Genomic DNA, 141234 nt, shown 5'->3' on the forward strand with positions numbered 1-141234 from the left:
AGTATAAATGTGTATGAAAATGAGTGCACAGCAAATGAATTACTCTAATTGAATTTTCTTGTTTCAATATAACAGAGCCAGAGGAAGATGGGGCATTATCAGACTACCTGAGGAGTCAATTTTGAAAACAACCATCTCTCCTGAATAAACCCACTTCAGTCAATGAGACTATTAATGTGAGTCAACTTACTCAAAACCTTCCTCTCCCTTGTGCATCCCCATAAGTCAGTGGTAAGTTAGCCCTTAACTAACAAGGCAGGGCTCAGACAATTCCCATCACCCTCAAGAATTCCACAGGGAGGCTTTCAGTCTCATTTAAACGTCCACTCTCATCCTCATCCAGTACAGCCCTCTTTGTGAGATCATTCCTGGTCTCCTGATTAGGAGAATGGCTGCCGAAGTACAGACTATGATTTTTAAATCCTGGAATTTAGACCAAGTTTCTCCAGGTGACCAAGTTCAGGCTCCTAAATACCTTTAAGGATCTGATCCTAATTCCCTTTCCCCTGCTAGGTCTGTTCAAAGAAAGTTAAGAAGTTTGTGTTGATTGAAAAAAAAGCACCAGGGACAATGCTGGTAGTACTCCATCAGTATACTTAATAACTATGTTTTTGAAATATGGTATATTTGTTGCTATGTTTCTTTGGATAGCATGCAAAGTATATTCACAATGTTATAGATTCAGCGCTTTGTAGAGGGGCAAGGACAAGGTTTATACTGCACTTACTTCTCACTTAAACCCTCAAAATAGGACTTTAGTGGGGTTAAAACTGTGTAAGGATCTTGTTCTGGCTCTCTGCACAGAGATGAAGGTCACCCAATAAAAGTTACATCTCTTGTGAGTTGGGGGAATAAACACTAACAGATACCCAAACGGAAACTCGCAGACAGGGTGTATATAGCAACAGAATTCACAAACAGCATATGAAACCCCTTATGAAGCAACGGGAATCTACTGATGTAGGTGAAAACAAAGAGTTAATCATTGAAGCATCTCTAATTTGACTTTTGCCTCATCCAAACTCAAAGTGCAAGAACAATGTGTTTATTTAAGAGATTACTGATTTCTTTTCCTTGACAACAATTCTATCAGATCTATAAACTTGAGGGGACTCCGAGTTAGATAAGGTGAAAAATTCCTGAGTAAATGCTCCCTAGGAATTGGGGCTTATTCCAAAGGTCATGGAAATCAACTGAAGAACTTCCCATTGACTTCAATGGACTTGGCATCAACACTTAGTGATCTATTTTCATCACTGCTTGAAAAAGCTAGATTAGTTGCCTTTTTCATGCTGAGAGCATTATTCCTTAATCAAATCTGCTGATGTTTAAGTTTAAAAAAGGGGGTGGGGGGAGGGGCAGAGAACCTCAGTACCTGTAACCATTGCTACAAAAATCTGATACTCTTGTTCAAAAGTTCTAAACAAGGCAGCAGTCAGAAGAGTTGCTAGATAGCATGAGGGAAGTTTAGGAGATGTTCATATATGGAACTTTTATATAAGGCAAATGCAAATCTGTATTGCCTTGAAATAGCTCACCAGTCACTTCCTCTACTCAAGTGATCCCTCCCTTTTTCTGAGATCAGAATTCATATTCCTTTCTTTCTCAGTAGCGGGCTCATCATAACTTAGTGAGAATGTTACTATTGCAAGTTTATCTTGTTGCTTCAGTAGTTTGGTCTTGTAAGTTGCTTTTTACACTCTAGGCTTCTCCATGCAGGCACCTTATTGAGCAATGACTGGAGATCCTCTATGTTCATTCAATTTCAGATTAAATGGCATTTGTCTCTTTTCTCTGTAGACGGAGAGGCCCAAGTACTGGTACAATCTCAACTATCCATCACCAAAGCAGAAGATAGAACTGCACGAATTGACTGTCATGTTTCTGGCATAACCCTTAGTACTGCTTATATACACTGGTATCGACAGAGACCTGATGCAGCTCTGGAACGGATTCTCTATCTTTCATCAGGAAAACCCGTCTTTGACCAGGATTCTGGTAAGGGAAAGTTTGAGGCAGAGAAGCAGCTCTCCAAGTCGACCTGCACCCTGACAGTAAACAAAATAAGCAAGAGTGACATGGCTACTTATTACTGTGCAGCTTGGGATCACACAGCATCAAAAAAACATTCACATTCTGTACAAAAACCTACTTTGTATTCTCAACAACAGCCTTTCGAATGCAAGAAACCACAGTTACCTCCTCATCCTGCTTCTCATGATGGAAGCAGATGCAGAAACACCTTACTGGGTTCTGCAACAAGAGATAAAAGCAACACAACTGTTGCTTGAACAAGTTTTGCAAACAGTAAGATCCCACCTGTCTCTGCCAAACAACAAGACCAAGTAGTTGCACAGGGCAGCTAAATAGTCAGGGCAGCAAGATTTTCAGTTGCTCTCTCAGGGAGTGACTAAGGTTTGATACAGTTACCAGTTTGCATAAGGGAGCTGGCACGACAATTGAATTAGGTCGAGATTGGGCATTCCTTGAAACAGGAAGGACAGGAGAGTCAGTCTGGGTGTTCAATCCAATATGCAGATCTAATGAAAAATCTCCTGGTTACTGACATTATGGAGGGTTAGTTAGCCTATCACCTAGTCCATAAACTCATTTTGATACTGCCTATATATTCCAGTAATCTTTGTGCAGTTAGTTACTCAAGTGCACTGGAAACTAGACTGCTAATGTAAAATATGTTGCAACACTGCTAGAGGAAATAGCTTGAATCTTTTTCCTGTTTCTAATTAGCATTTTACCAGTGAAGAGCTTGTTAGTCCAGCAGATGCCTGCTCATAAAACCACAAAGGTCAGATCTAAAGACTGGTTTCATATTTAGTCTACGATACCAGTTTGTTCGATGAGATGTAATAGAAATATCTGCTTCAGGAGAGTGTATCTTTTATATCTAGCCATACACATGAATGCACCTTACGAGCAAATAAATGATCAAAGTCCCTGCCCCACGGAGCTGATTCCTCTAGTACTCCTCTCAGTTTAGGGTTTGTGGATAAATGCTTGGATGGATAATGAAGGAAGGAAAACAAGGACTGCAGTGATGTGACATCCCCTTTAAAAAAAAATCTGGTACTTCTTTTCTACCTTCTGCCATACAGTCAAGCACACACACACACACACCTCCCCACAAAGAGGAATTATGTTTTGAAGGCCCACAGGATGAGTGCATTTTTGACAGAAATTTCACATAAGCCCTATACAGATAAACAAATTCCTTTGTGGGGAATCATTTCTCTATTAAACACAGAATAAAACAGCATGAATTGTCTGTTTACAAAAATGGCTCTTGAAATATCCAGAATATCAACTTCTTGGTGGCCCTTCGATCACTAAATGAGAGCTGAACAGAAACTAAGCGTCCATGAACAAGGCCATCTATTTCAGTCAAGGGCATTAGCACACAGATATATTAGCACTGTTATGAGTAGTGAGATGTAAAATGGCCAAGTATCACAATTAAGTAGGAGAAAACCTGAAGAATTAAAGACTGAAAAATATGCTACAGCTGAATTCTGCCAGATGATGGTGTTCACAATGTTTCTGGGGACACTGAGCAACTTCCACTGGTATCCATGCGATCCAAGGACACTGACTCATTCTCTCCATCAGGAAAGGCTCAGCAGCTTCCCTGGGCAAGTGATAAGTGAATGACAGAAAGACAACTACAGTTTTAACTGCACTGTCAGCAGCTCTTCTCTTCCCCGTCTTGTCCACCACCTGCCTATTAAATTTTCCAACAAATTCATTTGTGCTTTCTTCCATACTATCACATACTCATGAAACAGGGCCCTCGTCTCATATGGAACATCGCTACCTTCTCCTCTGCAAGATTTCTATTCCACAGGATGTACAAGAAATCTGCTAACACACAGTGACTGAAGCTTTAGGGGTGAGAGAGGAGAAAACAAAAAACAGTGTATTTGTGCATAAACAATGACATGATAAAAAAATATATATGTAGAAAAAATAAAGGGTTTTTGACGTTTCCCTTTCCTACAAGCTGGAGAGGTCACTCCTTTTTTCAGGCTGTCAGCAGCATGAGGCAGGACTTTGCCTCTTTGTTTTCCCCCTAGGGCCCAGTTCCAGTATCTCAGGTTGCTACAGTAATATAAGTAATAAACGACAGTAAAATATTCATGAACACTGATCCTGAAACACACCCAAGGAATCTATTTGACACCCGTGCTTGGGTTGTCACTCACCCAGGGTGAAAGTTGTCATACTAAGCAGCAGTAACTATCTCAGCTTGCAATAAATCTTCTTCAGCCAGTACCACTTAACTGAGGTTACCTAAATGAGTCACTTCCTCTCCCCGTCTACATCTCTCTCTCCATTCAAGACTGTCATTTACATTCCCTGGCTGGAGTTCTAATAAGAGCAGGAAGAATGTTGCTGTTAGAGATGTTTGTTCTGGCTACGGTTTGCTCCTGTAAGTGTGTTGCTCGCACTTTGGGTGACAAGATAGCAAGTGTGAAAAATTGGGACGGGGGGAGGGGTTAAGGCACCTATATAAGACAAAGCCCTGAATATAAGGACTGTATCTATAAAAATTAGGAAATCTGGTCACCCTACTGTCAAGGTTCCTCCCCAACTCTGAACTCTAGGGTACAGATGTGGAGACCTGCATGAAAAACCTCCTAAGCTTATCTTTACCAGCTTAGGTCAAAACTTCCCCAAGGTACAAAATATTACACCCGTTATCCTTGGACTGGCCGCTACCACCACCAAACTAATACTGGTTACTGGGGAAGAGCTGTTTGGACGCGTCCTTCCCCCCAAAATACTTCCCAAAACCTTGCACCCCACTTCCTGGACAAGGTTTGGTAAAAAGCCTCACCAATTTGCTTAGGTGACTACAGACCCAGACCCTTGGATCTTAAGAACAATGAACAATCCTCCCAACACTTGCACCCCCCCTTTCCTGGGAAATGTTGGATAAAAAGCCTCACCAATTTGCATAGGTGACCACAAACCCAAACCCTTTACAGGTGAGAGGAGCTTTCCCCTGGCCAGGAGGGATTTCAAAGGGGTTTACCCTTCCCTTTATATTTATGACACCTACTCACACTGCTCTCCGCGTACATTGGTACATGACAGCAGCTGCTGGAGAGAGTCTTCACATTATTTCAGTTTTATTCTTATATTTTATCTGTGTTTCTCCATAGATGCCTCCTCGCAAGTGCGTCTGACCCAACCTCAGCTGTCCATCACTAGGAAAGGAAATAAAACCTTATGAATTGACTGTCATGTTTCTCTATCTGAGGATTTTGGCAAGGCTCCTATACACTGGTATAGACAGAGACCCGGTGCAGCTCCAGAACGGATTCTGTTCATCTCAACGCAGTCTGAATTTGACAGAGTCTCGGATAAAGGAAAGTTTAATGCTGAAAAGAAGATTGACCAGTCTACCTGTACCCTGACCATAAACAAAATAACGTCCAGTGACATTGCTACTTACTATTGTGCCTCTTGGGATCACACAGTGTTAAAAAACATTAGACAGCCTGTACAAAAACCCACTCTGCATTCTGAGCCACAGCCTTTTGCATGTATGAGGCCACTGTCACCTCTCTTAAAATTCCTCTCAGCCTGGAGCCAGCTGCAGAAACTCTTCATTGGCTTCTGCAACTAGATATGAACAGCAACTGCTGATTTACTGCGTATTTTCCACATAAATCACTAAGAACAGGTCAGGTCTAGCAGAACACGAGGTCGCCTCGGCCACAAAGGGGAGTTAGGCACCCAATCTCGTTACAAGTCAATGGGAGTTGTGTGTTTAGCTGCCCCTTGCCCTGTTAAAAAAAAAAACACACAAAACAAAAATCTTCCCACTGAATATTAGGTGAAGCCGACACTCAGCAGTTGTCTGTGGGGGTTATCCTGGGCTGAGTAGGTGGAGATTTGTCATCACCTTAGAGGAGCAGAACACTTGGGGTGAAAAATCTGGCTCTAGAGAAGGAAATGGGGCCAGGCTCTCACCCCATAACTGCCTGACACTGCAGTCTCCCAATCCAGACGTCATTCATCTGCTGAAACAGGAAGCAAGTGAAAGTAAAACAGGAGCGTTGGACCCAGTATGCAGGGCAATAATGTACCTCCTCATAACTCCCCAGTAACTGGGGCTCATCCTGCATAGTGTCCTCCCCAGGTAGAGAGCCACTTTTTAGTGTCTAGAGATTCCAGCTGTGGATCTCAGTGGCCATTGGGGCAAGCCCTAAGTGTCTTTCCCTTGACCTCAATGGGCTTTGGATCAGACCACAAGTCACCTAATGGCACTGCAAACCTGCCTGGCCACTTTACATTTTGATATTACTCCGATGGAAACAGGAGTCAGTTTATTTTGGTTGCTTTTCTCCTTTTAATTAGCCCTGAACCACAAAGAGCTTTTGGTTCACGTTATAAAAACCACAGAGTTCTGTTCTGAAGGACCAGCCTATCTTTACTCTCTGAAGTCAGTTCAGCAGAAAACACGTGGTGTGACAGCAGGCCACACTCTGCTTGAACTGATATTATGCTGTAGAATTTCAATCTTCGCATGAACGTTCAGGGAACTTTACAGAATAAGAGTCCCTGCCCCAGGGATTTTATAGTCTAAGGAAGGTAACTAGAGCAATGGGGATAAATGGAGCAGGTTCTTCAGAACCTCTGGGGAAAGTGTGTGATTGCAGAGGATACTTGAAAGAAGGGCAGACGTGGAAGCATCGCTTATTGAATGATGCTAGAAAGACACAAGAACACTAATGGAGCTACAATATAGAAAAGATATCATGGATCGGATTAGCTCTCATCACAAGGAAACAAAGAAGTGTTTAAGAAAATATGAGGTTATTCGTAAATTAATTTGACAAAAACATCATTGTAGAGTTGGCCCTTTTTCAGAAGTAGGACAAAATAGACTGCAAATGTACAATTGCACATCCATCCTATATCAGTAGAGGGCATTAGCACACTGATATAATATCCACTGTACACCACTCCATTTATCGAGCAGAGGGATAGTCTCACACTGAAGTAGGAAGCGATATTCCACTACTTCACATCTGGGAAACTCAGTGAGAGAAGGATCCTGGGAAGTGCTTAATATCTTCAGAAGGGTTCTGAGTGCTGTACCAGCAACAGCACCCCTCAGGGCAGCACCTCCCATCTTCAACAGGGAAAGAAAATAACCCCCAAGAAAATTAGTCTTCACTGTGCCATCAACATGACTCTGCCAGTCCCGTCATCTTTGTATTAGTTACAGTCACAGCTAGGAACCCCAGTCACAGATCTGGTCCACACTGCACAGGGCGCTGTAGAAACAAACAAGCAAAGTTTGCATCCCAGCCCACAAACATCTTGGTGCTTTGTTCCAGCACTTATGTGTGAAATGCCCCCTCGACCCACACAAATCCCTAAACCACTAGCCTCTTCTCCTTCAAATCCCCCTCAAAACCCACTCCTGCTGCACCTCCTACAAGAAATCTGCTGGCAAATAACTACTCTGGTTGGGGGGCAGAGGGATATGGTATATTTAAATATGAAGTACCAAAAATTCTCTGCTGGTGCAAATACACTTCTAGACTGAAGATCTTTGGGACCGTCACTCTATATATTGCTATGTTTAGTACCTCACATAATGGGGACACCACCCGGACAGAGGCCTCTGGAAAACACTGTAATATAAATAATTCAAAGACCAATCCTTCATTACCCAGACTTCCATGATGCAATCTACACTGGTCTAATGATAGCGGAAAAGTTTGCTTTATGCCAGATAATCCTCTTTGATAAAAGTAACTTTGGATGAGTTTCAGCCATAACTCTACCTTATCTTAAATTAGCATATGCAGCCAGCAAAACCTCATCCCTTTTTAACTAAATGAGTCACATCCTGTCCCCAAAGGCACCACTCTGTCCATCCCAACAGTCACATTTCTCATAGATGCAGGACCGAGCAAAACCTGTAAAATGTTACTACTTCAGGTTGTTATTCTGGCTTCGATTTTGTCTTGTAAGTTTCTTTTTTATCCTTTTTCTACATAGTTGTACTTTACTGAGTCACAACTCACCATGCTCCAGATTCATTCTATGTTAATTTCTGGTTTTCTTTTCTTGTCCTCTTTCTAGACGGATGTGCCCAAATACATCTGAAACAAGCTCAGTTGTCCGTTACCAGGGGAAAAGGTAAAACTGCAAGTATAGACTGTGAGGCTTCTGGCATTCAGAACTTCGGGAGTGCTGTTATACACTGGTATCGACAAAGACCTGGAGAAGCTCCAGAGTGGATACTCTACTTTAAGACACAAGCTGAGAAATCAAGTTTTGACAAGAACAAGTTTAGGGTTGACAAGACAACTGAAAAGTCCACCCTAAGGGTAGACAGACTAACCGACAATGACATGGGTACCTATTACTGTGCCTACTGGGATATCACAGTGTTAGAAAACCATAGACAGGCTGTGCAAAAACCTCACTCTGTATTGAGCCACAGACTTTCAAAAGTGTACACCCCCCCCCCTCCACACACAGTTGCCTTCTTAATCTTAATCATCTGAAAGCACGAGTAGATACTCATTTCCTCTGAGCTAGATACAAGACCATCACAAACAACTGATGTTTTTAAGTATGGCAGGTATAGATTTAAAAAGGGGGTAATAAAAGCTAACTTTTATAGGTAGAGCATAGCATCTCATTGACACACCCTCCAGATACTTATACTATAAGTCAGATATCCACTTCCTCCTTCATTTCTGGTTAATCATCTTTAGAAAGCCATTCCCATCAACTACCTCCCTGAATGTTCTATATGCTTGCTACCATTTTTTGCGCTCGATACAGGGGTCGGGACACGCAGATCATGGGGCTGTTAGCAATATTGGTTTTAACACTATCACAGGCAGGGACAACCTTTGGAGGATGTTGTTCTGCTGAAGATCCCTGGTTGGAAGAGAAAGCAACTTTTCCAGGCCTGTGATAGACAGCCATTTATCAAGACAACGACAACAACATTTTGCCCCCTACTGACTGAAGAGCAAATCAATGAATGGAGAGGGCTAGTAAGCTACCGGAGTGGTCATAGGTGCTGGAACTAGGGATGCCGCTGCACCATCTGGCTTGAAGTGGTTTCCATTATATGCAGGCTTTACAGTTTGGTTCAATGGCTCTTAGCACCCTGACTATCTACAAATTATCAGAGGGGTAGCTGTGTTAGTCTGTATCCACAAAAACAATGAGGAGTCCGGTGGCACCTTAAAGACTAACAGGTTTATTTGGGCATAAGCTTTCATGGGTAAAAAACCCACTTCTTCAGATGCATGGAATGAAAATTACAGATACAGGCATAAATATACATTGGCATCTGAAGAGAAGGGAGTTACCTTTCAAGTGGAGAATCCGTGCAGAAGGCCAATTCAGTCAGGGTGGATGTGGTCCACTCCCAATAATGGATGAGGAGGCGACAATACCAAGAGAGGGAAAATTGCTTTTGTAGTGAGCCAGCCAGTCCCGGTCCCTATTCGAGCCCAAATTGATGGTGTTAAGTTTGCAAATGAATTGTAACTGAGCAGTTTCTCTTTGAAGTGTTTTTGAAGGTTTTTTTGTGGAAGAATGGCTACTTTTAAATCTGTTATTGAGTCCAGGGAGATGGAAGTGTTCTCCTGGCTTTTGTATGTTACCATTCCTAATGTGTGTCCATTTATCCTTTTATGTAGAGGTTGTCCGGTTTGGAGCATGTACATAGCAGAGGGGCATTGCTGGCACATGATGGCATATATCACATTAGCAGATGTGCAGGTGAATGAGCCTCTGATGGTGTGGCTGGGTCCTATGAGGCTGTCGCTAGAGTAGATACGAGGACAGAGTAGGCAACGAGGTTTGTTGATTCTTGGGTTAGTGTTTCTGTGGTGTGGTTTGTAGTTGCTGGTGAGTATTTGCTTCAGGTTGGGGGGCTGTCTGAAAGCAAGAATTGGCCTGCCTCCCAAGGGTCTGAGAGAGACTGAGGGATAGTTTTCCAGAATAGGTTGTAGAAACTTGCGGACAATGGAACTGCCTCCACCCCCTCCCCAAGCTCCTAGACATTGTGCCATGCATGCACACCACCAAGATGCCATTGTCACCAGGAGACTTGGTCACATGGTACAGCCACTGGGATTTATTATAATGCAGTCTTCCTGCCATAGCGCTGTAATATTAGTATTGGAATAACTGTACTACAGTGTGACAGCTATAGAAAGAAGAATGTGGGAATATGTATTTAAACTTGCTAAGCTGGTAGTCCCAGATCAGATTCCCTCCCACCATCAATGCAACAGTCCCTCGATCTGCTGGCATGCCCCTACATATACAGTCCAAAATGCCACTGACCTTCTTGGCAACAAGGACAGACTGTTGACTTATATCCAGCTTCTCATCCACTGTACCCCTTAGGTCCTTTTCTGCAGAACTGCTGCTGAGTCATTCGGTCCCCAGTCTGTAGTGGTGCATGGGATTCTTCCGTCCTAAGTGCAGGACTCTGCACTTGTCCTTGTTGAACCTCATTGGATTTCTTTTGGCCCAATCCTCTCATTTGTCTAGGTCCCTCTGTATCCTATCCCTACCCTCCAGCGTATCTACCTCTCCTCCCAATTTAGTGTCATCTGCAAACTTGCTGAGGGTGCAATCCACACCATCCTCCAGATCTTGACAAAGCCCTGGCTGAGATGATTTAGTTGGGACTGGTCCTGCTCTGGGCAGGGGGCTGGACTAGATGACCTCTAGAGGTCCCTTCCAACTCTGATATTCTATGATCATTAATGAAGATATTGAACAAAACCGGCCCAGGACCGACACTTGGGGCACTCCACTTGATACTGGCTGCCAACTGTATCATGGAGCCATTGATCACTACCCATTGAGCCCAACAATCTAGCCAGCTTTCTATCCACCTTATCGTCCATTCATCCATCCCATACTACTTTAACTTGCTGGCAAGAATACTGTGGGAGACTGTATCAAAAGCTTTTCTAAAGTCAAAGAATAACATGCCCACTGCTTTCCCCTCATCCACAGAACCAGTTGTCTCGTCATAGAAGGCAATTAGATTAGTCAGGCATGACTTGCCCTTAGTGAATCCATGCTGACTGTTCCTCTCCTCTAAGTGCTTCAGAATTGATTCCTTGAGGACCTGCTCCATGATTTTTCCAGGGACTGAGGTGAGGCTGACTGGACTGTAGCTCCCTGGATCCTCTTTCTTCCCTTTTTTAAAGATAGACACTACATTAGCCTTTTTCCAGTCGTCTGGGACCTCCTCCAATCGCCATGAGTTTTCAAAGATAATAGCCATTGGCTGTAAATCTACACTCCCAGCCAGGCAAGAAAGCCCAGGTTCAAAACACACACAAGCCTGGGCATAAGGATTTTGTGAGAGGAGGAGAGATGGGTTTTGGCTAAAACCAGGGTAAGAGCCAACGTAAATCTAGAGTGACAACACATCCTGAAAGATATAAATCTGCTGGCAGCCACAGGCACCTTTCTACAGCAGCATTCCCGTACTTGCTTCCACCAGTAGAACTGACCCAGGGTAGAAACTGAGAGAAATTTTAGGGAAAAAAAGTCTAGTGTAGACAGATGAGGCTAATTGACATTTGGAAAATGTCCCAGGCAGAGCCATGTGGAAGTTCCATTCCATCATTTAATGAAAAGAAAGAAATCCATGACCACTGAAATTGTCGCTATGCTACTCACTGTGGCCTTGGCACTCCCTGGCAGCAGCAGGGATACATTTCAGATCCTTCTATCCCAAAGCACAGCCCCCTCCACTTGGGCTGAGGAAGAGTTTTCTTTAGCTGCGAGCAGGACTGGGTTTATGCCACATAGCTGAGCATTTGGGGTACCATCCTTGTTCTTTGCACATATACACTAATCAGGGTATCACAGTATCTATCAAGGGCTTTTAAGAACATTTGGAGGAATACAGAGAAGGAAAATCCTGACTCTCATACCACAGTCTGGTGGCCCAGTAGTACCAGTCAATAATTTGTGCAAGTGCAATCAAGCAGAATTAAAGGTCAAGTGGATCCAGAGATGACACTTTCCAAAACAGAAACTGCTACCCAGTCCCGTGCAGTTTTTTGTAACTCATTAGCAGATAAAAAGAGTTTCTTGGAGGAAAGCTATTGTGCATTTGGAGTTTTATAAGAGAGGGTGTCAGGATTTGAGGTGTTGAGTTGATTAGAAGAATAATGAGAGATTAAAGTAATTCATTGTATATTAGCTCCCTACTCAGGAGGGACAGGTTCCCTTACCAGCTCCAAACCTATCCCCACAGTCTTCTCCACTACCAACCCTGATCAGTTCTATAATCAGTCTCCAGAAACCCTTTCCCAACACCTCTTTGTGGGGTAGGGAAAGCAGTTCATGTTGGCATTTCAGCTACAAAGGCTGAAAAGAGAACAGTGAGTCTTCAGATGATCTCTGGCCACTGTATTACAATAATTTACACATTCTCCAAAGTGCAACATATACCTATGTCTGAACATTAATAATAATTAAATATGCTGTCAAAGGGTAACTCACCATCAAAATGCCCCCATGTGGCTGGCAAAGTCGGCTCCTCTGGTGCCCCCGCCAACAGCCACCTCAGCCCTGCTGTGGTCTACTCCTTGTGCCTCAGCCCTCCACCAGGTCACATTCAGTCCCACTCTCTATCACCCCAAGCAGCAAAAAAGGTGCAGAGGGGAAACCTGCCAAATATGCCGCCGCCGGAGAGAACAGGAACATCGGAGGGAGCTGCCGCTGAATTGCCGCCAGGGCTGCTGCTGGAGTGCAGCCCCTTCAGCAGCACCGCCCCAGGCACCAGCTTGCTTAGCTGATGCCTAGAGCTGGCCCTGTTCTCTATAACCCAGGAAGGGGTAACACAAAACAGTCCAATGACCTTATGACAGATCTTCAGCCCAACTTGGGGGCTCAGTAACCCTTATACCCCTCATCTCAGGGGGCTTTTATGCCACCTTCCTTGGCAGCCAGTAGGGGAACATGGGCAAACAGGCCTTTTTTGGAAGACAGGATAAGGTCCGTTATTAATGTACACGAGCACGTGTCATATCTCAGTAGTGGGCACCAATAGCACACAACTGAACTGACAATGGCGGGTGTGCAGCCCAGTGACTATGTGTACACCTGAGAGAAGACGCAGACTCAGATTTGTAATGGAGGGAGCGTGCTCCTGCCCAGCCAGCATGGACATCGGTGCTGGCCCACGTGAGCCACTGAGCACAGATTCAGGCACTGCTAGGAGCAATGAAGCGTGCGAATAACCACATTACATGCTCTCCTCATATGCCTGTGCCCAGGGGCATGCACAAGTGGGGGCACGCAGGGGCACAGCCCCCCCCCCAGTATTCCGATAAAAAATTTTGCATTTCTGCTTTAGCTCCGGCCTCAGCCCTGGCTACTACTCCAGCCCTGCTGACTGACCACTGTTCTCTGCCCCTGACCTGGCCTCTGCTTCAGTCCCCAGCCCCCGCGCAAATAGCTGATTCACGGGAAGCTTGGGGCGGGGGGGGAGAAGCAGAGCAGGGCGGCGCATTCAGGGGCGGAGGTGAGCTGGGGCCAGGCGGGGAGCTGCCGGAGCACTGCCGGAGTTGGTGCCTATGGCGCCACTTTTGATGTGATCAGTGGGGCGGGGGGGGGAAGCACGTGCTCCCCCCAACTATAATACCCCACTCCAAGGAGCCAGAGAGACCTGCCAGATGCTTCTTGGGAGCTGCCCCAGGTAAGCACCGCTGGGACTCCCCACCTCGCCCCTTGGCAGGTCCCGCTGGCTCTTAGGGGCAGGGTGGGCACCCACTACGGTGGCCCACAAGACCCTCCTGCCCAGTCCGGGGGGGGTATCAAGGAACGCGGGGGGTTGGATGGGGCAGGAGTCCCAGTGGGTGGGGGTGGGCCATGACCCCCTCGTGGGGTGAGGGGGGAAACCGGTTGTTAAGATTTTGGCAGCTCATCACTGGATAAAGGGTCTGATTCTTCATTGCCCTGTACCTTGTGTAATTGTTCACACCATCTTTGCCCAGGTGTAAAGTGAACTTGATCGTCCACTCACACAAGAGATAGAGGCTTTATCCATTTCCCCCTCACATTTACAGAGACATAAATGGCTATACAAGGTGCAAGGCAATGGATAATTAAGCCCATGTACCTTCCAGGTTGCAAGGCCATGTACATGGTACTGCTCTCTGAAGAGGGAAATGTGTCTAGGTGCTGTCTCCTCATGGTTGCTTTCTCTTTTTGCCTTCCAGCTGTTCTGTGGGCCCTTCACCTGGAGAGCAAGCAGCTCTCTCTCAGAAAGCAGCCACTTCAAGGCAGCTCTGCCAAATTCACTTGCAAGGTGTTTGGTGGATCGGACTCTACCTACATCCACTGGTACTGAGCCCCAGCTGGAGAGGCCCCACACAGGCTGCTGTACCTCACTCTCTCTGGGTCAGAGTTAAAGCGAGAGGCAGCCTTCCCCAAGGAGAAATTCTCAGCCTATGGGACAAAAAACATCTCTAACTTGTTGGTGCACAAGCTGGAAGAAACAGACAGCGGCTGCTATTACTGTGCCACATGGGATTTTACACAGTGCCACAAGCTTCCTGCAACCCTGCCCAAAAACCACCACAGCTCTGTGTGTGGGGCTCAACTCTCATGTTACTGCTGCAGCAGAACAGGCAGAGCCCTGCCCCTGGCCCAGGCACACCAGCCTACACAACAGGCCGAGCCTCAGCCCCACAAACCACGGCCAGTGTGAACTCCCATTCGGCCAGCCCAAGTTGTGTAGGGATTTGCCTGAGCCAGGGAAGTGGGAGTTTACCTAGTGGGTGGCACAAAGCTGACATCCAGTGACTGCCTACCAGTGCTGGCTCCAGCTCTAAAGGCAGAACAAGGGATTGAGCAGTCACTACCCATTTGACTTCACAAAGCAATGGGTGACCAGAGACACTGGGGAGTGAGCAAATGGGGGAGAATGGGGTGGGGATAATCAATAACTGGGGACAGGTGAGGGGCGGGAGTGTAAACGTGAATAGGGAATGTGAGGAGTAGACATTTTTTAGGAGGGAACAAACAGCAGTTTGCATCTCCACTGGGAATTTTCAGCACATGTCCACGGCTGGAGCTGTAGTGTACAAAGAATACAGGAGTTTGCTACTCAGTTTCAGTGGCCCAACATAAAATAACTAACTTGGTTCCGAGTGCACATGTGCTACACTTGAGGAGCTAAGACAAAAACAGTAGCAAAATTTATAGCTTACAAGCTCTTCATTCTAAATGTGAGAAGGGCACAGGAAATCCTGGGGGGCTTCCTTCCCATGGAAAAGGGCCCGATCCTCATATTCATCTGCACTGCACTCGGTGCAAGACTGAGCTTGGTGACAAAGGTGGCTGGATGCCATCTCTGTGCTGCCATAGTGCTCAGGTCAGCTAGTGGCTAGTTTTGCTCCCAATACACCTTAGCGCATTTAGTTGTGCCCTGCAAGGAATGGCCATTGTGGGAGTTAGGGATCACAGTAATGCAGTACCTCCCTCTAGCCATGTCCATTACAGCAGAGTGGAAATGGAATACCTTATCCTAGGTTCCAGGAATTCCAGCCGCTCCTGAGAATGGATAGGTTTTTGGCTCACACTTATGTCCTCTGATAGCTCATTTCACCATCAATCAGCTTTGACTGAGAACTTTTCATCATCATTACAAATAAGCAAAGGAAACTGGCTATTGTATTGTTCATGGACATGTGGGGCTCCTGTTAATATCAATGGATTATATATGGTACTCACTCACATATGTATTACTCTCTAAATTATATGTATGTCACTTACAGACACCTTTCAGGATATCCAATATAGATTAATATCCATTCAAGTTCTTGGCACGTATGTTACAGAAACCATTTGGTCCACAACAAATCATGAACATGGGACATTTACAGGAGTGTGGTACTTACATATTTATTTCTAAAGAATTCATTTACATGTATTTAAGGTTCATAAAATCAGAGAGGTTTGAAATGGAAGACCTATTACAGCATCCAGTCCATCTTCCTGCCAAGGCAGACCTATTCCCTACAAAGTATTTTCTAGTGTTTTGTCTAGTCTAGTTTTAAAGGTCTCCAAAATGGGGCTTCCATCTCCTCCTTTGAGAGATGATTCCATGCCTGATTGAGATCAATGTCAGTAAGTTTTCCTGATATTCTGCAAGCTTTTCATATTTTCTCGGTCCTCACTGGTGTCTGCAACTCAAGCCAATTTTTAATCCTATGCAAGTTTTGTAAGTGTATTCTTCACGCCATCCTCTGCATCAGTAAGGAAGATGTTTGGCATTTCTTTTTTCCTGTATTAAAGATTGATTAAAGCACTTTCTAATCTCCAAATGAAAGGTGCTCTGTAGCATTCATGCAAGGTTCATGCACTTGGCAACATGCAGGGCACACCCGGAGTGTTGTGTAGGAGCAGTGCACACACGGCTCCTCTCAAGGGCATGAGCCTTAGAATCTCGCCCAAATAAACCATGGGAAGCCTTCCAGGACTGGGCTCAAGGCCCGAGAGCAAAAAATGCGGTAAATAAAAATATTATACAAAGCCAGTGTATTCCTTTTATTTATTAAAATATGTAATGCGCAAAATAAATAAAGCTAACAGGCAGACCAGCCCGTCGGCAAACCAGCCTGCTTGCTTGCTTAAAGCTTGTCCTGTCTTGTATTTAAACCGCAACAGTGCTCTATCCTGCAAGATACTGAGCTATTTCCAAAAGGTAGTGGGTGCTCTCATCATCATCTGTAGGCACTGTACGTGAGACCTCACCACTTCCAGGGTCACTTGCACTTTAAGAGAATAAGCTCTGTATGAGCAAAGCGTTCAGTTTATTTTCAGTAGTTCTCAGACTTATGTATGGAATTCAATCAAGTCATAATAAGATTTTATACTTGAGTTGGGAGACTCTTTTCCTTCTAGTCCCTTGATCATTGTACCGGCAATTATTATGTATATTTTAAAAAGTTATGACCCAGTCCTCAATGCAAAGTTATCCCACTGTGTTCCCCCCAAAAAACCCAGAATTTTCAAAGGGCTGTAGCAAGGTCTGGAACATTGACCTAGGCATTAGCAGCTGAGATTTCTTAAGTCTACCTTTTTGAGAAAGTGCTCCTTTCTGTAACATGGAGCAAATGGTGAAGGGAGAAAATGATACAGTGACACAAAATTTTACTGAATTAATATTGAATTTCCTCCTGCGTCCCCATACCACAAACATCCTTTTAACAAAACAGGATGTGTCAGTTTTCAGCTACTTCATCATTAAGACAGGAAACCAACAAATTACTGTTTAAATATCTAGCAGGTTTGGATTCCAATTACTTCACCATTATTGTAATGAGATTTTTGGTAAACAAAAAACACCCCCAAGTACACTCAGAAGAATCTTTCCCCACATTTTAGTACTAGGAATGGGATTTTCATTTGACTTTTGGTGGGATTTAAAGCCATAATGCCTTGGCCTTCTGAGTTCCTATAATGGGAGATGCAGGTGCTCAGCACCTTACAGAACAGGCCTTTTCAAGTTTCATCCAGAGTCCAGTGAAGTCAGTAGAAGAACTCCCAGCCACTTCAGTGACCTTTGGATCAGGCCCCCAGACATCAACAACATACCCCCTGGAGACCGTCACTCACCCTTCAGTGGAACTACTGAACTAGACCTTCTGTAAAGGGGCTCTCTTCAGACGTCAAGAAGAGGGATGATGTTGATTCTTCAGAGGCAAGATTGTTTGATCAGGAATATTGTATATTTACAGCAGTCATTACAGCGTTTCCATCCTAGAACTGTATGCTTCCATATAAACTAAACGGTAAAATTAAAACCAGAGAACCCTATAGATTTTTTTTTATCACAAACACCATTTAACAGGATATAAATGTGTATGAAAATAAGAACACAGCAAATGAATTACTCTAATTGAATTTTCTTGTTTCAATATAACTGAGCTAGTGGAAGATGGAGGATTATGAGACTACCTGAGGAGTCAATTTTGAAAACAACCATCTATCCTGAATAAACCGAGTTGAATCAATGAGACTATTAATGTGAGTCAACTTACTCAAAACCTTCCTCTCCCTTGTACATCCCCATAAGAGTCAGAGGTAAGTCAGCCCTTAATTAATGAGGCATGGCTCAGACAATTCTCATCATCAAGAATTCCAGTGGGAGGCTTTCAGTCTCATTTAAACGTCCGCACTCATCCACATCCAGTACAACCCTCTTTGTGAGATTATTCCTGGTCTCATGATTAGAAAATGGCTGCTTGTGTACAAACTGATTTTTAAATCCTTGGAATTCAGACCAAGTTTCTCTGGATGACCAAGTTCAGGCTCCTAAATTCCTTTAGCGATCTGGCCCTAACTCCCTTTCACCAGCTAGATCTGTTCAAAGAAAGGTTATAAGAGGTAGCACTCCATCTATATACTTTGTCACTCTGCTTTTGAAATACGGTATATTTGTTGCTACGTTTCTTTGGATAGGGTGGAAAGTATAGTCGTATAAATGTAAATTAGTAGTGCTATAGTGTAGAACGTTAAAAGCAATTGTCATATGCTCTAATGAATTGGAGGCTCTGTGTGTGTTGCACACACCCACACTACCCTTCAGTGGATGGTTCCAGATTTACTCAGTCATGTGACATAGGCCCTATACAGCTAAACAAATTCCTTTGTGGGGGATCATGCTGTTTTATTCTGTGTTTAATAGAGAAATGAATTGTCTGTTCACAAAAATGGCTTTTGAAATATACAGATCACCACTTTCTTGGTGGCCCTTTGATCACTAAATGAGAGCTGAACAGAGTTCTTCTCTACTTAAAGTAGAATTCTCTGCAGTGGATTAGTCCTCACTGCAAGACAATAAAAATTAATATTGAATAAAAGAAAGAAGTTGCTTGTAAATCAATTGTGCGACACCTTCAGGTATAAATTGGCCCTTTTTCAGAGCTGGGATGAAATGAAGTCTCCATGGACAAGGTCATCTATTTCAGTCGAGGGCATTAGCACACAGATGTATTAGCACTGTTATGAGTAGTGAGATGTAAAATGGCCAAGTATCACAATTAAGTAGGAGAAAAACTGAAGAATTAAAGACTGAAAAATATGCTACAGCTGAATTCTGCCAGATGCTCAGTGTCTCCAGAAAAGTCGTGAACACCATCAAATTCCACTGGTATCCATGCGATCTGAGGGCACTGACTCAGTCTCTTCATCAGGAAAGGCTCAGCAGCTTCCCTGGGCAAGTGATAAGTGGATGACAGAAAGACAACTACAGTTTTAACTGCATGGTCAGCAGCTCTTCTCTTCCCCGTCTTGTACACCACCTGCCTATTAAATTCTCCAACAAATTCATAAAGGCTTTCTTCTATACTGTCACATACTCATGGAACAGGGCCCTCGTCTCATATGGAACATCGCTACAGTTCTGGCTACGGTTTGCTCCTGTAAGTGTGCTGCTCGCACTTTGGGTGACAAGATAGCAAGTGTGAAAAATTGGGACGGGGGAGGGGTTAAGGCACCTATATAAGGCAAAGCCCTGAATATAAGGACTGTCCCTATAAAAATATCAGGAAATCTGGTCACCCTACTCACACTGCTCTCCGCATACATTGGTACCTGACAGCAGCTGCTGGAGAGTCTTTACATTATTTCAGTTTTATTTTTATATATATTATATTTGTTTCTCCATAGATGGCTCCTCACAAGTGCGTCTGAACCAACCTCAGCTGTCCATCACTAGGAAAGGAAATAAAACCTTATGAATTGACTGTCATGTTTCTCTATCTGAGGATTTTGGCAAGGCTCCTATACACTGATGTAGGCAGAGACCTGATGCAGTTCCAGAGCTGATTCTTTTCATCTCAGTGCTATCTGTCTCAGATGGAGAAAGGAAAGTTTAATGCTGAAAAGAAGTTTGGTCAGTGTACACTTAGAGTGACCATAAACAAAATACCCTCCAGTGACATTGCAACTTACTATTGGGACCACACAGTGTTAGAAAACTGTAGACAGCCTGTACATAAACCCACTCTGCATTCTGAGCTATAGCCTTCATTGGCTTCTGCAGCTAGATATGAACAGCAACTGCTGATTTTGTGCATATTTTCCAAATACATCACTAAGAACAGGTCAGCTCTAGAAGAGCAGGAGGTCACCTAGGGCACAAAGGGGAATTAGGCACCCAATCTCGTTACAAGTCAATGGGAGTTGTGTGTTTAGCTGCCCCTTGCCCTGTAAAAAAAAAAAACAAAAAAAAAAAACCAAACCTTCCCGCTGAATATTAGGTGAAGCTGACAGTCAGTAGTTATCTGTGGGGGTTACCATGGGCTGACTGGGTGGAGACTTGTCATCAGTCTAGAGAAGCAGAACACTTGGGGTGAAAAATCTGGCTCTAGAGAAGGAAATGGGCCAGGCTCTCACCCCATAACTGCCTGACACTACAGTCTCCCAATCCAGACATCATTCATCTGCTGAAACAGGAAGCAAGTGAAAGTAAAACAGGAGCGTTGAACCCAGTGTGCAGGTGCAATAATGTACTTCCTCATAACTCCCCAGTAACTGGGGCTCATCCTGCATAGTGTCCTCCCCAGGTACAGAGCCTCATTTTAGTGTCTAGAGATTCCAGTTGTGGATCTCAGTGGCCATTGGGTCAAGCCTTAAGTGTCTTTCCCTTGACCTCAATGGGCTTTGGATCAGACCACAAGTCACCTAATGGCACTGCAAACCAGCCTGGCCACTTTACATTTTGATATTACTCCGATGGAAACAGGAGTCAGTTTATTTTGGTTGCTTTTCTGCTGTTTAATTAGCCCTGAACCACAAAGAGCTTATTGTTCACTTTATAAAAACCACAGAGTTCTGTTCTGCAGGACCAGCCCATCTTTAGTCTCTGAAGCCAGTTCAGCAGAAAACACGTGGTGTGACAGCAGGCCACACTCTGCTTGAACTGATATTATGCTGTAGAATTTCAATCTTCACATGAACGTTCAGGGAACTTTACAGAATAAGAGTCCCTGCCCCAGGGATTTTATAGTCTAAGGAAGGTTACTAGAGCAATGGGGATAAATGGAGCAGGTTCTTCAGAACCCCTGGGGAAAGTGTGTGATTGCAGAGGATACTTGAAAGAAGGGCAGAAGTGGAAGCATCGCTTATTGAATGATGCTAGAAAGACACAAGAACACTAATGGAGCTACAATATAGAAAGGACATCATGGATCGGATTAGCTCTCATCACAAGGACACAAAGAAGTATTTAAGAAAACATGAGGTTACTCGTAAATTAATTTGACAAAAACATCATTGTAGAGTTGGCCCTTTTTCAGAAGTAGGACAAAATAGACTGCAAATGTACAATTGCACATCCATCCTATATCAATAGGGGGCATTAGCTCACAGATATAATAGCCACTGTCTGTACATCACTCTATTTATAAAGCAGAGGGATAGTCTCACACTGAAGTAGGAAGTGATATTCCACATCTGGGAAACTCAGCGAGAGCAGGATCCTGAGAAGTGCTTAATATCTTCAGAAGGGTTCTGAGTGCTGTACCGGCAACAGCACCCCTCAGGGCAGCAGCTCCCATCTTCAACAGGGAAAGAAAATAACCCCCAAGAAAATTAGTCTTCACTGTGACATCAACATGGCTCTCTGCCTGTCCCTTCATCTTTGTATTAGTTATAATCATAGCTAGGAATCCCAATCAGAGATCTGGTCCACACTGCACAGGGCACTGTACAAACAAGCAACAAAGTTTGCATCCCGGGCCACAAACATCTTGGTGCTTTTTTCCACCACTTTTGTGTGGAATGCCCCCGCCCCCAAATCCCTAAACCACTAGCCTCATCTCCTTCAAATCACTCTCAAGACCCACTCCTGCTGCGACTCCTACAAGAAATCTGCTGGCAAATGACAACTCTGGTTGGGGAGGGCAGGGGGATATGGTATATTTAAATATGAAGTACCAAATATTCTCTGCTGGTGCAAATACACTTCTAGACTGAAGATCTTTGGGACAGTCACTCTATATATTGCTATGTTTAGTACCTCACAGAATGGGGACACCATCCAGACAGAGGCCTCTGGAAAACACTGTAATATAAATAATTCAAAGACCAATCCTTTATTACCCAGATTTCCATGATGCAATTTACACTGGTCTAATGATCGCAGAAGAGTTTGCTTTATGCCAGATAATGCTTTCTGATAAAAGTAACTTTGGATGAGTTTCAGCCATAACTCTACTTATCTTAAATTAGCATATGCAGCCAGCAAAACCTCATCCCCTGTTAACTAAATGAGTCACTTCCTGTCCCCAAAGGCACCACTCTGTCCATCCCAACAGTCACATTTCTCATAGATGCAGGACCAAGCAAAACCTGTAAAATGTTACTACTTCAGGTTGTTATTCTGGCTTCGATTTTGTCTTGTAAGTTTCTTTTTTATCCTTTTTCTACATAGTTGTACATTGCTGAGTCAGAACTCACCATGTTCCAGATTCATTCTATGTTAATTTCTGGTTTTCTTTTCTTGCCCTCTTTCTAGACGGATGTGCCCAAATACATCTGAGACAAGCTCAGTTGTCCGTTACCAGGGGAAAAGGTAAAACTGCACGTATAGACTGTGAGGCTTCTGGCATTCAGGAGTTCGGGAATGCTTATATACACTGGTATCGACAAAGACCTGGAGAAGCTCCAGAGCGGATTCTGTACATCTCATCTGGAAAACCTGTCTTTGACAAAGACTCCGATAAGAACAAGTTTAATTGTGAAAAGAAGCCTGACCAACCCATCTCTACCCTAACTGTAAATGAAATAGCTCCTAACGATGGAGCTACCTATTATTGTGCCTATTGGGATCGCACAGTGTTAGAAAGCCATAAACAGCCTGTACAAAAACCCACTCTGAGCCAAGTGTATGAAACTAGACACAGCCCTTATCCTATCTCTCAACTTGGACCCTGATTGGAAGAGAAAGCAGCTTTACCAAGCCTGTGATAGAAGGCCATTTATCAAGATGAGGACATTTTTCCCCCTGCTGACTGAACAGCAAATCAATGAATGGAGAGGGCTAGTAAGCTACTGGAGTGGTCATAAGTGCTGGAACTAGGAATGCTGCTGCACCCCATGTCTTGAAGTGGTTTCAGTTATATGCAGGCTTTACAGTTTGGTTAAATGGCTCTCAGCACCCTGATTATATACAAATTGCTCCAGCACCCCCAGGGCGATTTCTGGATGTTCGCCCTGTCCAGGAATATCCCTGACTGTCTTTAAGTCTAAGGATTTTTTAATAGAGGAGAAAAATCATGAACTAGGAGTGAGGAAAAAATTCAGACAAACATTACCAGGCTTCTGAACTAGGGTGCAGAAACTTGCTGACAATGGAACTGCCTCCACACATCCCCCAACCCCCCAGACATTGTGCCACGCATGCACAACACCACAATGCCATTGTCACCAGGAGACGTTGTCACATGTTACAGCCACTGGGCTATATTCTAATGCAGTCTTCCTGCCATAGCGCTGTAATACTAGTATTGGAATAACTGCACTACAGTGTGACAGCTTTTGAAAGAAGAATATGTGGAAACATGTACTTAAGCTTGCTAAACCTGTAGTCCCAGATCAGATTCCCTCCCACCATCAATGCAACAGGTGCTAGAATAAATCAAAAGTTGTACATTTAGATTCCACCCCCCAGTTGGATCACACATGGTGGGGAGGTTGAAGGAAGGGGGACAAGGGAACCGGCATGGCTTCCACCCGCAACTGAAGCTAAGGCCACCCTATAGCACATCAATATCCTCCATAACAATAGTTTTATTGGTTGTAATCCAGAAATCTCTCCCACTTCTGCTGGGATTTTCCCCCATAGTGACAACAAAGGTGGCAGCAATGGCCACTTCCCAGCAGCAGCTCTGGCTCCACTGGTGCTTCCTGTCCAGCGCATTCCCTGGGCCCACACACATCCTCAGAGCATAGACCTAGGACTTTCCCAGCCCCGATAGCCACAAAGTCTGTTCCAGGGTCTAGTCCAGGTTCTTTCCTGCTCCTCTGCCACCAGAGTACCCTGTGGTGCTGTCCTCATCCCCTCTGCACCAGTCTAGAACTCACACTCTCCCAGCTCAAAAAGCCTGTCATGCAAGCAGGGAGGGATCCATACTCAGGGTGGTGGTGAACACCCAGTTAATCTCCTCGGAGTAAGGGCAGGTAGATGGGCCACGGATTCACTCCCAACATTGGAGAGCCATCTGCTGGATCCCCTCCTCTGCCAGCCTCTTGCAGATGCTCTCGCACAGATGCTGGTTTCAGGTGCACCTCCCAAAATCATGTTCTTTGCCGTGCTCACACCAGAGAGCAACGAGAACCCTGATGCTTTGACCACCTAGGACCTGCTGGGACAGGATCTTCTCAAGCTGTTCGACAGAGGTGAGTAGGGCAGAGGTAGAGCAGGCTGGATTAAACGAAGGGTTAAATGCTGACCGGGTATAAAAGCCAGTTGAGGTGAATGGGAAGTTAGTACCGTAGGTAAAAGACCAGAAAATACAGCCCCAGGGAATTGTGGGATGGCATTAGAGGACTATCAAAACCTGAGCTCCACAACCTGGGATTCAGCTGCACCTCCACTGCAAAGTGGGCAGCTTTGGTCTTACCTTAGAGCAAAACCCAGGCTGTAAATCTACACTCCCAGCCAGGCAAGCAAGCCCAGGTTCAAAACACACACAAGCCTGGGCATAAGGGTTTTGTGTGAGGAGGAGAGAGGGGTTTTGGCTAAAACCAGGGTAAGAGCCAAGGTGAATCTAGAGTGACAACACACCCTGAAAGACATAAATCTGCTGGCAGCCACAGGCACCTTTCTACAGCAGCATTCCCATACTTGCTTCCACCAGTGGAACGGACCCAGGGTAGAAACTGAGAGAAATTTTAGGGAAAAAAAGTCTAGTGTAGACAGATGAGGCTAATTGACATTTGGAAAATGTCCCGGTCAGAGCCGAGTGGAAGTTCCATTCCATCATTTAATGAAAAGAAAGAAATCCATGACCACTGAAATTGTCGCTATGCTACTCACTGTGGCCTTGGAACTCCCTGACAGTAGTAGGGATACATTTCAGATCCTTCTAACTCAAAGCACAGCCCCCTCCACTTGGGCTGAGAAAGAGTTTTCTTTAGCTGCTAGCAGGACTGGGTTTATGCCACATAGCTGAGCATTTGGGGTACCATCCTTGTTCTTTGCACATATACACTAATCAGGGTATCACAGTATCTATCAAGGGCTTTTAAGAACATTTGGAGGAATACAGAGAAGAAAAATCCTGACTCTCATACCACAGTCTTGTGGCCCAGTAGCACCAGTCAATAATTTGTGCAAGTGCAATCAAGCAGAATTAAAGGTCAAGCGGATCCAGAGAGGACACTTTCCAAAACAGGCTGTTTAAATAGACAAACTGCTACCCAGTCCCTGTACAGTTTTTTTTGTAACTCATTAGCAGATAAAGGAGTTTCTTGGAGGAAAGCTATTGTGCATTTAGAGTTTTATAAGAGAGGGTGTAAGAATTTGAGGGGGGGTTTGAGTTGGTTAGGAGAATACTAAGAGATGAAAGTAATTCATTGTACATTAGCCATCCTGCCCAGGAAGGACAGGTTCCCTTACCAGCTCCAAACCTATCCCCACAGTCCCCTCCACTACCAACTCTGATCAGTTCTCTGCTCAGTCTCCAGAACCCCCTTCCCAACACCTCTTTGTAGGTTAGGGTACCTCCTGCCAACAGCCACTCCAGCCCTGCTGTGGTCTACTCCTTGCGCCTCAGCCCTCCACCAGGTCACATTCACTTCCACCTCTTCCAGAGTTACAGAGAGTCACACAAAACAGTCCAATGACCTTATGACAGATCTTCAGCCCAACTTGGGGCTCAGTAACCCTTATCTCACCTTCCTTGGCAGCCAGTAGGGGAATATGGGCAATCAGGCAGGCCTTCCCTCTACTCTGGGTTTCAATACAAGAACCCTGTAGCAAGCAGCTATAGACAGCCTACTCCTCCCAGCTAGCATTCATCCCTAATTCACGCACCCAGACCTACCCAGCTGAGCATAATTCTAAGTTAGGCCTGGCCCACCCTGCAGATGCAACTGGCTGCACTAATTGCTGTCTGGCAGGGGCCCAGGTTAACTCTTTCTTTGCCAGTGTGCGGTACACGCTCCATCACATATGCTATTTAATATCTCAAAGGGATGTGCTTATATTATATCTTTAAAATGAAACCTTGTGGCAACATTTTACCTACACATTTGAAGCAAAATTACATACTAGTAATTAAGTGTACAAATGGCCTTTATTGAAAGACAGGATAAGGTCCGTTATTAATGTACACGAGCACGTGTCATATCTCAGTAGAGGGCACCAATAGCACACAACTGAACTGACAATGGCGGGTGTGCAGCCCAGTGACTATGTGTACACCTGAGAGAAGACGCAGACTCAGATTTGTAATGGAGGGAGCGTGCTCCTGCCCAGCCAGCATGGACATCGGTGCTGGCCCACGTGAGCCACTGAGCACACATTCAGGCCCCACTAGCAGCAACGAAGCGTGCTCATAACCACTTTACATGCTCTCCTCATATGCCTGTGCCCAGGGGCATGCACAAGTGGGGGCACGCAGGGGCACAGCCCCCCCAGTATTCATCTAAAAAATATGCATTTCTGCTCTAGCTCTGGCCCTAGCCTTGGCCGCTACTCCAGCCCTGGCGGCTGACCACCGTTCACTGCCCCAGCCCTGGCCATGCACTGCTCCAGCCCCCGCCCTGGACCCTGACCCAGCCCCTGCTCCAGTCCCCGGCCACTGTTCCAACGTGCCCATCCAAAAGGTCAAATTTAAATTCCTGTGCATGCCCCTGCTTCCTCTGCCTGTAAAACAAACCAAAAACAAAGCCCCTGACAGATGGCAATCAGATGGGATTCTATGCAAACAACTACACAAGTTTTACCGTACTTGCCTTCACTTCTGCTTTAGAATGTGTGGCTGCATTATCGGGAGGACACAATCCTTGATTTGCAAACATTTTTACCCCTCCAGTTGGTTTATGAAAACAGATGAGACTTCAGCCCCCTCCCCTCCCCTCCCCCATCCTGGGATTTTAGCTTCTGACCACCTGACTACATACACAGTTTGACTCTTCTGAAAACTTAGCCCCATACGTCTGCAGCCAGGAGAGCTATCATTGGATACAGCTTAAACAACCCATTTCCTCTCCCCAGCTGCACCTCTCTCCCTGCCTCTCCATCTCAAGGGTTATTTCATAGTCGTCTGTTTCAAGTTCAACCCAGCCAGTGAGAATGTTACTGCTGCAGGTTCTTATTGTGACTTTGACATGGTCTTGTAAGTCATTTTTCCATTCTGTTCTTTCCCACATGTACACATTCCTTCAGCTACCAGACACGTTCCAAATTCCTTCGGCTTCAGGTTTATAGTATCATTTCTCCTTTTTTCTTTCTAGATGGATATTCACAAATAACTCTGCTACAAACTCCATTGTCTGTCACCAGAACGGTATCTAAAAGTGCACGTATGAGCTGTAAAACTTCTGGTTTTAATTTTAACAGTGCTTATATACACTGGTATCGACAGAGCCCTGGGGCAGCTCCAAAGAGGATTCTGTATATTGGATCAGGATCAGTTAGTATGGATGAAGGCTTTGATAGCAAAAAGTTTGAAGCTAAAAATGATGTTTCTGGGTCCACCTCTAATCTCAGAGTACACCAACTAACCGAAGAGGATGCTGCTACCTATTATTGTGCCGTCTGGGATCGCACAGTACTAGAAAGCCATAGACAACCCATACAAAAACCCACTCTGCATTCTGAGCCACAGCCTTTCAAGAGTATGAAGCCAGACACATTTAATAAAAATGACTTTATTGAGGTGGATGAAGTGATAAGAGAGAGACACTGGCAGGGCTTGGATTTCAAGGTGTGTGGTATAGACAAACATTTTAATTAAAGGTGGCACACTTTAATTGTAGATGTCTGCAAGTTAAGCTTGCCTGAATCTTCGCATTAAAAGACACTCTTTTCAGTTGCTTTTATCTTTACCAAACTTAAACTGTTCTGACTCAAACTTTCCATGCCAGTTTTCTGCTTAAGGCTGATTTAAAAAAAAAAAAAAAGTTTTAGCAACTGTGATCCAGCCTATGTGAATGTATAACTATGGTTGCACATTTAAAATAGAAATAGTCAGCAAGAGGAGAAGGAAAGAAGATCATCCTTCTATTCACTGTTCCTGGGGCCTAGAAGTGGGGAGACTTTGGCCAGTCCTTACAACCTAACCCAGATTCCGCAGGTAGTCTGTAGCCTTTCATGGCTATTTTATATTGTTATTTATCACTCATCCCTGCAGTGACTGAGTGGTGACACATTAAGGCGATCCCAGTTGCTATGAGCCAGGGTTACCCAAGTTGCTACAAAAGAATGACATTAAACAGCTTCCCTTCCTCATGGTTCTTGAGCGACAAATCCTTCTTAGCCACTGACTAGAAGAGTAGCCTGTGGATGCCTCTCGACAGCATATGCCCATATACAGGAATAAGTTTCCAATCCTATTTCCTTAGGGTAAAGATGAGGAAGGGTCATTCCGGTTGCTCAAATGCTTTTCAGCATCTAGTCAGAGCAGTTTGAAATGGTGCTTTTGTGAATGAGGCAAACTGGATCACATTAAAGTTCCTGCAGATATCAGGTTACATTTTCAAAAGTACTTAAAATGAATCAGGAGTCCAACAATCATGAAATTTAATGGGATTGGATTCCTAATTTGTTTAGGTGCTTTTGAATTTTTTACCTGTTATTTGCTCTTTTTTTGTTGATGATAAACTAGCTCACCCATTCTAGCTCCACACAGATAAATGTCAGGAGCTAGAATGCTAGATGGCATTGCCAAAGATTTCTATATCTCAGTTCAAAAGGGAGACCAGGCTGCATGAAACACAGTCCACTCTGACTTTACCTTTTCTTTTGTCACTTATTGAGATCAGCAACCTAGCCTACAGAGTCTTCATAGGATTTGGGGAACTTACTTCTTCCTAGAGAATAAATTCTTCTTGAGAGACTGCATCATCCATTCTTCCTGACCTCTGTTGCTCTTTCAGTCTTAGGAAGGTGTGTGTCTGCATTTTGGGAGAAGAAGGATGGTCTTATGGTTAACGTACAAGATAAGGCCTCAGGAGATCTGGATTTGATGCCTGGCTCTTTCACACTTCTTGTGTGACCAAGTCACTTAACCTCCCTGGGTTTCAGTTTCCCCTGCTGTGAATAATACCTACCTCACATAGGCATTGAAGCTTAATGCATCACAGTTCATTGAAATTCTTGGATGGAAAGTGCTACAAGAGTGCAAGCTATTATGTGTGATGACTACAATATGGCTAAACTCTGTTTTGCTTCTCCCTATCGGCAAGACCAATCATATTATAACAACTAGAACGTACGATTGTGAGTTGGTAGATTTGCCTGGTAGAGGGGCAACAATGGACTTATGTTGTGAAACCTGCCGCTGTTGTGCTAATATCAGTACAACCCGGCCAATGACAGCACAGCAGCAGTGCTAGTGCCGACATTTTTATGCTGGTGTCACTTAACCCTGCTCAGAGCACGTCTGAAGACCTGGTGACAAAATGGCAGTGAACACCATCGTTCTCACTACACCAGTTCTCCCAGTGCTGACCTGTGAAGATTCACCAGCACTACTGTGAAGGGTTCATGTTTAGCTATTCCACCTGGAAGCAGGCAGGGCACACCCTGACTGTTTTGTAGAAGCAATGCACACATTGCTCTATCCAAGGACAAAGGCTAGATATGAACCATGAGAACTTGATTGTTGGGACAGCGACTGTGGGAAGCTTTCTTAGCCTGGGCTCAAGGCCTGAGAACCAGGATTGTAGTAGATAAAGGATGGTAAATAAGTATATTAATCAACATCATACATTCCTTTGTGTATCTTTTTGCGGTAGCAGTGTGTAATGCTTAGGGGGGAGAAATATAATAAAAGGAGAAGGTGGAAGGCGGGGGGCAGAACAGCCCATCTCAGCTGACCAGCCTGCTTGCTTGCATAAAGCTGTGTTCTGTCTCATCATTGAACTGCCACAACTGGCGCCCAAACGTGGGGCCCTCAGCACTCACCTCGCCCGGCAAGGGTTTCAGACGCGTCACTCATCCGCTTCATGGATCCCGGTGAGTATTTTTCATTGTGGTAAGTACGGGAAGCTCCCTCTCTGCTTTGCAAGTGCAACACCGCAATGAGCTGCAGTATTTGCTGCGTAAGGCTCAGCATGACTGCCCTGCTCGAGCACTTACTCTCCTGCTACAGGAGGTGCGTGCCCAGTGCCCGTGGTACCCTGAAGCCGGAAGCCTTAAGCTAGCGGACTGGGAGCGATTGGGCCAGACATTGCACGAAGAGCCTTGGGCACCCGTGCAGGCTTTACATGCCTGGCACCTCTGTCACGACACAATACTGCGTGTCACCTCGGATAAGCCCTCTCTCACGAGGCTGGTGATCTCGCCACGCCTGTCGGCTCCTGTAGCCATCCCCGTTGCAGCTCTCCCCCCTTCTACCGATGCAACCCAGCGTGTCGCTTCGGAAAGACCCTCTCCCGTACCCACAGCCCCCCCTCTCCCTGCTTTGCCCCCAGTGTCTTCATTACCACCGCCTCCCTTGCCTTCCCCACCGGAGCCGGTGTGTGATCACCCTCCGTCCGTGGGGCCCCATGCTCCGGGGGCCCCCGGAGGGTCATCTGTATCTGCTCAGAAGCTTTCGCTGGTGCAACAAATGGTTCACGCAGCGAAAGCTCGATCAGATCTTACAGAGGAGGAGCTGGCTGATCTGGTCTCAGTTTGCCCGGTGACCTGGCAGAATGATGACCAGGGCAACCCCGTGGGCACCTGGACCACTTTGCCATACTCGGTGGTTAGAGAGGTAAAGAAAGCAATTCGTGAGTTTGGCCTGACTAGCACCTTTGTGCGTGGTCTCACTGAAGGGATAGGTACTGGGTACTCCCTAATCCCTGAGGATTGGAAAACGCTGCTGCGCATGATGTTATCACCCAGTCAGTATGTTATTTGGATTAGTGAGTATAGGCAGATGGCAGAACGCCAGGCTCAGGTACATAGAGAGCACGGTATCATTTATGAGCATTTGGCAGGGGAGGGCCCGTTTGCTACTATTGAGATGCAGTCTCAACTCCCTCAGGCCTTCTTCCCCATTATTTCCACCTGTGCCCAGCATGCTTTCAAGAAGGTCCCAGATTCAGGCAAGCCTACCAAAAGCTTTGTCAGTATCCGTCAGGGTGCCTCAGAGTCCTTTTTGGATTTTACCAACAGATTGCATGAGGCTATCCTCCGACAGGTGGATAACACTGAGGCAGCTCACGAGCTCCTGTTAAAATTGGCAGTTGAAAATGCAAACGAGGATTGCCGCCGTGCTCTCCAGGCAGCGCAAGCCTCTGGTATTTTAGAGCTCTCAGACATGCTGCGGGCATGCCAGAACATCGGCACACAAGCCCATAAGGCTGGAGTTCTGGCTGCCGCCCTGAGAAAAACCGGGAAGGAGGGGAAGCGTTGTTACCGCTGTGGTAAGGAGGGTCATTTTCAGCGGGAGTGCCGCTCATCTAAGGCACCAGCCCGACCCTCAAAGAAGTGCCCCAAGTGTGGGAAAGGTTATCACTGGGCTAATCAGTGTCGTAGCGGGTCGGGAAACCGCGCGATGGGTCCCCCCCGAACCCAGGGCCAAACGGGGGTGTTTCCCACTCAGACAACCGCTCCTCTGCCTTAAAATCCGTAGACTCTATGAGGGCGGTGACTGCTGGAAGTGCAGGGCTTGATTTGATCATGCAGGAGGACACTGACTTTCGGCTGCCAGGGGAGGTCTGTGCCATACCTACACAGGTGACGGGACCTCTCCCTGCTGGCTTTGTAGGTCTTGTTCTCCCTCGCTCACATGCTGGGAAACAGGGCTTTTTTGTCATTCCAGGGGTCATTGATGCTGATTACACTGGCATTATTAAGGTTCAGGTGTGGACTCATCTTCCACAGTCGCTCCCGCGTGGACGGTCAATTGCACAATTGATTTTAGTCCCCTATCAGGTGCCAGCTGCCGAGGATCGAACTCGGGGCGGAGGCGGCTTTGGATCGACGTTGTCTCACTCGCCGTCTCACAGCGCGTCTTCTCCACTTGTTGCTCTGACAATGTCAGTCCGCCCCTCGAAACCTCAGTTAACACTTCTCTTAAATGATGTTCCTTTTACAGGGCTGGTGGACACTGGAGCTGACGTTACGGTGATTCGTGATCTGGAGTGGCCGGTTAGTTGGCCTACGGTTCCTTCTAAAGAATTGTGGGGGATAGGGGGTAGTAAACCCGGGCGCCACAGTTTGTCTTGGGTCACAGTCTCTAAACCGGGAGGCCGTGTCCTTGCTACTATCCGCCCTTTTGTACTCCCTGTCCACCTCAATATTTGGGGCCGTGATTTACTTACAAAGTTAGACACCACCCTCGATATTAACATCTGATGGCCCAAAACCCTCCCTCACCCACCGTGCCCTCCGCATTACCCTTGGTATGGCAATCCTTAGAGCCCATATGGATTGACCAGTGGCCCCTCCCTCTAGAAAAGCTAAAAGCACTTCATTCGCTTGTGCAACAGCATTTGCAAGCACAGCGACTGGAGAGCTCCACTAGTCCCTGGAACACCCCGGTGTTCGTTATTAAGAAAAAATCGGGTGCTTGGCGGCTGTAACATGATTTAAGGGAAATAAATAAATGCATCCAACCTATGGGCCCCTTGCAATTTCGCTTACCAAATCCCAATTTAATTCCTCAAACCGATCAACTTTGTGTGTTAGATTTAAAAGATTGTTTTTTCACCATCCCCCTTTGCCTACAAGATCGCGAAAAATTTGCATTTACGGTGCCACAATATAATAATCAGCAACCCTCTCAAAGGTATCAGTGGAAGGTCTTGCCCCAGGGAATGCAAAATAGTCCAACCTTGTGTCAGCTTTTTGTGGATCGGGCCCTTGCCCCTTTCCATGCCGGTACCCTTCGCTAAAGGTCTACCATTACATGGATGACATTTTGCTTAGTGGTCCCCGGGTCACGGCACAACAGCTTGAATCTTTATCTCAGATTCTTGGCCAAAATGGCCTGTTAGTGGCACCAGAAAAAATCCAACGCTCTTATCCCTACCACTACCTCGGATATAAGGTTTTACAAACCTATGCTGCTCCGGTTCGTCCGGAATTAATTCTACCTCAACCCCTAACCCTTGTTAAATTACAACAGATTTTGGGTCATTTAAATTGGATTCGGCCCTACTTTCGTCTCCCCACTTCAATGCTGCAGCCGTTGTTTGAGCTCCTGCGTGGAGCCCGGGCACCGGGTGCAGTTATTGCCATCACTGAAAAGCATACTGCCTGCATTCGACAAATCAATGCAGCATTGAGTCAGCAGTTTGTGGACAGACTCCCAGAGGTCCGTCCCTTACGGTTGGTTCTTCTTGCCACCCCTCATACGCCAACTGCGGCTCTGTTTGTACCCCGTACAGACACAGCCGTCTCTATTATAGAATGGCTATACCTTTCATCCACCTCTCCTCGAAATATTTATCCGTATTTAGATGCCCTATCTGATCTTGTTCGTAAAGCCCGCCACCGTGCAGTGCAATTCACTGGCACTGATTTAGTTGCCATTGTGCTCCCCTTGTCCCGTACTGAATTTGACTCTTTGTGCCACACCTCCTTGGCCTGGCAGGTTGCTCTTTGTGATTATGTGGGAGAGATTTCTTACAATCCTCCAAAAGATCCTCGGTTGGTCATTACCCAAAAGGTGCCCCTAGTTGTTCATCGTCTTAGCCGCTCTCAACCCATTGTTTCCACTGTCACTCTTTTTACTGATGGCTCTCCCCACCGAGGTGTAGTCACTTATCAGTTGGGTGACCCCCCTCATTGGCATTCTCGTTTTACACTGCCTCAGCATTCTGCACAGCGTTCAGAATTGGCTGCTGTTATTTTGGCCTTTCAACTTTTTGCTGATTGTCCCTTTAATTTAATTGTGGATACCCATTATGTTTATCAGGTAATTGATCATTTACCCCTTGCCCTCATTACCCCTCAGGTTGATGCAGACCTCCTTCGCCTGTTTTTGTCTTTGCAGCATCTTATTGCCACTCGTCATTTCCCTTACTTTGTTGCTCATATTCGCAGTCATACCCCTCTGCCTGGGCCACTCACTGAGGGCAATGCATGCGCCGATCGCGCGTTGCGTGGTCAGGTAAATTCCCTTTTTTCTGACCCCATTGAAAGCCATGCCTTTTTTCATCAGTCTGCCTCTGTTTTGGCCCTGCAGTTTCACATTCCTGCTGATCATGCACGTTCCATTGTTCGTTCCTGCCCCCACTGTGCTGCTGCTGCTCCTACTTTTTCTTATGCCGTTAACCCCAGAGGTACCGCAGCAAATCAGCTGTGGCACATGGATGTTACTCATGTGCCACAATTCCGCCCCTATTCGTTTTTACATGTTTCCGTTGATACTTATTTGGGCTTCCTTTGGGCAACCCCACAACGTGGGGAAGCCACTAACAAAGTTATTCACCATTTGCTGGCTTGCTTTTCTGTTATGGGTCGCCCCTGCCAAATTAAAACAGATAATGCCCCAGCCTACTGCTCTGCAGCCCTCTCCACCTTTTGTGCCCGCTGGGACGTCCGTCTTAAACATGGAATCCCTTATAATTCCACGGGCCAAGCCATTGTTGAACGTGCCAATCGCACACTCAAAACCTTGCTAGATAAACAATTAAAACAAGGGGATCTGCGTCTCCGAACCTTAGGAGACATTCAACAACAAATGCATATCCTCTTGTTTACTTTAAATAATTTAACACTGAATGCAGATCAGCAGACCCCTGCGGATCGGCATTTTCACAAATCTGAGGTACTGGAAAGACCGCGTGTCTTTTACCGTCAGCTGCCCGATCCACAGTGGCTGGGCCCAGTACCTCTAATCACTTGAGGTCGGGGATATGCTGCTGTGTCTCTCCCTGAAGGACCATTGTGGGTTCCAGCTCAGTGTGTGCGACCAGCACTTAAACAACATGGCATGGCACCAGGGGCTGTCGAATCCCATACCAGAGTTTCAGCTGACTTTGGAGGAGACCGCGTTGCCCCCCGAGTCGACAACGACGGGACAGAAACGGAGGAGGCGTAGTGTCCCAAACTGGCCCATGACATGGGGAGCAGTAAAAGCATTGGTCGCCGCGGCCCAACAAAGACTGGCAGCAGATCAACAGCCAGAGACTCCTGAGACTTTGTTTGTGGCGATTCTCGCCCAAATCACTGCTAATTCTGTGATGATTGTGTGCCTTTTGTGCCCGCTATTTCCTGTAGGGGTTGGCTCGGAAGCGCTTCCCCCATTACGAGCCCGAATGACATATAACATATGGGAAAGATTGGCTTCAATAGCAAATGTTACCCACTTTTGTCTATCTAATTCTGTAGCAGCTGGAGATTTGTTAGGTACATGCCTTATTCCAGTATGTCATCACCCTGAGGAGATGGAGAATAAGACACTGTTCTCTGCTTATGCGAATCTTTCTTCCCAGTACTCTAGCATGGCTAATTGGGGCCCGGCCAACTATACTCTGCCTCGCACGGCTATATCCCTCCACACACCGTACCCAGCCGGGGCTCACAATGTCACCTGCGCGCGTGTAGTTAACTGCACTAGTACAAAGGTGCCCTTGGGCTGTTGAAAAATTTCTCAACCCCTTTTAAATTGTTCCCATGCTGTTAATGTTTCATACAATTATGGCCATATCATCCTACCATCAGGATGGTTTTTTACTTGCGGTTCACGCACCTTTAATTATATTCCTGCAAATTTAAGTGATGGCACCCTTTGCTGTCTTAGTAGAATGACACTTATATTGCCTTTTGCTGGTCAAAAACATAGTAAAAGAAGTGTACCCCTTTCAGATGATTGTATTGCAGATGTTGAGCTTTTTAGTCGTGCTGAGTATACTGCCTTAGCGGCCTCTATTGTTGGGGTCCCCGCGCTTGCTATGTATTCAGCCAGAACTTTAAATAACCTGGCATGCTTTGCAGCAAAGGCAATTAATACAACATCCCAGGCTATTGCCTTACTTAACACAGAACAACACGAATTAAGGGATGCAATTTTGGATAACAGAGCAGCCATTGATTTTCTGCTCCTGAAACACCATCTAGGCTGCTCCACGTTTCAGCACGTGTTGCTTTAATTTAACTGATAATAGTCGCTCCATAGAAACTAGACTGGCTGAATTGGCCAGTCTTACAACACACATACGCCAAGATCTGGGGTTTGAGGGTTTTTGGAATTGGCTTACAGGTTGGCTGCCCTCTCTAGAATGGCTGCGACAGCTTTTTGGTTATGCTGTGTTTGTAATCATTGGGCTTATTTTTTGCTGCTGCTGTGTACAATGTATTCCTTCCTTGTTAAGACTTTATGAAATTTCGCCCTGGAAAGCTCCCCAAGTTATGTCCTTGTCTGTCTGGGAGTTAAATAGCATGACAAAACAAATTGACGGCTACCATGAGATGGCCGAATATCATTAAATAAAAAACGGGGGGATGAAGGGTTCATGTTTAGCTATTCCACCTGGAAGCAGGCAGGGCACACCCTGACTGTTTTGTAGAAGCAATGCACACATTGCTCTATCCAAGGACAAGGGCTAGATATGAACCATGAGAACTTGATTGTTGGGACAGCGACTGTGGGAAGCTTTCTTAGCCTGGGCTCAAGGCCTGAGAACCAGGACTGTAGTAGATAAAGGATGGTAAATAAGTATATTAATCAACGTCATACATTCCTTTGTGTGTCTTTTTGCGGTAGCAGTGTGTAATGCTTAGGGGGGAGAAATATAATAAAAGGAGAAGGTGGAAGGTGGGGGGGCAGAACAGCCCATCTCAGCTGACCAGCCTGCTTGCTTGCATAAAGCTGTGTTCTGTCTCATCATTGAACTGCCACACTACTGCAATGCTGGGAGAGATCCCAAAAAAGTCTTGGGTAGACAACCCCTTTGACACAACCACCTGTACATTTTTGAGGGCCCTCTCTATATGTGTTCCTTTTCAATTTTTCATACACAGTCAGTGATTTCCCAGAATTATTCTTCAGGGGAATGGGGGAGGGTGCCTGTGAGTCACAGAAAGAGAGAGAGAGAGAGAACAAATATTCTCGTTCGTTGCCTTACACTTGCTAAATCATCTTCCAGGTGGGTTTCCTCAGATCTCTGTTCTGTTTTAAAGTGTCTGTGTATGCAGAGGAAAATATTTTTTCCCTCCCCAGCAGCCATGTAAAAAGATACCAGTAAATAGGTAATACAGAATTCAGAATAACATACAGTTGGATAGCAAAATATATATCTAGGATATAGGTTCCCAGCAGCAGTTCATGGAACGCTTTGTGCTGGTCTGTAGAGGGCTGGCAGATCACATAATGCTGGTTCCTCCTCATTACCATCTATCGAATTTCAGTAATACACCTAAGAATGAAATTCTCTCCAGGTATCATTTTTCCATGTAAGCAGTTGCTACAGAGATGTGATGTGATTGCAATGGGAGAAGTAGGAGGTGGTCAATGCTATTGGGAAAGGGAGAGGAGTTGTAGTCCAAGAGACAATCTCTCTTTTCATCTGTGGACCACACAATGAAAACGTTTGAGAACCGCCTGATCCAAGGGTTATTTAAACCATTATCAAACAGAAGCTGTCATCTAGTTTCCATTTTAAGGAATGAGGATTCATTTAAGGAATGAGGATTCATTTGCAAGAACATGCAAATAGAATCACTGTGGAGAGAATTTATGTATCAGCTTTATGATGTCACAAAAATGTGAAATTATTAAAACTCTCCAAGCAGTCAAGAAACCAGGAATACTTCATTAGAATTATTTTCCCAGATGCCTGGTTATTTGACCAAGGACATAGCAGCATAAGTAAAGAACCACAGCTTCTTGTAAAACAAAAAGTCAACGTGATACTTCAAGTGGGATCAAGTACTTTGGCACAGGAACCAAACTAGTTGTTTCTGGTAAGAATTTTTATTCTTGATTGTTTTTCTTTTGGTAAATAGAATCAAAGGACAAAAAAAAATTGTACCGAATAAATTAATATAAGACAAGGAATTTGCACATAAGCCATGTCTTGCTCTTGATCAGAATGTGGAACTCCCAAGGACACCAATGGATTGACTGAGGGGAGTATTTGATCATAATGAGTAAACTGAATACAAGAGTAAATGTCTGGAATAGTTACTTAATAGCCGTTAAGAATCGGGAAGGAGGGAAATGGAGAGTTTTAAATTTAAAATATTGGGCAAGTTCATCTCTCGTGCAACTCCATTGAAAGAGTCCAAATGCCAGCAAGTGTATAATTCACAGCACAGGTTTCAGTTTAGCAGCTGTGAGATTATTAAAAAGTTTGTTATTGTTAGGACAATATCAGTGTTTGATGACTAAAGAAGGAAAATTGTCTGAGATGAAACAGTGTTCAGGCTCTCAGTAAGTGGTTTTATTAAAGTAATTTTCCCTCTTATGTATAAAAAGTAAAGTGAAGCACAGAGGTAGTGATTTTCCGCAGGTCACACAGGGAGAGCCAGAAACAAAGAACAAATCTCCTCAGTTCCATTCTGCTGCTTTAACCATAAGACCATCCTTCCTACCCAGGCACATTGGAGATCATAGGACTAAATCCTGCTCATCCACTGAAATTAATGGAATTACATGGTGACCACAAATTCACCCCAATCAATTTGCCATGGAGTGATGTATGTCAAGGAGTAGAAAACATTTTTGGTAGAAAAAGGCACAGGAATTCACAAAGTGCAAAAACTCAGTTTAATACTCACATAACATCCTGGCCTATAGCAAGTCTTGTTAAGATTGTGCACTTTGTATTTAAAATATGAACGTCAGAATCCGAATTCAGTGAAATTCATACCTTGGTGATTCATTAGTTTTTGTAAAAAATTTCAGTGATGTGAGTATGGAATAAAGAACTTTGGCTCTGGCACCAAACTGTTTGTTTCAAGTAAGTTTCTCAAGATGTTTTCAAAGCATAAATTTACTCTGGGCATTTACTATTCTTGTTATCCAGGACAAAATCAAGCTATTCATAAATATACTGAAGTCAAAGGCAAAAATTCCAATTGACTTCACTGGGGTCAGGATTTCACCCATACTAGTCTCTCTAAATCAGAAAGAACCAGTTACACTTCACTGAGAACAATGTAAAATGTTTGGAGATCTTGTTTAGCATTGTAAGACTGTGAGATGATTATGCAAAACTGTTCAGAAGTAGAACTAAGCCTATTGTTAGCAGTAAATGTGAAAAGTAGAATTTATGTTCTTTATATAATATAGTATATTTAGCACCCAGTCCTATGAGGTTTTGAGGTACTTCAAAGTTCATTAATTCAAATGGGAGTTGAGGACATTCAGCACTTGCAGAATGTGGCCCTTAGATAGCATTAAGGAGTACATTTATAGTAACAATACCTTTATGCAATTGTGTTTTCTTTTCTAATAAAGACTCCAGTTCAGTAAGGCACTTAAGCATGTTTCTATTCCTATTCAGCAAAGAATTTGAGTATGTGTTTAACTTTATGGCCAAAATGCAGTAAAATCTTCTTGATTCCATACAGTAATGGGGAATAAAGAGCTTTGCTTATTTTTTACATAAAGACCAGGTACGTGATAGAGGGAGACAGATATTTTAAAAGATATTTTCAATTGTTCAAATGTTTTAGTCATGTTTGGATTTAAGGAGGTTGAGAGTATTCTGTGTCTTTAAGCATATTCTTCTCTCTCGATCCTGCTAAATCATCCTTGCTGAGTGCCTAATCCCTGTGTTGTACAAATATTGTTGAAGAGAAAAAGGTTTCTGTTGGTAATATTCCTGATTACACCACATGGCAGGAATTAGCCAGAAATTTCCCCATGAATATACCCATTTTAAAGGCTATATTCTACCCTCAATCTATTGTTATCATTGGGAGATGCATTGTGGAATGATGGTAGTGTACAGGCTTAATTTTATAGACTCAGCCAGTGCACCACAAACTAAAATGTAATTTGTTCCTTTCCACAAAATATTCAACACCCTTAATCTAAGCCATTTTATCAATGGCATTTATGTGCCCAATGCCCATTGAAATTCAATGATAGTTAGACACCAAAATGCCTTTTGTGCCTTTGTCAGTCTCCCCCACAGTTTTCACATTATTTTACGGGTACTCTCCTTATTTACTATTTTATTGTAATTTCTGAAAGTAATTTATATAGCAAATCAGATTTATTTTAAAGCAACACCTACTTGTTCATGAACAAAAAGATACCCGCTCTGTATAGATTTTTGCAAAGGATTTGCTCACTGTGATACTTAGTACTACCAGTGGTATTCTCATCAAAGTATTTGGCTCCGGTACCAAGCTCATTGTAACAGGTAAGTTATGTGGTAATTACGGTAATGCAAAGATAAAGAGGCTTATTGTGATCATAGAAAAGCTTTTTATCACAATTAAGGTCAACAATTGTAAGCTAGATCTTGTGAAGTACAGAGCACTTACAGTGAGGTGCTGAACACCATCCATTCCTGTAGACTTCAGTGCAAGTTAGGGTTGTTAGCACCTCATAGGATCTGATCCCAAATACATCAACTTTTCAACCCCAGAGCAAACCTGCAATTTTTACTGATAGACGTAAAGTAGATTTTTTTCAAGTTAATGAATATTTCTAAAGATCAACTGTTTAATGACATTTTTCAGAGGATGTGCCACCGTAAGCATGCAGGTCCTTGGCACAGTTGCAAAAATTTGTCTTAGCTTTGATATTACTCTAATTCTTTAACTAAAATTCATAAAGATGCATACAATTAAACTGTGAAATAAGTAACAATGTCATACTTCTCAGTTAAAACAAAAGAAGCAATCTCTGAAGTAGTCAGTATCTTCATAGCTGAATTCTTTCAGCTATATCAGTTTTCAGAGTAACAGCCGTGTTATTCTGTATTCGCAAAAAGAAAAGGATTACTTGTGGCACCTTAGCGACTAACCAATTTATTTGAGCATAAGCTTTCGTGAGCTACAGCTCACTTCATCGGATGCATACTGTGGAAAGTATAGAAGATCTTTTTATAAACACAAAGCATGAAAAAATAGGTGTTTACCACTACAAAAGGTTTTCTCTCCCCCCACCCCACTCTCCTGCTGGTAATAGCTTATCTAAAGTGATCACTCTCCTTACAATGTGTATGATAATCAAGTTGGGCCATTTCCAGCACAAATCCAGGTTTTCTCCCCACCCCCCGCCCAAACACACAAACCCAATCTCCTGTTGGTAATAGCTTATCTAAAGTGACCACTCTCCTTACAATGTGTATGATAATCAAGGTGGGCCATTTCCAGCACAAATCCAGGGTTTAACAAGAACATCTGGGGGGGGGGGGGCGGGTTAGGAAAAAACAAGGGGAAATAGGTTACCTTGCATAATGACTTAGCCACTCCCAGTCTCTGTTCAAGCCTAAGTTAATTGTATCCAATTTGCAAATGAATTCCAATTCAATAGTCTCTCGCTGGAGTCTGGTTTTGAAGTTTTTTTGTTGTAATATCGCAACTTTCATGTCTGTAATCGCGTGACCAGAGAGATTGAAGTGTTCTCCGACTGGTTTATGAATGTTATAATTCTTGACATCTTATTTGTGTCCATTTATTCTTTTACGTAGTGACTGTCCAGTTTGACCAATGTACACGGCAGAGGGGCATTGCTGGCACATGATGGCATATATCACATTGGTGGATGTGCAGATGAACGAGCCTCTGATAGTGTGGCTGATGTTATTAGGCCCTGTGATGGTGTCCCCTGAATAGATATGTGGGCACACTTGGCAACGGGCTTTGTTGCAAGGATAGGTTCCTGGGTTAGTGGTTCTGTTGTGTGGTATGTGGTTGCTGGTGAGTATTTGCTTCAGGTTGGGGGGCTGTCTGTAGGAAAGGACTGGCCTGTCTCCCAAGATTTGTGAGAGCGTTGGGTCATCCTTCAGGATAGGTTGTAGATCCTTAATAATGCGTTGGAGGGGTTTTAGTTGGGGGCTGAAGGTGACGGCTAGTGGCGTTCTGTTATTTTCTTTGTTAGGCCTGTCCTGTAGTAGGTGACTTCTGGGAACTCTTCTGGCTCTATCAATCTGTTTCTTCACTTCCGCAGGTGGGAATTGTAGTTGTAAGAATGCTTGATAGAGATCTTGTAGGTGTTTGTCTCTGTCTGAGGGGCTGGAGAAAATGCGGTTGTATCGCAGAGCTTGGCTGTAGACAATGGATCGTGTGGTGTGGTCAGGGTGAAAGCTGGAGGCATGTAGGTTAGGAGTAGCAGTCAGTAGGTTTCCGGTATAGGGTGATGTTTATGTGACCATCATTTATTAGCACTGTAGTGTCCAGGAAGTGGATTTCTTGTGTGGACTGGACCAGGCTGATGTTGATGGTGGGATGGAAATCGTTGAAATCATGGTGGAATCCCTGAAGAGCTTCTTTTCCATGGGTCCAGATGATGAAGATGTCATCAATATAGCACAAGTAGAGTAGGGGCGTTAGGAGACAAGAGCTGAGGAAGCATTATTCTAAGTCAGCCATAAAAATGTTGGCATGCTGTGGGGCCATGAGGGTACCCATAGCAGTGCCGCTGATTTGAAAGTATACATTGTCCCCACAGCAGGAGAGTGGGGTGGGGAGAGAGAAAACCTTTTGTAGTGGTAAACACCCATTTTTTCATGCTTTGTGTGTATAAAAAGATCTTCTATACTTTCCACAGTATGCATCCGATGAAGTGAGCTGTAGCTCATGAAAGCTTACGCTCAAATAAATTGGTTAGTCTCTAAGGTGCCACAAGTACTCCTTTTCTTTTAGCTATATCAGTGTAAGTGAAATAATTCAGCCCGAGAGATTGTTGTCTTGTGTGAAGTACCTTGGCATTGGAGGCAAACAAGTGGTTGCATGTATTCCTAATAGTGTTTAACAATATATACTTAGGGCCTGAGTCTTCTTTGCCCTGCTCTTGTTATCATAATTAATTCTAAACATATCAGATCAGGATCAGTGTGTTGCTGTAAGTGAATATTCTGTGGTATTAACAACATAGTTACAATTTACTCAGCATTACAGTTTACAATTGACAAGTTTCCTGTACTCTTTGCATATGCAAGACTCCCATAGATTTACCAGATATTTTGACTGTGTAAAGAATGGAGAAGCAAGTCTATGATATGTGTAGGCTATTTATTACAGCATGAAGACCCTGAGATTGCTCACTTGATTTATTAAGTATTAAAACTAAAGGATACAATAAAATGTTTTAGTAATAAAATATCTTCTCAAAGAGAAATATCAAATATTGGATAAGTAAGTTTCTCCTAAAAAAAACAACAACACACCTAAGATCATGGAGAAATTCAGATCTTGTAAGAAGTACTTCCATGCTGGAAACCATTAGAAATTAAGATCTGATCTTCCCAGAAATCTGTCTTATCCTGAGCCCATTGAAGCCAAGAGAAAGAATCCCATAGACCTGAATGGGTTTTAGTTCTGGACTAAAGTGAAGCCACACGTTTAAAACTGATTTTGCTCATGTATCAACATATCCATTTCTGCACACACACTTGCTGATTATTTATGTACACAATTCAGAATTTATTTTGGATAGACACTCATTCCATCTTGCATTCCATGTACATATACAATAATCCCCAATCTGGACATGTGCTTGCAAAAGTCAGCATGTAAATGTGACTCCAATTTTTAAAAAAAACAGGCTCTTAACAGCTAAGAGAAATGCCAGATATAATCATTATTTTTTGCAAATCACAACATCACTGGGCAGGAAGCTCTGCAAAAGTCTCTTAAATACATACGAGACTTGAGTGAGTAAATCATTTGGTAAACCTACTGTAATGTAAACATACTGTTCAGCCCAATCCTGCATTCCTGGCTGTTTTCAGTGCATATGGAATGCAAGATTGAGCCCCAAATGTTGAACCAATTAGTGCTGGAGCATGAGGATCTGAATTTTAAAGAATAGAAAAATCAATCCTCTTTATTTGGTGACAATCTCCAAAATGAGGGAAAGTTCTTTAATGAAGGGATTTTTCTTGGTTAGGATTTCTTCCATCTCAGCTGTCTTTATTTGCTTCGAAACTCAAAATATTTTAAATACATTTTGACACAAGCCCAGTTACAGGGTTATTGTTTGGTTCCGTTCCAAATAGTTTCAGAAAAATCTAGACTAGCCAGACAGTACAAAAATAAGATGGAATCATTTTAGCAGAAGACCCTTCACAAGCTTTGACATCAGTGGGACTACTCACAATGCATAAAGTTAAGCATATGTGTAAGACTTTGAGGGATCAGGGCCTTAGTATTTATTAATCTATTTTTGTCTCAGTTGACTAAAGACAATGGCTGACATTATCAAAGGAGCCTGAATTTGCAAGGGATTTGGGCACCTAAATCCCTTCTTGCTCCTTTAAAAATTCCAACTAATATATTTTGTGGAGTATAGGCTAACTAAATGGCCTCTAATTTTTCACCTCTAATTAAGTGTTGGAACAAATGGAGAATGCACAAGATACATGGTGCCCATTTGGGGACCTTTGACACAACTGAAATATCGACAACCTTCCGTTTCTTCTTTGTGATGCACATTTATAATATGAGAACATTGTCTCTTTCTGCAGAGAATACTTCTTTGGCAGTTAGCTGTGTTGGGAACCTTATATCCTGGGTTGTATCCCACAATAAGAAACAGGAGACAGAGATTAGCTGCGGTAAAAGTGTTTGAACCTGCTCATTTCTTGCAATAACTCATACATTCAATATACTGTTAAAAAAATGTATCACTTGCAGTCAGCCGTGTGAAACGAGTGGATGGATAATGATTTTGGTGTAGAATTCATTTTCAACCTGATTTAGAATTTATTATTTCATGCACGTACAGAAGTTCAGTGATAAAATGAGGATATTTTCATCCTTTCTAATTCAAACTTTTAATAAAAAAAAGCGTGGTTGTGTTTTATCCAACTCTATAGCATGTGATAATTTTTAAAAATTGCATAAAGTGAAAAAAATATGTTTAGATCAGCTCTTTTTCTAGAGTGACAACATTAATACTGTGGCAGTATTATTTAAAAATAATTCAGCAGATTCAGCAGAAGTTCACTAATTGGCACTTTGCTCATCAGTTTCGGGATTTGGACACAACAGGCAACATTCCCTCTATTCCTCAGCAAAGATTTGATTGCTGAGTTCTGTTGAGAGCTCCATTGTTAATAATGCTTCAGAATCAAGATTTTCAGAAGTGGTTGACTATAGTGAGGCTCCTAAATACTTAATTGGGTATTTAAGTGGCGTGATTATCAGAAGTGCTGAGTGATACATGTTAATATATTTTCTGTAATTTCTCAAAATGTCTTTCAGAAAATTTCCCCCTGAAGGTATATTAACTGCGTTCTCCGAGCCCACGCTCCAGCTCAAGCCCAAATGTCTACACTGCAATTTTAGCCCTTCAGCCCCAGCCCTGCAAGTCTGAGTCAGGAGACCTGGACCAGCAGGGGTCTTTGATTGCAGTGTAGACATACCCTTCCTCACATTATCATTGTGTTTTTTAATCTCAAAGTTTTGATTAACTAAAGGAGAGATTTTCAAAGTAGGTCTTTACCTACCATATGTGCCTTTCAAAATCTCCCCTAGTTTATTAAATGCTCACTGGTTAAGTAAGAGAATTGAGAGTGGTGTGGATGTTAAGGTTGCCTTCACTTTGATTTCCTTGATAGTTATTGATTACACGATCAGGAAATGCACCTTTATTTACATTAGTGAAGTGCTTTTCTATGCGATAGCATCGGAGTTTAAACTGATTATTCTCAAGACTGAAACAGCATCTGTGTAACCCAGCAATTAAAGATAAACAATTTCGGAAAATTTGAGCCAAATCCATTTGGCTGATTTTGAATTTTGAGAGTGTGCCAAAACAAAACACCGTATCTTAGCTCTCTTAAAAAAGTCAAAATATTGTCTACACACTCCATTTCTGAGTACTCCTGGAGTTGTTTTGAAATGAACCAGAATGTAAACCTGTACTTAGGATCGATTCAAAAAGTACAAGGCTCTGCCCCCGGCAGTCCCACACCTCTGGAGCACACCACCCAGGGTGACAGGTTTCAGAGTAGCAGCGATGTTAGTCTGTATTCGCAAAAAGAAAAGGAGTATGTGTGGCACCTTAGAGACTAACCAATTTATTTGAGCATAAGCTTTCGTGAGCTACAGCTCACTTCATCGGATGCAGGGTGAGGTAGAAGTTCCAGGGCTCCCCAGAGCCACCTGGGTTCCCTGGTGGCTCTTATTACTGTCCAGCTCCTGGTTAAAGTACAAGATTGGGCCTCAGGAGATCTGGATTCAATGCCTGGCTCTCTTTTACACACTTCCTGCATGACCAAGTCACTTGTGCTCTCTGGGTTTCAGTTTCTCCTGCTGTGAATAATACCTGCCTCACATAGACATTGAAGCTTAATGCACTGAAGTACATTGGAATTCTTGGATAGAAAGTACGCCAGTGCAAGTTATTATGCATGATGATTAGACCATGGCTAAAATTCAGTTTTCCTCTCTCCATACCAGCAGGACCAAATCATGTTACAACTACCATGTTATATAATGCGTGACCATGACTTGGTATATTTGCTAGGTGGAGGGGCAACAATGGATGTATTTTGTGAAACCTCCCGCTGTTGCACTAACGTCAGTAGAGCCCCACCAAGGACACCAAGTGTAGCAGTGTTCGTGCTGGTGTTTTTATGCTGGTGTCACTTAACCCTGCTCAGAGCAGGTCTACAAGACATGGTGGTATCAGGCCAGTGAAGGCTATTGCCCTCACTACACCAGTTCTCCCAGGGATCACCAGGGAAGATTCACCAGCACGATTGCAATGCTGGGAGATATTCCCAATAAACTCTTGGGTAGTAGACAAGCCCTTTCGCACAACCACTTGTACATTTGAGAGGAACCTCTCACTGTATGTTCCTTTTCTATTTTTCATACCCACTGTCAGTTATTTCCCAGAATTATTCTGAAAGTGAGTGAGGTGGGGGTGGCCGTGTCTGTGTCTGTGAGAGAGATCAAATACTCTGGTTAGTTCCCTTCCAATTGCTAGATTGTCATCCACACCTTTTGTCTGAAATGAGGTGGGCTCTCTCAGATGTTATCTCTGTTCTGTTTTAAAACGTCTGTGTATGCAGAGGAAAAATTTTTTCCCCTCCCCAGCAGCCATGTGAAAAGATACCAGTAAAGTGGTAACACAGAAACTATAATAATCCCAACATACAGAAAAATAGGTATCTAGGGTTCAGGATCCCAGCTGCAGTCTATGGAGCTCTTTGTGCTGGTCTGTAGAGAGCGGGCTGATCACAAAATGCTGGTTCCTCCTCATAACCATCTATTAAATTTCAGTAATACAGCTAAGAATGAAATTCTTTCCAGGTATCATTTTTCCATGTAAGCAATTGCTACAGAGATGTGATGTGATTGCGACAGGAGAAGGAAGAAGTGGTCAGTGCTATTGGGAACGGGAGAGGGGTTGTAGTCCATGAGACAATTTCTCTTTTAAGATGTGGACCACACAATGAAAATGTTTGAGAACCACCTGATCCAACAGTCTATTTACAACATTAAAATGAAATAGGAGCCATCATCTAGTTGCCATTTTAAAAAGTGAGGATTCGTTAACGGAAAAGTTGCAAGGACATGCAAATAGAATCACTGGGAAGAGAATTTATGTATCTGCTTTATGGTGGCACAGAAATGTGAAATTAGTTAAATTCTCCAAGCAGTCAAGAAACCAGGAATACTTCATCAGAAGTATTTTCCCAGCTACTGGTCAGAGTGCTGGTTATTTGAGCAAGGACACAGCAGCATAAGTAAAGTACCACAGCTTCTTGTAAAAAGAAAAGTCAACGTGATACTTCAACCTGGATCAAGTACTTTGGCACGGGAACCAAGCTAGTTGTTTCCAGTAAGTATTTTTATTCTTGATTGATTCTATTTACCAAAAGAAAAACAAAGGACAGAAAAATTGTACTGAATAATTGCATATAAGCCAAGGAATTTGAACATAAACCATGTATTATTCTTGATCTGAAGGTGGAATTGCCAAGGACTCCAATGGATTGAATGAGGGGAGTTTGGGTCCTAATGAGTAAAGAGAGTACAAGGGTAAAAGGCTGGAATATTTACTGAATAGCTGTTAAGAATCAGGAAGGAGGGAAATGGAGAGCCTTAAATTTAAAATATTGGGCCAAATTAATCTCTCGTGTACTCCATTGAAAGAGTCCAAATGCCAGCAAGTGTAAAATTCACAGCACAGGTTTCAATTCAGCAGGTATGAGTGAGTTATTGTTAGTGCTATATCAGTGTACCTTGATTAATGAAGGAAAATTGCAGTAGTCTTCAGGTTCTCAGTAAGTGGTTTTACAGAAAGTATCTGTACCCTTTTGTGTATAATGTTCTTTATCGGATTAAAGCTACCGAAACAGTCCAATCAATACTATAAGTGCTAGTTAATTTTGAGTATGTAACAGTATTTATAATACATTGTCTAGAAAATGTCATTTTCTAAACTATATATTAAGATCATGTTAAAACGTAAAGTGAAGCACAGAGGTTGTGATTTGCCCATTGTCACATAGGGAGAGCAGGAAACAAAGGCAAACCTCCTGAGTCCCACTTCAGTGCTTTAACCCCAAGACCATCCTTCCCATCCACATTTGAGATTGGAGGACTAAATCCTGCTCATCCACTAAAATTAATGGAACTGCTTGCTTACCAGCAATTCACTCCACTCAATTTGCCATGCACTGATGTATGTGAAGGAGCAAAAAACATTTTGGGTAGCAAAAAGGAACAGGAATTCTCAAAGTGTATAAACTCAGTTGAATACTCTCACAATTAAGTGGCCAATAGCAAGTCTTGTACAGACTGTGAACTTGTATTTAAAATATGAACTGTAGCATGAATAGTAAAGTACTTTGGCTTGGGCACCAAACTGGTGGTTTCAAGTAAGTTTCTCAAGACATTTTCAAAGCATACATTTACTCTGGGCATTTACTATCCTTGTTATCCAAGACAAAAAGCAAGCTAATGATAAATATATAAGGTAAAATCTTGATTCCAATGCAGTCAAAGGCAAAACTCCAATTGACTTCAATGGGGTCAGAATTTCAACTATGATAGTCTCTCTAATTGAGAAAGAACCAGTTACACTTGCGTAATCAATGAGAATAATGTAAATTATTTGGAGATTTTGTTTAGCATTGTAACACTGAGATGATTATGTAAAAATATTCAGAAGTGGAACCACTTATTGTTAGCAGTAAATGTGAAATGTAGAACTTATGTTTTTTTATATAATGCCGTATATTTAGCACCCCGTCACATGAGTTGTTGAGCTTCTTCAATGCTCATTCATTTAAATAAGAATTGAGGATGATCAGCACTTGGAGGATCTGGCTCTTAGCTAGCATGAAAGGGTATATTTATAGTAACAATCATGCAAATGTCTTTTCTTTTCTAAAAAAGGCTCCACTTCAGGAAGGCACTTAAGCATGTGTCCATTCCTATTCAGCAAGGCATTTAAGCATGTGCTTAACTTTAAGGCCAAATCAAGGGCAAAATGCAGTAAGTCTTCTTGTTTCCATACAGTAATGAGAAATAAAGATTTGCTTATTTTTTACATAAACATAAGGTGTATCTATAATAGACGTAATCCTTTTAATAAACTACGATAATTGATCCAATAACAGGATTCTCAAATTTGTTTTTAAAGATGATTTCCAATTATTAAAATGGATTAGCCATGTTTGGATTTAAGGGGATTGAGAGAATTCTATGTCTTTAATTAAGCTTATTCTTCCCTCTAGATACTGCTAAATGGTCCTTGCTGGGTGCTTAGTCCCTGAGACAAACAAATATTTCTGTAAAGCAAATGTTTTCTGTTGGGCAATATCTCTAATTACACCAAATGGCAGAAATTAACCAAAATTATTCTCCTGAATATACACAATTTAAGAGCTATATTCTTCCCTCAATCTATCATTATCATAAGAACACTATCATGGAACGATGGCAGCATGCAGGCTTAATTTTATAATCTCATCTTGTGGACCCTAATTTAAAAAGTCATTTGTTCCTTTAGAAAAAATTATTAGAAAGAGCTAATCTAAACTATATTGAATCAGATTAATTTTAGGGACAGAATTTCAATGGCATGCAGGTGCCCAGGAATGATAGTTAGATGTCTAAGTGTCTCTTGCCCCTTTGAAAATCTTCCCCACCATTTTCACATTATTTTACATGCGCTCTCCTTATTTACTATTTTATTGCAAAACCAGAAAGCAATTTAAATAGCAAATCAGATTTTTTTTAAAGCAACAACTACTGGTCCATCAATATAATGATACTAGATCTGTACAGTATTTTGTAAAGGATTTGCTCACTGTGATACTTCTACTGGCTATTACTTCAAAGTATTTGGCTAAGTATTCTAAGTAAAATCAGTAGGAATTGTAGTTGTTTGTGCCAGCTATGACTTTGATTACAGAATTATGAGAGTCGGAGCTTTTCTGTTCTAAGAAGTTGAGGTGAAATCCTGACTCCACAGAACTCAACGACAATGACTTTTGGGCCAGAATTTTACCCATGTTATGTAAACGTACTTCTTAGCAGGGACAACATTATTCACAAGTGTACTGAAGAAGCAGAAATTGCTTTTAAAGTCCTATATAGTGAGCAGTCCTGATTTTGCTCTCACACTAGTCATTCCTCTTTTTAAACTGACTTCCCTCCATTCATTTAAAATGGAGCTACTCTAGATTTACACCAGTGCAAGTGAAAGCAGGGTCGGGACCTACCAGGATTCTTCAGAATTTTTGCTTAGTGGAATAGATGAGTAAAAAGATTTGGAAACAGAACCAAGCTTACTGCTTTCAACGAGCATGACATAGGAATAATGGTGCTTCTCTTATTGTATCCATTAAAGTGCATCGAGTCATCATTTAAGAAGCTTACATTAAAATGGTATAACTAGATTCTTCCAAACACAATATTCTAGAAAAAAACTGGCAGGCTCAGTGTAGAAGCCAAAGATTGAACTGAATGTGAAGACTGAACTATCCCCTCTCATCTCTAAAGGTTGTCCTTTCAGAACAAAATTGACATGGCTTGGTGGGATGGTGTGAAGCAGCTTCCTCTGTCCCTGCATGCGTTGTATCTCTCCTGTGTAGAAACGGATTCAGTCTACAATGCTATCTCTTTGGCAAGTTTCAGAAGCATTTGGTCATTTTATTTTAAAATAAGAAAATTAAGTCACCAAAACTTTACATGAAGTTTCATAGCAGAAATAAATGTAAAAGTATTTGGCATGCTTATTAAAAGATAGACCCAAAGATCATATGTCACATTATAAGATGGAAGTTACTTGGTTTTTTTATAAAACAGAGTGCATTAAGAACAGAGTGATCAGTGTAGATCTTTAGTTATAAAGTACAAAGGAGCTACTATTACTGATAATTATTTTGATGATAAGATTCTCAAGTAGTCTAAGGTTGGTTTAAATTGGTTTGCTGCCTTTTGAAACAGTTCTAGGTATTGATTTTTGACATTACCGACTGAATATAACAAACTCTTTATAGAAAAAATATATAAGTATCTGATCTAAATCCCATTGGCCCTAAAAGACCAAATCCAAATTTATGGCAGAAAGGGATGTGCAGTTGTGAGCAAAGAATCTTCAGAGGACAGGTGTCCACCTGAAAAAACTTCATCACGATAGGCACTGATGCTGGCTCTTTTAGCAGAAATACCAAGAATTTAAGGGATATTAAGAATAATTTACCATCTCATCCTTTAAAGGAGACCTTTGCAAATAGGTTTCAAATACACTGTTAGGGCCAGGTGAGAAATCCAGCATGAAATAAAAGAGATTCTCCAATGGTCCAAAATCACCCATCACAATTTACAATGGCATTACTAAGCACTGGACCACTGTTGTAGAATGCTGAAGTATTTTCAGTACAGGCAGTTTCCAGTGCTGTCAATTTGGCACCTTTCACAAACTGTAAGTTCACATTAAAAGAAAAATAGAAATTTCAAGTGATGCTGAGGGATCCCAGCCTGAGGAAATTCTAAGTCTTTGGTACGTCGAACGCATTTGAAGTTTTTGACTTATTTTGCATGTCCATTCCTGAAGTACTCCAAATAGCCAATGCAATCTATTGGAGTTTGGGGTGTCAGAGGAATACAGGATCAAACATTTGCCATTTTGTAAGGAAAAGCCATTTAAATCACAAGTCCCGTATATTAAAGTGATTCTATCAACTTCTGTTCACAATTGCACATAGAATATTATGAAGCTATATTGGACCATATGGAAGCTATATGGGCCAGATCCTCAATGGAGCACCTTTGATTTCCAGCAGCTGAAGATCTGGACCATGAGTTTTTGCAAAGCACATGAACACAGTGAGAACACTGACATCAAAGTCTTCGGCTCTGGCACAAAGCTCGTTGTTTCAAGTAAGTTCTATGGTAGCATAGAGAAAAAGTTACATGTAATAATATAATATTAGAGACTGCAGAGCACAATTTATTCAAAAAGGATAACAGACAATGGAAATGTGATATTCAATCTACAGTCGAAGAATGAATGTGAGGTTAATGTACAGAATTCAAAGTAACACGGATTGGTGATCACATTGACAATTAATTATTGACATAGAATTTTTTTGCTCACCCTGAGTCAAAGCTGTGTTGTTCTCTTGTGTAGGGGTCAATGCCCCAGAGCAGGAGAACATACACAGTTCCATCCAGTGCTGGATGCAAGCCAAAAAGGCAATTCTAGGGGACCTCTGTGCACCAAAGAATAGAGGAAACGGGGGTAGGTGAGTGGCGATGGCATGGAATGGCCAGTGGCTCTGTGACTCCAGAGATCAACTGGCCAAAATCCCTGCTCAGTGGGGAGGCAACTGTATGGACATTATTAAAGCTCTCAGTCCTATGATGCTCAAGCTAGTTTGGGGAAAAGATTTCATCTTCCCATCCATCATGTAGCTCTCCTAGAGAAACCCCCTTTATTCTCTTTAGTGTGGTAACCAGGATTTAGCCTCTCGTATCACAAGTATGCATTAGTCAGGAGATGTAAGACATTAGGGGTGAAATTCTGGCCCTGTTGATGTCAATGGGAATTTTGACATTCACTTGGATGGAGCCTGAATTTCATTCTAATTTTTTCTCTCTGCATAGGACCAGGTTAAAGGTTTAGGAGAAAGGATGTGCACTGGAACCAAGAGAGCCAATATTTGTGAATATTGTATATGTGATTACTGACATGAGCATTTTAGATTAGTATTGTAATTTTCTATTGCACAAAATCAATTCAAATTCAAACTAAAACATAAATGCCATCACAGAAGAGTGGAGGGATGCAGGAATAAGAAGGATCTGCTCCAGCATTAAAATTCCCCATATTTTTAATAAGTATAGGATTGAGCCTGTAACATGCATTGTGAGCCCAGTCCTGAGAGGTTCTGATCTGCCACTGACTTTGATGGGAGTTGAGGCAACTCAGTACCTCAGGATCAGAGTCCCTTTCAGTTCTGGACTAATTTAGGCACACTGCATGGTACAGCGGGTTTCTTCCCCAACATATTGAAATACTGTTGTCATAAGACACGGAATTTTCCAAATTTTGCAACAATTAAATCAGTGATTGTTCTCAACAACAAACACAAGCAATATGAAGGAAGATATTCTATAGTCTGAATCAAATTCTCCTCTAGTTATATCAGTACAACTCTACCACTGCTCTGTCGAGAATTTGGCCCAACATATTTTGTAGCCTGTCTATATCAGCGAGACTCTATGCAACGCATGCTATAGAAAGTCGAACTAGGATTTGGCCCTTGTTGCATAATGTTCCATAGGGCCAGCTACATTTAGGTTGCTAAAATATGCATCTCAAAGTATCTCTCTTCTTTGTCATTGAGACTTCAATAGGAATATAATCAATCCCCAAGCCTACTGGCGTTTTACGATTCCTTTTAATTATACTGCACAGGAAAGCAAAATTGTATTAGACAGTTTTACATTTGAACCCATTCAGGAAATCTGTAGCTCACGAAAGCTCATGCTCAAATAAATTGGTTAGTCTCTAAGGTGCCACAAGTACTCCTTATCTTTTTGTGAAGACAGACTAACAAGGCTGTTACTCTGAAACCATTCAAAATAGTGTTTGGTGGGTGAAAAGATGTCATGAAACATCTTGAGAAAAGAGGATAGGTCACAGTGTACTGTAAATTTTTTTTCTAATTATATGTTTATTTATATTGATATTTTTAAAATGCACCCATTCGACCACTCTGACAGTAGAGGGACAAAACCACTAAGCATCCAGCAGAATTTAACAGAAATATCCTTTTTCCATCAATCCACTAGGCAAGAGAAAATACAAGTCTAACAATAGGTCTCAAATGTCAATGAGATCCTCTCTGTCAATGAAGTGAATGATTTTCTGTTAAACAGAATTTAAAAGCTACCAAATTAATATTAATATACAGTATTTGAAAATACCAATGTAAGCTCATCCTGAAAAATACATTGAAATTTCCACCATTTCTTTGCTTGAGTTTACTGGCTCACAGTTGTGAGTATTTAGCAATATTTGTTCAGATCTGATCCCTCTGAATAGAAATGTCTTGGGCAGTTTTTGCAGTAAGTTGCAACACTGTGGGACCTGCAAAAATCTTTGGAACTGGCACAAAACTTGTCACAACGAGTAAGTTTTCAGACAAACTATTTTAAATTTTTCATAATGGCAAAAATCTATCAAATTAAGCTCAATCATTTATCTCAATGCAAGAATATAAAGAGTCTAAAATGTTATTACGAGTGTAATAATTTATTAACAACACTAATGGTAATGAAATCATAAGTCACTGGCTCGCAATAGAGAAATGTCGTAACAACCCATTTCTCTTCTGGGTATGAATGATGCCAGGTGCTGAGCACGCTCAATATCCATTGGTTTCAGTGGGAAATGAGAAGCTGGACCAAGCACATAATGCAAAATTAAAATTACAAGCATACCATTTCCTTTTTTAAAAATAAATTCTGACTGCATAACGGACTTTGTTCTCAAATAGTACATCAACATTATTTAAGTGTGATAGTTTACCTATAAGTGGCATGCAGATTGCAAACACACACAAAAATAGTTAGCAGTGAGTCAATTACAACATAACGCTGCAATCCTCACTTTAGAAAACCTCCCATTAAAACTAATAGGAATTTCTTTTGAGCAAGGAGTGAAACCAAAGGGCCCAAAGTCAATTGCCATCTTAAAAAAGAGAAGTGATACTTAAAATAATAATATATCACATTCTATCATTTTACAACGTGCCTTCCTTGTTAAAAGTTCCAGTTAAATAAATTAGACAAGCAAGGTGTTTTGAAAAGTTAAGTCGGACCAAAACAACAAGTAGCTCCACACTCGAAACTACAATTGACTTGGAAATGAAGGGTCTGATCTTCTTAAAGTGTCTTATGCAAAGCCCATTGAAGCCAAAGGAGAAAATCCCATTGGCCTCAAGGGATTTTAGATCAGACCTAAAGTGAGGCCCGAAATTTAAAACTGATTTTGCTCATGCATCTGCACAGCCACTTATGCAAACACGCAAGCTGCTTATATATGTACAAAATTCAGATTTTATATTGGATAGACACCCATCTAACCATGTGAAAATACAAAAAACGATATGTGTTTGCAAAGGTGTCAGCATATAAATGTGACTCCAATTTTTAAAAGCATCTAATGAGAAATGCCAGAAATCATCATTAGTTTTTGCAAAGCACAACATCACTGGGCAGGAAGCTATGTAAAGGTTTTTTGAATACAAACAAGACTTGAGTGAGTAAATCATTTGGTAAACCTACTGGTCAAGCCCAATCCTGTATTCCTGGGTGGTTTTGGTGCGTACGGAATGTAAGATTGAGCTCCAAATGTTGAACTAATTAGTGCCAGAGCATGAGGATCGAAACTGAAAAGAACAGAAAAATCAATTCCCTCAATTGGTGACAATTTTCAAAATGAGGGAAAGTTCTTTAATGAAGGAATTTTTCTTGGTTAAGTAGTCTAATGTCTCAGCTGTCTTCATTTGCTTCTAAATTTTTAGATATTTTAAATACTTTTTGGCACAACCCTAGTTACAGGGTTACAGTTTGGTTCAGTTCCAAATCGTTTCAGAAAACTCTAGACTAGCCAGACAGCACAAAAATAAGCTGGAATCATTTTAGAAAAGGAACCTTCACAAGCTTTGACATCAGTGGGACTACTCACAATGCATAAAATTAAGCACATGTGTAAGACTTTGTGGGAGCAGGGCTTTAGTATTTATTAATATTTGTGTCTCAGTTGACTAAAGACAATGGCTGACATTATTAAAGGAGCCTGAATTTGAGAGGGATTTGGGCACCTAAATCCCTTCTTGCTGCCTTTAAAAATTCCAACCAATATATTTTGTGGAGTATAGGCCAACTATTTTGTTAAATGGGCTCTAATTGTTCACCTCTAATTAAGTGTTGGAACAAATGGAGAATGCAGAAGATACATGGTGCCCATTTGGGGACCTTCGACAAGACTGAAATATCAACAACCTTCCCTTTCTTCTTTGTGATGGACATTAATAACATGAGAATCTTGCCTCGTTCTGCAGAGAACACTTCTTTGGCAGTTAGCTGGGTTGGGAACCTTATTCTCTTAATTGTATCCCATAGTGACAAACAGGCGAGAGAGATTAGAGGCAGTAAAAGTGTTTTGAACCTGCTTACTTCTTCTGATAACTGGTAAATAGACTGTTTAAAAAAATGTATTGTTTACTGTCACCCATATGAAACGAGCAGACAGATAGTGATTTTAGTATGGAAGTCTTTTTTGGTCTAGTTCAGAATTTATATTTTCATGTACTTACAGAAATTCAGGGATCAAATAATATTTTTATCCTTTCTAGTTCAGAATTTTCATAAAAATATTTTTGGTTCTGTTTTATCCAATTTATAGCAGGCAGCAATTTTAAAAAATTTTATGAAGTGACAAAAAATTGATTTTTTGGCAATTTTTTTTGATCAGCTCTATTCCAAGAGTAACTAAATTAATACTGTGGCAGAATTATTTAAAAATAATTCAGCAGATACAGCGGAAGTTCACTAATTGGCACTTTGCTAATCCACTCCAAGATTTGGACACAAACAGCAACCTTCCCTCTATTCCTCAGCAAAGATTTGATCGCTGAGTTCTGTTGAGAGCTCTATTATTAGTCATGCTTCAGAATCAAGATTTTCAGAAGTGGTTGACTAAAGTTAGGCTCCTAAATACTTAATTGGGTATTTAAGTGGCGTCATTTTCAGAAGTGCTGAGCATTATGCATAACATTCCATTACATTTACCAAATACCTGAACAATGCATATCAGGATGCATCATCCTTGCTAATTTCAGAATTGAAATTTCTCATTTAGGGAAACATGTTCATGTATTTACTGTAATTTCCCAAAAGGGCTTTCAGCAAAAGTTTCCCCTGAAGTGGGGCTCCTCAACAGAACATAGGTCATCCCCTATATCATTTTAAGGTGAATCATTGAAGAAAAATATTGTCAGCAATGGTTAAGTTTTTCAGTGTGGACAAGGCTTGCAGATTGCTTTTCTAACTCTCTTTTTAAAGGTGCTAACCAAAGTTCTTAAGTAGTATACATACTTAGTTCAGGGCAAATATATCTCCTGATGAAATATGCTAGTGATTTTTGAAAAGAAGACTCATTAAAAGGTATCTGGAACCTTTATTTCCCTTCCCCTTGGGTACGGCTACACTGCATTAAAAATCCCATGGCACCTCGTCTCAGACCCTGGGTCAATTGGCTCGGGCTTGTGGGGCTTGGGTTGCGCAGCTAAAAACTGCAGTGTAGGCATTCAGGCTCGGGCTGGAGCTTGGACTCTGACACCCACCACTTCGCTGGGTGTCAGAGCCCGCACTCCAGCTCAAGCCCAAATGTCTACACTGCAATTTTAGCCCTTCAGCCCCAGCCCTGCAAGTCTGAGTCAGGAGATGTGGACCAGCAGGGGTCTTTGATTGCAGTGTAGACATACCCTTCCTCACATTATCATTGTGTTTTTTAATCTCAAAGTTTTGGTTAACTAAAGGAGAGATTTTCAAAGTAGGTCTTTACCTACCATATGTGCCTTTAAAAAACTCCCCTAGTTTATTAAATGCTCACTGGTTAGGTAAGAGAATTGAGAGTGGATTGGATGGTAAGGTTACCTTCACTTTGATTTCCTTGATATTTATTGATTACACTGCCAGGAAATGCACCTTTATTTACATTAGTGAAGTGCTTTTCTATGCGATAGCATCAGAGTTTAAACTGATTATTCTCAAGACTGAGACAGCATCTGTGTAACCCAGCAATTAAAGATAAACAATTTTGGAAAATTTGAGCCAAATCCATTTGGCTGATTTTGAATTTTGAGAGTGTGCCAAAACAAAACACCGTATCTTAGCTCTCTTAAAAAAGTTAAAATATTGTGTCCATACTCCATTTCTGAGTATTCCTGGAATTGTTTTGAAATGAACCAGAATGTAAACCTGTACTTAGGATCGATTCAAAAAGTACAAGACTCTGCCCCCTGCATTCCCGCACCTCTGGGGCACACCACCCAGGGTGAGGCAGAAGGTCCAGGGCTCCCCAGAGCCGCCTGGGCTCCCTGGTGGCTCTTATTACTGCCCAGCTCCTGGTTAAAGTACAGGATTGGGCCTCAGGAGATCTGGATTCAATGCCTGGCTCTCTTTTACACACTTCCTGCATGACCAAGTCACTTGTCCTATGTGGGTTTCAGTTTCTCCGGCTGCGAACAATACCTGCCTCACATAGACATTGAAGCTTAATATCTTGAATGGAAAGTGCAACACAAGTGCAAGTTATTATGCATGATGATTAGATTATGGCTAAAATTCAGTTTTGCTCTCTCCATACTGGCAAGACCAAATTATATTACAACTACTCTGGTATTCTGATAGTCTTTACTTACATGATCACATGCTATTTTCGTATAGGACCCCTACCTCACACAGTGAATCAGTAGTTATTCAGTATTTTTCTTTATCCTCCACATCCATGATGTGGCCCCAAGTTTATTTAACACAGACCATCCAAACATGGGCATTTCTATGGTGCTGTCACTGTAGTATCTGGGTACTTAAAAAACATTAATGAATTTCTTTTCACAACAGCCCTGTGAGATTAAATGGTGTTAGTAACCCCATTTTACTGTGGGGAACTGAGGGCACAGAAGGATTGTGGCCAAAATTGTCAAAAGTGTCCGCTAATTTTGGGTGCTCAACCTGAGACCTCTACTGCCCGATTTTCCACTGTACTTCACATTTTCATAGCACTTGATATGTTCAAAGCACTGCTCCGACCAACTTCAGTTGCAGTCATGAGTGCTCAGACCTTCTGCAAATCAGGACCCAGGAGGCCACCCACAAAAGGAGGCGCACATAATGTGTGTCCAGCTGTGAATATTTTGGTTTAAGTGGTTTGCCCAGCATCACACAGGAACTCTGAGGCACAGGGCAGGGATAGAATCCAATTATCCCTGTTGGCACCCAACTGCCTTTATCATAAGACCAGCCTTCCCTTTCCTGCAACCCCCTCCCTCATCCACCAGACACCTTCCAAATTCTGCAGCAAATGAGTCCAGGGTCCTACATACAAGCCTCCTTCAGTACACAATCCTGATTCAACCCCAGAGCACCAACCACCCTGTGCACAAAATGAAACAAGACTCCTGCGGAAGAAAAAGTGTGTGATCATGTAATTAAAGACTGCATCATAACACATATGTATAAGGGGATCAACTTAAGGTTGCCTGGCCAACATTAAATCTGGCATTTGCTAACTTCTGAGTGCTTGATTTTGCAACCTTAATAGTCTATTAAAGTAGTCTTTATTTATACAGTGTCCTAATTTAAAAAACAGAAACAAAAATAGAGGTTCCATTCATAGACCTCTGTCACTTCAACTAACAGAGTAACTGGTATCACTACTAGGCTGTTATCCTCTATGTGGATCAGGCACTAAAGGGGGATGACACAGATTTTGCCAATGGGTTTCACAGGTATTTGCTGAATGAAGGGAAATACTGAAACTCAGGATTCCTGGGTTTAATTCTAGGAACTGCAAGGGGGAATTCTCTAGTGGTTAGAGACCCTTCTGTTTCATCCCCAGCACCCAACCATCTAAGTTACCACAGTATCTGAGTGCCTCACAATCTCTAATGCATTTAACCCCACAACACGGCTGTGAGGTAATGAAGTATTATTACCCCCATTTTACAGATGAGGAACTGAGGTTCATAGAAAGCCTGTGGCAGAAGACAGAATTAAACCCAGGTCTCCCAAGTCCAAGGCTATCACTAAGCACTAGACCATGCCTCCTCCCTCCTGCCCAACATTGTCTCTGTCCCCCGCCCCATCTTCACCTCTCCCTTCTGCACCTATCACCCCTCATCCTCCATCTTCTGCCCCCTTCCCTTTTGCTCCTATCATCCCCCGTATCCATGTCTATATACCCCCAAATGTCGCCCCTTCCTCTCCCTCTATTCTTATCCACCACCCATTAATTTTAGTCCCTTTCCTCCTCTGCTGTCCCCACCTAACCACTCTTTTCTGTCTTCCACAGCTTCCCCCCATGCACACCCCCACTTCTGGCAACCATCCCCTCTCCCAAACTGCTTCTGCTGACTAGAGCTGCCAGACTCAAACAAATTACTGCTGACATGTGCAAAGTGAGATTTTTTCAAAGGCTCATAACTTTGGCCAAATTTGGGCATTTTTTCCACAGGAATAGTAAACAACACATCCCTGACACAAAGGCCATCCTCTTCACAAATTTCAAGTCCCTGCTGCAAATATGGAAATGATAGAGATTCTCAAAGAAACAGTTGAAAAATTATTTAATATGGGAAAAACTAGGTATTTTCCTGAAATCTAGTTCTCACAACAGGCTGAACCACTGTTGCTAAAACTTTTTTTTTTTTTTAAATCAGCCTTAAGCAGAAAACTGGCATGGAAAGTTTGAGTCAGAACAGTTTAAGTTTGGTAAAGATAAAAGCAACTGAAAAGGTTGTCTTTTAATGGGAAGATTCAGGCAACCTTAACTTGCAGACATCTATAACTAAAGTGTGCCACCTTTAACTAAAATGTTTGTCTAAACCACACACCTTGAAATCCAAGCCCTGCCAGTGTCTCTCTCTTATCACTTCATCCACCTAAATAAAGTCATTTTTATTAAATCTAAACCCCCTATGTGAATGTATAACTATGGTTGCACATTTAAAATAGAAATAGTCAGCAAGAGGAGAAGGAGAGATGATCATCCTTCTATTCACTGTTCCCGGGGCCTAGAAGTGGGGAGATTTTGGCCAGTCCTTACAACCTAACCCAGATTCCACAGGTAGTCTGTAGCCTTTCATGGCTATTTTATATTGTTATTTATCACTCATCCCTGCTGTGTCTGAGTGGGGATGCATTAAGGCGATCAAAGTTGCTGTAAGCCAGGATTACCCAAGTTGCTACAAAAGGAATGACATTAAACAGCTTCCCTTCTTCATGGTTCTTGAGCGAGAAATCCTTCTTAGCCACTGACTAGAAGAGTAGCCTGTGGATTCCTCTTGACAGCATATGCCCATATACAGGAATAAGTTTCCAATCCTATTTCCTTAGGGTAAAGATGAGGAAGGGTCATTCCGGTTGGTCAAATGTTTTTCAGAATCTCATCAGAGCAGTTTGAAGTGGTGCTTTTGTGAATGAGGCAAACTGGATCACGTTAAAGTTCCTGCAGATATCAGGTTACATTTTCAAAAATACTTAATGAATTAGGAGTCCAACAATCATGAAATTTAATGGTTTGGACTCCTAATTCATTTTAAATACTATTGAATTTTTTACCTATTATTTGCTCTCTTTTTATTGGTGATAAACTGTACTAGCTCTACACAGATGCATGTCAGGAGATAGAACTTTAGATGTCATTGGCAGAGATTTCAGTTCAAAAGGGAAATCAGGCTGAGTGAAACCTTTTCTTTTGTGATTTATTGAGATCAGCAACATAGTCTAGAGTATTTATTGGATTTAGGGAACTTACTTCTTAGAGAACAAATTCTTGAGAGACTGCATCATCCATTCTTTCTGATCTCAGTTGCTCTTTCAGTCTTAGGAAGGTGTGTGTCTGCATTTTGGGAGAAGAAGGATGGTCTTATGGTTAAAGTACAAGATAAGGCCTCAGGAGATCTGGATTTGATGCCTGGCTCTCTTTCACACACTTCTTGTGTGACCAAGTCACTTAACCTCCCTGGGTTTCAGTCTCCCCTGTTGTGAATAATACCTACCTCACATAGGCATTGAAGCTTAATGCATCAAACTTCATTGAAATTCTTGGATGGAAAGTACTACAAAAGTGCAAGTTATTATGTCAGGTTTCAGAGTAGCAGCCCTGTTAGTCTGTATCCGTAAAAAGAAAAGGAGGACTTGTGGCACCTTAGAGACTAACAAATTTATTAGAGCATAAGCTCACGAAAGCTTATGCTCTAATAAATTGGTTAGTCTCTAAGGTGCCACAAGTCTTCCTTTTCTTTTTAAGTAATTATGTGTGATGACTACAATATGGCTAAACTCTGTTTTCCTTTCTCCCTATCGGCAAGACCAATCATATTATAACAACTAGAACGTACGATTGTGAGTTGGTAGATTTGCCTGGTAGAGGGGCAACAATGTAGTTATGTTGTGAAAGCTGCCGCTGTTGTGCTAATATCAGTACAACCCGGCCAATGACAGCACAGCAGCAGTGCTAGTGCCGACATTTTTATGCTGGTGTCACTTAACCCTGCTCAGAGCACGTCTGAAGACCTGGTGACAAAATGGCGGTGAACACCATCCTTCTCACTACACCAGTTCTCCCAGTGCTGACCTGTGAAGATTCACCAGCACTACTGCAATGCTGGGAGCGATCCCAAAACAGTCTTGGGTAGACAACCCCTTTGACACAACCACCTGCACATTTTTGAGGGCCCTCTCTATGTGTGTTCCTTTTCAATTTTTCATACACAGTCAGTGATTTCCCAGAATTATTCTTCAGGGGAATGGGGTTGCAGGTGTGGGTGTCTGTGAGAAAGAGAGAGAGAGAGCAATATTCTCGTTCGTTTCCTTACACTTGCTAAATCATCTTCCAGGTGGGTTTCTTCAGATGTTATCTCTGTTCTGTTTTAAAGGGACTGTGTATACAGAGGAAAATATTTTTTCTCCTCCCCAGCAGCCATATAAAAAGATAGCAGTAAATTGTTAATACAGAATCTAGAACAACATTAAGTTGGGTAGCAAAATATGTATCTAGGATATAGGTTCCCAGCAGCTGTTCATCAAATGCTTTGTGCTGGTATGTAGAGAGCTGGCAGATCACATAATGCTGGTTCCTCCTCATTTCCATCTATTAAATTTCAGTAATACAGCTAAGAATGAAATACTTTCCAGGTATTATTTTTCCTTGTTAGCAATTGCTACAGTTGCCACAGCAATGTGATTTGATTACAGAGTGAGGAGGTGGTGAATGTTATTGTGAATGGGATACTGTAGTTTATGACACAATCTCTTTTTTAGTATATGGACCACACAATGAAAATGTTTGAGAACCGCTTAATGCAAGGGTCTATTTAAACCATTATCAAATAGAGCTGTTGTCTAGTTTCCATTTTAAGGAATGAGGATTCATTTAAGGAATGAGGATTCATTTTCAAGGACATGGAAATAGAATCACTGTGAAGAGAATTTATGTATCAGCTTTATGATGGCACACAAATGTGAAATTAGTTAAACTCTCCAAGCAGTCAAGAAACCAGGAATATTTAATTAGAAGTATTTTCCCAGCTACTGGTCAGAGTGCCTGGTTATTTGAGCAAGGACACAGCAGCATAAGTAAAGAACCACAGCTTATTGTAAAACGAAAAGTCAACGTGATACTTCAAGCAGGATCAAGTTCTTTGGCACAGGAACCAAATTAGTTATTTCTGGTAAGTATTTTTATTCTTGATTGTTTTTCTTTTGGTAAATAGAATCAAAGGACCAAAAAAAATTGTACCAAATAAGTGAATATAAGACAAGGAATTTGCACATAAGCCATGTATTGCTCTTGATCAGAATGTGGAACTCCCAAAGATTTGACTGAGGGGAGTATTTGGTCCTAATGAGTAAAGTGAGTACAAGTGTAAAAGGCTGGAATATTAACTGAATAGCTGTTAAAAATCAGGAAGGAGGGAAATGGAGAGCTTTAAATTTAAAATATTGGGCCAAGTTCATCTCTCATGCAACTCCATTGAAAGAGTCCAAATGTCAGCAAGTGTATAATTCACAGCACAGGTTTCAATTTAGCAGGTGTGAGATTTTTAAAACTTTTGTTATTTTTAGGGTAAAATCAGAGTATGATGACTAATGAAGGAAAATTCTCTGAGATGAAACAGTGTTCAGGCTCTCAGTAAGTGGTTTTATGAAAGTAATTTTCCCTTTTATGTATAATATTCTTTTTATAGTATATAAGCCACAGAAACAGTCCAATCAATAATATAAGTGTGTTAACAATGTTGAGTACAAAAAAAAATATTTATAATACATTGCCAAGAAATGTACTTATTTTTTCTAAACAATACATTAAGAGCATGTATAAATGTAAAGTGAAGAAGAGAGGTTGTGATTTTCCCCAGGTCACACAGGGAGAGCCAGAAACAAAGACAAATCTCCTAAGTCCCACTCTGGTGCTTTAACCACAAGACCATCCTTCCTATCCAGGCACATTGGAGATCAAAGAACTAAATACTGCTCATCCACTGAAATTAATGGAATTGCATGGTGACCACAAGTTCACCCCAATCAATTTGCCATGGAGTGATGTATGTCAAGGAGCAGAAAACATTTTTGGTAGAAAAAGGCACAGGAATTCACAAAGTGCAAAAACTCAGTTTAATATTCACATAACATCCTGGCCTATAGCAAGTCTTGTTAAGATTGTGCACTTTGTATTTAAAATATGAACGTCAGAATCCGAATTCAGTGAAATTCATACCTTGGTGATTCATTAGTTTTTGTAGAGGATTTCAATGATGTGAGTATGGAATAAAGTACTTTGGCTCCGGCACCAAACTGTTGGTTTCAAGTAAGTTTCTCAAGATGTTTTCAAAGCATACACTTACTCTGGACATTTACTATGCTTGTTATCCAGGACAAAATCAAGCTATTCATAAATATACTGAGTGAAATCCTGATTCCACTGAAGGCAAAGGCAAAACTCCAATTAACTTCATTGGGGGTCAGGATTTCACCCATACTAGTCTCTCTAAATCAAAAAGAACCAGTTACACTTCACTGAGAACAATGTAAAGTGTTTGGAGATCTTGTCTAGCATTGTAAGACTGTGAGATAATTATGCAAAACTATTCAGAAGTGGAACTAAGCCTATTGTTAGCAGTAAATGTGAAATGTAGAATTTATGTTCTTTATATAATACAGTATATTTAGCACCCAGTCCTGTGAGGTATTGAGGTACTTCAATGCTCATTAATTCAAATGGGAGTTGAGGACATTCAGCACTTGCAGAATGTGGCCCTTAGATAGCATTAAGGAGTACATTTATAGTAACAATACATTTATGCAATTGTGTTTTCTTTCCTAATAAAGACTCCAGTTCAGTAAGGCACTTAAGCATGTTTCTATTCCTATTCAGCAAAGAATTTGAGTATGTGTTTAACTTTATGGCCAAAATGCAGTAAAATCTTCTTGATTCCATACAGTAATGGGGAATAAAGAGCTTTGCTTATTTTTTACATAAAGACCAGGTACGTGATAGAGGGAGACAGATATTTTAAAAGATATTTTCAATTGTTCAAATGTTTTAGTCATGTTTGGATTTAAGGAGGTTTAGAGTATTCTGTGTCTTTAAGCATATTCTTCTCTCTCGATCCTGCTAAATCATCCTTGCTGAGTGCCTAATCCCGGTGTTGTACAAATATTGCTGAAGAGAAAAAGGTTTCTGTTGGTAATATTCCTGATTACACCACATGGCAGGAATTAGCCAGAAATTTCCCCATGAATATACCCATTTTAAAGGCTATATTCTACCCTCAATCTATTGTTATCATTGGGAGATGCATTGTGGAATGATGGTAGTGTACAGGCTTAATTTTATAAACTCAGCCAGTGCACCACAAACTAAAATGTAATTTGTTCCTTTCCACAAAATATTCAACACCCTTAATCTAAGCCATTTTATCAATGGCATTTATGTGCCCAATGCCCATTGAAATTCAATGATAGTTAGACACCAAAATGCCTTTTGTGCCTTTGTCAGTCTCCCCCACAGTTTTCACATTATTTTACGGGTACTCTCCTTATTTACTATTTTATTGTAATGTCTGAAAGTAATTTATATAGCAAATCAGATTTATTTTAAAGCAACACCTACTTGTTCATCAACAAAAAGATACCCGCTCTGTATAAATTTTTGCAAAGGATTTATTCACTGTGATACTACTAGTGGTATTCTCATCAAAGTATTTGGCTCCGGTACCAAGCTCATTGTAACAGGTAAGTTATATGGTAATTACAGTAATGCAAAGATAAAGAGGCTTATTGTGATCATAGAAAAGCTTTTTATCACAAGTAAGGTCAACAATTGTAAGCTCGATCTTGTGAAGTACAGAGCACTTTCAGTGTGGTGCTGAAAACAGACAATTCCTGTAGACTTCGATGGCAGTTAAGGGCTGTCAGTACCTCGTAGGATCTGACCTTGAAAACACCAACTTTTCAACCCCAGAGCAAACCTGCAATTTTTACTGATAGACGTAAAGTAGATTTTTTTCAAGTTAATGAATATTTCTAAAGATCAACTGTTTAATGACATTTTTCAGAGGAGGTGCCACCATAAGCATGCAGGTCCTTGGCACAGTTGCAAAAATTTGTCTTAGCTTTGATATTACTCTAATTCTTTAACTAAAATTAATAAAGATGCATAAAATTAAACAACTGTGAAATAAGTAACAATGTCATACTTCTCAATCAAAACAGAGAAAGCAATCTCTGAAGTAGTCAGTATCTTCATAGCTGAATTCCTGCACTTACATCAGTGTAAGTGAAAGAATTCGGCCCGAGAGATTGTCGTCTTGTGTGAAGTACCTTGGCATTGCCGGCAAACTAGTGGTTGCATGTATTCTTAATAGCGTTTAACAATATATACTTAGGGCCTGAGTCTTCTTTGCCCTGCTCTTGTGAAGCCATTTACGCTCATGCAAAGTCAATGGGAAATGCTAACATTCTGATTAAGTAGCTTGTTACACCCAGTACCCCTTTGACACTACTGAAATATCAACAACCTTCCGTTTCTTCTTTGTGATGCACATTTATAACATGAGAACGTTGCCTCTTTCTGCAGAGAATACTTCTTTGGCACTTAGCTGGGTTGGGAACCTTATTCTCAGGGGACAGAGATTAGCTGCAGTAAAAGTGTTTGAACCTGCTCATTTCTTGCAATAACTCGTACATTCAATATACTGTTTAAAAAAATGTATCACTTGCAGTCAGCCGTGTGAAACGAGTGGATGGATAATGATTTTGGTATAGAATTCTTTTTCAACCTGATTTAGTGTTTGTTATTTCATGCACGTACAGAAGTTCAGTGATAAAATGAGGATATTTTCATCCTTTCTAATTCAAACTTTTAATAAAAAAAAGCGTGGTTGTGTTTTATCCAACTCTATGGCATGTGATAATTTTTAAAAATTGCATAAAGTGAAAAAAATATGTTTAGATCAGCTCTATTTCTAGAGTGACAACATTAATACTGTGACAGAATTATTTAAAAATAATTCAGCAGATTCAGCAGAAGTTCACTAATTGGCACTTTGCTCATCAGTTTCGGGATTTGGACACAACAGGCAACCTTCCCTCTATTCCTCAGCAAAGATTTGATCGCTGAGTTCTGATGAGAGCTCCATTGTTAGTAATGCTTCAGAAGTGGTTGACTAAAGTTAGGCTCCTAAATACTTAATTGGGAATTTAAGTGGCGTGATTTTCAGAAGTGCTGAGTGTTATGCATAACACTCCATTACATTTGTCAAATAAATGAACAAAGTCATTTCAGGATGTATCATCCTTGCTAATTTCTTAATTGATATTTGTCATTGAGTGATACATGTTAATGTATTTTCTGTAATTTCTCAAAATGGCTTTCAGCAAAAGTTCCCCCTGAAGTGATATTAAGTGGGTCCTCAACTGAACATAGGTCATCCCCTATATCATTTTAAGGTGAATCATTGAAGAAAAATATTGTCAGCAATGGTTAAGTTTTTCAGTGTGGACAAGGCTTACAGATTGCTTTTCTAACTCTCTTTTTAAAGGTGCTAACCAAAGTTCTTAAGTAGTATATGCAGTTAGTTCAGGGCAAATATATCTCCTGACCAAATATGCTAGTGATTTTGGAAAAGAAGACTCATTAAAAGGTATCTGGAACCTTTATTTCCCTTCCCCTTGGGTACGGCTACACTGCATTAAAAATCCCATGGCACCTCGTCTCAGACCCTGGGTCAATTGGCTCGGGCTTGTGGGGCTTGGGTTGTGCAGCTAAAAACTGCAGTGTAGGCATTCAGGCTCAGGCTGGAGCTTGGGCTCTGACACCCACCGCCTCACTGGGTTTCAGAGCCCGCACTCCAGCTCAAGCCCAAATGTCTACACTGCAATTTTAGCCCTTCAGCCCCAGCCCTGCAAGTTTGAGTCAGGAGACCTGGACCAGCCGGGGTCTTTTATTGCAGTATACTTAGGATCGATTCAAAAAGTACAAGGCTCTGCCCCCTGCATCCCCGCACCTCTGGGGCACACCACCCAGGGTGAGGCAGAGGGTCTGGGGCTTCCCAGAGCTGCCTGTGCTCCCTGGTGGCTCTTATTACTGCCCAGCTCCTGGTTAAAGAACAGGATTGGGCCTCAGGAGATCTGGATTCAATGCCTGGCTCTCTTTTACACACTTCCTGCATGACCAAGTCACTTGTGCTCTCTAGGTTTCAGTTTCTCCTGCTGTGAACAATACCTGCCTCACATAGACATTGAAGCTTAATGCATTAAACTCCATCGACATTCTTGGATGGAAAGTGCAACACCAGTTAAAGTTATTATGCATGATGGTTAGACTATGGCTAAAATTCATTTTTGCTCTCTCCATACTTGCAAGACCAAATCATGTTACAACTACCGTGCTATATAATGTGTGACCATGACTTGGTATATTTGCTAGGTGGAGGGGCAACAATGGGTGTATTTTGTGAAACCTCCCGCTGTGGCACTAACGTCAGTCGAGCCCCACCAAGGACACCAAGTGCAGCAGTGTTCGTGCTGGTGTTTTTATGCTGGTGTCACTTAACCCTGCTCAGAGCAGGTCTACAAGACATGGTGGTAACAGGCCAGTGAAGGCTTTTGCCCTCACTACACCAGTTCTCCCAGGGATCACCAGGGAAGATTCACCAGCACGATTGCAATGCTGGGAGATATTCCCAATAAACTCTTGGGTAGTAGACAAGCCCTTTGACACAACCACCTGTACATTTGAGAGGAACCTCTCACTGTATGTTCCTTTTCTATTTTTCTTACCCACTGTCAGTTATTTCCCAGAATTATTCTGCAGTGAGGTCGCGGTCTCTGTGTCTGTGAGAGAGATCAAATACTCTGGTTATTTCCCTTACAACTGCTAGATTCTCATCCACACCTTTTGTCTGAAATGAGGTGGGCTTTCTCAGATGTTATCTCTGTTCTATTTTAAAATGTCTGTGTATGCAGAGGACAATATCCCCTCATCTTCCCCTCCCCCCCACCAGCAGCCATGTAAATTGGTAACACACCAACTACAATAATCCCAACATACAGCAAAATATATATTTAGGGTTCAGGCTCCCAGCTGCAGCCTATGGAGCTCTTTGTGCTGGTCTGTAGAGAGCTGGCTGATCACGTAATGCTGGTTCCTCCTCATTGTCATCTATTCAATTTCAGTAACACACCTAAGAATGAAATTCTTTCCAGGTATCATTTTTCCATGTAAGCAATTGCTACAGAGATGTGATGTGATTGCGACGGGAGAAGGAGGAGGTGGTCAATGCTATTGGGAAGGTAGTCCAAGAGACAATCTCTCTTTCCATATGTGGACCACACAATAAAAATGTTTGAGAACCGCCTGATCCAACAGTCTATTTACAATATTAAAATCAATAGAAACTGTCATCTAGTTTCCGTTTTAAGGAGTGAGGATTTGTTAATGGAAAGTTGCAAGGACATGCAATTAGAATCTGGGAAGAGAATTTATGTACCAGTTTTATGGTGGCACAGAAATGTGAAATTTGTTAAATTCTCCAAGCAGTCAAGAAACCAGGAATACTTCATTAGAAGTATTTTCCCAGCTACTGGTCAGAGTGCTGGTTATTTGAGAAAGGACACAGCAGCATAAGTAAAATACCACAGCTTCTTGTAAAACGAAAAGTCAGCATGATACTTCAGGCTGGATCAAGTACTTTGGCACAGGAACCAAGCTAGTTGTTTCCGGTAAGTATTTTTATTCTTGATTGATTCTATTTACCAAAAGAAAAACAAAGGACAGAAAAATTGCACTGAATAATTTAATATAAGAAAAGGAATTTGCACATAAGCCATGTATTGCTCTTGATCAGAATGTGGAACTGCCAAGGACACGAATGAATTGACTGAGGGGAGTTTTGGTCCTAATGAGTAAACTGTGTAAAAGGCTGGAATATTTACTGAATAGCTGTTAAGAATCAGGAAGGAGGGAAATGGAGAGCTTTAAATTTAAAATATTGGGCCAAATTAGTCTCTCGTGCCACTCCATTGAAAGAGTCCAAATGCCAGCAAGTGTAAAATTCACAGCACAGGTTTCAATTTAGCACGCGTGAGTTTGTTATTTTTAGCGCTATATCAGTGTATGTTGATAAATGAAGGAAAATTGTTTGAGGTGCAACAGTCTTCAGGTTCTCAGTAAGTGGTTTTACTGAAAGTATCTTTTCACTTTTGCGTGTAATGTTCTTTATCAGATTAAAGCTACCGAAACAGTCCAATCAATACTATAAGTGCTAGTTAATGTTGAGTACAGTATTTATAATACTGCACATTGTCTAGGAAATGTCATTTTCTAAACAATACATTAAGAGCATGTTAAAATGTAAAGTGAAGCACAGAGGTTGTGATTTGCCCAAGGTCACACAGGGAGAGCCAGAAACGAAGACAAATCTCACTCCGGTGATTTAACCACAAGACCATCCTTCCCATCCACATTTGAGATTGGAGGACTAAATCCTGCTCATCCACTAAAATTAATTGAAGTGCTTGCTTACCAGCAATTCACTCCACTCAATTTGCCATGCACTGATGTATGTGAAGGAGCAAAAAACATTTTAGGTAACAAAAAGGAACAGGAATTCACGAAGTGCATAAACTCAGTATAATACTCACACAATTAACTGGCCAATAGCAAGTCTTGTTCAGACTGTGGACTTTGTATTTAAAATATGAACTTCAGAATTTTAGTCTCATAAAATTCATAACTTGATAATTCATTAGTTTTTGTAAAGGATTTCAATGATGTGAGTATGGAATAGTAAAGTACTTTGGCTCAGGCACAAAATTGGTGGTTTCAAGTAAGTTTCTCAAGATGTTTTCAAAGCATACAGTTACTCTGGGCATTTACTATCCTTGTTATCCAGGACAAAAAAGCAAGCTAATCATAAATCTATAAGGTAAAATCCTGATTCCACTGAAGTCAAAGGCAAAACTCCAATTGACTTCAATGGGGTCAGAATTTCACCCATGATAGTCTCTCTAATTGAGAAAGAACCAGTTACACTTGTGTAATCAATGAGAATAATGTAAATTATTTGGAGATCTTGTTTAGCATTGTAACACTGAGATGATTATGTAAAAATATTCAGAAGTGGAACCACTTATTGTTAGCAGTAAATGTGAAATGTAGAACTTATGTTTTTTTATACAATGCCATATATTTAGCACCCCGTCACATGAGTTGTTGAGCTTCTTCAATGCTCATTCATTTAAATAAGAATTGAGGATGATCAGCACTTGGAGGATCTGGCTCTTAGCTAGCATGAAAGGGTATATTTATAGTAACAATCATGCAAATGTCTTTTCTTTTCTAAAAAAGGCTCCACTTCAGGAAGGCACTTAAGCATGTGTCCATTCCTATTCAGCAAGGCATTTAAGCATGTGCTTAACTTTAAGGCCAAATCAAGGGCAAAATGCAGTAAGTCTTCTTGTTTCCATACAGTAATGAGAAATAAAGATTTGCTTATTTTTTACATAAACGTAAGGTGTATCTATAATAGACGTAATCCTTTTAATAAACTACGATAATTGATCCAATAACAGGATTCTCAAATTTGTTTTTAAAGATGATTTCCAATTATTAAAATGGATTAGCCATGTTTGGATTTAAGGGGATTGAGAGAATTCTATGTCTTTAATTAAGCTTATTCTTCCCTCTAGATACTGCTAAATGGTCCTTGCTGGGTGCTTAGTCCCTGAGACAAACAAATATTTCTGTAAAGCAAATGTTTTCTGTTGGGCAATATCTCTAATTACACCAAATGGCAGAAATTAACCAAAATTATTCTCCTGAATATACACAATTTAAGAGCTATATTCTTCCCTCAATCTATCATTATCATTAAGAACACTATCATGGAACGATGGCAGCATGCAGGCTTAATTTTATAATCTCATCTTGTGGACCCTAATTTAAAAAGTCATTTGTTCCTTTAGAAAAAATTATTAGAAAGAGCTAATCTAAACTATATTGAATCAGATTAATTTTAGGGACAGAATTTCAATGGCATGCAGGTGCCCAGGAATGATAGTTAGATGTCTAAGTGTCTCTTGCCCCTTTGAAAATCTTCCCCACCATTTTCACATTATTTTACATGCGCTCTCCTTATTTACTATTTTATTGCAAAACCAGAAAGCAATGTAAATAGCAAATCAGATTTTTTTTAAAGCAACAACTACTGGTCCATCAATATAATGATACTAGATCTGTACAGTATTTTGTAAAGGATTTGCTCACTGTGATACTTCTAGTGGCTATAGCTTCAAAGTATTTGGCTCTGGTACCAAGGTCATTGTAACAGGTAAGTTATGTGGTAATTACAGTAATGCAAAGATAAAGATGCTTATTATGATCATAGAAAAGCTTTTTATCACAGCTAAGGTCAACAATTGTAAGATCAATCCTGTGAAGTACTGAGCACTTAATGTGAGGTGCTGAACACCATCCATTCCTGTAGACTTCAGTGCAAGTTAAGGCTGTTAGCTCCTTGTAGGATCTGATCCCAAATACATCACCTTTTCAATCCCAACCTGCAGTATTTACTAATAGATTTAAAGTAGATTTTTTTCAAGTTAATTAATATTTCTAAGCTGTTTAATGACATTTTTCAGAGGATGTGCCGCCATAAGCATGCTGGTCCTTGGTCCAGACGCAAAAACTTATGTTAGCTTTGCGAAAAGCTTGTGCCCAAATAAGTCTTAGTTTTTAAGGTGCCACTGGACTCCTTGTTGTTTTTATGTTAGCTTTGATATTACTCAAATTCTTTAACTAAAATTCATAAACGTGCATAAAATTAAACTGTAAAATATGTAACGTTGTGCTTCTCAATTAAAACAAAAGAAGCAATCTCTGAAGTAGTCAGTATAAGTGAAAGAATTTGGCCCTAGAGATTGTCATCTTGTGTGAGGTACTTTGGCATTGCAGGCAAACTGGCGGTCCAGTTTGGCCAATGTACATGTACATTCTTAATAGTGTTTAACAATATATACTTGGGGCCGGAGTCTTCTTTGCCTTGCTCTTGGAAGTCATTTATGCTCCTGAAAAGTCAGTGGGAAATGCTACTATTCTGATTAACTTGCATGTTACACCTGAGTTCCACTGGTATAACGGACTGCACAAACACAGGACAAAGGAAAATCAGGTCCTTACTGTTTCAGAATCATGCTCTGCCCATTAATTTAAATCAGCTAGAACAGTCAGTCTATTTTAAACCTTAATTCACAATCTAGTTACCTCAGTAGCCCTATAGCTCTCAACTAAAGATAAATTGTTGTAATGCTGCCTACTAAAATGAATACACTATCATAATTAATTCTAAGCATATCAGATCAGGGTCAGCAGGTTGCTTTAAGTGAACATTCTATGGACAAAACTCCCATAGATTTACCAGGTGTTTTGACTGCGTAAGGAATGGAGAAGCAAGTCTGTGATATGTGTAGATTGTCTATTACAGCATGAAGACCTAAGATTGCACACTTGATTTATTAGTGTATATAAACTGTATACAATAACATGTTTTAGTAAAAAAAAATCTTCTCAAAGAGAAATATCAAATATTGGGTAAGTAAATTCCTCTGAAGAAAAAAATAACCCTAAGATCATGGAGATATTCAGACCTTGGCACAATTCTACGTAAAATCAGTAGGAATTGTGGCTGTTTGTGCCAGCTATGAATTTGATTACAACTTTATAAGAGTTGGGGCATTTCTGTTCTAAGAACATGAGGTAAAATCCTGACTCCACAGAACTCAATGACAATGACTTTTCGGCCAGGATTTTACCCATGTTGTGTAAACGTACTTCTTAGCAGGGACAACATTATTCACAAGTATACTGAAGAAGCAGAAATTACTTTTAAAGTCCTAGATAGTGAGCAGTCCTGATTTTGCTCTCACACTAGTCATTCCTCTTTTTAAACTGACTTCCCTCCATTCATTTAAAACGGAGCTACTCTAGATTTACACCAGTGCAAGTGAAAGCAGGGTCGGGACCTACCAGGATTCTTCAGAATTTTTGCTTAGTGGAATAGATGAGTAAAAAGATTTGGAAACAGAACCAAGCTTACTGCTTTCAACGAGCATGACATAGGAATAATGGTGCTTCTCTTATTGTATCCATTAAAGTGCATCGACTCATCATTAAAGAAGCTTACATTAAAATGGTATAACTAGATTCTTCCAAACACAATATTCTAGAAAAAAACTGGCAGGCTCAGTGCAGAAGCCAAAGATTGAACTGAATGTGGAGACTGAACTATCCCCTATCCTCTCTAAAGGTTGTCCTTTCAGAACAATATTGACATGGCTTGGTGGGATGGTGTGAAGCAGCTTCCTCTGTCCCTGCATGTGTTGTATCTCTCCTGTGTAGAAAGGGATTCAGTCCACAATGCTATCTCTTTGGCAAGCTTCAGAAGCATTTGGTCATTTTATTTTAAAATAAGAAAATTAAGTCACCAAAACTTTACATGAAGTTTCATAGCAGAAATAAATGTAAAAGTACTTGGCATGCTTATTAAAAGATAGACCCAAAGATCATATGTCACATTATAAGATGGAAGTTACTTGGTTTTTTTATAAAACAGAGTGCATTAAGAACAGAGTGATCAGTGTAGATCTTTAGTTATAAAGTACAAAGGAGCTACTATTACTGATAATTATTTTGATGATAAGATTCTCAAGTAGTCTAGGGTTGGTTTAAATTGGTTTGCTGCCTTTTGAAACAGTTCTAGGTATTGATTTTTGACATTACCGACTGAATATAACAAACTCTTTATAGAAAAAATATATAAGTATCTGATCTAAATCCCATTGGCCCTAAAAGACCAAATCCAAATTTATGGCAGAAAGGGATGTGCAGTTGTGAGCAAAGAATCTTCAGAGGACAGGTGTCCACCAGAAAAAACTTCATCACGATAGGCACTGTTGCTGGCACTTTTAGCAGAAATACCAAGAATTTAAGGGATATTAAGAATAATTTACCATCTCATCCTTTAAAGGTGACCTTTGCAAACAGATTTCAAATGCACTGTTAGGACCAGGTGAGAAATCCAGCATGAAATAAAAGAGATTCTCCAGCAATGGTCTAAAATCACCCATCACAATTTACAATGGCATTACTAAGCACTGGACCACTGTTGTAGAATGCTGAAGTATTTTCAATGTAGGCAGTTTCCAGTGCTGTCAGTTTGGCACCTTTCACAAGCACTAAATTCACATTAAAAGAAAAATAGAAATTTCAAGTGATGCTAAGGGATCCCAGTCTGAGGAAATTCTTGGCCTTTGGTATGTCGAATGCATTTGAATTTTTTGACTTATTTTGCATGTCTGCTCCTAAAGTACTCCAAACATCCAGTGCTATCTATTGGAGTTTGGGGTGTCAGAGGAATACAGGATCAAGCATTTGCCATTTTGTAAGGAAAAGCCATTTAAATCACAAGTCTCGTATATTAAAGTGATTCTATCAACTTCTGTTCATAATTGCACATTAGATAATATGAAGCTATATTGGGCCATATGGAAGCTATATGGGCCAGATCCTCAATGAAGCGCCTTTGATTTCCAGCAGCTGGAGATCTGGCCCACAAGTTTTTTACAAAGCACATGAACACAGTGAGAACAATGATATCAAAGTCTTCAGCTCTGGCACAAAGCTCATTGTTTCAAGTAAATTCTCTGGTAGCATAGAGAAAAGTTACGTGTGAGAAGAAAAAATTAGAGACTACAGAGCACAATTTATTCAGAAAGGATAACAGACAATGGAAACGTGATATGCAATCTACAGTAGAAGAATGAATGTCTTTACTATCTGTGAGGTTAATGTATAGATTTCAAAGTCCAACATTAGGTCTCAAATGTCAAACAGATCCTCTGTCAGTTAAATGAATTATTTTCTTTTAAACAGAATTTAAAAGCTACCAAATTAATATTAATATAGAGTATTTGAAAATACCAATGTAAGCTCACCCTGAAAAATACATTGAAATTTCCACCATTTCTTTGCTTGAATTAACTGGCTCTCAGTTGTAACTATTTAGCTATATTTGTTCAGATCTGATCCCTCTGAATAGAAATGTCTTGGGCAGATTTTGTAGTAAGTGTTCTCCAACTGGTTTTTGAATGTTCAATTCTTGACATCTGATTTGTGTCCATTTATTCTTTTACATAGAGACTGTCCAGTTTGGCCAATGTACATGGCAGAGGGGCATTGCTGGCACATGATGGCATATATCACATTGGTAGATGTGCAGGTGAACGAGCCTCTGATAGTGTGGCTGATGTGATTAGGCCCTATGATGGTGTACCATCAAATTGTAACATTCCAAAACCAGTTGGAGAACACTTCAATCTCTTTGGTCACTCAATTACAGATCTAAAAGTGGCAATTCTTCAACAAAAAAACTTCAAAAACAGACTCCAAGGAGAGACTGCTGAGTTGGAATTAATTTGCAAACTGGATACAATTAACTTAGGCTTGAATAAAGACTGGGAGTGGATGTGTCATTACACAAAGTAAAACTATTTCTCCTTGTTTATTTCCTCTCCTACTGTTCTTGTAAAGTGCTGGAAAGGACCCACCTTGATTATCACTACAAAAGGCTTCTCCTCCCGCCCCTCCACCCCACCCCACCGCTCTCCTGCTGGTCATAGCTCACCTTTCCTGGTCACTCTTGTTACAGTCTGTATGGTAACACCTATTGTTTCATGTTCTCTGTGTATATAAAATCTCCCCACTATATTTTCCACTCTGTGCATCCAATGAAGTGAGCTATAGCTCACGAAAGTTTATGCTCTAATAAATTTGTTAGTCTCTAAGGTGCCACAAGTACTCCTTTTCTTTTAGATAAGCAACGTGTTTTGAAAAGTTAAGTTGGACCAAAACAACACGTAGCTCCACACTGGAAACTATAATTGACTTGGAAATTAAGGATCTGATCTTCTTACAGTGTCTTATGCAAAGCCCATTGAAGCCAAAGGAGAAAATCCCATTGGCCTCAAGGGATTTTAGATCAGACCTAAAGTGAGGCCCGAAATTTAAAACTGATTTTGCTCATGCATCTGCACAGCCACTTATGCAAACACACATTCTGCTTATATATGTACAAAATTCAGATTTTATATTAGATAGACACCCATCTAACCATGTACAAATGCAAAAAATGATATGTGTTTGCAAAAGTGTCAGCATATAAATATGACTCCAATTTTTAAAAGCATCTAATGAGAAATGCCAGAAATCATCATTAGTTTTTGCAAAGCACAACATCACTGGGCAGGAATCTATGTAAAGGTTTTTTGAATACAAACAAGACTTGAGTGAGTAAATCATTTGGTAAACCTACTGGTCAAGCCCAATCCTGTATTCCTGGGTGGTTTTGGTGCATATGGAATGTAAGATTGAGCTCCAAATGTTGAACTAATTAGTGCCAGAGCATGAGGATCGAAATTGAAAAGAACAGAAAAATCAATTCCCTAAATTGGTGACAATTTCCAAAATGAGGGAAAGTTCTTTAATGAAGGAATTTTTCTTGGTTAGGTAGTCTAACGTCTCAGCTGTCTTCATTGGCTTCTAAATTTTTAGATATTTTAAATACTTTTTGACACAACCCTAGTTACAAGGTTACAGTTTGGTTCAGTTCCAAATAGTTTCAGAAAACTCTAGACTAGCCAGACAGCACAAAAATAAGCTGGAATCATTTTAGAAAAGGAACCTTCACAAGCTTTGACATCAGTGGGACTACTCACAAAGCATAAAATTAAGCACATGTGTAAGACTTTGTGGGAGCAGGGCTTTAGTATTTATTAATATTTGTGTCTCAGTTGACTAAAGACAATGGCTGACATTATTAAAGGAGCCTGAATTTGAAAGGGATTTGGGCACCTAAATCCCTTCTTGCTGCCTTTAAAATTTCCAATCAAAATGTTTTGTGGCAAATAGGCCAATTATTTTGTTAAATGGGCTCTAATTGTTCACCTCTAATTAAGTGTTGGAACAAATGGAGAATGCAGAAGATACATGGTGCCCATTTGGGGACCTTTGACACAACTGAAATATCGACAACCTTCCCTTTCTTCTTTGTGATGGACATTTATAACATGAGAATCTTGCCTCGTTCTGCAGAGAACACTTCTTTAGCTGTTAGCTGGGTTGGGAACCTTATTCTCTTGGTTGTATCCCACAGTGACAAACAGGAGACAGAAATTAGAGGCAGTAAAAGTGTTTTGAACCTGCTCACTTCTTGTGATAACTAGTACATTGAATATATTGTTTAAAAAAAAGTATTATTTACTGTCACCCATATGAAACGAGCAGACAGATTTTAGTAGGGAAGTATTTTTTGGCCTGGTTCAGTACTTATTATTTCATGCACACAAACTCAAGGATCAAAAAATATTTTTATCTTTTCTCGTTCGGACTTTTAATAAAATATTTTTGGTTCTGTTTTATCCAATTTATAGCAGGCAGCAATTTTAAAAATTGTATGAAGTGACAAAAATTGATGATTTTTGCAATTTTTTTTAGTCACTCTTGGAATAGAGCTGATAAAAAAAATTGCAAAAATCATCAATTTTTGTCACTTCATACAAATAGGTATTTATTTGGGTAAATAAAGGGGAGATTTTCAAAGTCACAAATGTTTTGAAATGAACCAGAACATAAAGATCTACTCAGCATTCATTCAACAAGTGTTTAATATATTTTGTGTTTGGAAGCTAAGTTAGTAGGCATTCTCACAGATTCTAGTGTTCCACAAAAACCTGCATTCAATTCAAGCATGTAAACTTCTGCAATTCTAACTCCCTAAAGCTCTAACTCAGAAGTGGACAATTTACTCCTATCTTCAGAATTTAATAGGCAGTAACAATATATTATAGACATAAAGTAGTTAAAATACATTTGGCAACGAGGTATAGTTCTCATGCTGAACTCAGAGTTAAGATTGTGCGCTTGAGTGCAATTTGGAGGAATTGGATGCAAGAAATGAAATTGCCTCTCTTCCGCTTTCAAATCTGTGAATTCTTTCTTTATTGTTTCAAAAGCAAAGTATGCAATGTATAATGCAATTCTGAATTTACTTAATTCCTAACAAATTCATTTCTCTCTCCAAAATGAATCCAGACAAACAAGCAAGAATTAATGTCAGCATGATTCAGGTCCTGCCTCCTTCTTCTGAACAAGATGGGAAAGTATCATACATGTGCCTCATTCAGGATTTTTACCCAAATGTTATTAAGGTGACTTGGGAAGACGGCACGAAGAGTGCAGAGGAAAATGCAGTGCATGAGGAAATTTGGCCCCCTGGTGACAATCAACCTTCATACTCAATAAGCAGCTGGCTGACCGTAGATAAAAATAGCAAGAATTACAGCTGCAAATATCAACATGAAAACAAAGACGGTTTTGTCCCTATCGAATCTCCAGGTATATACTATATTATTAAAACTAGTTCTATATATATTCAGAGAGTTCATTGTTTCTTTACAATAAAAGAATAAAATCTATTACTGTTCCTAAAAGGGTTTGCGCTCTCCAGTCCAATATTAGCTTCCATCTCTCCATAAGCTGAAGCTTCTCCATCAAAAGCTCAGTTTTGACTTCTTTCCCCAATTTAAAATCTTTCTATAATGACTGAAAATGTTGGCTGAGCTCCTCAGCTAGTGTAAAGCAGCAAAACTCCACTGAAGTCAGTGGAGCTCTGCAGATTTACACCAGCCACGGACCCGGCCTACAGTGTTTGGTTTTGAACAAGTGATACATATTGCAACAAAAGTAATAACACACACAGCATCTAACTTCTTACAGCAGACCAGAAGAATTACAGAAACCAAAATCAAAAAGATTTTTCTCTTGCATTAATTTCTGTTTGGTTCTTATCTGAGATACAATAAATTAATTACAGCAGATAAAAATGTACTTCTTTCAAACGTAATGGAAAAAAGGGGTTTATTGACCATCCCCCTCTTGCACATCAAAAATACCTAAGAGATGGGCCTTAGACTGTATCCTCATCAGGATTATTTTCTTCTGTCTTTTGTACAGCTAATAGACAACATTACCACTACCCGGAATGCCAACAATCTCAGGCTGCCTCAGGCTCGAGACAAAATCAGGCGGCCAGGTTTTTATCCCCCGAATATACATACACATTGCAAAGGGGCAAACTCAACTGAGTAATTGGGTGGGACAAAATGCATCTGGTTCGACATAAACAAAAACTTCCATACACAGAAGAGCCAACGTCCAGACCCTGCAATCAGATCTGCTAGTCCAGACTCTGGCTCCCATGTAAATGCCAAAGATTTCAAGCGGGCTCCTAACAGGCACAGGGCTCTGCACTGCCTGAGCATATGCATTTTTCCCTGTTTTAGCTCTAGTTGGCTTTGCAAATCAGTTATGTGCTACTGAGCATTTATTCTGTGGATAGAATCTCGGTGCTCATTTTTTAAAATATAAACTTTCCATATTTGAATCACTGTAGTTATAATACTTTCACCATCTTTCTCTTTGAACTTCATCAAGAAAAGTATGCCTTCATTTTCAACAAGAATCCCATTTGACAATTAAAGTCCTCTTTACATGTTATGCTTTTATCCTTTCAGACACCCCCGTAGTGTCTCAAACCACAGAAGGTTGTATCAACAAACCTGAAAACGGCACCATGCTTTCCACAGGTAATTCTGTCCCAATTCTCATTTTCTATACAATACAGTTAAGAATTAAGCACCATTTGACATGGTTAAGACAAAAATGAAAATATTCTCTCTTTTTTAAATGTCCAAACATAACTACTCTAGATGTGGAACACTGCTGTAAGCATAGGCCCCGACTCTGCGGGTGCTCCGGGGCTGGAGCACCTATGGACAAAAAATAGTGGGTGCCGAGTGCCCACCAGCCACCTGCCGATCAGCTCTTTTGGTGGGCCCATCCGATCAGCTGCTTAGCGGCAGGTGGGAGGCATTAGGGGGAGGGCCGGGGGGGGGAGGTAGAGGTGGGCTGAGGGCAGGGTGCGTCAGGGGAGGGGGCAGAGCATGGTGGGAAGAGGTGGGGCAGATGCTGGGCCATGGGGAAGGGGGCAGAGCAGGGAGGAGAAGAGGCGGAGCCAGGGTGGGACCTTAGGGGAAGCAGTGAAGTGGGATGGAGCACCCACCTGGAAAGGAGAAAGTCGGCACCTGTCGCTGTAAGTTAACATCTGCTGTGGGTTACCAAAAGGGTCCAAAACCTAATCCCCACGGGCAGCTCAGGTTACATGCTGTAGCAGTCCTGCTGAAATACATGTTTTGGTGGGATTTGTTGTGCTTTGTTAACATGCCTCATGGGTCATTGTTCTTTAACCTACACGTGCCACTGGTCCTTCATCGAACATTTAACATGTTAAATTACAAAAAGTATTCAAAACCAAACTTTTCAAATGGGGCGTAAAGGTGCTGAAAGCTTGAAGACCCAACTGATTTCAGTGTCATTTCAGTACTTCCGAAAATCAGACCACTTGATTGATCAGCTGCTCAGATGCAGACTCAGAACAAACGGAGGCACCCAGGTCTGAAAATTTTGGCATAAAATCGTGGCAACAGCCTATTTATAAGAAGCACTAGCATTCTGCTTACTCCTGAGCAGACACCAGCGATAATAACACCGAGAGTGCCTCTTTGTGTCCCTCAGCTCTACCATACCATGGGAAGGTCTGATCAGAACGTAGACCTCTTTAGAGGACACAATCAGATACTGATTTATGCATAGTCTGATTAGGTGGTATAATTACGGCAATCAAATACCATGTATACCTTACGCTATCACACATGGTTTTACAGTTATTTTTCTTTGCGGCTATAGAATATGCAACATTAACCACTTGTTGTTGTTGTTTTTTTGTTGTAGATATTACAGACAGTTTCATGCACAGGACGGCGTATTTAATATATATTGTCCTACTCCTGAAAAGCACCATGTACTACGTCATCGTACTCTTCTTCATCTACAGGATGCAAAGTCCAATCAAGCACCGGGGAAAGAAACCTTAAACTTCTCCTTACAACTTCCAACGTCAGCATTTGTGTCTGAAATTTACTTTGCTTTGCCATAAGCCTGTTCATAAGAAACACCTTGCTCTAAATATTAAGACTTGCATTTCAATTTGATTTGGTTGGCCATTTCTCTAATTAGCACAGATGGCTTCTTCTGCTTGAGAGCGAACAGTTTTATATGTGACCATATTTCCTATTTTATTACTTTAATTTTGTAACTGTGGAACTTCAAGGGCTGAGGCTACACTCCTTGATTTCAATGGGAATTTTGCATCACAAAGTAGTGCAGACCCAGAGGATTTAGCAGTACAATAAAGGACAGATCTACACTTAAAAAGCTGTAGCTCTTTAGTGAAGAGCTTCTCCTGTTGGCATAGTTACTCCACCTGCTGGAGAGGCAGTCACTGTGTCCACAGGAGACGCTCTCCTGTTGACATAGAGCTTATCCTGCTGATCAGCTGCTTGGCGGCAGGTGGGAGGCATTGGGGGGAGGGGCCGGAGCGGGGGTGGGAGGTAGAGGTTGGGTGAGGGCAGGGCGCGCTCAGGGGAGGGGGCAGAGCATGGTGGGAAGAGGTGGGGCAGATGCTGGGCCATGGGGAAGGGGGCAGAGCAGGGAGGAGAAGAGGCAGAGCCAGGGTGGGACCTTAGGGGAAGCAGTGGAGTGGGGTGGAGCACCCACCCGGAAAGAAGAAAGTCGGCACCTGCAAAGAAACCCTTATCCTGCAAAAAAACATGTGCACAAAAAGAACTTTTTGGATGTGGAAAGGTCAACTGCATTCAGTGAAGTCAATGGGAAAACTTGTCCCATAAATATTTGCAGGGGTGGAGTCCTCATCTGTAACTTAAAATGATTTGACACTTCATTTCCACTAATTGCATTTATTTGCTTTATAAAAACAAAAACAGGCTTCTGAAATATGACTAATTTTTTAATTGAAAGATTAATGGATTTTAAATAAAATTCAGCATTGCAGAATTCTGTCCAGTTTATTTCTTTAAAGGAAATCAATTCTAGAAACTGCAAGGAAGGGTTCTTTATTGTTCAGAGACCCATTTCTTTTATCCCCTGCACCCAACCATGAAACATATTTATATGGCTTTTACCACGGTAGTATCTGAATGCCTCACAATCTCTAATGCATTTATCCACACAACACCGCTGTGAGATAAGGAAGTACTATTATGCCCATAATACAGAGGGGGAACTGAGGTCTGTAGAAACTAAGTGGCTTGCCCAAAGCCACAAGGAAAGCCTGTGGTAGAAGAGAGAATTAAACCAGGGTCTCCCAAGTCCCAGGCTAGCACTAAGCATTAGACCATGCCTCCTCCCTTCAGCCCCAATCCTGTCTCTGTCCCCATCTCTGATATCCACCCCTCCCCTTCTTCCCTATCCTCCCCCACATCCTATATCCTCCCCCCATGCCTATATACACCGATATGCCTCCCCTGCCATTCCCCCTAGTCGGATCCACCACCTGTTAACTCCAGTCAATTTCCTCCTCTGCTGTCCCACCTGTCCCCTCCTCACCGCACTGTTTCCTGTACCCCACTGCTGGCAACCATCCCCACTCCCACTCTGCTTCTTCTCACACTCTGGTTCCTGCACCTGTCTCTCCCTGTGTGTCCCCCGTCCTCCCCCTCACACACACACACACACACACTCCTCACCCCTCTGCATTCTCAGTCAGGCTGCTTCCTCCTCTTCCTCATCCCCTGGGTGCTAGCAGCGGGGGTGGAGAGGCAATGATCACACAGAAAACAGTGGGTCCTTGCTCTCACATCTGGTGCTAAAGTGGCCTGCAGCAGCAACAGTGTTGTCAGCCTCAACACTTGAGGTTTTTGGCAAACACATGTGAAATGTAGCCCCCAAAATAACCCGGCTGGTGACACTGCTCCTTCCACACTCCCCCTCCCCCAGCAGTAACACTCTTCCCCTCCTCCCCACAGCGCTCTAGTGCATACATCCAAACCTTTCCAGGGGCTAAAGTGGGCTATGGAGACGGAGGGACAGATGAGCCAAACCTAAGTGGGGTCATGACCCCATGCGCTAGGTCACGATGCCACTTGGTAGGGGGCCTGGGGCAAACAGAGGATTGTGCGGGGTCAAAGGACAGTCCCACAAAATCTAGGACTTTTGAGAGTTCTGGTAATATAGTCTCTCCACTGCCTGCCTGGCTGTTTGTTTCCTGGTCCCCCGCACCTCCCGCCTGCTCCTCTTCCTCACTTGTATTGAAAGCAAACAAGCATGATGGCTAAGGATACAGCTATGTCACTGTTGTCACCACTGTCATGGGCCAGGAACTTTGCCCATTACACGGGCCCTGCTACCACGCAGTGTTAGACAGTTAGGTCACTTTGATCACCTGCCTCACATGAACAGTTCGTGACTTCGCTTTGAGCCAGTGGATCCAAAGGTGGCCGAGACCCATGACCATGCAGTGACTTGAACTGTTTTTACCACGACTGTGCTGTGAATTACGCCTCATTTTACCAGGATAAAATCATGCATAGAATCATGGCAGTGGCTATGGGCAGGCGGCCGTTCCCCTGGCTCTGCCCCTGAGACTCCACGCCACCCACCATTGCCTGTGCAAAACGGACCTCACAATGAGGCCTCAACTCACGGCTCCTGTGCCGGCTCAGGCCCGGCTGCTTTCCGTGAGCCAGCTGCAAACACCAGGCCTGGCCCCGCCCTGGACTCTACCTGCAGCCATTCCCCCCATACCACAGAGAGGAGGCACCGTTGGGACTGGGGGCTGCAGCTACTCAGCCTCTCCCCTCGCTCACTGGTGCTGTGCTGCATGGGGGGAGGGGCACAAAGCAGCAGAGGAAATAGCTCCAGGTGGCAGGAGGGAAAAGGTGCCACCACCCTCTAGATGAAACAGGCGCTGGGAGCTGCTGCCCCTGTGCGTGCCGTGGGGGCGTCATGGCAGCAGCCGCGGCTCACTCGCACGTGGGACAATTCGGGGTTTAGACCCCTCCCCCACATCCCCACCCAGCTGTGCACGCGCCCTGGTGGCCGCTCATGCACAAAGGCCACCCGTGGCAGCAGGGACCGGGCCCATCTGAATCACCCAGAGATCACCCAAAGGGTCACCTGTCGCCAGCTAAAGGGTTATTGGGTTGTGGGGGGAGGTTTGCTGCTGAGGCCTTTCAAAAGTCGCCAAGTCAGTGAAAAATTGCCGAGGTTGGCAACACTGAGCAGCGATTACAAGGAAAGTCCGGCTCAGCCCCCGAAGCACCAGCTCAGAAGCTTTGTGGGGATGCCACATGGGCAGACTGACCACACGTCTGAACTGGGAGGGCGCTAGCTAGAGCGTGCTTATTGCAGATGGAGTCTTCAGGTACTGGAGCTGCCCAACTTGAAAGTCAGCAACAGGAGGAGGAGAGAGGATGATTCTTCTATTTCTCTTTTATTCACTGCTCCTAGGTCCTAGAAGTGAGGAGATTTTGACCAGTCCTTACAACCTATCACAGAAACCACTGGTAGTCTATAGCCTTCCATATCCTATTTTATACTGTTATTTATCGCTCATCACTGAAGTGTCGGAGTGGTGATGCATTAGGGTGATCCCAGTTGGTATGAGCAAGGGTTATCTAGGCTACTACAAAAGGAATGGTGTTAAACAGCTTCCCTTCCTGCTGTTGCAAGTGCTTTGGAGGATAGGATTAAAATTCAAAATGATCTGGACAAACTGGAGAAATGGTCTGAAGTAAATAGGATGAAATTCAATAAGGACAAATGCAAAGTACTCCACTGAGGAAGGAACAATCAATTGCACACACACAAAATGGGAAACAACTGCCTAGGAAGGAGTACTGTGGAAAGTGATTTGGGCACGTAGTGAATCTCAAGTTAAATACGAGTCAACAGTGTAACACTGTTACAAGAAAAGTGAACGTTATTCTTGTGTGTGTTAGCAGGAGTGTGGTAAGCAAACATGAGATGTAATCCTTCTGCTCTACTCAGTAGTGGATTAATGCATGGGCTCATGGGCCCCATGCCCAAGGCCCTGTCCAATTTGGGGGCCCCCACAGGGGTGCTGGAACCTCTGCAGAAGTGGGGGGCGAATGGCACCGGGACTGTGACCCTGCCCCATCTCCTCCTCTTTCTCCCGAGTTTTTACCCCATGAACCTCCGTACCCTTTCTTGCACGACCAAGTCACTTATCCACTCTGGCTTTCAGTTTCTCCCACTGTGAATAATACCTGCCTCACATAGACATTGAAGCTTAATGCATTAAAGTACATTGAAATTCTTGAATGGAAAGTGCAATACCAGTGCAAGTGATTATGCATGATGATTAGACTATGGCACAATCCAAGGAGCAATTTATATGGCACAGGCTGCACGTGAACAGCCCAGGAGTAGGGGTTCTCTGAGCAGAGCAAGGATTGGCGTGACCTAGCAGATCACTGGTCCAGATCACACCAGAGGGGAACGTCACAACCTCCCGCTGTGGCACTAACGTCAGTACAGCCCCACCAAGGACACCAAGTGCAGCAGTGTTTGTGCTGGTGTTTTTATGCTGGTGTCACTTAACCCTGCTCAGAGCAGGTCTACAAGACATGGTGGTAACAGGCCAGTGAAGGCTATTGCCCTCACTACAGCAGTTCTCCCAGGGATCACCAGGGAAGATTCACCAGCACGACTGCAATGCTGGGAGATATTCCCAATAAACTCTTGGGTAGTAGACAAGCCCTTTGACACAACCACCTGTACATTTGGGAGGAACCACTCACTGTATGTTCCTTTTCTATTTTTCATACCCACTGTCAGTTACTTCCCAGAATCATTCTGCACGTTAGTGCGGTGGGGGTGGCCGTGTCTGCATCTGTGAGAGAGATCAAAAACTCTGGGTAGTTCCCTTCCAATTGCTAGAGTGTCATCCACCCCTTTTGTCTGAAATGAGGTGGGCTCTCTCAGATGTTATCTCTGTTCCGCTTTAAAATGTCTGTGTGCAGAGGAAAATATTTTCCCCGCCCCAGTAGCCATTTAAAATGATACCAGTAAATTGGTAACCCACAAACTACAACAATCCCAACATACAGAAAAATATGTATCTGGGGTACAGGCTCCCAGCTGCAGTCTATGGAGCTCTTTGTGCTGGTCTGTAGAGAGCTGGCTGATCACATAATGCTGGTTCCTCCTCATTACCATCCATTGAATTTCAGTAATACAGCTAAGAATGAAATTCTCTCAAGGTATTATTTTTCCACGTAAGCAATTGCTACAGAGATGTGATGTGATTGCAGATGAGAGAGGGAGGAGGTGGTCAATACTATTAGGAATGGGAGAGGGGTTGTAGGCCATGAGACAGTCTCTCTTTTAATATGTGGACCAAACAGTGAAAATGTTTGAGAAGGGCCTGATCCAACAGTCTATTTACAACATTAAAATCAAATGGAAGCTGTCATCTAGTTGCCATTTTAAGGAGTGAGGATTCATTAACAGAAAGCTGCAAGGAAATGCATATAGAGTCACTGGGAAGAGAATTTATGTATCAGCTTTATGAGGACACAAAAATGTGAATTCATTAAATTCTCCAAGCAGTCAAGGAACCAGGAATAATTCATTAGAAGTATTTTCCCAGCAACCAATCAGAATGCATGGTTATTTGAGCAAGGACACAACAGCATAAGTAAAGTACCACAACTTCTTGTAAAATGAAAAGTCAATGTGATACTTCAAGCTGGATCAAGTACTTTGGCACAGGAACCAAACTAGTTGTTTCGGGTAAGTATTTTTATTCTTGGTTGTTTTTCCTTTGGTAAATAGAATCAAGGGACAAAAAAATTGGACTGAATAAATTAATATTAAACAAGGAATTTGCACATAATCCATGTATTGCTCTTGACCTGAGTATGGAACTCCCACGTAAACCAATGGGTTCGCTGAGGGCAGTATATGATCCTAATGAGTAAAGTGAATACAAGAGTAAAAGGCTGGAATATTTACTCAATAGCTGTTAAGAATCGGGAAGGAGGGAAATGTAGAGTTTTACATTTAAAATATTGGGCTAAGTTCGTTTCTCGTGCAACTCCATTGAAAGAGTCCAAATGCCAGCAAGTGTAAAATTCACAGCACAGGTTTCAATTTAGCAGGTGTGGGATTCTTAAAAAGTTTGTTATTGTTAGGACTATATCAGTGTACAATGATTAACGGAGGAAAATTGCCTGAGGTGCAACAGTCTTCAGGTTCTCAGTAAGTGGTTTTACTGAAAGTATCTTTTCCCTTTTGTGTATAATATTCTTTATCAGATTAAAGCTACAGAAACAGTCCAATCAATAATATAAGTGCTAGTTTATGTTCAGTACACAACAGTATTTATAATGACATTGTCAAGGAGATGTCATTTTCTAAACTATATGTTAAGAGCATGTTGAAATGTAAAATGAAGTACAGAGATTGTGATTTGACAAAGGGCAGAGAGGGAGAGCCAGAAAAAAAGGCAAATCTCCTGAGTCCCACTCTGGTGCTTTAATCACAAGATCACCCTTCCTATCCAGGCACATTGGAGATCACAGGACTAAATCCTGCTCATCCACTGAAATTAATGAAAGTGTGTGGTAACCAGGAATTCACCCCACTCCATTTGCCCTGCTGTGATATATGTCAAGGAGAAAAACATTTTTGGTAGAAGAAGGCACAGGAATTTAACACTCACACAATTAAGTGGCCGACAGCAAGCCTTGTTTAGATTGTGGGCACTCAATTAAAAATATGAACTTCAGAATTTTAGTATGATAAAATTCATAACTTGATAATTCATTTGTTTTTGTATAGGATTTCAATGATTTGAATATAGAGTAAAGTTCTTTGGCTCGGGCACCAAGTCGGTGATTTCAAGTAAGTTTCTCAAGATGTTTTCCATGCTCGTTATCCAGGACAAAATCAAGTTATTCATAAATATACTGGGTGAAATCCTGCTTCCACTAAAGGCAAGGGCAAAACTCTAATTGATTTCACTGGGGTCAGAATATCACCCATAGTAGTCTCTCTAATTCAGAATGAACCAGTTACACTTGCGTAATCAATGAGAATGATGTAAACTGCTTGGAGAACTTGTTTAGTATTGTCACACTGTGAGATGATTATGCAAAAATATTCTGAAGTGGAACCACCCAATGTTAGCAGTAAATGTGAAATGTAGAACTTATGGTTTTTATACAATACCGTATATTTAGCACCCCATCATATGAGTTGTTGAGCTTCTTTAATGATCATTCATTTAAATAGGAGTTGAGGATGGTCAGCACTTGGAGGATCTGGCCATTAGGTAGCATTAAAAGGTACCTTTATATTCGTAATAACTTAATGCAATTGTGTTTTCTTTCCTAAAAAAAGCTCCAGTTCAGGAAGGCACTTAAGCATGTTTCCATTCATATTCAGCAATGTATTTAAGCAGGCACTTAATTAAAGGCCAAACCAAGGCCAAAATGCAGTAAATCTTGTTTATTTTTTACATAAACACAAGGCATACATGATAGAGTAATCCTTTTAATGAAATACGATAATTGATCCATAATATGATTCTCAATTTTTTAAAGATGATTTCCAATTATTAAAATGTTTTATCCATGTTTGGATTTAATGGGATTGAAAGAATTCTGGGTCTTTAATTAAGCTTATTCTTCCCTCTAGATACTGCTAAATCGACCTTGCTGGGTGCCTAGTCCCTGAGACAAACAAATATTTCTGACGAGCAAATGTTTTCTGTTGGGGAATATTTCTGTTTACACCAAATGGCAGAAGTTAGCCAAAATAATTGTCATGAATATACCTAATTTAAGAGCTATATTCTACCCTCAATCTATCTTTATCATTAGGAGCACAATGGTGGAATGGTGGCAATATGCAGGTGAGCATGTGGACCCTAATGTAAAAAGTAATTTGTTCCTTTCCACAATTTATTTGACATGCCCAATCTTAACCATGTTTTATCAGATTTATTTTAGGGGCAGATTTTCAATGGCACGCAGGTGCCCAGGAACAATAGTTAGATGTCTAAGTGTCTTTTACCCATTTGAAAATTGCCTCCACAGTTTTCACATTATTTTACATGCACTCTCCTTATTTACAAAAAGAAAAGGAGTACTTGTGGCACCTTAGAGACTAACAAATTTATCTGATCATAAGCTCTCGTGAGCTACAGCTCACTTCATCGGATGAAGTTGCATCCGATGAAGTGAGCTGTAGCTCACGAAAGCATATGATCAAATAAATTTGTTAGTCTCTAAGGTACCACAAGAACTCCTTTTCTTTTTGCGAATACAGACTAATACGGGTGCTACTCTGAAACCTCTCCTTATTTACTATTTTATTGCAAGGCCAGAAAGCAATTTAAATAGTAAATCGGATTTTTTTTTAAAGCTACAACTACTGGTTCGTCAATATAAAGATACTAGATCTGTACAGTATTTTGCAAAGGATTTGCTCACTGTGATACTTCTAGTGGCTATATTTTCAAAGTATTTGGCTCTGGTACCAAGGTCATTGTAACAGGTAAGTTATGTGGTAATTACAGTAATGCAAAGATAAAGAGGCTTATTGTGATCATTAAAAATATTTTTATCATAGGTAAGGTCAACAATTGTACGCTTGATCTTGTGAAGTAGTGAGCACTTAATATGAGCACTTAAAATACCATCAGTTCCTGTAGACTTCAGTGCAAGTTAGGGTTGTTAGCACTTCGTAGGATCTGATCCCAAATACATCAACTTTTCAAACCCAGAGCAAACCTGCAATTTTTACTGATAAATTTAAAGTAGATTTTTTCAAGTTAATTAATATTTCTAAAGATCAGCTGTTAAATGTCATTTTTCAGAGTATGTGCCGCCATAAGGATGCTGGTCCTTGGTCCAATTGCAAAAATGTATCTTAGCTTTGATATTACTCAAATTCTTTAACATGCATAAAATTAAACAACTCTGAAAGAAGCAACATCATGCTTCTCAATTAAAACAAAAGAAGCAATCTCTGAAGTAGTCAGTATCTTCATAGCTGAATTCTTGCAGTTACACCAGTATAAGCAAAATAATTCGGCCCAAGAGATTATGGTCTTGTGTGAAGTACCTTGGCATTACAGGCAAACTGACGCTTCCAAGTATTCTTAATAGTGTTTCACAATATATACTTGGGGTCTGAGTCTTCTTTGCCTTTCTCTTGTAAGCCATTTACGCTCATGAAAAGTCAATGGGAAATGCTACCATTCTGATTAAGTTGCATGTTACACCCAGTTTGCATTGGCATAACTGACTGCACAAACACAGGACAAAGGAAAATCAGGTCCTTACTCTCTCAGAATCATGCTCTGCACATTTATATAAATCAGCTAGAACGGTCAGTCTATTTTAAAGCTCAATTCACAATCAAGTTTACCTTAGTACCCCCTAGTTATCCTGGTGATGTGGGACAGGGTCATTTAAGTTGAACATATTCTAGCATCTGTGCTCAAAGCACATAGTTCACTAGTCATGGTGTATCAACTTAAATTATATAAAAAAAACCAAAACCTTACAATTATATTGTCTACGATGGAGCCTGGATTTCATCCTAATTTTTTTCTCTCTTGTTAAGCTCGTAGGGGCAGGTGAAAGGTTTGGGAGAAAGAATGTGCACTGAAATCAAGAGAGCCAATATTTGTGAATATTGTGTATGTGATTACCCAATTAAAATAAATACATGGTCATAATTAATTCTAAAAATATCAGTTCAGGATCAGCATGTTGCTTTAAGTGAATATTGTATGGTATTAAGAATGTAGATACAATTTGGTTAGCATTATAGTTTACAATGGACAGTTTTCCTAAATCCTCTTACCTATATAAGATCCTGCACTCTTTGACAGGCAAAACTTCCATAGCTTTACCAGCTGTTTTGACTGTGTAAGGAATGGAGAACCATGTCTGTGATATGTGTAGATTATTTATTACAGCATGAAGAGCTAAGATTGCTCACTTGATTTATCAGTGTATTAAACTTGTAGGATACAATAAAATATTTTAGTAACAAAATATCTTCTCAAAGAGAAATATCAAATATTGTCTAAGTAAGTTCTTGAAAAAAAAAACACCTAAGATCAGGGAGAAATTCAGACCCTTGCACAATTCTAAGTAATGTTCAAATGAAATTGTGGCCATTTGTGCGCAGGGCTGAATTTGACTCCACAGAACTCAATGACAATGACTTTGGGGCCAGGATTTTACCCATGTTGTATAACCGTACTTCTTAGCAGGGACAAAATTATTCACAAGTATACTGAAGAAGCAGAAATTGCTTTTAAAGTCATATGTAGTTAGCAGACCTGATTTTGCTCTCACACTAGTTATTCCTCTTTTTAAACTGACTTCCTCCATTTATTCATTCAAAATGGAGCTACTCCAGATTTACACCAGTGTAAGTGAAAACAGGGTCAGGACCTACCAGAATTCTTCAGAATTCTTGCTTCGTGGAATAGATGAGTAAAAAGATTTGGAAACAGAACCAAGCTTGGCGCTGTCATAAGCATGACATAGGAATAATTGTGCTTCTCTTATTGTATCCATTGAAGTGCATCTAGTCATCACTGAAGACGTTAACATTAAAATGATATAACTGGATTCTTCTGAACGTAATATTCTAGAAAAAACCTGGTACTAATGGCAGGCTCAGTGCAGAAGCCAAAGACTGAATTGAATGTGGAGACTAAACTGCCCCCTCTCATCTCTAGAGGTTGTCCTTCCAGGACAAAACTGACATGGCTCGATGGGATGGTGTGAAGAAGTTTCCCCTGTCCCTGCCTGTGTTGTATCTATTCCATGAAGAAGGGATTCAGTCTACAATGCTATCTGACAACTTTCACAAGTACTTAGTCATTTTATTTAAAATAAGAAAAAAAAATTCACCAAAACTTTACGTTAAGTTTTGTGAAAGAAATAAATGCAAAAATATTATTGATGGATTATTATTGATCCATTATATGATGGAATTTACTTGGGATTTGGCAAAACAGAGTGCATTAAGAACAGAGTGATCAGTGCAGATTAGTTATAAAGTACAAAGGAGCTACTATTACTGATATTTTTTTGATAAGATTCTCAAGTAGTCTAAGGTTTTTTAAAGTGGTTTGCTGCCTTTTGAAACAATTCTAGGAATTGATTTTTGACATTACCAACTGAATATAACAAACTCTTTATAGAAAAATATATAAAAGTATCTGATCCAAACCCCACTGGCCCTAAAAGACCAAATCCAAATTTATGGCAGAAAGTGATGTGCAGTTGTGAGCAAAGAATATTCAGAGGACAGGTGTCCACCTGAAAAAAACTTTATCACGATAGGCACTGTTGCTGCCACTTTTAGCAGAAATACCAAGAATTTAAGGGATATTAAGAATAATTTACCATCTCATCCTTTAAAGGTGACCTTTGCAAACAGATTTCAAATGCATTGTTAGGACCAGGTGAGAAATCCAGCATGAAATAAAAGATTCTCCAGTAATGGTCAAAAATCACCCATCACAATTTACAACAACATTATTAAGAACGGGACAGCACACTGTAGAATGCTGTAGTATTTTCAATATAGGTAGTTTCCAGTGCTGTCAATATGGCACCTTTCACAAGCACTAAATTCACTTTAGTTTGGGGGTGTCAGAGGAATACAGGATCAAGCATTTGCCATTTTGTAAGGAAAAGCCATTTAAATCACAAGTCTCGTATATTAAAGTGATTCTATCAACTTCTGTTCACAATTACACATCAAATTATATGAAGCTATATTGGGCCATATGGAAGCTCTGTGGGCCAGATCCTCAGTGGAGCGCCTTTGATTTCCAGCAGCTGAAGATCTGGCCCACGAGTTTTTGCAAAGCACATGAACACAGTGACAACAGTTATATCAAAGTCTTCGGATCTGGCACAAAGCTCATTGTTTCAAGTAAGTTCTATGGTAGCGTAGAGAAAATGTTACTTGTGATAATATAAAATTAGAGACTGCAGAGCACAATTTATTCAAAAAGGATAACAGACAATGGAAACGTGTTATGCAATCTACAGTAGAAGAATGAATGTCTTTACTATCTAAATGTGAGGTTAATGTACAGAATTCAGAGTAAAACAGATGAATGATCACATTGACAATTATTGATATAGAGGGTTTTTTTACTAATCCTGAGTCAAAGCTGGGCTGTTCTCTTGTGTAGGGGTCAATACCCCAGACCAGGAGAACATCCATAGTTCCATCCTCTGTGGGGGGGGCAAGCCAAAGAGACTATACTAGGGTACCCCTGTGCACCAAAGAACTGTGGGGATCAGGGATAGGTGAGTGGTGAGGGCATGGAATGGCTAGTGGGTCTGTGACTAGTGAGATCAACTGGCCAAAATGCCTGCTCAGTGGGTGGGCAACTGCATGGACATTACTTAAGCTCCTGGGCTATGATGCTCTCGCTAGGATGGGGGAAAGATTTAATCTTCCTGTCCAACATGTAGCTTTCTTAGAGAAACACCCTTTCCTCTGCTTAGTGTGGTGACCAGGATTTAGCCTCCCATATCACAAGTATGTATTAGTCAGGAGATGTAAGATGTTAGGAGTGAAATCCCAGCACCGTTGATGTCAATGGGAGTTTTGCAATTGACTAGGATTGAGCCCGGATTTCATCCTAATTTTTTTCCTCTCTTGTTCAGGGCGTAGGGGAAGGTGAAAGGTTAGGGAGAAAGGATGAGCACTGGAATCAAGAGAGCCAATATTTGTGAATACTGTATATGTGATTACTGACATGAGCATTTTAGATTAGTATTGTAATTTTCTATTGCACAAAATCAATTCAAATTCATACTAAAACATAAATGCCATCCCAAAAGAGTGCAGGGGTGCAGGAATAAAAAGGGTCTGATCCAGCATCAAAATTCCCTATATTTTAATAAGTATAGAATTGAGCCTGTAACATGCATTGTGAGCCCAGTCCTGAGAGGTTCTGATCTGCTACTGACTTTGATGGGAGTTGAAGCAACTCAGTACCTCAGGATCAGAGTCCCTGTCAGTTCTGGACTAATTTAGGCACACTGCATAGTACAGCGGGTTTCTTCCCCAACATATTGAAATACTGTTGTCATAAGACACGGAATTTTCCAAATTTTGCAACAATTAAATCAGTGATTGTTCTCAACAACAAACACAAGCAATATGAAGGAAGATATTCTATAGTCTGAATCAAATTCTCCTCTTATTATATCAGTACAACTCTACCGCTGCTCTGTCGAGAATTTGGCCCAACATATTTTGTAGCCTGTCTATATCAGCGAGACTCTACGCAACATGTGCTATAGAAAGTCGAACTAGGATTTCGCCCTTGTTGCATAATGTTCCATAGGGCCAGCTACATTTAGGTTGCTAAAATATGCATCTCAAAGTATCTCTCTTCTTTGTCATTGAGACTTCAATAGGAATATAACCAATCCCCAAGCCTACTGGCCTTTTACGATTCCTTTTAATTATACTGTCTTTTTTGGTCTACTTCAGTATTTATGATTTCAGGTGCTTGCACAAATTCGGGGATCAAATAATATTTTTATCCTTTCTAGTTCAGACTTTTAATAAAAATATTTTGGTTCTGTTTTATCCATTTATAGCAGGCAGCAATTTTATAAATTTCATGAAGTGATTTTTTTGCAATTTTTTTTGATCAGCTCTATTCCAAGAGTGACAAATTTAATACTGTGGCAGAATTATTTAAAAATAATTCAGGAGATACATCAGAAGTTCACTTATTGGCACTTTGCTCATCAGTTTCGGGATTTGGACACGAGCAGCAACATTCTCTCTATTCCTCAGATTTGATCACTGAGTTCTGTTGAGAGTTCCATTGTTAATAATTCTTCAGAGTCAAGATTTTCAGAAGTGGTTGACTAAAGTTATTACATGGGTGTGGGGGTCGCAAGCTGTCAACTTCCACCCCAAACCCTGCTTTACCTCCAGTATTTATAATGATGTTAAATATATAAAAAGTGTTTTTAATTGATAAGGAGGGGTTTCATTCAGAGGCTTGCTTTGTGAAAGGGGTCACCAGTTTGAGAGCCACAGCTCTATTCCTCAGCAAAGATTTGATCGCTGAGCTCTGTTGAGAGCTCCATTGTTAATAATGCTTCAGAATCAAGATTTTCAAAAGTGGTTGACTAAAGTTAGGCTCCTAAATACTTATTGGGGCATTTAAGTGGCGTGATTTTCAGAGGTGTTGAGCCTAAGCATAACGCTCCAATACATTGGCCAAATACATGAACAAAGACATTTCAGGATGCATCATCCTTGCTAATTTTAGAATTGATATTTGTCATTGAGGGATACATGTTAAGATATTTACTGTAATTTCCCAAAACAGCATTCAGCAACATTTCCCCCGAAGTTGTATCGGCCGGGTCTACAATAGAATACATCTTGTATGTTTTTATATCATTTTAAGGTGAATAATTGATTAAAAAAAATTCAAAATGGTTCCATTTCTTAGTGTGGAAAAGGCTTAAAGATTACTTTTCTAACTCTCATTTTAAAGGTGCTTACCCAGGTTCTTAAATAGTATACACAGTTAGTTCAGGGCAAATTAATCTCCTGATAGTATATTCTAGTGATTTTTAAAAAGAGGCCTTATTAAAAGTTTGTGGAATCTTTAATATCCTCCGCTTCAGATACATCTACACTGTAATAAAAATCCCGTAACACCAAGTCTCTGAGCCTGGGTCAATTGACTTGGGCTCGTGGTGCTCAGGCTTTGGTGCTAAAAACTGCGGTGCAGACATTCAGGCTCTGACTGGAGCCTGGGCTCTTAGGCCACCTCCGTTGCTGGGTTTCAGAGCTTGCGCTCCAGCTCAAGCCTAAACATCTACACTGCAATTTTTAGCAGCACAACCCCAGCCCTGCAAGTCAAAATCAGGAGACCTGGGCCAGTTGTGGTCGTGCCGCAGGTCTTTTATTGCAGTGTAGCTGTACGCTTCCTCTCATTATCACGGTGTCTTTTATACACAAATTTTGGGTAAATAAAGGGGAGATTTTCAAAGTCACAAATATTTTGAAATGAACCAGAACATAAAGATCTACTCAGCATTCATTCAACAAGTGTTTAATATATTTTGTGTTTGGAAGCTAAGTTAGTAGGCACTCTCACAGATTCTAGTGTTCCACAAAAACCTGCATTCAATTCAAGCATGTAAACTTCTGCAATTCTAACTCCCTAAAGCTCTAACTCAGAAGTGGACAATTTACTCCTATCTTCAGAATTTAATAGGCAGTAACAATATATTATAGAAATAAAGTAGTTAAAATACATTTGGCAACGAGGTATAGTTCTCATGCTGAACTCAGAGTTAAGATTGTGCGCTTGAGTGCAATTTGGAGGAATTGGATGCAAGAAATGAAATTGCTTCTCTTCCGCTTTCAAACCTGTGAATTCTTTCTTTATTGTTTCAAAAGCAAAGTATGCAAAGTATAATGCAATTCTGAATTTACTTAATTCCTAACAAATACATTTCTCTCTCCAAAATGAATCCAGACATACAAGCAAAATTCAATTCCAGGAAGATACAGGTCCTGCCTCCTTCTTCTGAACAAGATGGGAAAGTATCATACATGTGCCTCATTCAGGATTTTTACCCAAATGTTATTAAGGTGACTTGGGAAGACGACAAGAAGAATGCAGAAGAAAATGCAGTGCATGAGGAAATTTGGGACCCTGATGCCAATCAACAATCATACTCAATAAGCAGCTGGCTGACCGTAGATAAAAATAGCAACAAGAATTATCGTTGCAAATATCAACATGAAAGCAAAGAAGGTTCTCGCCCAATTGAATCTCCAGGTATATACTATATTATTAAAACTAGTTCTAGACATATTTAGAGAGTTCACTGTTTCTTTACAATAAAAGAATAAAATCTATTACTGTTCCTAAAAGCATTTGCGCTCTCCATAAGCTGAAGCTTCTCCATCAAAAGCTCAGTTTTGGCTCCTCTCCCCCAGTTTAAAATCTTTCTATAATGAATGAAAATGCTGGCTGAGATCCTCAGCTAGTGCAAAACAGCAAAACTCCACTGAAGTGAATGAAGCTCTGTAGATTTACACCAGCCACGGACCTGGCCTACAGTGTTTGGTTTTGAACAAGGGATACATATTGCAACAAAAGTAATAACACACACAGCACCTAGCTTATTAAAACAGACCAGAAGAATTACACAAAACAAAATCAAAAACATAATCCCTTTTCTCTTGAATTAAGAGAAGTAATTTCTGTTTGGTTCTTATCTGAGATACAATAAATTAATTGCAGCAGATAAAAATGTCTCTCTTTCAAACGTAATGGAAAAGAGGGGTTTATTGACCATCCCCCTCTTGCACATCAAAAATACCTAAGAGATGGGTCTTAGACTGTATCCTCATCAGGATTATTTTCTTCTGTCTCTTGTACAGCTAATAGGCAACATTACCACTACCCAGAATGCCAACAATCTCAGGCTGCCTCAAGCTCGAGACAAAATCAGGCGGCCAGGTTTTTATCCCCCTAGTATACATACACATTGCAAAGGGGCAAACTCAACTGAGTAATTTGGCGGGACAAAATGCATCTGGCTCGACATAAACAAAAACTTGCATACACAGAAAAGCCAATGTGTAGACCCTACAATCAGATCTGCTAGTCCAGACTCTGGCTCCCATGCAAATGCCAAAGATTTCAAGCAGGCTCCTAACAGGCACAGGGCTCTGCACTGCCTGAGCATATGCATTTTTCCCTGTTTTAGCTCTAGTTGGCTTTGCAAATCAGTTATGTGCTACTGAGCATTTATTCTGTGGATAGAATCTCGGTGCTCATTTTTTAAAATATAAACTTTCCATATTTGAGTCACTGTAGTTATAATACTTTCACCATCTTTCTCTTTGAACTTCTATCAAGAAAAGTATGCCTTCATTTTCAACAAGAATCCCATTTGACAATTAAAGTCCTCTTTACATGTTATGCTTTTATCCTTTCAGACACCCCCGTAGTGTCTCAAACCACAGAAGGTTGTATCAACAAACCTGAAAACGGCACCACGCTTTCCACAGGTAATTCTGTCCCAATTCTCATTTTCTATACAATACAGTTAAGAATTAAGCACCATTTGACATGGTTAAGACAAAAATGAAAATAGTCTCTCTTTTTAAAATGTCCAAACATAATTACTCTAGATGTGGAACACTGCTGTAAGCATAGGCCCCGACTCTGCGGGTGCTCCGGGGCTGGAGCACCCATGGACAAAAAATAGTGGGTGCTGAGTGCCCACCAGCCACCTGCCGATCAGCTGTTTGGTGGGCCCAGCCAATCAGCTGCTTGGCAGCAGGTGGGAGGCATTGGGGGGAGGGGCCGGAGAAGGGGGGAGGTAGAGGTGGGGTGAGGGCAGGGTGCGCTCAGGGGAGGGGGCAGATCATGGGGGGAAGAGGTAGGGTAGATGCTGGGCCATGGGGAAGGGGGAAGAGCAGGGAGGAGAAGAGGCGGAGCCAGGGTAGGACCTTAGGGGAAGCAGTGAAGTGGGGTGGAGCACCCACCGGGAAAGGAGAAAGTCGGCACCTGTCGCTGTAAGTTAACATCTGCTGTGGGTTACCAAAAGGGTCCAAAACCTAATCCCCACGGCAGCTCAGGTTACATACTGTAGAAGTCCTGCTGAAATATATGTTTTGGTGGGATTTGTTATTCTTTGTTAACATGCCTCATGGGTCATTGTTCTTTAAAGTACATGTGCCACTGGTCCTTAATCTAATATTTAACATGTTAAATTACAAAAAGTATTCAAAGCCAAACTTTTCAAATGGGGCGTAAAGGTGCTGAAAGCTTGAAGACCCAACTGATTTCAGTGTAATTTCGGTACTTCTGAAAATCAGACCACTTGATTGATCAGCTGCTTAGATGCAGACTCAGAACAAACGGAGGCACCCAGGTCTGAAAATTTTGGCATAAAATCGTGGCAACAGCCTATTTATAAGAAGCACTAGCATTCTGCTTACTCCTTAGCAGACACCAACGATGCCAGCACTGAGAGTGCCTCTTTGTTTCTCTCAGCTCTACCATACCATGGGAAGGTCTGATCAGAACGTAGACCTCTTTAGAGGACACAATCAGATATTGATTTATGCATAGTCTGATTAGGTGGTATAATTACGGCAATCAAATACCATGTATACCTTACGCTATCACACATGGTTTTATAGTTATTTTTCTTTGTGGCTATAGAATATGCAACATTAACCACTTGTTGTTCTTCTTGTTGTTGTATTTTGTTGTAGATATTACAGACAGTTTCATGCACAGGACGGCATATTTAATATACATCGTCCTACTCCTGAAAAGCACTATGTACTACGTCATCGTACTCTTCTTCATATACAGAATGCAAAGTCCAATCAAGCACCGGGGAAAGAAACCTTAAACTTCTCCTTACAACTTCCAACGTCAGCATTTGTGTCTGAAATTTACTTTCCTTTGCCATAAGCCTGTCATAAGAAACACCTTGCTCCAAATATTAAGACATGCATTTCAATTTGATTTGGTTGGCTATTTCTCTAATTAGCACAGATGGCTTCATAGAATCATAGAATCATAGAATATCAGGGTTGGAAGGGACCCCAGAAGGTCATCTAGTCCAACCCCCTGCTCGAAGCAGGACCAATTCCCAGTTAAATCATCCCAGCCAGGGCTTTGTCAAGCCTGACCTTAAAAACCTCTAAGGAAAGAGATTCTCCCACCTCCCTAGGTAACGCATTCCAGTGTTTCACCACCCTCTTAGTGAAAAAGTTTTTCCTAATATCCAATCTAAACCTCCCCCACTGCAACTTGAGACCATTACTCCTCGTTCTGTCATCTGCTACCATGGAGAAGAGTCTAGAGCCATCCTCTTTGGAACCCCCTTTCAGGTAGTTGAAAGCAGCTATCAAATCCCCCCTCATTCTTCTCTTCTGCAGGCTAAACAATCCCAGCTCCCTCAGCCTCTCCTCATAACTCATGTGTTCCAGACCCCTAATCATTTTTGTTGCCCTTCGCTGAACTCTTTCCAATTTATCCACATCCTTCTTGTAGTGTGGGGCCCAGAACTGGACACAGTACTCCAGATGAAGCCTCACCAATGTCGAATAGAGGGGGACGATCACGTCCCTCGATCTGCTCGCTATGCCCCTACTTATACATCCCAAAATGCCATTGGCCTTCTTGGCAACAAGGGCACACTGCTGACTCATATCCAGCTTCTCGTCCACTGTCACCCCTAGGTCCTTTTCCGCAGAACTGCTGCCTAGCCATTCGGTCCCTAGTCTGTAGCGGTGCATTGGATTCTTCCGTCCTAAGTGCAGGACCCTGCACTTATCCTTATTGAACCTCATCAGATTTCTTTTGGCCCAATCCTCCAATTTGTCTAGATCCTTCTGTATCCTATCCTTCCCCTCCAGCGTATCTACCACTCCTCCCAGTTTAGTATCATCCGCAAATTTGCTGAGAGTGAAATCCACACCATCCTCCAGATCATTTACGAAGATATTGAACAAAACCAGCCCCAGGACTGACCCTTCGGGCACTCCACTTGATACCGGCTGCCAACAAGACATGGAGCCATTGATCACTACCCGTTGAGCCCGACAATCTAGCCAGCTTTCTACCCACCTTATAGTGCATTCCTCCAGCCCATACTTCCTTAACTTGCTGACAAGAATACTGTGGGAGACTGTGTCAAAAGCTTTGCTAAAGTCAAGAAACAATACATCCACTGCTTTCCCTTCATCCACAGAACCAGTAATCTCATCATAAAAGGCGATTAGATTAGTCAGGCATGACCTCCCCTTGGTGAATCTGCTTGAGAGTGAAGAGTTTTATATGTGACCATATTTCCTATTTTATTATTTTAATTTTGTAACTGTGGAACTTCAAGGGCTGAGGCTACACTCCTTGATTTCAATAGGAATTTTGCATCACAAAGTAGTGCAGAACCAGTCTCTTAGGCCCTTATCCTGCAAAGAACTTTTTGGTTGTGGAAAGGCCAACTGCATTCAGTAAAGTCAATGGGAAAACTCGTCCCATAAATATTTGCACGTGTGGAGTATTAATCTAGAACTTAAATTTATTTGTTATTTCTTTCTACTAAGTACACTTATTTGCTTTATAAAACAAAAACAGGCTTCTGAAATATGACTAATATTTTTAACTGAAACATTAATCGATTTTAAATAAAATTCAGCATTGCAGAATTCTGTCCAGTATTTATTTCTTTCAAGGAAATCAATTCTAGGAACTGCAAGGGAGGATTCCATAGTGGTCAGAGACCCATTTCTTTCATCCCCTGCACCCAACCATGTAACATATTTATCTAGCTTTTACCACAGTAGTATCTGAATGCCTCACAATCTCTAATGCATTTATCCACACAACACTGCTGTGAGATAAGGAAGCAATATTATGCCGATATTACAGATGGAGAACTGAAATCTGTAGAGACTAAGTGACTTGCCCAAAGCCACATGGAAAGCCTGTGGCAGAAGACAGAATTAAACCCGTGTCTCCCAGGTCCCAGGCTAGCACTAAGCACTAGACCATGCCTCCTCCCTTCAGCCCCAAACCTGTCTCTGTCCCCCTCTCATATCCTGGTCTCTCATATCCACCCCACCCCTTCAGCTCCTATCCTCCCCCACATCCATGCCTATACACACCAATATGCCTCCCTCTGCCGCTCCCTCTAGTCTGATCCACCACCCGTTAACTCCAGTCCAATTCCTCCTCTGCTGGCCCTAGTGTCCCCTCCTCACCGCACTGTTTCCTGTACCCCACTGCTTCCCCCCACTTCTGCCAACCATTCCCCCCTCTCACTCTCCTTCTTCTCACACTCTGGCTCCTGCACCTGTCTCTCCCTGTGTAACCCCCCCCACACACACACACTCCTCACCCCTCTGCATTCTCAGTCAGGCTGCTTCCTCCTTCTCCTCCTCCTGATCCCCTGGGTGCTAGCAGCGGGGGTGGGGAGGCACTGATCACACAGAAGAGAGCGGGTCCTTGCTCTCACATCTGGTGCTAAAGTGGCCTGCAGCAGCAACAGTGTTGTCAGCCTCAAAACTTGAGGTTTTGGCAAACACGTGTGAAAAGTAGCCCCCAAAATCACTGAGGCTGGTGACACTGCTCCTTCCACACTCCCCCTCCCCAAGCAGTAACACTCTTCCCCTCCTCCCCACAGCACTCCAGTACATAAGTCCCAACCTTTCCAGTGGCTAAACTGGGCGGTGGAGATGGAGGGGGCCGATGAGCCAAACCTAAGTAGTGCCATGACCCCATGCGCTAGGTCACGATGCCACTTGGTGGGGGGCCTGTGGCAAACAGGGGACTGTGGGGGTCAAAGGGCAGTCACGCAAACGCCAAGATTTGGGGAGTTCTGGGAATATCGTCGCATCCCCGCCCCCGCAGTAACCCCCAAGGGATGTACACACACAGGCTGCTGTTCTCCCTGGCTCCTCCCTGTACCTGTGGCTGCAGCATCCCCTTCTCACACTGCTCACTCCACTGCCTGCCTGGCTCTCTGTTGCCTGGTCACCCCACCTTCCACCTCCTCCTCGTCTGCACACGTATTGAAAGCAAACAAACGTGGTGGCTCAGGACACAGCTGTGTCACGCTTGTCACCACTGTCATGGACGCGAGAACTTTTGCTGTTATATGACCCTGCCCTGGTGCCACGCATAAATTTGCCAGGATAAAATCGTGCCTGGAATCATGGCAGTGGCTATGGGCAGGCGGCCGTTCCCCTGGCTCTGCCCCTGAGACTCCACGCCACCCACCATTGCCTGTGCAAAACGGACCTCACAATGAGGCCTCAACTCACGGCTCCTGTGCCGGCTCAGGCCCGGCTGCTTTCCGTGAGCCAGCTGCAAACACCAGGCCTGGCCCCGCCCTGGACTCTACCTGCAGCCATTCCCCCCATACCACAGAGAGGAGGCACCGTTGGGACTGGGGGCTGCAGCTACTCAGCCTCTCCCCTCGCTCGCTGGTGCTGTGCTGCATGGGGGGAGGGGCACAAAGCAGCAGAGGAAATGCCACATGGGCAGGCTGACCACACGTCTGAACTGGGAGGGCGCTAGCTAGAGCGTGCTTATTGCAGATGGAGTCTTCAGGGACTGGAGCTGCCCAACTTCAAAGTGTCTCCTGACATGTGCAAACTGAGATTTTTTCAAAGGCTGATAACTTTGGCCAAACCTGGGCATTTTTCCCACCGGCATTGTAAACAACACAGGTGTAAGAATTATTTTGATGTGGGCAAAAAATGGATTTTCCTGAAATCTACTTCTACAAATGGCTGTACCATTTTGCCAAAACTAATTTTTTTAACGTCAGCCTAAAGCAGAAAGCTGGCATGGAAAGGTTCAGCCAGAACAGTTTAAGTTTGGCAAAGGTAAAAGCAACTGAAAACAGAGTCTTGCAATGGGAAGTTTCAGCCAATGTTAACTTACAGGCATCTATCTGCAGCAAGGCAACGACTCACCAGGGTGGCACCTCCTGCTGGTCATCTGGGAATTAGCTCTTTCCAGAGTATGGAGCGCCCTATGCAAGCCCCATGTCCCTCCCAGACCCCAGTGCGCTTTACCTTGGGGTGCTGCCCCAGCAGTACCCCACCACACTCTGGGTCTCCCCTCCCAGGGGAACCCCAACCCGCTAAGCCCACCTTGCCTCAGTGGCTACTGCCAGTCATCATCTAGCCCCCACTCAGTAGGGAAGACTGCAGTCTGGAATGGCCACTCATCACAGGCAAGGGGGTAGGGCCAGCTACCTCTGCGACCCCAGTACCTGCGCAGGCCTTCGCCAAGGCCTGGAGCCTGGGGGTTTACCAGGCAGGAGCTCGAGCTCCTGCTCCCCTTGCCCCAGCCCCAGCCCAGGCTCCCGCATGTTCAGCTCCCAGGCAGACAGCCCTTCTCCCTCCAGGGCTAGAGTTAGCCTTCTCTTCAGCTCCTGGCCCACAGCCCTCTTCTCAGGACCAGCTGGGCCCTAATTGATCTGGCCACAGCTGTGGCTGTTTCCCCAAACATGCTTGGTTTCCTGCTTTCACTCCTTTTCCCCAGCCACAGCCCTCTCCAGGGATGCTTTTATTCCCTGTTCTGCAGGAGTGGGGTAGCCACCCAACTACACTATCACGAAAGCGTGCCATCTATAATTAAAATGTTTGTCTATATCACGCAGCTTGAAATCCAGGCCCTGCCAGTATCTGTCTCTTACCACTTCATCCACCTACAACAAACCCATTTTTATTAAATGTAAACATCTATGTTAATGTATAATTTTGGTCACACATTTAAAATAGAAAAAGTCAGCAACAGGAGGAGGAGAGAGGATGATTCTTCTATTTCTCCTTTATTCACTGCTCCTGGGTCCTGGAATTGATGAGATTTTGACCAGTCCTTACAACCTATCAAAGAAACGATTGGTAGTCTATAGCCTTCAATGTCTTATTTTATATTGTTATTTATCGCTCATCACTGACGTGGCGGAGTGGTGATGCATTAGTGTGATCCCAGTTGGTATGAGCAAGGGTTGTCTAAGCTGCTACAAAAGGAATGGTGTTAAACAGCTTCCTTCTGACTGTTGCAAGTGTTTTGGAGGATAGGATTAAAATTCAAAAAGATCTGGAGAAACTGGAGAAATGGTCTGAAGGAAATAGGATGAAATTCAGTAAGAACAAATGCAAAGTACTCCACTGAAGAAGGAACAATCAATTGCACACATACAAAATGGGAAATAACTGTCTAGGAAGGAGTACTGTGGAAAGGGATCTCGGCTTATAGTGACTCTCAAGTTAAATATGAGTCAACAATGTAACACTGTTGCAAGAAAAGTGAATGTCATTCTTCCGCGTATTAGCAGGCGTGTGATAAGCAATTCTTCTGCTCTACTCAGTAGTGGATTAACGCATGGCCCCATGGAGCCCATGCCCAGGGCCAGGGCCAATTTGGGAGCACCTACAGGGGTGCTGGAACCTGTGTGGAACTGGGGGGCGACTGGCACCAGGATTGTGACCCCAACCTCTTCTCCTCCTCCTCTTTCTCCCAAGTCTCTGCCCCTTGCACCTCCGCACCCTTTCTTGCATGACCAAGTCACTTATCCTCTCTGGGTTTCAGTTTCTCCTGCTGTGAACAATACCTGCCTCACATAGACATTGAAGCTTAATGCACTGAAGTACATTGAAATTCTAGGATAGAAAATGCAACACCAGTGCAAGTTATTATGCACGATGACTAGACCATGGCTAAAATTCAGTTCTGCTCTCTCCAGACTTGCAAGACCAAATCATACGACAACTACCATGCTATATAATGTGTGACCATGACTTGGTATATTTGCTAGGTGGAGGGGCAACAATGGGTGTATTTTGTGAAACCTCCCGCTGTGGCACTAACGTCAGTCGAGCCCCACCAAGGACACCAAGTGCAACAGTGTTTGTGCTGGCGTTTTTATGCTGGTGTCACTTAACCCTGCTCAGAGCAGGTCTGCAAGACATGGTGGTAACAGGCCAGTGAAGGCTTTTGCCCTCACTACACCAGTTCTCCCAGGGATCACCAGGGAAGATTCACCAGCACGATTGCAATGCTGGGAGATATTCCCAATAAACTCTTGGCTAGTAGACAAGCCCTTTGACACAACCACCTGTACATTTGGGAGGAACTTCTCACTGTATGTTCCTTTTCTATTTTTCATACCCACTGTCAGTTATTTCCCAGAATTATTCTGTAAGTGAGTGAGGTGGGGGTGGCCGTGTCTGTGAGAGAGATCAAATACTCTGGTTAGTTCCCTTCCAATTGCCAGAGTGTCATCCACCCCTTTTGTCTGAAATGAGGTGGGCTTTCTCAGACGTTATCTCTGTTCTGTTCTAAAATGTCTGTGTATGTAGAGGAAAATATTTTTCCCCTCCCCAGCAGCCATGTGAGAAGATACCAGTATATTGGTAACACAAACTGCAACAATTCCAACATACAGCAAAATATATAACCAGCGTACAGGCTCCCAGCTGCAGTCCATAGACCTCTTTGTGTTCGTCTCTAGAGAGCTGTATGATCAAATAATGCTGGTTCCCTCTCATTACCATCTATTAAATTTCATTAATACAGCTAAATATGAAATTCTCTCTCAGGTATTATTTTTCCATGTAAGCAATTACTACACAGATGTGATGTGATTGCGGATGCGAGGAGGAGGAGATGGTCAATGCTATTGGGAAAGGGAGAGGGGTTGTAGTCCATGAGACATACTCTCTTTTAGTATGTGGACCACACAATGAAAATGTTTGAGAACCGCCTGATCCAACAGTCTATTTACAACATTAAAATCAAATAGAAGCCACCATCTAGTTTCCATTTTAAGGAGTGAGGATTCATTGACAGAAAAGCTGCAAGGACATGCATAAATTCTCTTTCCAGTGTTTCTATTTGTATCAGCTTTATGAGGGCACAACAATGTGAATTCATTAAATTCTCCAAGCAGTCAAGCAACCAGGAATGCTTCATTAGAAGTATTTTCCCAGCTACTGGTTAGAGTGCTTGGATATTTGAGCAAGGACACAGCTGCATAAGTAAAGCACCACAGCTTCTTGTAAAATGAAAAGTCAACGTGACACTTCAAGCTGGATCAAGTACTTTGGCACAGGAACCAAACTAGTTGTTTCGGGTAAGTATTTTTATTCTTGATTGTTTTTCTTTTGGTAAATAGAATCAAGGGAACGGACAAAAAAATTGGACCTAATAAATGAATATTAAAAAAGGAATTTGCACATAATCCATGTATTGCTCTTGACCTGGGTATGGAACTCCCACGTCCACCAATGGGTTCGCTGAGGGCACTTTATGATCCTAATGAGTAAAGTGAGTACAAGGGTAAAAGGCTGGAATATTTACTGAATAGCTGTTAAGAATCAGGAAGGAGGGAAATGGAGAAATTTAAATTTAAAATAATGTCCAAATGCCAGCAAGTGTAAAATTCACAGCACAGGTTTCAATTTAGCAGGTGTGGGATTATTAAAAAGTTTGTTATAGTTAGGACTAAATCAGTGTACGATGATTAATGAAGGAAAATTGCCGGAGGTGCAACAGTCTGCAGGTTCTCAGAAAGTTGTTTTACTGAAGGTATCTTTTCCCTTTTGCGTACAATAATTTTTATCTGATTAAAGCTACAGAAACAGTCCAATCAATAATGCAAGTGCTAGTTAATGTTGAGTATATAACAGTATTTATAATCCATTGTTTAGCAAATGTCATTTTCTAAACTATACACTAAGAGCATGTTAAAATGTAAAGTGAAACACAGAGATTGTGATTTGACAAAGGGCAGATAGGGAGAGCCAGAAAAAAAGGCCAATCTCCTGAGTCTCACTCTGGTGCTTTAACCACAACACCATCCCTCCTATCCAGGCACATTGGAGATCATAGGACTAAATCCTGCTCATCCACTGAAATTAATGAAAGTGTGTGGTGACCAGGAATTCACCCCACTCAATCTTCCATGCCGAGATGTATTTCAAGGAACAAAAAACATTTTTGGTAGAAGGTGGCACAGGAATTCACAAAGTGCACAAACTCAATTTAATACTCCCACAATTAAGTCGCCGATAGCAAGCCTTGCTTAGACTGTGGACTTTGTATTTAAAATATGAACGTCAGAATTTGAATTCAGTGAAATTCATACCTAGAGGATTCATTAGTTTTTGTAGAGGATTTCAATGATGTGAGTATGGAGTAAAGTACTTTGGCTCCGGCACCAAACTGTTGATTTCAAGTAAGTTTCTCAAGATGTTTTCAAAGCATACATTTACTCTGGGTATTTACCATGCTTGTTATCCACGACAAAAGCAAGCTATTCATAAATATACTGGGTGAAATCCTGATCCCACTAAAATCAAGGGCAAAACTGCAATTGATTTCATTGGGGTCAGGATTTCACCCATTCTAGTCTCTCTAATTCAGAACGAACCAGTTACGCTTGCGTAATCAATGAGAATGATGTAAACTGTTTGGAGATCTTGTTTGGTATTGTCACACTGTGAGATCATTATGCAAAAATATTCTGAAGTGGAACCACTCATTTTTAGCAGTAAATGTGAAATGTAGAACCTATGGTTTTTGTACAATACCATGTATTTAGTACCCCGTCATATCAGTTGTTGAGCTTCTTTAATGCTCACTCATTTAAATAGGAGTTGAGGATGATCAGCACTTGGAGGATCTGGCCATTAGGTAGCACTAAAAGGTACATTTATAGTAGTAATATCTTAATGCAATTGTGTTTTCTTTCCTAAAAAAACCTCCAGTTCAGGAGGGCACTTAAGCATGTTTCCATTCGTATTCAGCAACGTATTTAAGCTTGCGCTTAATTAAAGGCCAAAACAAAGGCCAAAATGCAGTAAATCTTGTTGATTCCATATGATAATGGGGAATAAAAAGGTGTGCATTTTTTTACATAAATACAAGGTATATGTGACAGAGTAATCATTTGAATAAAATACAATAATTGATCTAATAATATAATTCTCACTTTTATTTTTAAAGATGATTTCCAATTGTTAATGTTTTAGCTATGTTTGGATTTAATGGGATTGAGAGAATTGTGTGTCTTTAATTAAGTTTATTCTTCCCTCCAGATACTGTTCACTTATTCTTCCCTCCAGATACTGTTCACTATTTTATTGCAAGGCCACAAAGCAATTTTTTTTAAAGCAACAACTACTGGTTCATCAATACAATGATACTCCAATGATACTCCTCCAGATACTGCTAAATCGTCTTTGCTGGGTGCCTGGTACCTGAGACAAACAAATATTTCTGAAGAGCAAATGTTTTCTGTTGGGGAATATTTCTGGTTACACTAAATGGCAGAAGTTAGCCAAAATTAGTCTCATGAATACGCCCAATTTAAGAGCTATATTCTACCCTCAATCTATCATTATAATTCGGAGCACCATGATGGAATGATGGCAGCATGCAGGTTTAATTTTTTTATATCAGCCTGTGGAGTCTAATTTAAAAAGTAATTTCTTCATGCTTAATCATAACCATGTTTTATCAGATTTATTTTTGGGGCAGATTTTCAATGGCACGCAGGTACCAGGAATGATAGTTAGATTGCATAGACAATCCAGGAAGTTTTTGGAAAGCGTAGGGGACAATTTCCTGGTGCAAGTGCTAGAGGAGCCAACTAGGGGGAGAGCTTTTCTTGACCTGCTGCTCACAAACCAGGAAGAATTAGTAGGGGAAGCAAAAGTGGATGGGAATCTAGGAGGCAGTGACCATGAGTTGGTTGAGTTCAGGATCCTGACACAGGGAAGAAAGGTAAGCAGGACCCTGGACCCTGGACTTCAGGAAAGCAGACTTCGACTCCCTCAGGGAACGGATGGGTAGGATCCCCTGGGGGACTAACATGAAGGGGAAAGGAGTGCAGGAGAGCTAGCTGCATTTCAAGGAATCCCTGTTGAGGTTACAGGGGCAAACCGGGGAAGTCCCGGATGACTGGAAAAAGGCTAATGTAGTGCCAATCTTTAAAAAAGGGAAGAAGGAGGATCCTGGGAACTACAGGCCAGTCAGCCTCACCTCAGTCCCTGGAAAAATCATGGAGCAGGTCCTCAAAGAATCAATCCTGAAGCACTTGCATGAGAGGAAAGTGATCAGGAACAGCCAGCATGGATTCACCAAGGGAAGGTCATGCCTGACTAATCTAATCGCTTTTTATGATGAGATTAGTGGGAAAGCAGTGGATGTATTGTTTCTTGACTTTAGCAAAGCTTTTGACACGGTCTCCCACAGTATTCTTGTCAGCAAGTTAAGGAAGTATGGGCTGGATGAATGCACTATAAGGTGGGTAGAAAGCTGGCTAGATTGTCGGGCTCAACGGGTAGTGATCAATGGCAGCCCATGTCTAGTTGGCAGCCGGTGTCAAGTGGAGTGCCCCAAGGGTCGGTCCTGGGGCCGGTTTTGTTCAATATCTTCATAAATGATCTGGAGGATGGTGTGGATTGCACTCTCAGCAAATTTGCGGATGATACTAAACTGGGAGGAGTGGTAGATACGCTGGAGGGGAGGGATAGGATACAGAGGGACCGAGACAAATTGGAGGATTGGGCCAAAAGAAATCTGATGAGGTTCAATAAGGATAAGTGCAGGGTCCTGCACTTAGGACGGAAGAATCCAATGCACCGCTACAGACTAGGGACCGAATGGCTAGGCAGCAGTTCTGCAGAAAAGGACCTAGGGGTGACAGTGGACGAGAAGCTGGATATGAGTCAGCAGTGTGCCCGTGTTGCCAAGAAGGCCAATGGCATTTTGGGATGTATAAGTAGGGGCATAGCGAGCAGATCGAGGGACGTGATCGTCCCCCTCTATTCGACATTGGTGAGGCTTCATCTGGAGTACTGTGTCCAGTTTTGGGCTCCACACTACAAGAAGGATGTGGATAAATTGGAAAGAGTCCAGCGAAGGGCAACAAAAATGATTAGGAGTCTGACAATTAATTATTGACATAGAATTTTTTTGCTCACCTTTTGTCAAAGCTGGGTTGTTCTTTTCTGTAGGGGTCAATACTCCAGACCAGGAGAACATCCACAGTTCCATCCAGTGCGGGGTGCACTCCTAGGGGACCCCTGTGCACCAAAGAACAGTGGGGATTGGGGGTAGGGGAGTGGTGAGGGCATGGAATGGCCAGTGGCTCTGTGACTAGGGAGATCAACTGGCCAAAATCCCTGCGCAGTCATTGGGGCAACTGCATGGACATTATTAAAGTTCCCAGCCTATGATGCATAAGGTAGGTTGGGGAAAAGATTTCATCTTCCCATCCATCATGTAGCTCTCCAAGAGAAACCCTCTTTATTCTCTTTAGTGTGGTAACCAAGATTTAGCCTCTCAAATCACAAGTACGTATTAGTCAGGAGACTTAAGACGTTAGGGGTGAAATCCTGGCCCTGTTGATGTCAATGAGAGTTTTGACATTGACTTGGATGGAGCCCTGAATTCATCCTATTTTTTCCTCTCTTGTTAAGAGTGTAGGAGCAGGCGAAAGGTCTGGGAGAAAAGATGTGCACTGGAAACAAGAGATACAATATTTGTGAATACTGTATAGGTCATTACTGACATGAGCATTTTAGATTAGTATTGTAATTTTCTATTCATACTAAAACATAAATGCCATCACATAAGAGTGGAGGGGTGCAGGAATAAAAGGGCCTGATTCAGCATCAAAATTCCCCATATTTTTAATAAGTGCAGGATTGAGCCTGTAACATGCATTGAGAGCCCAGTCCTGAAAGGTTCTGATCTGCCATTGAGGCTCCTCGGGATCAGAGCCCCTGTCAGTTCTTGACTTATTTAGTCACACTGCATAGTGGAACAGGTTTCTTCCCTGACATATTGAAATACTGTTGTCATAAAACAAGGAATTTTCCAAATTCAAAAACCTACATTCAATTTAAGCACGTAAATTTCTGCAATTCCAACTCCTAAAGCTGTAACCCTTAAGTGGACAGTTTACTCCCATCTTCAAAATATAATAGGCAGTAACAATATATTATAGACACAAAGTAGTTAAAATACGTTCGGCAACGAGGTATTGTTCTCATGCTAAACTCAAAGTTAAGATTGTGTGCTTGAGTGCAAGTTGGAGGAATTGGATGCAAGAAATGAAATTGCCTCTCGCTTCACTTTCCAATCTGTGTATTCTTTCTTTATGGTTTCAAAAGCAAATCATGCAATGTATAATGCAATTCTGAATTTACTTAATTCCTAACAAATAAATTTCTCTCTCCAAAATTAATCCAGACATACAAGCAAAACTTGATCCCAGCAAGATGCAGGTCCTGCCTCCTTCTACTGAACAAGATGGGAAAGTAACACACATATGCCTCATTGAGGATTTTTACCCGAATGTTATTAAGGTGACTTGGGAAGACGGCACGAAGAGCGCAGAGGAAAATGCAGTGCAGGAGGAAATTTGGCCCCCTGGTGACAATCAACCTTCATACTCAATAAGCAGCTGGCTGACCGTAGATAAAAATAGCATCAAGAATTATCGCTGCAAATATCAACATGAAAGCAAAGAAGGTTTTGTCCCTATCGAATCTTCAGGTATATACTATATTATTAAAACTAGTTCTATATATATTTAGAGCATTCACTGTTTCTTTACAATAAAAGAATAAAATCTATTACTCTTCCTAAAAGGGTTTGCGCTCTCCAGTCCAATATTAGCTTCCATCTCTCCATAAGCTGAAGCGTCTCCATCAAAAGCTCAGTTTTGGCTCCACTCCTCTCCCCCAATTTAAAATCTTTCTATAATGACTGAAAATGTTGGCTGAGCTCCTCAGTTAGTGTAAAGCAGCAAAACTCCACTGAAGTCAATGGAGCTCTGTAAATTTACACCAGCCACGGACCCAGCCTACAGTGTTTGGTTTTGAACAAGTGATACATATTGCAACAAGAGTAATAACACACACAGCATCTAACTTGTTACAGCAGACCAGAATAATTACACAAACCAAAATGAAAAAGATAATGCAAGAGAAAAAAGATTAAGAGATTAAGAGCACCCATGGACAAAAAATAGTGGGTGCTGAGTACCCACCAGCCACCTGCCAATCAGCTGTTTGGTGGGCCCAGCCGATCAGCTGCTCGGTGGCAGGTGGGAGGCATTTAGGGGAGAGGCCGGAGCTAGGTGGAGGCAGAGGTGGAGTGAGGGCAGGGCGCGCTCAGGGGAGGGGGCAGAGCATGGTGGGAAGAGGTGGGGCAGATACTGGGCCATGGGGAAGGGGGCAGAGCAGGGAGGAGAAGAGGCGGAGCCAGGGTGGGACCTTAGGGGAAGCAGTGAAGTGGGGTGGATCACCCACCGGGAAAGGAGAAAGTCGGCACCTGTTGCTATAAGTTAACATCTGCTGTGGGTTACGAAAAGGGTCCAAAACCTAATCTCCACGGGCAGCTCAGGTTACACGTTATAGCAGTCCTGCTGAAATATGTATTTTGGTGGGATTTTTTGTGCTTTGTTAACATGCCACACGGGTCATTGTTCCTTAACCTACACGTGCCACTGGTCCTTCATCGAACATTTAACATGTTAAATTACAAAAAGTATTCAAAGCCAAACTTTTCAAATGGGGCGTAAAGGTGCTGAAAGCTTGAAGACCCAGCTGATTTCAGTACTTCTGAAAATCAGACCACTTGATTGATCAGCTGCTTAGATACAGACTCAGAACAAACGGAGACACCCAGGTCTGAAAATTTTGGCCTAAAATTTGGGCAACAGACTATTAAAAGAAGCACTAGCATTCTGCTTACTCCTTAGCAGACACCAACGATGCCAGCCCTGAGAGTGCCTCTTTGTTTGTCTCAGTTCTGCTGGATGGGAAGGTCTGATCAGAACGTAGACCTCTTTAGAGGACACAATCAGATACTGATTTATGCATAGTCTGATTAGGTGTTATAATTACGGCAATCATATACCATGTATACCTTACGCTATCACACATGATTTTATAGTTATTTTTCTTTGCAGCTATAGAATATGCAACATTAACCACTTGTTGTTGTTGTAGATATTACAGACAGTTTCATGCACAGGACGGCGTATTTAATATATATTGTCCTACTCCTGAAAAGCACCATGTACTACGTCATCGTACTCTTCTTCATCTACAGGATGCAAAGTCCAATCAAGCACCGGGGAAAGAAACCTTAAACTTCTCCTTACAACTTCCAGTGTCAGCATTTGTGTCTGAAAATTATTTTGCTTTGCCATAAGCCTGTTCATAAGAAACACCTTGCTCTAAATATTAAGACATGCATTTCAATTTGATTTGATTGGCTATTTCTCTAATTAGTACAGATGGCTTCTTCTGCTTGAGAGCAAACAGTTTTATGTGAGACCATATTTCCTATTTTATTATTTTAATTTTATAACTGTGGAACTTCAAGGGCTGAGGCTACACTCCTTGATTTCAATGGGAATTTTGCATCACAAAGTAGTGCAGAACCAGTCTCTTAGGCCCTTATCCTTCAAAAACACAAAGAACTTTGTGGTTGTGGATAGGCCAACTGCATTCAATGAAGTCAATGGGAAAACTCGTCCCATAAATATTTTAGGTGTGGAGTCCTATTCTAAGATTTAAAAATATTTGTCATTTCTTTCTACGAATTACACTTATTTGCTTTATAAAACAAAAACAGGCTCCTGAAATATGACTAATTTTTTTTAACTGAAAGATTAATGGATTTTAAATAAAATTCAGTATTGCAGAGTTCTGTCCATTATATATTTCTTTAAAGGAAGTCAATTCTAGGAACTGCAAGGGAGGATTCCCTAGTGGTCAGAGACCCATTTCTTTCATCCCCTGCACCCAACCATGTAACATACTTATCTAGCTTTTACCACGGTAGTATCTGAATGCCTCACAATCTCTAATGCATTTATCCACACTACACCGCTGTGAAATAAGGAAGTACTATTATGCCCATACTACAGAGGGGAAACTGAAGTCTGTGGAGACACAGTGACTTGCCCAAAGCCACATGGAAAGCCTGTGGCAGAAGACAGAATTAAACCCGTATCTCCCAGGTCCCAGGCTAGCACTAAGCACTAGACCATGCCTCCTCCCTTCAGCCCCAAACCTGTCTCTGTCCCCCTCTCTCATATCCACCCCTCCCCTTCAGCTCCTATCCTCCCCCACATCCATGCCTATACACACCGAAATGCCTCCCTCTGCCGCTCCCTCTAGTCTGATCCACCACCCATTAACTCCAGTCCATTTCCTCCTCTGCTGTCCCACCTGTCCCGTCCTCCCCACATGTTTCCTGTATCCCACTGCTTCCCCCCACTTCTGCCAACCATTCCCCCCTCCCACTCTCCTTCTTCTCACACTCTGGCTCCTGCACCTGTCTCTCCCTGTGTAACCCCCCCCCCCCCACACACACACACACACACACTCCTCACCCCTCTGCATTCTCAGTCAGGCTGCTTCCTCCTCCTGATCCCCTGGGTGCTAGCGGCGGGGGTGGGGAGGCACTGATCCCACAGAAGAGAGCGGGTCCTTGCTCTCACATCTGGTGCTAAAGTGGCCTGCAGCAGCAACAGTGTTGTCAGCCTCAAAACTTGAGGTTTTGGCAAACACGTGTGAAAAGTAGCCCCCAAAATCACTGAGGCTGGTGACACTGCTCCTTCCACACTCCCCCTCCCCCAGCAGTAACACTCTTCCCCTCCTCCCCACAGCACTCCAGTACATAAGTCCCAACCTTTCCAGTGGCTAAACTGGGCGGTGGAGATGGAGGGGGCCGATGAGCCAAACCTAAGTAGTGCCATGACCCCATGTTCTGGGAATATCGTCGCATCCCCGCCCCCGCAGTAACCCCCAAGGGATGTACACACACAGGCTGCTGTTCTCCCTGGCTCCTCCCTGTACCTGTGGCTGCAGCATCCCCTTCTCACACTGCTCACTCCACCGCCTGCCTGGCTCTCTGTTGCCTGGTCACCCCACCTCCCGCCTCCTCCTCGTCTGCACACGTATTGAAAGCAAACAAACATGGTGGCTCAGGACACAGCTGTGTCACGCTTGTCTCCACTGTCATGGACGTGAGAACTTTTGCTGTTATATGACCCTGCCCTGGTGCCACGCATACATTTACTGGGATAAAATCGTGCCTGGAATCATGGCAGTGGCTATGGGCAGGCGGCCGTTCCCCTGGCTCTGCCCCTGAGACTCCACGCCACCCACCATTGCCTGTGCAAAACGGACCTCACAATGAGGCCTCAACTCACGGCTCCTGTGCCGGCTCAGGCCCGGCTGCTTTCCATGAGCCAGCTGCAAACACCAGGCCTGGCCCCGCCCTGGACTCTACCTGCTCCCATTCCCCCCATACCACAGAGAGGGGCACCGTTGGGACTGGGGGCTGCAGCTACTCAGCCTCTCCCCTCGCTCGCTGGTGCTGTGCTGCATGGGGGGAGGGGCACAAAGCAGCAGAGGAAATAGCTCCAGGTGGCAGGAGGGAAAAGGTGCCACCACCCTCTGGATGAAACAGGCGCTGGGAGCTGCTGCCCCTGTGCGCGCCGTGGGGGCGTCATGGCAGCAGCCGCGGCTCACTTGCACGTGGGACAATTCGGGGTTTAGACCCCTCCCCCACATCCCCACCCAGCTGTGCACGCGCCCTGGTGGCCACTCATGCACAAAGGCCACCCGTGGCAGCAGGGACCGGGCCCATCTGAATCACCCAGAGATCACCCAAAGGGTCACCTGTCGCCAGCTAAAGGGTTATTGGGTTGTGGGGGGAGGTTTGCTGCCGAGGCCTTTCAAAGTCGCCAAGTCAGTGAAAAATTGCCGAGGTTGGCAACACTGAGCAGCGATTACAAGGAAAGTCCGGCTCAGCCCCCGAAGCACCAGCTCAGAAGCTTTGTGGGGATGCCACATGGGCAGACAGACCACACGTCTGAACTGGGAGGGCGCTAGCTAGAGCGTGCTTATTGCAGATGGAGTCTTCAGGGACTGGAGCTGCCCAACTTCAAAGTGTCTCCTGACATGTGCAAACTGAGATTTTTTCAAAGGCTGATAACTTTGGCCAAACCTGGGCATTTTCCCCACCGGCATTGTAAACAACACAGGTGTAAGAATTATTTTGATGTGGGCGAAAAATGGATTTTCCTGAAATCTACTTCTACAAATGACTGCACCGTTTTGCCAAAACTAATTTTTTTAACATCAGCCTAAAGCAGAAAGCTGGCATGGAAAGTTTCAGCCAGAACAGTTTAAGATTGACAAAGGTATAAGCAACTGAAAACAGAGTCTTGTAATGGGAAATTTCAGGCAACGTTAACTTATAGGCATCTGTCATGAAAGTGTGCCACCAATAATTAAATGTTTGTCTATATCACGCACCTTGATATCAAGGCCCTACCTGTATCTGTCTCTTACCACTTCATCCACCTACAACAAACCCATTTTTATTAAATGTAAACACCTGTGTGAATGTATAATTATGGTTGCACATTTAAAATAGAAAAAGTCAGCAAGAGGAGGAGGAGAGAGGATGATTCTTGTATTTCTCTTTTATTCACTGCTCCTGGGTCCTAGAAGTGGGGAGATTTTGACCAGTCCTTACAATCTATCACAGAAATCATTGTGTAGTCTATAGCCTTCCATATCCTATTTTATGCTGTCATTTATCGCTCATCACTGAAGTGGCAGAGTGGTGATGCATTGGGGTGATCCCAGTTGGTATGAGCCAGGGTTATCTACGCTGCTACAAAAGGAATGGTGTTAAACAGCTTCCCTTCCTGCTGTTGCAAGTGTTTTGGAGGATAGGATTAAAATTCAAAATGATCTAGACAAACTGGAGAAATGGTCTGAAGGAAATAGGATGAAATTCAGTAATTTGGGTGTATTTTGTGAAACCTCCCGCTGTGGCACTAACGGCAGTCGAGCCCCACCAAGGACACCAAGTGCAGCAGTGTTCGTGCTGGCGTTTTTATGCTGGTGTCACTTAACCCTGCTCAGAGCAGGTCTACAAGACATGGTGGTAACAGGCCAGTGAAAGCTTTTGCCCTCACTACACCAGTTCTCCCAGGGATCACCAGGGAAGATTCACCAGCACGATTGCAATGCTGGGAGATATTCCCAATAACCTCTTGGGCAGTAGACAAGCCCTTTGACACAACCACCTGTACATTTGGGAGGAACCTCTCACTGTATGTTCCTTTTCTATTTTTCTTACCCACTGTCAGTTATTTCCCAGAATTATTCTGCAGGTGAGTGAGCTGGGGGTGGCCGTGTCTGTGTCTGTGAGAGAGATCAAATACTCTGGTTAGTTCCCTTCCAACTGCTAGAGTGTCATCCACCCCTTTTGTCTGAAATGAGGTGGGCTCTCTCAGATGTTAGCTCTGTTCTGTTTTAAAATGCCTGTGTATGCAGAGGAGGACCATATCCCCCCACCTCCCCGGTGCCCTCCCCCTCCCCAGTAGCCATGTAAAAAGACACCAGTAAATTGGTAACACACCAACTACAACAATCCCAACATAAAGCAAAATATATAACCAGGGTACAGGCTCCCAGCTGCAGTCTATGGAGCTCCTTGTGCTAGGCTGTAGAGAGCTGGCTGATCACATAATGCTGGTTCCTCCTCATTGTCATCTATTCAATTTCAGTAATACACGTAAGAATGAAATTCTTTCCAGGTATCATTTTTACATGTAAGCAATTGATACAGAGATGTGATGTGATTGCGGATGAGAGAAGGAGGAGGTGGTCAATGCTATTGGGAATGGGAGAGGGGTTGTAGTCCATGAAACAGTCTCTCTTTTAATATGTGGAAGACACAATGAAAATGTTTGAGAACCACCTGATCCAACAGTCTATTTACAACATTAAAATCAAATGGAAGCTGTAATCTAGTTGCCATTTTAAAGGAGTGAGGATTAATTAGCAGAAAAGCTGGAAGGACAAGTAAATAGAGTGACTGGGAAGAGAATTTATGTATCAGCTTTATGGGGGCACAAAAATGTGAAATCATTAAATTCTCCAAACAGTCAAGAAAGCAGGAATGCTTCATTCGAAGTATTTTCCCCATTTTGGTCAGAGTACCACAGCTTCTTGTAATATGAAAAGTCAACGTGACACTTCAAGCTGGATCAAGTACTTTGGCACAGGAACCAAACTAGTTGTTTCGCGTAAGTATTTTTATTCTTGGTTGTTTTTCTTTTGGTAAATAGAATCAAGGGACAAAAAAATTGGACCGAATAAATAAATATTAAACAAGGAATTTGCACATAATCCGTGTTTTGCTCTTGACCTGTGTCTAGAACTCCCAAGGACACCACTGGGTTCACTGAGGACAGTATATGATCCTAACGAGTCAAGTGAATACAAGAGTAAAAGGCTGGAATATTTACTGAATAGCTGTTAAGAATCGGGAAGGAGGGAAATGGAGAGCTTTACATTTAAAACATTGGGCCAAGTTCATCTCTCTTGCAACTCCATTGAAAGAGAGTACAAATGCCAACAAGTGTAAAATTCACAGCACAGGTTTCAATTTAGCAGGTGTGGGATTCTTAAAAAGTTTGTTATTGTTAGGACTATATCAGTGTACGATGATTAACGGAGGAAAATTGCCGAAGGTGCAACTGTCTTCAGGTTCTCGGAAAGTTGTTTTACCAAAAGTATCTTTTCCCTTTTGCGTATAATATTATTTATCTGATTAAAGCTACAGAAACAGTCCAATCAATAATGCAAGTGCTAGTTAATGTTGAGTACGTAACAAATGTCATTTTCTAAACTATACATTAAGAGCATGTTAAAATGTAAAGTGAAACACAGAGATTGTGCTTTGACAAAGGGCAGAGAGGGAGAGCCAGAAAAAAAGGCAAATCTCCTGAGTCTCACTCTGGTGCTTTAACCACAACACCATCCCTCCTATCCAGGCACACTGGAGATCATAGGACTAAATCCTGCTCATCCACTGAAATTAATGAAAGTGTGTGATGACCAGGAATTCACCGCACTCAATCTTCCATGCCGAGATGTATTTCAAGGAACAAAAACCATTTTTGGTGGAAGGTGGCACAGGAATTCACAAAGCGCATAAACTCAATTTAATACTCCCACAATTAAGTAGCCGATAGCAAGCCTTGTTTAGATTGTGGACTTTGTATTTAAAATATGAACGTCAGAATTTGAATTCAGTGAAATTCATACCTTCATGATTCATTAGTTTTTGTAGAGGATTTCAATGATGTGAGTATGGAGTAAAGTACTTTGGCTCTGGCACCAAACTGTTGGTTTCAAGTAAGTTTCTCAAGATGTTTTCCAAGCATACATTTACTCTGGGTATTTACCATGCTTGTTATCCACGACAAAAGCAAGCTATTCATAAATATACTGGGTGAAATCCTGATCCCACTAAAGTCAAGGTCAAAACTGCAATTGATTTCAGTGGGGTCAGGATTTCACCCATTCTAGTCTCTCTAATTCAGAACGAACCAGTTACGCTTGCGTAATCAATGAGAATGATGTAAACTGTTTGGAGATCTTGTTTGGTATTGTCACACTGTGAGATCATTATGCAAAGATATTCTGAAGTGGAACCACCCATTGTTAGCAGTAAATGTGAAATGTAGAACTTATGGTTTTTGTACAATACCATGTATTTAGCACCCCGTCATATCAGTTGTTGAGCTTCTTTAATGCTCGCTCATTTAAATAGGAGTTGAGGATGATCAGCACTTGGAGGATCTGGCCGTTATGTAGCATTAAAAGGTACATTTAAAGTAGTAATATCTTAATGCAATTGTGTTTTCTTTCCTAAAAAAAACTCCAGTTCAGGAAGGCACTTAAGCATGTTTCCATTCATATTCAGCAACGTATTTAAGCTTGCACTTAATTAAAGGCCAAAACATAGGCCAAAATGCAATAAATCTTGTTGATTCCATATAATAATGTGGAATAAAAAGGTGTGCTTTTTTTACATAAACACAAGGTACATGTGACAGAGTAATCATCTGAATAATCATCTCTTGTGTAGGGGTCTATACCCCAGACCAGGAGAACATCCATAGTTCCATTCTCTGTGGGGGGGCAAGCCAAAGAGACTATACTGGGGTACCCCTGTGCACCAAAGAACTGTGGGGATCAGGGATAGGTGAGTGGTGAGGGCATGGAATGGCTAGTGGGTCTGTGACTAGTGAGATCAACTGGCCAAAACGCCTGCTCAGTGGGTGGCATAGGGGCAGGTGAAAGGTTTGGGAGAAAGGATGAGCACTGGAACCAAGAGAACAAATATTTGTGAATACTGTATATGTGATTACTGACATAAGCATTTTAGATTAGTATTGTAATTTTCTATTGCACAAAATCAGTTCAAATTCATACTAAAACATAATATGCCATCACAAAAGAGTGGAGGGGTGCAGGAATGAAAGGGTCTGATCCAGCATTAAAATTCCCCATATTTTAATAAGTATAGGATTGAGCTTGTAACATGCATTGTGAGCCCAGTCCTGAGAGGTTCTGGTCTGCCACTGACTTCGAAGGGAGTTGAGGCAACTCAGTACCTCAGGATCAGAGTCCCTGTCAGTTCTGGACTAATTTAGGCACACTGCATGGTACAGCGGGTTTCTTCCCCAACATATTGAAATACTGTTGTCATAAGACACGGAATTTTCCAAATTTTGCAACAATTAAATGAGTGATTGTTCTCAACAACAAACTCAAGCAATATGAAGGAAGATATTCTATAGTCTGAATCAAATTCTCCTCTCATTACATCAGTACAACTCAATCTCTGCTCTCTCGAGAATTTGGCCCAACATATTTTGTAGCCTGTCTATATCAGCGAGACTCTATGCAACATGTGCTATAGAAAGTCGAACTAGGATTTGGCCCTTGTTGCATAAAGTTCCATAGGGCCAGCTACATTTAGGTTGTTAAAATATGCATCTCAAAGTATCTCTCTTCTTTGTCATTGAGACTTCAATAGGAATATAACCAATCCCCAAGCCTACTGGCGTTTTACGATTCCTTTTAATTATACTGCACAGGAAAGCAAAATTGGATTAGACAGTTTTACATTTGAAACCATTCAGGAAATCATTCAAAATAGTGTTTGATGGGTGGAAAGATGTCATGAAACATCTTGAGAAAAGGGGATAGGTCACAGTGTACTGTAAATTTTTTTTCTAATTATATGTTTATTTATATTGAAATTTTTAAAATGCACCCATTCGACCACTCTGACAGTAGAGGGACAAAACCACTAAGCATCCAGCAGAATTTAACTGAAATATCCTTTTCCATCAATCCACAAGGCAAGAGAAAATACAAGTCTAACAATAGGTCTCAAATGTCAACGAGATCCTCTCTAGTCAATGAAGTGAATGATTTTCTGTTAAACCGAATTTAAAAGCTACCAAATTAATATTAATATACAATATTTGAAAATACCAATGTATGGTATTACATAAATATATTGAAATTTTCACCATTGGCTCTCAGTTGTGCCTATTTAGCAATATTTGTTCAGATCTGATCCCTCTGAATAGAAATGTCTTGGGCAGATTTTGTAGTAAGTTGCGACACTGTGGGAGCTGCAAAAATATTTGAAACTGGCACAAAACTTGTCATAACGAGTGAGTTTTCAGACAAACTATTTTAAATGTTTCATAATGGCAAAATCTATCATATTAAGCTCAATCATTTATCTCAATGCAAGAATGTAAAGAGTCAAAAATGTTATTACGAGTGTAATAATTTATTAACAACACTAATGTTAATGAAATTGTAAGTCACTGGCTCGCAATAGAGAAATGTCATAACAATCCTTTGCTCTTTTCGGTGTAAATAATACCAGGTACTGAGTGTCCTCAATATTTATTGGTTTCAGTGGGAAATGAGAAGTGTTCAGAACTTCAAAGGCACATTCGGCACTTTGGTAGACCAAGCACATAATGCAAAATTAAAATTACAAGCATGCCATTTACTTATTTTTTAATAAATTCTGACGGCATAAAGGCCTTTGTTCTCAAATAGTACATCAGTGTTATTTAAGTGTGATAGTTTACCTATAAGTGGCATGCAGATTGCAAACACACACAAAAATAGTTAGCAGTGAGTCACTCACAACTTAACCCTGCAATTCTCCCTTTAGAAAACCTCCCATTGAAACTAATAGGAATTTCTTTTGAGCAAGGAGTGAAACCAAAGGACCCAAAGTCAATTGCCATCTTACAAAAAAAGAGAAGTGATACTTAAAATAATAATATATCACATTCTATCCTTTTACAACGTGCCTTCCTTGTTAAAAGTTCCACTTAAATTAGACAAGCAAGGTGTTTTGAAAAGTTAAGTTGGACCAAAACAACAATAGCTCCACACTGGAAACTATATTTGACTTGGAAATTAAGGGTCTGATCTTCTTCAAATGTCTTATGCAAAGCCCATTGAAGCCAAAGGAGAAAAATCTCATTGGCCTCAAGGGATTTTAGAGCAGTGAAGCCAGAAATCTAAACTGAGGCCAGAAATTTAAAACTGATTTTGCTAATGCATCTGCACAGCCACTTATGCAAACACACATTCTGCTTATATATGTACAAAATTCAGATTTTATATTGGATAGACATCCATCTAACCATGTACAAATACAAAAAAAAATGCAAGTGTTTGCAAAACTGTCAACATGTAAATGTGACTCCAATTTCTAAAAACATCTAATGAGAAATGCCAGAAATAATCATTAGTTTTTGCAAAGCACAACATCACTGGACAGGAAGCTATGTAAAGGTTTTTTGAATACAAACAAGACTTGAGTGAGTAAATCATTTGGTAAACCTACTGGTCAAGCCCAATCCTGTATTCCTGGGTGTTTTTGGTGCACATAGAATGTAAGATTGAGCTCCAAATGTTGAACTAATTTGTACCAGAGCATGAGCATCTAAATTGAAAAGAACTGAAAAATCAATTCCCTTAATTGGTGACAATTTCCAAAATGAGGGAAAGTTCTTTAATGAAGGTATTTTTTTTTTTTTGGTTAGGTAGTCTAACATCTCAGCTGTCTTCATTTGCTTCTAAATTTTTAGATATTTTAAATACTTTTTGACACAACCCTAGTTACAGGGTTATTGTTTGGTTCCATTCAAGATAGATTCAGAAAACTCTAGAAAAGCCAGACAGCACAAAAATAAGCTGGAATCATTTTAGAAAAGGAAAATTCACAAGCTTTGACATCAGTGGGACTACTCACAAAGCATAAAATTAAGCACATGTGTAAGACTTTGTGGGAGCAGGGCCTTAGTATTTATTAATCTATTTGTGTCTTAGTTGACTAAAGACAACAGCTGACATTATTAAAGGAGCTTGAATCTGAAAGGGATTTGGGCACCTAAATCCCTTCTTGCTGCCTTTAAAAATTCCAAATAAATGTTTTGTGGCAAATAGGTCAACTATTTTGTTAAATGGACTCTAATTGTTCACCTCTAATTAAGTGTTGGAACAAATGGAGAATGCAAAAGATACATAATGCCCATTTGGGGACCTCTGACACTACTGAAATATCAACAACCTTCTGTTTCTTCTTTGTGATGGACATTTATAACATGAGAATCTTGCCTCGTTCTGCAGAGAACACTTCTTTAGCTGTTAGCTGGGTTGGGAACCTTAGTCTCTTGGTTCTATCCCACAGTAACAAACAGGAAACAGATATTAGTGGCAGTAGATGTGTTTTCAACCTGCTCACTTCTTCTGATAACTAGTACATTCAATATACTGTTTAAAAAAAATGTATTGTTTACTGTCACCCATATGAAACGAGCAGACAGATAGCGATTTTAATATGGAAGTCTTTTTTGGTCTAGTTCAGAATTTATTTTTTCATGTACTTACAGAAATTCAGGGATCAAATAATATTTTTATCCTTTCTAGTTCAGACTTTTAATAAAAATATTTTGGTTCTGTTTCATCCATTTATAGCAGGCAGCAATTTTTATAAATTTCATGAAGTGATTTTTTTGCAATTTTTTTTGATCAGCTCTACTCCAAGAGTGACAAATTTAATACTGTGGCAGAATTATTTAAAAATAATTCAGGAGATACAGCAGAAGTTCACTGATTGGCACTTTGCTCATCAGTTTCGGGATTTGGACACGAGCAGCAACATTCTCTCTATTCCTCAGCAAGATTTGATCGCTGAGTTCTGTTGAGAGCTCCATTATTAATAATGCTTCAGAATCAAGATTTTCAGAAGTGGTTGACTAAAGTTAGGCTCCTAAATACTTATTGGGGTATTTAAGTGGCGTGATTTTCAGAGGTGTTGAGCCTTAAGCATAACGTTCCAATACGTTGGCCAAATACATGAACAAAGTCATTTCAGGATGCATCATCCTTGCTAATTTCGGAATTGATATTTGTCATTGAGGGATACATGTTAAGATATTTACTGTAATTTCCCAAAACAGCGTTCAGCAACATTTCCCCTGAAGTTGTATCGGCCGGGTCTACAATAGAATATATCTTGTATGTTCTTATATCATTTTAAGGCGAATAATTGATAAAAAAAATTCAAAATGGTTCCTGTCATAAATATAAAGGGAAGGGTAAACTTCTTTAAAATCCCTCCTGGCCAGAGAAAAAAAATCCTCTCACCTGTAAAGGGTTAAGAAGCTAAAGGTAACCTTACTGGCACCTGACCAAAATGACCAATGAGGAGGCAAGATACTTTCAAAAGCTGGGAGGAGGGAGAGAAACAAAGGGTCTGTGTGTCTGTCTATATGCTGTTTCTGCCGGGGATAGACCAGGAGTGGACTTTTATAACTTTTAGTAAGAAATCTAGCTAGGTATGTGTTAGATTATGATTTCTTTAAATGGCTGAGAAAAGAATTGTGCTGAATAGAATAACTATTTCTGTCTGTGTATCTTTTTTGTAATTTAAGGTTTTGCCTAGAGGGGTTCTCTATGTTCTGAATCTAATTACCCTGTAAGGTATCTACCATCCTGATTTTACAGGGGGATTTCCTTATTTCTATTTACTTCTATTTCTATTAAAAGTCTTCTTGTAAGAAAACTGAATACTTTTTCATTGTTCTCAGATCCAAGGGTTTGGGTCTGTGGTCACCTATGCAAATTGGTGAAGCTTTTTATTCAACATTTCCCTTGAAAGGGGGGTGCAAGTGTTGGGAGGATTGTTCATTGTTCTTAAGATCCAAGGGTCTGGGTCTGTAGTCACCTAGGCAAATTGGTGAGGCTTTTTACCAAACCTTGTCCAGAAAGTGGGGTGCAAGGTTTTGGGAAGTATTTTGGGGGGAAAGACGTGTCCAAACAGCTCTTCCCCAGTAACCAGTATTTGTTTGGTGGTGGTAGTGGCCAATCCAAGGACAAAGGGTGGAATATTTTGTACCTTGGGGAAGTTTTGACCAAAGCTGGTAAAGAGAAGCTTAGGAGGTTTTTCATGCAGGTCCCCACATCTGTACCCTAGCGTTCGGAGTGGGGAAGGAACCTTGACAGTTCCGTTTCTTAGTGTGGAAAAGGCTTAAAGATTACTTTTCTAACTCTCATTTTAAAGGTGCTAGCCCAGGTTCTTAAATAGTATACACAGTTAGTTCAGGGCAAATTAATCTCCTGATAGAATATTCTAGTGTTTTTTAAAAAGAGGCCATATTAAAAGGTTTGTGGAATCTTTAATATCCTCCGCTTCAGATACATCTACACTGTAATAAAAATCCTGTTACACCAAGTCTCTGAGCCTGGGTCAATTGACTTGGGCTCGTGGGGCTCAGGCTTTGGTGCTAAAAACTGCAGTGCAGACATTCAGGCTCTGACTGGAGCCTGGGCTCTTAGGCCACCTCTGTTGTTGGGTTTCAGAGCTTGCGCTCCAGCTCAAACCTAAACATCTACACTGCAATTTTTAGCAGCACAACCTCAGCCCTGCAAGTCAGAATCAGGAGACTTGGGCCAGTTGTGGTCGTGCTGCGGGTCTTTTACTGTGGTGTAGCTGTACCCTTCCTCTCCTTATCATGGTGTCTTTTACATACACATTTTGGGTAAATAAAGGGGAGATTTTCAAAGTCACAAATGTTTTGAAATGAATCAGAATATAAAGCTGTACTCAGCATTCATTCAACAAGTGTTTAATATATTTTGAGTTTGAAAGCTATGTTAGTAAGCACTCACAGATCTACTGTTCCACAAAAACCTGCATTCGATTCAAGCATATAAACTTCTGCAATTCTAACTCCCTAAAGCTGTAACTCATAAGTGGACAGTTTACTCCCATCTTCAGAATTTAATAGGCAGTAACAAAAAATTATCAACTTAAAGTAGGTAAAATACATTTGGCAACGAGGTATGGTTCCCATGCTGAACTCAGAGTTGAGATTGTGTGCTTGAGTGCAAGTTGGAGGAATTGGATGCAAGAAATCGCTTCCGCTTTCAGATCTGTGAATTCCATCTTTATTGCTTCAAAAGCAAAGCATGAAATGTATAATGCAATTCTGAATTTACTTAATTCCTAACAAATTCATTTCTCTCTCTAAAATGAATCCAGACAAACAAGCAAAACTCAATTCCAGAAAGATTCAGGTCCTGCCTCCTTCTACTGAACAAGATGGGAAAGTATCATACATGTGCCTCATTGAGGATTTTTACCCAAATGTTATTAAGGTGACTTGGGAAGGCCACAAGAAGAATGCAGAGGATAATGCAATACATGAGGAAATTTGGCCCCTTGGTGACGATCAACCTTCATACTCAATGAGCAGCTGGCTGACCGTAGATAAAAATAGCAACAAGAATTATCGCTGCAAATATCAACATGAAAGCAAAGAAGATTCTCTCCCAATTGAATCTCCAGGTATATACTATATTATTAAAACTAGTTCTATATATATTCAGAGAGTTCACTGTTTCTTTACAATAAAACAGTAAAATGTATGACTGTTCCTGAAAGGGTTTGCGCTCTCCAGGCCACTATTAGTTTCCATCTCTCCATAAGCTGGCTGTCACTGAAGCTCCTCCATCAAAAGCTCAGTTTTGGCTCCTCTCCCCCAATTTAAAATCATTCTATAATGAATGAAATGTTGGCTGAGATCCTCAGCTAGTGCAAAACAGCAACACTCCACTGAAGTCAATGGAGCTCTGTAGATTTACACCAGCCACGGACCCGGCCTACAGTGTTTGGTTTTGAACAAGGGATACATATTGCAACAAAAGTAATAACACACACAGCACCTAGCTTATTAAAACAGACCAGAAGAATTACAGAAACCAAAATGAAAAAGATAATCCCTTTTCTCTTGCATTAAGAGAAGTAATTTCTGTTTGGTTCTTATCTGAGATACAATAAATTAATTACAGCAGATAAAAATCAAAAATACCTAAGAGATGGGCCTTAGACTGTATCCTCATCAGGATTATTTTCTTCTGCCTCTTGTACAGCTATTAGATAACATTACCACTACCCTGAATGCCAACAATCTCAGGCTGCCTCAGGCTCAAGACAAAACCAGGTGGCCAGGTTTTTATCTAACGAGTATACGTACACATTCCAAAGGGGCAAACACAACTGAGTAATTTGGTGGGACAAAATGCATCTGGCTCGACATGAACAGAAACTTGCATACACAGAAGGGCCAACGTCCAGAACCTGCAATCAGATCGGCTAGTCCAGACCTCTGCACCCATGCAAATGCCAAAGACTTCAAGTGAGCTCCTAACAGGCACAGAGGTTTGCACTGACTGATCTGATTGCAACATCAGTACCTAAATCTCGATATAAGGCATACAAGTACTCACTTGCAGGAGCATATGCATTTTTCCAGTTTTATCTCTAGTTGGTTTTGCACATCAGTTACTTGCTACTGAGCATTTACTCTGGGGATAGAATCTCGGTGCTCATTTTTTAAAATATAAACTTTCCATATTTGAATCACTGTAGTTATAATATTTTCACCATCTTTCTCTTTGAACTTCTATCAAGAAAAGTATGCCTTCATTTTCAACAAGAATCCCATTTGACAATTAAATCCCTTTTACATGTTATGCTTTTATCAGACACCTTTTCAGACACCATTGTAGTGCCTCAAACCACGGGAGGTTGTATCAAGAATGCTGAAAACAGCACCACGATTTCCACAGGTAATTCTCATTTTTATACAATACAGTTAAGAATTAAGCACTATTTGATATGGTTAAGACAAAAGAGATAATATTCTCTCTTTCTAAAAGCTCTAAACATCATTACTTTAGATGTGGATAGACTCCCACTCTGGGGGTGCTCTGGGGCTGGAGTACCAATGGACAAAAAATAGTGGGTGCTAAGTACCCACCAGCCACCTGCCGATCAGCTGTTTAGTGGGAGGCATTGGGGGAGGGGCGGGAGCCGGTGGGGAGGAAGAAGTGGGGTGAGGGCAGGGCACGCTCAGGGGAGGGGGCAGAGCATGGTGGGAAGAGGTGGGGCGGGATGCGGGGCCACGGGGAAGGGGGCAGAGCGGGGAGGAGAAGAAGCGGAGCCAGGGTGGGACCATAGGGAAAGCAATAGAGTGGGGTGGATCACCCACCTGGAAAAGAGAAAGTCAGCACCTGTCGCTGTAAGTTAACATCTGCTGTGGGTTACCAAAAGGGTCCAAAACCTAATCCCCACAGGCAGCTCAGGTTTCACGTTGTAGCAGTCCTGCTGAAATACATGTTTTGGTGGGATTTGTTGTGCTTTGTTAACATGCCTCATGGGTCATTGTTCTTTAACCTACACATGCCACTGGTCCTTAATCTAACATTTAACATGTTAAATTACAAAAAGTATTCAAAGCCAAACTTTTCAAATGGGGCGTAATGGTGCTGAAAGCTTGAAGACCCAACTGATTTCAGTGTCATTTCAGTACTTCTGAAAATCAGACCACTTGATTGATCAGCTGCTTGGATACAGATTCAGAACAAATGTAGGTTTCAGAGTAGCACCAGTGTTAGTCTGTATTCCCAAAAAGAAAAGGAGTACTTGTGACACCTTAGAGACTAACAAATTTATTTGAGCATAAGTTTTCGTGAGCTACAGCTCACTTCATTGGATGCATTCAGTGCATTTCCAATCATATACCATGTATACCTATGCCATATTGCATAATTACTGCAATCATATACCATGTATACCTTACACTATCACACGTGGTTTTATAGTTATTTTTCTTTGCGGCTATAGAGTATGCAACATTAACCACTTGTTGTTCTTGTTGTTGTTGTATTTTGTTGTAGATATTACAGACAGTTTCATGCACAGGACGGCGTATTTAATATACATTGTCCTACTCCTGAAAAGCACCATGTACTATGTCATCGTACTCTTCTTCATCTACAGGATGCAAAGTCCAATCAAGCACCAGGGAAAGAAACCTTAAACTTCTGCTTACAACTTCCAATGTCAGCATTTGTGTCTGAAATTTACTTTCCTTTGCCATAAGCCTGTTCGTATGAAATACCTTGCTCTAAATATTAAGACATGCATTTCAATTTGATTTGGTTGGCCATTTCTCTAATTAGCACAGATGGCTTCTTCTGCTTGAGAGCGAAGAGTTTTATATGTGACCATATTTCCTATTTTAATTTTACTTGTAACTGTGGAACTTCCAGGGCTGAGGCTACACTCCTTGATTTCAATAGGAATATTGCATCACAAAGTAGTGCAGAACCAGTCTTTAGGCCCTTATCCTGCAAAAACACAAAGAACTTTCTGGTTGTGGATAGCCCAACTGCATTCAGTGAAGTCAATGGGAAAACTTGTCCCATAAATATTTGCAGGTGTGGAGTCCTAATCTAGAACTTAAAATTATTTCTCATTTCTTTCTACTAAGAACACTTATTTGCTTTATAAAACAAAAACAGGCTTCTGATATATGACTAATTTTTTTAACTGAAAGATTAATGGATTTTAAATAAAATTCAGTATTGCAGAATTCTGTCAACTATTTATTTCTTTAAAGGAAATCAATTCTAGGAACTGCAGGGGAGGATTCCCCAGTGGTCAGAGACCCATTTCTTTCATCCCCTGCACCCAACCATGTAATATATTTATCAAGCTTTTACCACGGTACTATCTGAATGCCTCACAATCTCTAATGCATTTATCCACACAACACCGCTGTGAGATAAGGAAGTACTATTATGCCCCTATTACAGATGAGGAACTGAAGTCTGTAGAGACTAAGTGACTTGCCCAAAGCCACATGGAAAGCCTGTGGCAGAAGACAGAATTAAACCCGTGTCTCCCAGGTCCCAGGCTAGCACTAAGCACAAGGCCATGCCTCGTCCCTTCAGCCCCAAACCTGTCTCTGTCCCCCTCTCTCATATCCACCCCTCCCCTTCAGCTCCTATCCTCCCCCACATTCATGTCTATATACACCAATATGCCTCCCTCTGCCGCTCTCTCTAGTCTGATCCGCCATTCGTTAACTCCAGTCCATTTCCTCCTCTGCTGTCCCACCTGTCCCTTCCGCTCCGCACTGTTTCCTGTACCCCACTGCTTCCCCCCCACTTCTGACAACCATTCCCCCCTCCCACTCTGCTTCTTCTCACACTCTGGTTCCTGCACCTGTCTCTCCCTGTGTTACCCCCCCACACACACACACTCCTCACCCCTCTGCATTCTCAGTCAGGCTGCTTCCTCCTTCTCCTCCTCCTCATCCCCGGGTGCTAGCGGCAGGGGTGGGGAGGCACTGATCACACAGAAGAGAGTGGGTCCTTGCTCTCACATCTGGTGCTAAAGTGGCCTGCAGCAGCAACAGTGTTGTCAGCCTCAAAAAGATCTGGAGAAACTGGAGAAATGGTCTGAAGGAAATAGGATGAAATTCAGTAAGAACAAATGCAAAGTACTCCACTGAGGAAGGAACAATCAATTGCACACATACAAAATGCCTAGGAAGAAGGAGTACTGTGGTAAGGCATCTGGGGTCATAGTGACTCTCAAGTTAAATACCAGTCAACAATGTAACACTGTTGCAAGAAAAGTGAATGTCATTCTTCGGTGTATTAGCAGGCGTGTGATAAGCAATTCTTCTGCTCTACTCAGTAGTGGTTTAACGCATGGCCCCATGGAGCCCATACCCAGGGCCGGGGCCAATTTGGGAGCCCCTACAGGGGTGCTGGAACCTGTGAGGAACTGGGAGGCGACTGGCACCAGGACTGTGACCCCAACCTCTTCTCCTCCTCCTCTTTCTCCCAAGTCTCTGCCCCTTGCACCTCCGCACCCTTTCTTGCATGACCAAGTCACTTGTCCTCTCTGGGTTTCAGTTTCTCCTGCTGTGAACAATACCTGCCTCACATAGACAATGAAGCTTAATGAAATTCTAGGATAGAAAATGCAACACCAGTGCAAGTTATTATGCATGATGACTAGACCATGGCAAAATTCAGTTTTGCTCTCTCCAGACTTGCAAGACCAAATCATACGACAACTACCGTGCTATATAATGCGTGACCATGACTTGGTAGATTTGCTAGGTGGAGGGGCAACAATGGGTGTATTTTGTGAAACCTCCCGCTGTGGCACTAACGTCAGTCGAGCCCCACCAAGGACACCAAGTGCAGCAGTGTTCGTCCTGGCGTTTTTATGCTGGTGTCACTTAACCCTGCTCAGAGCAGGTCTACAAGACATGGTGGTAACAGGCCAGTGAAGGCTTTTGCCCTCACTACACCAGTTCTCCCAGGGATCACCAGGGAAGATTCACCAGCACGATTGCAATGCTGGGAGATATTCCCAATAAACTCTTGGCTAGTAGACAAGCCCTTTGACACAACATTTAGGAGGAACCTCTCACTGTATGTTCCTTTTCTATTTTTCAGACCCACTGTCAGTTATTTCCCAGAATTATTCTGCAGGTGGCCGTGTCTGTGTCTGTGAGAGAGATCAAATACTCTGGTTAGTTCCCTTCCAATTGCTAGAGTGTCATCCACCCCTTTTGTCTGAAATGAGATGGGCTCTCTCAGATGTTAGCTCTGTTCTGTTCTAAAATGTCTGTGTATGCAGAGAAAAATATTTTTCCCCTCCCCAGCAGCCATGTGAAAAGATACCAGTAAATTGGTAACACAAACTGCAACAATTCCAACATACAGCAAAATATATAACCAGGGTACAGGCTCCCAGCTGCAGTCCATAGACCTCTTTGTGTTCGTCTCTAGAGAGCTGTATGATCACATAATGCTGGTTCCTCCTCATTACCATCTATTAAATTTCAGTAATACAGCTAAAAATGAAATTCTCTCTCAGGTATTATTTTTCCATGTAAGCAATTACTACACAGATGTGATGTGATTGCGGATGCAAGGAGGAGGAGATGGTCAATGCTATTGGGAACGGGAGAGGGGTTGTAGTCGATGAGACATACCCTCTTTTAGTATGTGGACCACACAGTGAAAATGTTTGAGAACCGCCTGATCCAACAGTCTAATTACAACATTAAAATCAAATAGAAGCCACCATCTAGTTTCCATTTTATGGAGTGAGGATTCCTTAATAGAAAAGCTGCAAGGACATGCATAAATTCTCTTTCCAGTGTTTCTATTTGTATCAGCTTTATGAGGGCACAACAATGTGAATTCATTAAATTCTCCAAGCACTCAAGAAACCAGGAATGCTTCATTACAAGTATTTTCCCAGCTACTGGTTAGAGTGCCTGGATATTTGAGCAAGGACACAGCAGCAGAAGTAAAGTACCACAGCTTCTTGTAAAATGAAAAGTCAACGTGACACTTCAAGCTGGATCAAGTACTTTGGCACAGGAACCAAACTAGTTGTTTCGGGTAAGTATTTTTATTCTTGATTGTTTTTTTTTTAGTAAATAGAATCAAGGGAACAGACAAAATAAATTGGACCTAATAAATGAATATTAAAAAAGGAATTTGCACATAATCCATGTATTGCTCTTGACCTGGGTATGGAACTCCCACGTCCACCAATGGGTTCGCTGAGGGCACTTTATGATCCTACTGAGTAAAGTGAGTACAAGGGTAAAAGGCTGGAATATTTACTGAATAGCTGTTAAGAATCAGGAAGGAGGGAAATGGAGAGATTTAAATTTAAAATAACGTCCAAATGCCAGCTAGTGTAAAATTCACAGCACAAGTTTCAATTTAGCACAAGTTTCAATTTAGGTGTGAGATTATTAAAAAGTTTGTTATTGTTAGGACTATATCAGTGTACGATGATTAACGAAGGAAAATTGCCGGAGGTGCAACAGTCTGCAGGTTCTCAGAAAGTTGTTTTACTGAAAGTATCTTTTCCCTTTTGTGTACAATAATCTTTATCGGATTAACGCTACAGAAACAGTCCAATCAATAATGTAAGTGCTAGTTAATGTTGAGTACAGAACAGTATTTACAATCCATTGTTTAGCAAATGTCATTTTCTAAACTATACACTAAGAGCATGTTAAAATGTAAAGTGAAACACAGAGATTGTGACTTGACAAAGGGCAGAGAGGGAGAGCCAGAAAAAAAGGCAAATCTCCTGAGTCTCCCTCTGGCGCTTTAACCACAAGACCATCCCTCCTATCCAGGCACATTGGAGATCATAGGACTAAATCCTGCTCATCCACTGAAATTAATGAAAGTGTGCGGTGACCAGGAATTCACCCCACTCAATTTTCCATGCCGAGATGTATTTCAAGGAACAAAAAACATTTCTGGTAGAAGGTGGCACAGGAATTCACAAAGTGTATAAACTCAATTTAATACTCCCACAATTAAGTCACCAATAGCAAGCCTTGTTTAGACTGTGGACTTTGTATTTAAAATATGAATGTCAGAATTTGAATTCAGTGAAATTCATACCTTCATGATTCATTAGTTTTTGCAGAGGATTTCAGTGACATGAGTATGGAGTAAAGTACTTTGGCTCCGGCACCAAGCTGTTGGTTTCAAGTAAGTTTCTCAAGATGTTTTCAAAGCATACATTTACTCTGGGTGTTTACTATGCTTGTTATCCCCGACAAAAGCAAGCTATTCATAAATATACTGGGTGAAATCCTGATTCCTCTGAAATTAAAGGCAAAACTCCAATTGATTTCATTGGAGTCAGGATTTCACCCATTCTAGTCTCTCTAATTCAGAACGAACCAGTTACGCTTGCGTAATCAATGAGAATGATGTAAATTGTTTGGAGATCGTGTTTGGTATTGTCACACCGTGAGATGATTGTGCAAAAATATTCTGAAGTAGAACCACTCATTGTTAGCAGTGAATGTGAAATGTAGAACTTATGGGTTTTGTACAATACTGTATATTTAGCACCCCCTCATATCAGTTGTTGAGCTTCTTTAATGCTCATTCATTTAAATAGGAGTTGAGGATGATCAGCACTTGGAGGATCTGGGCATTAGGTAGCATTAAAAGGTACATTTCTAGTAGAAAACTCAATTGCATTAAGATATTCCTTTCCTAAAAAAAGCTGCAGTTCAGAAAGGCACTTAAACATGTTTTTGTTCGTATTCAGCAACGTATTTAAGCTTGTGCTTAATTAAAGGCCAAAACAAGGCCAAAATGCAGTAAATCATGTTCCAGATAGTGATGGTGAATAAAGAGGTGTGCTTATTTTTTACATAAACAGAAGGTATACATGATAGAGTAATCCTTTAAATAAAATACGATAATTGATCCAATAATACAATTCTCAATTTTATTTTTTAAAGATAATTTCCAATTGTTAAAATGTTTCAGCCATGTTTGGATTTCATGGGATTGAGAGAATTCTGTGTCTTTAATTAGGTTTATTCTTCCCTCCAGATACTGATAAATGGTCCTTGCTGGGTGCCTAGTCCTTGAGACAAACAAATATTTCTGAAGAGCAAATGTTTTCTGTTGGGTAAATATTTCTGATTACATCAAATGGCAGAAGTTAGCCAAAATAATGGTTATGAATATACCCAATTTAAGAGCTATATTCTACCCTCAATCTATCGTTATCATTAGGAGCACCATCATGGAACGATGGCAGCATGCAGGCTTAATTTTATTACCTCAGCCTGTGGACCCTAATTTTAAAAGTAATTTGTTCCTTTCCACAAATTATTAGTAACAGCTAATCTAAACCATATTGAATCAGATTAATTTTAGGGACAGATTTTCAGTGGCACATCTAACTTCACCATGATCCATCAATATAATGATACTAGATCTGTACAGTATTTTGCAAAGGATTTGCTCACTGTGATACTTCTAGTGGATATATCAAAGTATTTGGCTCTGGTACCAAGCTCATTGTAACAGGTAAGTTATGTGGTAATTACAGTAATGCAAAGCTAAAGAGACTTATTGTGATCATTGAAAATCTTTTTATTACAGGTAAGGTCAACAATTGTAAGCTTGATCTTGTGAAGTACTGAGCACTTAATGTTAGGTGCTGAACACTATCAATTCCTGTAGACTTCAGTGCAAGTCAGGGTTGTTGGCACCTGGTATGATTTGATTCCAAATACATCAACTTTTCAATCCCAGAGCAAACCTGCAATATTTATTGAGGGATTTAAAGTAGATTTTTTTTCAAGGAAATAAATATTTCTAATATTTCAGCTACTAAACGTCATTTTTCAGAGGATGTGCCACCATAAGCATGCTGGTTCTTGGTCCAGTTGCAAAAATTTGTCTTAGCTTTGATATTACTCTATTTCATTTATTAAAATTCATTTATACAAAAAACATGCATAAAATTAAACAACTCTGAAAGAAGCAACATCATGCTTCTCATTTAAAACAAAAGAAGCAATCTCTGCAGTACTCAGTATCTTCATAGCTGAAATGTTGTAGTTACACCAGTGTAAGTGAAAGAATTTGGCCCTAGAGATTGTCCTCTTGTGTGACGTACCTTGGCATTGCAGGCAAACTGACACTTGCAATTATATAATATATATACTTAGGGATTGAGTCTTCTTTGCCCTGCTCTTGGAAGCCATTTACGCTCATGAAAAGTCGATGGGAAGTGCTACCATTCTGATTAAGTTGCATGTTACCCCCAGTTTGCATGGGTATAACTGACTGCACAAACACAGGACAAAGGAAAATCAGCTCCTTACTCTCTTAGAATCACTCTCTGCACATTTATATAAATCAGCTAGAACGGTCAGTCTATTTTAAACCTGAATTCACAATCAAGTTTACCTTAGTACCCCTATAGCTCTCAACTAACGGTAAATTGCTGTAATGCTGCCAATTAAAATACATACACTACCATAATTAATTCTAAAAATATCAGATCAGGATCAGCATGTTGCTTTCAGTGAATATTCTGTGGTATTAAGAATGTAGATACAATTTAGTTAGCATTATAGTTTAAAATGGACGGTTTTCCTCTTACCACAGTCAAAACAGCTGGTAAAGTTATGGGAGTTTTACCTGTCAAAGAGTGCAGGATCTTATACAGGTAAATCCTCTTACCTGTATAAGATCCTGCACTCTTTGACAGGTAAAACTCCCACAGCTTTACCAGCTGTTTTGACTGTGTAAGGAATGGAGAACCATGTCTGTGATATGTGTAGATTATTTATTACAGCATGAAGAGCTAAGATTGCTCACTTGCTTTATTAATGTATTAAACCTGTAGGATACAATCAAATGTTTCAGTAATAAAATATCTTTTCAAAGAGAAATATCAAATATTGGCTAAGTAAGTTCCTCCTGAGAAAAGAAAAAAATCTAAGATCATGGAGAAATTCAGATCCTGGCACAATTCTAAGTAAAATGAAAAGAAATTGTGGATGTTTGTGCCAGAGCTGAATTTGACTCCAGAATTACAGGAATCGGGGCAGTGTAAGTGAGAGCAGGGTCTATACCTACCAGAATTCTTCAGAATTTTGCTTAGTGGAATAGATGAGTAAAAAGATTTGGAAACAGAACCAAGCTTGGTGCTGTCAACAAGCCTGACATAGGAATAATGGTGCTTCTCATGTTATATCCATTAAAGTGCATCTAGTCATCATGAAAGAAGTTTACATTAAAATGTTATAACTGGATTCTTCTGAATGTAATATTCTAGAAAAAAACCTGGTACTAATGGCAGGCTCAGTGCAGAAGCCAAAGACTGAATTGAATGTGGAGACTGAACTGTCCCCTCTCAGCCCTAGAGGTTGTCCTTCCAGGACAAAATTGACATGGCTTGGTGGGATGGTGTGAAGAAGCTTCCCTTGTACCTGCCTGTGTTGTATCTCTCCTGTGTAGAAAGGGATTCAGTCTATAATGCTATGTATATGGCAACTTTCAGAAGCACTCGGTCATTTTATTTGAAAATAAGAAAATAATTCACCAAAACTATACATTAAATTTCATAGAAGAAATAAATGCAAAAATATTTGGAATGCTTATTAAAAGGTTGTCCATTGTATGATGGAATTTACTTGGGATCTGGTAAAACAGAGTGCATTAAGAGCAGAGTGATCAGTGCAGATTAGTTATAATGTACAAAGGAGCTACTATTACTGATATTTATTTTGATAAGATTCTCAAGTAGTCTAGGGTTGGTTTTAATTGGTTTGCTGCATTTTGAAACAGATCTAGGTATTGATTTTTGACATTACGACTGAATATAACAAACTCTTTATAGAAAAAATACATAAGTATCTGATCTAAATCCCATTGGCCCTAAAAGACCAAATCCAAATTTATGGCAGAAAGGGATGTGCAGTTGTGAGCAAAGAATCTTCAGAGGACAGGTGTCCACCTGAAAAAACTTCATCACGATAGGCACTGTTGCTGGCACTTTTAGCAGAAATACCAAGAATTTAAGGGATATTAAGAATAATTTACCATCTCATCCTTTAAAGGTGACCTTTGCAAACAGGTTTCAAATACACTGTTTGGACCAGGTGAGAAATCCAGCATGAAATAAAACAGATTCTCCAGCAATGGTCCAAAATCACCCATCACATTTTACAATGGCATTACTAAGCACTGGGCCACTGTTGTAGAATGCTAAAGTATTTTCAATGTAGGCAGTTTCCAGTGCTGTCAGTTTGGCACCTTTCACAAGCACTAAATTCACTTTAGAAGAAAAATCAAAATTTCAAGTGATGCTGAAGGATCCCAGCCTGAGGAAATTCTAATGCATTTGAAGTTTTTGTTGTATTTTGCATGTCCACTCCTGAAGTACTCCAAACATCCAGTGCAATCTATTGGAGTTTGGGGTGTCAGAGGAATACAGGATCAAGCATCTGCCATTTTGTAAGGAAAAGCCATTTAAATCACAAGCATAGTATATTAAAATGATTCTATCAACTTCTGTTCACAATTGCACATCAAACAATATGAAGCTATATTGGACCATATGGAAGCTATATGGGCCAGATCCTCAGTGGAGCACCTTTGATTTCCAGCAGCTGACGATCTGGCCCATGAGTTTTTGCAAAGCACATGAACACAGTGACAACAATTATATCAAAGTCTTCGGCTCTGGCACAAAGCTCGTTGTTTCAAGTAAGTTCTCTGGTAGCATAGAAAAAAATTATATGTGATAATATAAAATTAGAGACTGCAGAGCACAATTTATTCAAAAAGGATAACGGACAATGGAAACGTGATATGCAATCTACAGTAG

The 141234-nt window shown here is 41.5% G+C and overlaps 1 protein-coding gene and 2 gene segments (V, D, J or C); all 3 read left to right on the forward strand.

Annotated features, from left to right (window-relative positions):
* Positions 1 to 27361: 27361 nt before the first annotated feature.
* LOC311516724 (immunoglobulin kappa light chain-like) lies at positions 27362 to 101602 on the forward strand (the record flags this gene model as incomplete). Its single annotated transcript, XM_084621072.1, has 6 exons — positions 27362 to 27404; positions 27523 to 27839; positions 88868 to 88913; positions 98698 to 99003; positions 100173 to 100244; positions 101460 to 101602. 6 exons carry the CDS (start codon positions 27362 to 27364, stop codon positions 101600 to 101602), a joined length of 927 nt encoding a protein of 308 aa, XP_084477198.1.
* LOC311515649 (T-cell receptor gamma chain C region DFL12-like) lies at positions 80264 to 83173 on the forward strand. The segment is given in 3 exons: positions 80264 to 80576; positions 81755 to 81826; positions 83031 to 83173.
* A 19187-nt stretch (positions 101603 to 120789) lies between the features above and the next one.
* On the forward strand, positions 120790 to 132058 carry LOC311516764 (T-cell receptor gamma chain C region DFL12-like). The segment is given in 4 exons: positions 120790 to 120859; positions 129217 to 129522; positions 130734 to 130805; positions 131916 to 132058.
* Positions 132059 to 141234: the final 9176 nt, after the last annotated feature.

The sequence above is a fragment of the Lepidochelys olivacea genome (assembly GCF_965140295.1).
Source record: "Lepidochelys olivacea isolate rLepOli2 genome assembly, chromosome: 2".
In the NCBI taxonomy this organism is placed as follows: Eukaryota; Metazoa; Chordata; order Testudines; family Cheloniidae; genus Lepidochelys; species Lepidochelys olivacea.